At 38.6% G+C, this 128695-nt stretch overlaps 2 protein-coding genes and 1 pseudogene across 2 annotated transcripts; 1 reads left to right on the top strand and 2 right to left on the bottom strand.

Annotated features, from left to right (window-relative positions):
* Positions 1 to 9426: 9426 nt before the first annotated feature.
* Positions 9427 to 71956, bottom strand: LOC147821413 (uncharacterized). Its single transcript, XM_087200335.1, has 4 exons — positions 71825 to 71956; positions 15098 to 15224; positions 14841 to 14904; positions 9427 to 13152 (listed from the first exon to the last, which is right to left on the bottom strand). Exons 1-4 carry the CDS (start codon positions 71825 to 71827, stop codon positions 10587 to 10589), a joined length of 2760 nt encoding a protein of 919 aa, XP_087056461.1. The 5' UTR covers positions 71828 to 71956; the 3' UTR covers positions 9427 to 10586.
* A 4473-nt stretch (positions 71957 to 76429) lies between these two features.
* LOC101722818 (rho-related GTP-binding protein RhoQ pseudogene) lies at positions 76430 to 77054 on the top strand (annotated as a pseudogene).
* Positions 77055 to 106541: 29487 nt separating this feature from the next.
* Positions 106542 to 119891, bottom strand: LOC147821414 (zinc finger protein 124-like). The gene is made up of 4 exons (XM_087200336.1): positions 119658 to 119891; positions 111008 to 111134; positions 110751 to 110814; positions 106542 to 109060 (listed from the first exon to the last, which is right to left on the bottom strand). The coding sequence occupies exons 2-4, from the start codon at positions 111126 to 111128 to the stop codon at positions 108886 to 108888; spliced, it is 360 nt and encodes a 119-aa protein (XP_087056462.1). The 5' UTR covers positions 111129 to 111134; positions 119658 to 119891; the 3' UTR covers positions 106542 to 108885.
* Between the last annotated feature and the right edge of the window lie 8804 nt (positions 119892 to 128695).

Here is a 128695-nt window from a genome sequence, read left to right on the forward strand (position 1 = left end):
AGCACAGTACTATTGGGCTACACTCCCAGCCCACTTTTAAAATATCTATTCTGTAAGCTTTTTTAAATTTAAGAATTGTTTTTTACTTAAAATTTTTTTATTCAAAACTCTTAACAGAAATACACACACTAACTTAGTCCTACCCAGGGTCAAGATTATCAACAGCTCTGCCTGCCGCTTCCACATCTTGTCCACTGGAAAGCTTCAGGGCAATGACAGACATAGATCTGTCACTTCCTATGATGGTGGTGTCTCTTCTGGAATCCTCCTGCAGGGGCTGCCTGAGGCTCCTGCACAGGTGCCACTGTTCAGATAGATGACTGTAATTGTCACTTTCCTGTTGCTGGGACACAATACCTGATGCCCACAACTTAAAACGGGAGAGCTTACATTTGCCTCATGGTTTCAGGAGAGGTCAGCCCCTGGTTAGCTGGCTCTAAGGCAGAAACCTCATGGTGGAGGGTATGGTGCAGCAAAGATGCTTAGTTCATGGGAAGCAGAGCAAAGGAGCAGTGCCAGGGAGGAAGGAGACAGGGACAGAGGCCATGCCTTCATAACCCACCCAGACACACCCAGAAGTGGCTTTGCTAATCTTCCAGGTGGCTCCCAAACCAAGCACAAGGACACAGCTGAGCTTAACCACCCTAGTGTCCTTGGGTTTGCCAGGTTTGTTTCCCTCTTGAGGCACAGACTTACTTGGAAGCAGAGAGTGTACCTTGGACGTTCTTCTCTGTTAATGAAACCTTTCAGGGATGGGGACCATGTTTTCACACATTTTAAGGAGCTTGTTGGAGTTTTCAAGAGCCTCTGCTGAACACTTTCTGTGAATATCATGGGGGGCAGGGTTCTTTCTTTTCCCCAGCAGTTTCCATTTCTTTTGCCTCTTCTTCAGCTAAGCATTCCTGTTCCAGTTCTATCATAATCTTTGGGGTTGGCTGAGATGTTTTTCGGTGGTGCATGACTGTAATAACTATCTTTGACCCGTGTCTCTGGTGATACCTTTACTTAAGCACTTTCCATATTGAATTGTGACTTTGTGTTTAGCTATCTGCGTCTCTCCTATTGGACAGTGAACGCTGCAGGGACAGGGACTGATTCATCTCTGTAACCCTGGAACCTGGCCCAGAGCTGTCACTCAAGTTCTTTGGAAATGTTTTTTGAGTTAATTAATTAATTGCTTCTCAAGACAGTGTAAACAAACCAACAATTTGGTTCCAAAGGTATTTATTGATGTCAGCAAGGTGGCAAACACTGGGCCAGATGCCAGGGATTCAGATACAAATGAATCATGGTTTCTCTGCCTAAAGTTGCCAGAGCCTAGAAGAGAGGTGGCCTATGAGAAAGGACAACACAGAGCAGCCAGCAGCTTCTGAGATGTGTGAAGGTGAGCCACACAAGGATGCCATTTGTGAAGGTCATGAACTATTGAATATGGATGATGTTGCACGGATCAACCTATTAAAGATTAGCTGCTAAATGGAGGCAGAATAATTTGTGAGCCAACAGGGTCTAGATCTGTAAGGCTTTAATCCTAACCATGGAAACATGACCGACCTTTGACCCCTAAGCAAACAGTAGAGTAGCTCAAGTGGATAAACCAGAAAAGTGGTCACATCATGGACAAGATGGTTGGTGCATTCATGGGATTAGGGGTGAACAAGGATGCTGTTTTAGACTGCCAACTTTGGAAGAAAATCATTTTATTTTTCAGTGTCTTACTTTCCTAATCTAATTGCTATCAAAAGAAATTGTGGAAAAAGTATATGCTTTGGAGTCCCAGCTCAAGTGATTTTGGTGTTATCTCAGAAGCAAAAGCACAGTTACCAATGTGTTAGGTATTGCTGGCTGTGTAACAAATGAGCCACGTGACATTTCTTACTCTCAGTGCCTGCGGGTCAGAAATCCAGGTACCCTAGCCAAGTTGTCCCCACAAGGTGCCACCTATGGGACCCAACAAGGACTTTGCCCTACCTATCCCCATAACAAAGCTAAAGCCCATACCCAAGCCCACTCAAAGACCAAAACCCACCACTTCCCCAGCTGTGTTACCAACTACTGTAAAACCGCCCACACAAAAACCCTACCCCTACAGTAAAAATGTTGAAAAATGTCCATTCACTCCTCAACAAACTCAGGCCTGAAAAGGCTAAAGATGGTTGACTCTGCCTCGACCCCAAGCCCCCATATTATCTGGGCTTGGGACTCATGGCTGATCCAAATTTGACTTCCTCAACAGGCTGTGACTAAAATCACCCTCGGCTTATGCTGGGAGATATCAAAAACCAAAACAAAACAAAACAACGTGCCTGATGGGACCGGGTTACAGGTTAGCCACATCACCTTACAGACATCTATGTAATCATAGGTATCATAGTCTCCCCACTTCAGGCTCCCAACTTTATTACAAGGCTCCAAAAGATGCTTGGTTTGCTTGCACTGAGGCCTTAACTAGGTACATTCCCAAATTGGTCTTAGCTCAATCTGCCACTTTGTTTTGTGTTACTGTATATGTTGCTCCACAAATCTTATATTATAATGGGAAGGGGGGCCACAAACATCTGAGATTAACCACTAAACACTATGAAAATAAATGAGCTGCCCCTGTTTTAGTGCCCATTCTGGTGGGATTAAAAATAGCTGGGTCAGCGGCTATGGGAACCTCCTCCCTGATCCTTCAGGATGCAAATTTTAAAGCCCTAAGCCACCAAGTAACTAGAGATTTGGGCCACCTGGAGGACTCGATCTCTAGGTTAAAAAAACAGGTTGATTCCCTAGCTAAAATGGTTTTACAAAATCAAAGGGGACTTGACCTTCTGTTTATAAAACAAGGATGATTATGTATAGCCCTGAAAAAAACCTATTGCTTCTATGCTAACCAGTGTGGTGTTATTAGAGATACCCTAGCTATGGCAAAAAACAAAACGAAACAAAACAAAACTAAAAAATCTTAAAGACTAAATATACTCAACAAAAAGATCAAAATTGGTTTCAACATGTGTTTGATTGGTCCCCGTGGTTATCTACCCCAATTTCTGCTTTAACAGGTCCCCTAGCTATCTTACTTCTGCTTTTCCTCCCGGGACCTTGCAATAAAATCCTCTAACTAAATATGTCAGACCGAGGGTCGATATGGTTAAACTAATGGTGTTGACACAACATTATAAAGCTTTAAAAATATCTAAAAGGTTCTAAAACAAAAAAACCAAAGATTTGATTTGGTTACAAAAATCAATGGAAAATAAAGGACCTTAGTTAACATGACAGGCTCCATATTGTTGCTTGACCCGTATGCCTGTCCTTTAGGTAAACCCTCCCAATAAAGTTTAAAAATCTCCTCCCCTTAAAAAAATAAACTATACTGAGTTGTGGCTTTAAAGTGTTCTAACCACAGGACATTCCGCTTTTGTACATTTTGCTTGTTTTGCCAGTTTTCTCAAATGGGAGGCCTGGAAACTACTGGCCTCAAAAGTGTATAAAACCTGTTTGCCTCCCCCCAGTCAGGGCTCGAGTCTGCTACTTGGCTTGGGTCCCAGCCAGTAATAAAGTGAGGCATAAACTATTACATTGGTCTCCAGTTGGTTCTATGTCATTGAGTCTGACAGGTGGGAATAAGAAACATGGAAACATTCATTGCTACAGGCAGCTGCCTTGTGCCTAAGAGGCAGAACACCCTGAGGCATCTCTGATGGGAATAGGCAGAGCAGGACCAAAGCTGGGAGCTAGGAGCCTGGCCTGGAATTGGAGTGCAGTGCATGTAATCTAAGCTGTGGCCTGGGCTCCACTAATCTGGAGATGAGCCCACCCTTCAATCAGCACTAAGAGGACTCTGAGGTTGTGATCAGTAAGAATTGGAAAGGCCACTCCTTTTCCCATAGATTGTGTAAGGAAAGTGCCCTTTCTCATCTGGCCAGCCTTGAAAGATTGTTTCTTAAAATCTAGAACTCAAGTATGCTCTAGATTCATTGCCTGCATCCATAATTCTGTCAAAAATGTATATATTTTTTTCCTGCCAAACTATTGGAATCACAATTTTCAAGTTTGGCAAAGGATCATTTTCCCAGAGAGATAACATTTTTTGACTGCAACCTTTCCCCATTACACTATAACAATTACCAAAGTCTGGCTTCTGGTAACAAAGCACCCTGTGAGTATCATCAAGGCTGGCACAGGGCAGCATATGCTCATAGAGTTGGGCAATTTGTGGGCAGCTACGGCTTGGCCTATGAGCTTGGAGCTGCCAAGCATGCTTCTGAATATCACTGCCACAATACAGGCACTTTGCAGTACACACACCCACAAACACATGTGCACATACACATGCATGCATACAAATATGCACACACATACACACTCATGCACACACACAGCTTTTTCTTTCTTTTGAGAAAATCATCTAATAAAGCATATGGAGGAGGCAGCAGCACACTCATTGATCATGTCCAAGTCTGGGCCTCATCTCTGAAGAGCAGAGCTTGGTTCCAGGGAAATCATCCACAGCGATGCCTGTATTTTGCTTCAGTTCTGAATGGGAGACCAACTGGCAAACATTAAAATTGGAAAAAACGGCAAAGTTGCCTACTTTATTAGTGAAGTTACAGGATGGATCACATGTGATTTTAGGGTGCCATATCTTACTTTCTAATGAGACTTGTGGACCTATTCTTATCTGGCACGGCATCCAGGCAGGCTTTGGTACATTCCCTTGTTCCCAGGAAAATCTCCATCACTGGTTGCATGTCACCTTGGATTCTAAGCTCGCACCCTGTCCACCCACAACCGTTCAGCCCCTAACATAAAGTCTAAGTCTCAGCCAGGGTTAAAGTAAAATCCTGTCTGTTGGTGCAATTCATTAAAAGACAATTTGCCCATGAGAGCCACTTAAGGTGTCTGCAGTATATTTTTGCCATAAACAAAATCAATAGAGATGGTCAATAAAAGGAATTACTGCAAATTTCCTGAGAGCTGTGTGGTGGCTGCAGCTGGGATGCTGCAGCCAAGGGGCGGCCACCTGATGGGGCCATGCAGGTGGGTTTGTCACCCAGCCATGGGAAGACAGTCCAGATGGGCTGCCACAGTGCCAGGCTGTGGCCTGAGAGGGCTGCCCCCATCCTCAGCTGGTTATGCACAGGTGATTCCTGGATCTCAGCCTTGGTCTGGGCAGAAAAGGGCTAGATGAGGTCTTGAGTCTGGGGTCTTTTGACTTTTGCTCAAGTTCACTGGAACTGAGAGACTCTGCGGGACCAGGACCATGAGCCAAGGGAGGCTGAAGCAGGCTCCCTTCCCCACATGGCCACTCTACATGTTTATCGCTGTTTCTCTGCCTCCCCACCAGCAAAGACTCACAGCGCCTCACAGGATGACAGCACCAAGCATGGCCCACATGGACAGGAAGGGGCTGTCCTGGATCTGGACACAGGGATGACAACTGGGCCAGCACAGGGGAGATCATGGCTGTGGATGCACATGGCCACACCCCATTTTCTCTTTCCTTTCTTCTCTTTTTCCTTTCTACTTTTTTTTGCCATGCTGGGGACTGAACCCAGGATCTTCACTCTGAGCTATAGCCACAGCCCTTTTTCACTTTTTAGTTTGAGACAGGGCCTTGCTAAGTCACTGAGCTGCCCAGGGCAGGCTTGAACTTGCCATCCTCTTGCCCCAGCTTCCCAGAGTTCTGGGATTACAGGTGTGCACCACCCTGCCTGGCCCTTGTCCCTGTTGAATGCTGATCCTACCCACACTTGGATGACTGTCCAGAAGCTGGGTTATGAGAGAATCAGATGTTCTTTCAGTCCTTGAATGCTGGGAATTTTGCTCATGGCAGCTGTGGCTGATTGGTGACCTCCATGGTAGAAGGGAGTGTCAAGGGAGTGACAGAGCCCTGCCCAGGGGACTTGGTGTGTGACAGGCAAGGCCTGGCCTTCCCCTCCTCTGCTGACCCTATAGCCCAACTCTTAACCCTTTCCCAGGAATTCTTGAAGTTCCCATGTGTTCCTGGTCAAAAATGCAGATACTTTCCTTGACTCTCACAGGTTCCTCTAGGATTGGAGGCCCAGGAACCTCCCTGTTGAGCTAGCACCCAGGGCCCCTGGACATGTGGACTCACTGTCCTGGGCTCCATGTGGAGAGTCACAGTCCTGGGCCCTGTGTGTTGAGCCACTTTCATGGGCCCCACATGGAGAGTTGCTGGCCCGAGTCCCACGTGTTGAGACTGACCTGGACCCATGGGTTGAGTTGCTGTCCTGAATCCCATGTGTTCAATGTCTTGGGCCTCATGTTGAGTCACTGTCCTAGGCCCTATGTGTTGAGTCACTGTCCTGGGCACTATTGTGTTAAATTCCTGCCTTGGACCCAAATTGTTAAGGTAATGACCTGGGCCCCATTGGTCGAGTTTCTGTACTGGGCCCTGTGAATTGAGTTGCTGTCCTGGGCCTCATGTTGATGGAGACCAACCTGAGTTACAAATTCATAAACTGGCTTTTCATATTAAAAGTCTGAGTCTGCCTATTAGCCCACAATGGCTTGCCTGAGAGCCAGCAGTTGTTGTGTGGGAACAGAACAATTCCCCACACCACTGGTCACAGCAGAGGTCTCAATGATCTGTGATGTTGTGATGTCTTGGATGGCAAGACAATAGTGCAACTAAGGGCAGCATGACTCACACAGAGAACTCCTATGGAGGCAGAAATCTATAGGAAAAACCAAATTTCTCATTGTATGAGCTGTTCCTGCTGGAATGTTTTATTCCCTTGTTGCTAGGACCCTGCTCGCATCAGTGCTTTTCACTCCACTGTTCCCTACACTGCCCCTTATCCCTTCAAAAAGCTGTATGTTTCAAGAAAGCTCCAGGGGACAGTGTTTTAGCCTGAGAAGAGCTCTGACTGCCCTGGGCTCCCCATTTGTGCAGTAGGGATCCTGTCTGGTCTTTTATCCTGCTGCTGTACCCTTGGCCAGGTGATTGGAAGTTTGTGCAGCTTCCAATACCATGTGCTGACTTTGTTCTGAGCCTCATGTGTTGATTTGCTGACCTGGGGGTATGGGTTGAATCTCTAACCTGGACAGCATGTGGAGAGTTGCTATCGTGGGCCCCATGTGTACATTCGCTCTCCTGAGACCCACGTTTTGAGTCACTTTTCTGGGCCACGTGTTGAGTCTCTCTGTCCAGGGCTCCATGTGTTCAGTCCCTTTCCTGGGCTCCATAAGTTGAGTCTCTGTTCTCGGCCCTGTGTGTCAACTCTCCATTCTGGACCCTTGTGTGGAGTCATTGTCCTGGGTTCACTGTGTTGTCTCCATCCTTGCTCCCATGTGTTGAGTCTCTGTTCTGTATTCCATGTGGAGACCGTCTGTCCTGAGCCACATGTGCTGATTCCATGTCCTGAACTCCATGTCTTGAGTCACTGCCCTGTGCCTCATGTGTAGAGTTTCTATTATGGCCCTCATATTTTGTCTCTGTCCTTGCTCCCATATGTTGAATTGTTCTCTTGGGTCCCATGGGTTGAGTCAATATCTTGGGTCCCACATATTGAAACTCTGTCCTGGACCCATGTTCTTTATCCAGGACAGGATGTGTTGAGTCACTTCCTTGAGCCCCATGTATTGAGTCTCTGTCTTGAGTCCCATGTGATAAGTAGCTGTCCTAGGCCCCATGTGTTGAGCCTTGTTTTTTTTTGGTACCAGGGATTGAACTCATGTCCTTGTGCCTGCATATCATGTGGCAAAATGACTGAGCTAAATCCTCAGCCTGTTGAGTCACTATTCTGAGCCCCATGTGGAGTCACTGTCCTGGGCCCTGTGTTGAGTCATTCTCCTGGGCCCCAGGTGCTGAGTCACTGTTCATGGCTCCATGTGGACAGTCAATGTCCTGGGTCCCATGTGTTGATAGTCTGTCCTGAACCCCATGGACACTCTGTCCTGACCCGCATATGGAGCCTCTCTCTCCTGGGCCCTATATGACCAAAATATTCATTGGTTCATTGTGCCCCAGAGAAGTGAATGGAAATGTATGACCTATGGTGCAGATTGTAACTGGAAGCAGCTAGAGCCCGCAGTGTTTGGGTGTAAGCTACATACAGGGAATGGAGTCTGGATGTACTCACTGGAGTGTCAGCCTATCTACATTACAGATTTGATGAGTGCACCTATATGAGGCTTCTATTGTGAAGGTTAGTTGGGCCTAGAAGGTGACGTGCAGCTCTGATGCAAATAGCCAGGACAGTTGTGAAGGTTTCACTCATATTAACTCTATGTTAGAATCCTAAATCACTTTCAAGAATGGTTCTGAAGTTTTAACTGAAGTGTGTACACTATGATATTCACTGGTCCACTGTGCCCCATAGAAGTGAAAGGATTTGTTTGACCTATGATGCAGTTTGTAACTGCAAGAAGCTTGAGTGTTTGTGTATGACCTACCTACAGGGAATGGAGTCTGACTCTACTCACTGGAGTATCTGCCATCTCCATTACAAATTTATACAGTGCACCTAATAAGGCTTCTATTGTGAATGGCAGTTTTCCATAGAAAGTACCATGCAGCTCTATTGCAAAGAAAGGGCCTGGAGAGTTCTGAAGGTTTCACTAATATGATTCTGCTCTTTTAAGTGAAGTTTGCACACTAAAATATTCACTGGTCCATTGTATCCCAAAGAACTGAATGGAAGTGTATGACTCTTGGAGATGTTTGTTAACTACAAGCAATCTAGAACTCAGTGTTTGGGTATAAACTACATACAGGGAATGCAGTCTGGGTGCACTCACTGGAGTATCTGTCTGTATTATACATTCGTAGAGTGCATCTATATGAGGTTTCCATTGTGAATCACCGTTTGGCTGGGAAAGTGCCACACAGCTGTTGTAAATAAAGGGTCTGGATTGTTCTGAATATTTCACTAATATTAATTGTATGTTAGAAGCCCAGCTGCCTTTCTGGACTGCTTCTGCTGTTTTACCTGAAGTTTGCACACAAAGATATTCATTGGTCCATTGTAACCCAAGGATGACTGAAGAAAATATGGTATCTATACATGATGGAATATTACTTCCCTATAAAGGAGAATAAATTCAAGACATTTGTAGGAAGATGGATATACCTTCAAAATAAAATGTTAGTCAATTAAATCAAACAAGCTTAAATGCTTTAAAAATGCAGAAAGTTTTCTGCACACATATGTAACAATTTTCTGTCAAAATGGGATGAAGTGAACTCATGATAATGTCAACTGTTTCCATATTATATGCTCAAAAAACTATTTCACATTTCCCACAAATCAAGTGTAAATATTACTAAAATACTGAATACTTTGTTTAATTATATGCTACAAAATTGGGACCAACTAATACTGACTACTTTAGAAACACAGTATTAACTAAATTACATTTGTAAAAATAGAAGAAAAGAGATTCTGTGGACATATCGTGAAACTATAGTCATGGTATTTTGGCTAACTTTTATTGTATTCATTTTATTAAACAAGAAAAGAAAATCATACATAGAAAGCATACAGTACAATTTGTTACTATTTATATTGTGAAAATATCACATTCTTCCTGGTAGCATACATGGAGGAAACAATAAAAACAACTTTTAGCAAATTGTAATGCTATGTGGCACTGCATCCATAACTGTAGTCACTATGGGGCCCGTGCCATTTTGTACTTTACAAAGAAACACTGTACTTTCTCATTCTCATTAACATCTCTTGACTTTCCCACCCACATGTGGTAATTATCACTAAATTCCCTGCTTCTTTAAAGTTGTAAATTCTATATGCTAACAACAAATATAATCAAGCTTTCATTGGTCTATGTGTGGCAGACTTCATGTAATGACCTTGGTTAATCTACTTTGTCACAAATGTATTTCAAAAATCAATAAAATCGCATTGCACAAATAAACTGTACTTTACCCATACAACTAGGGTGATGGTTTGCATATAAAATGTCCCTTAAAGGCGATGTACTGAAGACTCAAATGGAAGGTGGTGATTTTCTGAATCTGACATTATGCACTTTCCAACCTCATCTGTGCATTAATCCACAGATATATTGGAAGAAGATTGCCTCTGCAAGTGTGCTTTGAAACAGTGTATCTCATTCTTAACACTCTTCTCTGTCTATGTCACTCTGATTCTCAGCTTTTTCACTTTTGGTATTTATACTAAATCTCATTTTGAGTTTCTGCATGTTTTCTGATGTTATGAAAATAATGTTTTCATACATTATTTACATAGGCTTTCTTTTCAGTGGGAGTTCTTTCACAATTTTCTGGGTAATAGGAAAAATGGAAGGATTTCCATATTCATTGCATATATATGACTCCCCTCTCATGTGACTATTTCATGACTTTGAATGCAGAGAAAAATAAAACATTGCCAATTGTTCTTATGGGCTCAGATTCCTGTTCTGTGAATTCTTTCAGGTATATCCTACCTGTGTACTGAAAGACTTTTATATTGCATACAAAGAAAGGTCTTCTCTGCACTGTCCTTTGATGTCAGTGCAAGTCACTTCATATATTCAAAGTGAATTTCCCCTCTTACATTTTAAATGTCTTTGATAACTACTAGAGTAACTGAAAGCCTTTTCTATATTGTTTACATACACAGTGTTTCTACACTGTGATTTTTTTCATGCCCTTCACAATTCCTGTGTGTGCTAAAAGCTTTCCCACATTGCTTACATACATAGGGTTTCTCCCCAGTGTGAGTCCTTTCATGTGTTTTACAATGACTTTGTGTCCTGAAAGCTTTCCCACACTGGTTACATGCATAGGGCTTCTCTCCAGTGTGAATCATTTCATGTATTTTACAATGACTCTGTCTCCTGAAAGCTTTCCCACATTGCTTGCATACATAGGGTTTCTCCCCTGTGTGGGCCCTTTCATGTATTTGCCAATAACTGTGTGTAGTGAAAGCTTTTCCACACTTCTTACATACATAGGGTTTCTCCCCAGTGTGGGCCCTTTCATGTATTTGCCAATAACTGTGTGTAGTGAAAGCTTTTCCACATTGCTTACATATATAGGGTTTCTCCCCAGTGTGAGTCCTTTCATGTGTTTTACAATGACTTTGTGTCCTGAAAGCTTTCCCACACTGGCTACATGCATAGGGTTTCTCTCCAGTGTGAGTCCTTTCATGTGTTTTACAATTACTCAGTTTAGTGAAAGTTTTCCCACATTGCTTGCACACATAGGGTTTCTCCCCAGTGTGAGCCCTTTCATGTATTTGCCAATAACTGTGTGTAGTGAAAGCTTTTCCACATTGCTTACATACATAGGGTTTCTCCCCAGTGTGGGTCCTTTCATGTCTTTGACAATGACTCTGTCTCCTGAAAGCTTTCTCACATTGCTTGCATACATATGGTTTCTCCCCAGTGTGTGTCATTTCATGTGTTTTACAATGACTCTGTGTCCTGAAATCTTTTCCACATTGCTTACATACAAAGGGTTTCTCCCCAGTGTGAGTCCTTTCATGTCCTTTACACACCTGGAGTGTCCTGAAAGCTTTCCCACATTGCTCACATACATAGGGTTTCTCTAAAGTGTGACTCCTTTCGTGTGTTTTACAATTACCTTGTGTCCCGAAAGCTTTCCCACATTGTTTACATACAAAGGGTTTTTCCCCAGTGTGAGTCCTTTCATGTGAGTGACAACTATAATGTCTCCTAAAAGCTTTCCCACATTGTTTACATACAAAAGGTCTTTCTCCAGTGTGAGTCCTTTCATGTGTTTTACAAGTACCCTGTGTCCCAAAAGCTTTCCCACATTGTTTACATACAAAGGGTTTTTCCCCTGTGTGAGTCTTTTCATGTGCGTGACAACTATCACGTCTCCTAAAAGCTTTCCCACATTGCTTACATACAAAGGGTTTCTCTCCAGAGTGAGCCCTTTCATGTATTTGACAATTACTCTGTTTGCTGAAAGCTTTCCCACATTGCTTACATACGAAGGGTTTCTCCCCAGTGTGAGTTCGTTCATGTCCTTTACACACCTGGAGTGTTCTGAAAGCTTTCCCACATTGCTTACATTCATAAGGTCTCACTCCAGTGTGTGTCCTTTCATGTGTTTTACAAGTACCCTGTGTCCCAAAAGCTTTCCCACATTGTTTACATACAAAGGGTTTTTCCCCTGTGTGAGTCTTTTCATGTGCGTGACAACTATCAGGTCTCCTAAAAGCTTTCCCACATTGCTTACATACAAAGGGTTTCTCTCCAGAGTGAGCCCTTTCATGTATTTGACAATTACTCCGTTTGCTGAAAGCTTTCCCACATTGCTTACATACAAAGGGTTTCTCCCCAGTGTGAGTTCTTTCATGTACTTTACACACCTGGAGTGTCCTGAAAGCTTTCCCACATTGCTTACATTCATAGGGTTTCACTCCAGTGTGTGTCCTTTCATGTGTTTTACAAGTACCCTGTGTCCCAAAAGCTTTCCCACATTGTTTACATACAAAGGGTCTTTCTCTAGTGTGAGTCTTTTCATGTGTTTTACAATTACTCTGTGTCCTGAAAGCTTTCCCACATTGCTTACATACATAGGGTTTCCCCATAATGTGAGTTTTTTCATGACTACCAAGTGAAGTTTTATTATTTAAGAGTTTCCAACTGTGTTTGTATGAATAGACGTCTACTCCAGTGTGAGCTCTTTCATGTTTTTGAACATCACAGTGAGAATTCAAACTTTTCCCCCATTTTATATATGTATAGGTATTCATCCTACTGTCATTTCTTTCCTGGATTTTATCATAGTTGGGTGAACTGAAGGATCTTGCATCTTGATTATATTCAAAGGATGTCTCTTCAGAATTACTTCCTTCAGTGCACTCAGAGTAGGATTTTGCACATTGCTTATATCCATAAAGTTTATCTTCAGGATTTGTCTCTGCATGTTTCTGAAAGGACTGAAAGTCAGTGGAGGTTTTCCCATGTCTGAAAGACAGCTTCTGCTCAAATCCATGGAGCTCATATGATTGGAGTCCAGAGTTATGTATGATCGGCACAGTTGGTGATGAATGACCAATCAGAGGCTTTCTGCGTGCAAGGCTTTCACCCAGGTTTATACCAAGCAGGTTCACGTGCACGTTTGTATCAGGAGTCATAAAATCTATCTCTCCACATTGATACCCCAACTTACATTGACAGCATTTATCTACCTCTGCACTTCTGTCAAAGAAAAAAAATAACAAAACAACCAGTCACATTTTAAAATGTCTTTATAGTAGTATTTACCAGGAGGAGATCTGCTTTGATGCACCCTAAGCATATTTGATCATGAGTTTACTGCACATTCTGAACGATGGCTTAGAAACAGCTTTTATCAAAAAAGTATCATTTGGGAGTTTGGAATTGATATGTTTGTAATACTACATACTGTTGATTTTCATTTTGAACAAGTGGTACATATACACCATATGCTGATTATTTTTCACACCTTTTTCTTCTATCACCCTACCCATCCCCCTTCCACTGAGCCTCTTTACCCTCTCCAAAATATCTGCCTCTCTTTTCTCTAACATCTCTCCTTTATTTTACTTAATTCATATCTTGCCTTTCTCATGCAAAATACAACAGTAATATTGAATATTCTGTGTTTATTTTATTTAATGCCATATAGGCTCCAGATCCATCCATTTTTTTGCAAATGATATCATTTCATTCTCCTTTATGGCTGAATACCATTCCATTACATACACACACCATATTATTTTCTCTGCTGAAGAATGAACCCAAGGTTTTAGCACTGAGTTACATTCTCAGAGTTATTTATCTTTTATTATGAGGTTGATTCTTATCAATCACTAAGTTGCTCAGGCTAAGCATGAATGTGCCTCAGCTTCCATGCATGTTCCATCCTGGCCAAGTTATCCCATTGTTCCTTTCTACTCATCTTTGAATGGCCATCTAGACTGTTTCACTTTGTAAGTTTTACTGCTGAAAACATGGATATGCATGTATCCATTTAATATGATTATTTTAACTTTGGGGGAATACACCCAGTAGAATTATAGATGAATAAAACAGAAGTTCTACTTTTACTTTTTTTGAGTAACCCCTATACACATTTCCATAGATGTTAAACTACAATGACATTCCCACCAACATGAGACAGTGCCTTCTAGTACTGTATTTTGGAACATAAATAGACTAAATGCTTTTGAGGATTGTTTGAAAACAGATATTATCAAAACAGGAGCATTGATTTAGATTTTGAATAATTCCTCAATGTTACCAATGTTGCAAATACTGAATGCATATATCACATTGAAATACATATGGCATTACTTTCACAATTTGTCTGATTTTAAAAAAGCAGTCTTTTGAAAATAGATGTATATGTAATTAGATATGTTGCACTTGACTCTCAAACAGAAATTTATATATATATAAAATTCATCCATACCTACATACAGTTTAATGTAAGAGTTTTATAATCTTGAGCATGAAAAATAATGTCTATTGGTATGCACTAGATGCCACTTGTGGCATAAGTTCAATACTCCCTACATTACAAATATTGACATATTTCAAATATTCAATTGTCAAATTCTAGATACTAAACATGTATTCATCTCTGGAGAAATTTTGTGCGATTAAAAAAATTTGAACGTGGCCTCATTTTGTTTTCTTGAGTCTCCCTACATTGTTCAGGCCAGTCTCAAACTCACTACGTAGCACAGGCTGGACTCAAACTCCTACCAATCCTCCTGCCTCAGTTGCCTAAGTGCTGGGATTACAGGCACATGTCACCAAGTCTGGCTTTCTGTAGTTTTTTGAACATGGTCTCATTTGTGTAGTTTGCTTGGTTTTAATATTTCTGACCTTTGAGGAATATTCTTGTTAGTGCATATTACCTTAGAGTTTTCCTGAAGTTTTGGTACTCATTTTCAATTTGCTGCTGGTTTTCCCAGTTTCTTCCTAAAGTGTAGAAAAAGAAATGTAATGATGAGTTACTACATTACATACAAATTATTATCTTCCAATTAGATTCATGGTAAAATGAGACCACGCCTGGAAGATTTATCAAAAACACTTCCATATTCCAATAAAGTAAATGGCACTGAAGGGCAATAACCAATGCTCCCTGATTGCATAAATCTATCTTCCTTACCTATAGCAGTCACATTTGTAAAGTTTTCCCACATCACATCTCTGTGGAGCTTCTTCTGGGATGGATTCAGCAAAGCCCACTCCTCCATGGTGAAGTCCACAGCCACATCCTTAAAGGTCACTGCCCCCTAAATCAACAGAAATATATTCCCAGGAAGAAGAGTGAGACTCACAACACAAAATATCTCAGATCTACTCATAAAAAGCTGAAATGAGGCTGAGTCCCACAAATGTTTACTTCATTTTTTGGTCATCAAACACTTATTCTTCATCCACATGCACTTGCCACACCAGAATTTTGATTCTAGGTGGGAATTCACTGCTAAAGAAAGAGCAGAATGGGAAGACTGGTTCTCCTGCTGGTTGGCCCCAGTTTTATTTCTACACTATCTATAAAGCATGGTTCATGGGGAGAGCCTACTAGGTCAAACATGAGATAAAAAGAACTGGGGTAGATGAATAACTAATGACTTTCTCTGACATAATATTGAAAATACATCTATTTGCAAATTATTATTTAAGAAATAGATCCCTTCCTCCTGATTGTAGACAGCATTGTGAAACTTGAAACTAGTTTCATAGATAAAAGTTGTAATTAAACACAAAGTAATATTCATGAATGGCAATTTAAAATGCTAATGAAAAGTACTACAGTATTCATTAGATAATACTACCAATAAAATTAGACTAAGAAAGATATATTATCTTATAGCTCATGAAATGCTTACCTGTCACAAAGATATAAAAATTTCTGAGGTGTAAGAGAATGGGAAATGTGGGGATGAACCAACCAACTGAATGTCATACCCCTAGCCACAGGCTTCATCTATGTACCCAGCCCAAGAAAGATGATGGGATGCACCCTGGCTCATATGGCCAGCCCAGGAAGTTTGGGGAGAATAGTCATCGGAAATTGAGGACAAATGGTAAATGGAGGACAAATCATACTCAAAGAGACCATAATAAAAGTGAGGAAAAGACTACCCAACAGCTAATAAACAACAATTAAAAGACCAACTTAAGGCTAATGGAGTTACTGAAACACTAGAAGACAAAATAGATGGAATTAGGAATGCTTACAGAAATCATAGTAGAAAAATCCCCAAGGATGAGAAGAGTTAAAAATAGAAGCAAGGCTTAAAGAACACCAAAAATGTATGATAAGTAAAGAAGTTCACAAGGCATATCCTCATTCTACTGTCAGATATCCAAAACCCACAACAACAGAAATTTAAAGCAGGAAAAAAAAAAAACACCTATAATTGGTAAACTAGTTAGAATTACAACAGACTACTTAACACAAAACTTAAAGGGCAAAAGAACTCAGAATGATGTATTTAAACCCTAAGGTGAGTAACTTCCAACCTACTTTAACTTACTCAGCAGTCTTTCAAAATAGATGGAGAAATGAGGACATTTCAAGAAAAAAAACAGCTCGAAACAAATGAACACTAAATCAGCACTTCAGAAAGTACTCAAGAATAACCTAGACAGAAACACTGAAGCCCATACATGTATTCCTCCTTTAATGACCAATGTGTTTTAATGACTGTTTGGACTACAAATGAGGCATGTTATTTCCTCCTCTCAGACTTATGACCCGTTTTCTTTTTTGTACAGTTCTGCACATATTGATACAGCCTCAATGTCTTTTTCTGTACAGTATACTTTGTTTATACAGTACTCTAATTTTTGCTGACTGAACTGTACAGTACTCTAGTTTTAGGTTCTGTTATATATTGCAGTGCTGCATGTAAGAGTTATGCAAATAAAAGCAAAGTCACCAAGTTGGAGTTTCCTTTGACCGTTTCTTTGTCCTGAATATTGTAAAGTACATACTGTATACAATTCCTCCTTTAGCATCCCATTCATTTAGTGACCTAATCACAGGAACAGGACTCATCATTAAATGAAGAATGCACACAGTTTATTGTACTTTAGGCACATTCACTAAGCACATTTTGCAAATAAGCACAGTATTCACGAGAAGACAAATATCTTCAAACTATGTATTATTTCTATAATGTCTAATACTTGGGACAAATAAGCTACTTTATATATTTTGGATATTGAGACCATAAAAGCCACCTCAAAAATATGTGGTTTCTCTGTTTTGATGCAGAAGGCAGTGATTTGGAGCATGGTTTTATGAGACCCATTGATTGCATACAATATAAGCAGAACAGCTGTAACAGAGGCCCAGAAACATTTATCAGTGCACTCTTTATTGGGCTCATGTCTAAGGATTATTTACTTCCAACAGTTCCTTGGGGGATAATAAAGATGATTCATTAGAGTTAAATTTTCAGATACAAACAAACTTTTAGAAGTGATTTTACCTTTGAAACTTTTTGGCATGTAGAAATGTCTCATATCTTATAGGTGCACACATTTTGTCAAAGGTTATACATACACTTCCAAACCATAGGAAACAATTGAAAAATTAAGTATCAATGCTATGCTTGGCACTCTGATGATTTTATGTGTTTAATTTTTACCTTATGTGCGGAGCTAGAAAGCTCCTCTACTTCTTTATGTCTTTCTATCCTCCGAGATGTTTACTGCAGAGGTGGACAGAGCAGTAGCTTTATTAATGACAGTTTCACTGTCAAGGATATTTGCCATTTGCAGTGAGATTTACAGAGAGAATCAAGTTCATGGTTTTATGATATCTTGTTAGCAATATTTTAGTTTCATTGGCTCCTTGTAATGACCTGCAAAAGCTCCATTATTAATAAGCCAAATTGCATTTTAACATACAGCTTCTAGCAATATCAACCATGTGATCAATGTATTTTGAAGAATTCATGGAGAGGGCATGTGAGGAAATATAGGATTAAGTGCTTTGATTTGCTAAAGATCATATCTGGATTGGATCTGTTTTGCAATCATGATTATTGATAAGCACTTTCTATATCATGGCTATATGTAAGATACCCTGGGTTTTCTGAATACTTTGTATTACTGCTTTTTCTGACATGTATGGGTTCAATACTGCCTGAACCCAGCTAATGTGGTGATTTGCTGGTCATTGCTCTATCATATTTTAAAGGTTATTGGAGAGTGTGTGCTCTTAAGAAAAACAAATAATTTTCATTGAACTAATTTGATAATATGATGTCTAATACATTACACATTTAACAAGCTCCCTGTTTAATGACTGTTCAGACTTATGAGACACACAGTTAAGACTTAAAACCCACTGCTCAGACTTATGTGTGATCTGGTTTTTTCTTATCGTACAGTACTGTACATCTTGTTGGTGGAGCCTCAATGTGTATTTTCTATAGTATACCTTCTTTAATGAAGGACTGTGATTTTTGTTGATTGTGCTATATAGTACAGTGCTGTAGCTTTATGTTCTGTTATACATTACACTCCTGCATGTAAGAGTTATGGAAATAAAAGCAAAGTCACCAAGTTGGAGTTTCCTTTGAGCATTTCTCTGTTCTGAATATTATAAGGTATACACTCTATACAATTCCTCATGTAGTGACCAGTTTATTTAAGGAACTACTCACAGGACCAAAATGACCAGTGTCTATATAGCTAAAAAGCCCAGATGAAATGAAAACAAGCAAGGTCAACTTGTAAACAACAACAAAAATACCAGGAAAACAAAAACAAGAGTCACCAACAGAAAGAATGCAATGACAGTAATCAATCAACATCTAAGTAATATTTCTCAATATTAATGGCCTCAGGTCTCCAATTAAAAGACACAGATTAGCAGTTGCACCAAAAGTAGAATCCAGCAGTATGTTGCATTTAAAAAAAACTCATTTGATAGGGGCTTGAGATTTAGCTCAGTGGTTCTGCCACCTGCCTCACAAGCACGAGGTCCTGAGCTCAATCCCCAGTACCAAAAAAGAAAGATTCCCAAAAACTCATTCAATGCAAAACAATATGTATAGACTAAACAGAATGCAAAATAGTATTTCATGTATTACTTGCCCTAAAACAAGCAGGGGTAGCAATTTTAATTTCAAACAATGTGAACTTCAAGCCAAAGCTGATTAATAGAGATAAAGGTCATTACATACTAGTTAACTGAACAATCCAACAAGAACAATATTTATAAATATTTATTTATTGAATACTAGAGCACTTGTCTTCATAAAACATAATGCTGAACATAAAAGATCAAATAAATACACAATCATAAAGAAATTTCAGAGATGAGCCACACCCTTGGACATATGGATTTAATAGATATTGACAATGCCACTAAAGCAGAGCAGACATTGTCTTCTGCAGCACATGGTACTTCTTCCAAATTAGATCACACACTAATCCACAAAGCCTGCTCAAATAAATAAAAGAATCAAAATCAGCCCATGTGTAGGAAAACAGAAATCAATGACAGAAGAAATCACAGAAAAAAGTAGAACTTGGAAAATTAATCACACACTCCTAAACATCCAATGGGTCATACAAGAAATCAAGGTACAATATAAACATTTCTAGAAGTTAATGTCAATGCTTGTATAAATCACTGTAAACTTTGGGCCACTATGAAACAGTCCAGAGAGAGAAGTTCCCTGCAATCCATGCTCACATTAGGAAAACAGAGCAAGTTCAAATACATAACTTTATGAGAAATATTAAGATACTTGAGAAACAACAATCCAGACCAATAGCAAAATTAGGGAGGGAAATTATGATTAAAGCAGAAATCAATGAAATTAGGACTAAAAATATACAAAATATCACAACTTAAAGAACTAGTTCTTAGAATAAACAAAATAAATAAGGCCTTAGCCAGACCATTTAGTTTTTCCTTTGGTACTGGGGATCAAAGTCAGAAACTTGCACTTGCATGGCAGGCACTGGAACCACTGAGCTAAATTCCTGGCCCTCTTAGCCAGACTTACCAAGAGAAAAGACTCACATCAATCCAAATAGAAGTGGAAAAAGAGAAATCACAACAGATTCTATTGAAATCAAGAAGAAACTACTCTGAAAAATATTTCAATATACTGACAAATTTTAAAGAAATGGACAGATTCCTCAATTCATACAAATTACCAAAGCTAACCAAATAAGACAAAAAATGCTGAGCAACTGAATAACAACCAAATTACAACAATAAAACAAGGGACAGTAAGAAAGAACACACCAACTATATGAAGCTCAGCACCCAGTGGGTTCACTGGTGAATTCTACAAACCCACAAGGATGTTGTATCTCCTGTACTCCTCAAGCTCTGCAAAGAAATGGAAAGGGATTGAATACTCACACATTCACTTATGGAAGCCAGCCAGTATCACTCTGACTCCAAAATCTGATAAAGTCCCAACTGAAAAAGAAAACTGTAGGCCAATCTCTCTAATAAACATACAGGCAAAACTAAAAAAAGCTATTAGTGAATAGAATTCAACATGTCATCAAAAAGATTATACATCATAACCAAATAAGTTGCATACCAGAGATGCAAGGATGGTTCAATATACACACGCCAATACATGTAATACATCACATGAAAAGCAGCAAGCTCATAAATGACACGATCTTATCAATAGATGCAAAAAAAGGCATTCAACAAAATCCAAATGTCCTTTTATGATAAAACTCTGAAGAAATCAGGTATAGGAGAACCATGCCTGAGTTTGATAAAAGCTATTTAGGACAAGCCAATAGCCTACATCATATTAAACGGGAGAAAATTAAAAGCATTCCCTCTAAAATTGGAAACAATTCAAGGATGCCCACTGCACCACTTATATTCAACATAGTACTTGAAACATTAGCCACAGCAATCAGGCAACAGAAAGAAATAAAAGGGATGCAGTATATAAGAAATGAAGATCTCAAACTACCATTATTTGCTGACGACATGATACTCTCTCTACATAAAAGACCCAAAGAACTCCACCAAAAATATTCTTAGAATAATCAACTTCAGCAATGTAGCAGGACACAAAAGCAACTCAAAAATTATTAGCATTTTTCTACTCCATTATGAACTTGATGAAAAGGATACTATGAAAACAAAACCAGTCACAAGAGCATCAAGAAAAATCAACTACCTACTGTAGAAATTATCCTAGCCAAGGAAGTGAAAAATCTCCTCAAAGAAAACTACAGTACTCTGTCAAAAGAGATTTTAAAGGACATCAGAAAATAGAAACATGTGCCCTCCTTCTGCATAGGCAGAACCAATACTGTGAAAATGATCATATACCTGAGAAGCATGGTGGCACATGCTCATAATCCCAGCACTCAGGAGGCTAAGTCAGGTGGAGCTCTGTGTGTTTCAGCCCAGTCTGTTGTAAATACTGAGTTCAAGGCCAGACTGGGCTGTGTAGCAAGATTGTGTCTCAAAAATTCCAAAATAAAAAAATGGCCATACTCTTGCAAAATGTTATACAGAATCAACCAGTCCCAGCCAAAACATCAAGAACATACAGTACTTTACAGATCTAGAGAAAATAATCTTGAAATTCATACAGATCTAGAAGAAATTGAGAATAGCAAACGGAGGGCTGGGGATTTAGCTCAGTGGTTTCACTGCCTGCTGCTGTGCAAGCACAAGGACCTGTGTTCGATCCCCAGTACCAAAAAAGAATAGCAAAAGGGATCATGAGCAACAAGAGCAAAGCAGGAGGCATCAATATACCTAACTTTAAGCTACACTACAAAGCAGTAGTGATAAAAGTAGTATAATACTGTAACAAAAACAGTCACATGGATCAGTGGAACAGAATGGGGAAAAAAGAAACAACCCCAGACATGGTCAACTACTTGATCTTTGACAAAGGGACCAAAAGCATATGTTGGAAGAGACAGCCTATTCAACAAGTGCTGCTAGGAAACTGGTTATCTGTTTGCAAAAGATTGAAACTGAAGTTGTATCACGCACTATGTAGCAATTCAAAATCAAAATGGATCAAAGATCTACATATTAAAGCCAAAACATTAAACCAATGGGAAGATAAAATAAATAAAACCCTGGAAGACACAGATGTAGGAAAAGCTTTTTAACAGAACTAACATTGAACAAGAAATAATGGCAAGAATCAATAAATGGTATTACATCAAATTAAAAACCTTAAGCACAGCACAGGAATTATTAAGTATGGACAAAAGACAAATGCAACATGGGAAAAAAATGTTTGCAAGCCCTTCCTCAGAAAGAGGACTAATATTTACAATATATAAAGAATTCAAAAATATCAGACCACCTTAAAAAATAATAAATCAGGAAATGCACAATTGAAAGCGACATTTCTCAGAGGAAGAAATCCAAATGGCCAACAAACATGAAAAAATGTTCAACACCCCAGTCATTAGTGAAATGCATATTAAAACAATACTAGGTTCCATCTTAGACCAGAAAGAATGGCAATCATCAAGAAATCACAAAAACAAATGTTGGTATGGCTGTGGTAAAAAAGGAACACTCTTACTTACATTTTTGGTAGACTCTACAAACTATTACAAATAGTATAGAAATCAGTATAGAAATTGCTTAAAGATCTAAACTTTGAAATTCCATATGACTCAGCCATCCCCCTTCTGGGTATCTCTCCCACAGAGTTTAAGACATCATACAATGGAGACACAAGCATTCCAATATTTATAGCAGCACAGTTCATAATAGCCAAATCCTGGAAGCAGCCTGTATGTCCATCAATAGACAATTGATAAAGAATATGTGGCATAATGAAATACTACTCAATTGTAAAGAAGGAGAAATTTGAGACAATTGTAGGAAAATGGATGCACCTGGGAAACACAATGTTGAGAGAAATAAATCAGACATACAAGCTTAAACACTGTATAGTGTTTCCCATTTGAGTAAGGGAAAGTACAATAAGTCCACGACTTACAAACATTTGAGTTGTAAACTTTCACAGGTATGAACAGACCTCACATTATTAACATGTATAGATGTGAGCAAAACACAGAAGTACCTCATGTGTCTGCTAGGCATTGTCACAGTTGTGCTGCCCTGTGCTTACTATACAGTGTGATAGTGTACAGCAGTACAGTGCTTCCAGGATGTCCAGAAGCAAGAGGAAAAGTAGTGGTGATGTGGAAGGGACTGGTAGGAAGGGCAAAGCAATACACATTATACATTTGTGTCAAAGGTGTGTGAGACTCGATTTGTCAAACTTACGAATGAATTTGACTTATGAACACTTTCCGGGAACAGGACTTGTTTGTAAGTTGGGAACTTACTATAAAAAGAGCATAATAATGGACAGAAGGAAGGAAACAAGGATTTAGATCGTGGGCTAATGGAAAAGGGCAGAAGAACAAGGATTAGGGAAGGGAGAGGAGCGAGTAGAATACAGTTAAGCCAGGCTGGGGATTTAGCTCATTGGTGCCACTGCCTGTCTCACAAACTCAAGGTCCAGAGTTTGATCCCGAGTACCAAAAAAAAAATTAAGCCAAGTACAGGAGCCTAATAACCTCAATAAATGTAACTATTGTATGCCATAAACCAGAGATAAGGTTAATAATATCAACAAGAATGAAAATGAAGAAAGGGGATTTAGAGGAAAGAGGAAAGCAGGAGGAAAGGGGATTAAAAATAGAAACAAGCTGTATTATGAACATGTACACATTCCCTAAGATGACTGTAAACTGCATGTACTGCCAACATGTACTACTAATAAAAAAGAAATCTCTCATTGAAGAGTATAAATGAGAAATATCATTCCTCATGTGGACTCACTGGATATTGCATAATACTACATCTAATACCTACAGAGTACACCAGTCTTCTCAGAAATCATATGAAATACTCACCAACATAGACCAGGTTCAGAGAAATAACAAAAACCTCAACATATCCAAAGAAGGGAAATCATGTGAAGTGAGCTCTCACACTATGTTGGAATGAAACTAGAAAATAACAGAAGCAGCATACTTAGAAAGTTACTAACAATCGGAGATTAAATCATTTTTATGTGACATCTGCCAAATGGAAGGCTTTATCAAATTTAAGTATTTCACTGATAATATGAAAGACCTTTTGCAAATGGAAAAGGGACCAAGAGATAAAGAGGGGGCAGAAAAAGGGGAGGGAAAGGGGATTTTCAAAAGGATTAAAATCATTTATGTACATGTACTTACTCCCTATGAGGCATGTAATCATATGTACTGAAAATGTGTGTTAATAAAAATGTAAATAGAAAAAAATTTTAAACACAAATTTTTAAACAATGAAAATGAACATCTTGTTATAATTTTTGGGAATACTTCTGAAGAAATTCAAAAAATGAACACATGCAGTAGAAAAGAACAAAGAGGTCAACTTAATATTTAAATATTTTCACTTCAGAAAACCAAAGAAACAGCAAGATAATACCGCAAATCACTCAAACGAAATTACATATGCTAATAAATATTCACCCAGGATTATAGATCACAATGAAAATAACTTAACAATATGTAAATTGGGCTGGGGATTTACCTCAGCGGTTCCAGCACCTGCCTCGCAAGTGCAAGGTCCTGAGTTCAATCCCCAGTACCAAAAAAAAAAGTAAATTGAATTACTGAATAATTAATGTCACCCATTATGTTATAAAATTTAAATTTCAAAATGGAAATCTTAAAGTCATATCAATGGATGTAGAAAAAACACAAGGAAGAAAAACTAAATCCTTGTCAGATGGAACCCACAAAACTGTCTTCATTGTCCTATTCCATGTTATGTATTGGCAAAGTTAAAAAACCAATAAATAACTGCTGGAAGTAATAAGACAGTGTAGAATGCTATACATCACTAGCAGAAAACAACACAAAAGTCGGTCAATTAATTATGTATCAACACATATAGTATACAGTATAAACAACTCAATAGTAAACATATGTTGCACAGAATGATATCTAGAGAAACAGCTTCACATATGTTAAAGAAACATGAAAATGGCTCAATTCTAGATGCATTCAACACACGAATAATATCATAAAGAAATGATTGTATCCTTAGATGGATAAATATGAATAAATTAGATAATTCCAAGTGTTTCAAACTCACACAACAAAGCACATATCTGTAAAACATCAGATGGAAAAATTCGTATATTACATTTTCTACATATTCTGAATTGTTACATAATCTGCACAAACGATTTTATTCATTCTTTCCAAGATTTTCATATCATTTGCAGAAAAAACGTCAACAATATTTTTAACTAAATAAAAGAAAAAACTAACTGGAAACAATCCAGATCCAGAGGCAGTGGAATAAGTGAGTGAAGTGGCTGAAATACATTTCCTAAAATTCCATGGGAAATAGATTGAGGCAAAGAAACCACAAGTAATCTTTTCATCATCATCATCATCACCATCATCATAATAATGCTATGAAACCCAATCATGAATTTATCCAACAGCACAAAATATTTAAACCAAGTACAATTCTGCTAGTGTTGAGATGGTAAAGCTATAAGGCGGGCCCACAGAAGTCCATTCTATGGCCACCTCTCAGGGAAATGGACTGGAATTGTCAAACGTTCATTTGTGAACCTGTACCATTATTCTTTGGATCTTTAACATAAATATCTTTGGATATTTATGTTAAATGTAAACCAAGTATTTTACTTTTAAATTATTTGCTTCTTTACACATAACCATTCTCACTGCTCAGCTTCCAAGAAAATCACAATCTTTGGGTCATGAAAAAAAATCCTTGAGGTAACTTCCTTTTATACAAAGATCTTTCTACTAACAAAGCAAGAGGAAAGCAGGACAGGGAATAAACTTGCTTCACCAGTTTGCAAGGGATCTCACACTTAGAAAGTGAACACTTTCCTGTGATTACCAATGACTTTCATTATGCCCAGGTGGCAAAGTGACTCACTCCCAGGTGGTGATCAAGGGTAACATGAGAGGCCAGAGCTTTTATTTTTTTCCAAGATAAATAAATATATATTTTTTACTAAAATAAGACGGAATGTCCAAATTTTTATTGCAAATAAATTGTGACTAGTTCTACTGCGATATGTTTATTCTTTTGTATAGGTACATGTTTGCCACACATAATGCTCACATTCTTCATGAGGAATTTGTACCTGATCATAATATTTTAATTCTTTTTTTCCTATTCCCTTCCACTCTCTTCAACCCTCTTCCCCTCTACATTTACAAAAGTTTTTGTTTCCATTTTCTTTTGAAAACCCCTTTTCCTATTCTTTTCTTCCTCTTCCTACCTTTCTTGTCCCCCTTCCCATTTGAACAAGTTTTTCCACTTCCCAATATCTGTCCTCCATTTTGCTCCTTATTCACATTTTGGGTTTCTCACATGAGAAACAATGCAATATTTAAACTTGTGTGTCTGGAATTTCACTTAAAATTATGGTCCCCAGATGCATCTGTTTAGCTAAAAAGTGTCTCAAATTTATCCTTAAGGGTGAATAGTAATCCATTGTATATAACTATCACATTTTCTTTGTTCATTCAGCTGTTGATGGGCATATGGGGTGTTTCCCAGATTTAGCTATTATAAATTATGCTGCTCTAAACATGATTGTGCACCTATTCCATATATCACTGTGCTGTGATGCCTTTAACTCTTTTGGGAAGATACCTAGAAGAGGAATGCCTAGGTCAAATGGAATCTGTAGTTTTAGGTTTTTGAGGAATCTCCAAACTGATTTTCATATTGGTTGCACCAATGTACACTCCCACCAACAGTGGAGAAGGGTTCTTTTTCCCCCACTGCCTCACCAGCAATTATTGGGGATTCTTTGATGATAGCCATCTTTCTGGAGTCCCCAGGAAACCTGTGATCCAAGCCCCTGTGAATCTCTGCCTGATACACCTGACTGTGTCAGTGTCCATTTAGCATCAGGGCCACTGCCTCCACTGTGGGTGCATCAGAGATTCCACCCTGCATTATGCACAGTCTCTGCCTAACACAATAGGACAGGCCCCTGCCTGGTTAAACAGCAAGGGTTAAGGTTCTGCCTCTTTTGCCTGGTGCTCGAGATGTGACACTACACAGGCCCCTGCAACCTCACTGGGCCTGCAGGAACCCCCCCCCCCCCGCCCACATAAGCCTTGGGCAGATCTGGGTTTCCTCAGAGAGTCCTCAGTTGACATGAGCCTCCACCTAGAAATGGGAGACTCCCACTCACACCAGAATCAGTATCAGGTTAACAGTGTTGGCCTCCAAACAGCAGGAATCCACGACGAGAGCCTCAGAACCAAGGCCTCACATCCCTTGCTCTGATACCTCAGCTTGAACAGTTGTCACTAACAGGATTATAGAGAGAGGTTCTCTTGAACTGAGAAAACTCCATTAAAAACTCACAAACTATAAAGAGGGACAAAGAGGAATGTGTCTTGTAAGATTAAAGACTATTGGCCTGGAAGAACATTCTTCTGGAAATACAGAGGAACCTCTCTGTCTCTCTCCTCCTCCTCATTCTTGTTTTTCTTCTCCATTCATTTCGCCCACTGTTTTTGCTCCTCTGTTGTTATGTTTTAATTTTTTTCTTCTCTTGCAAGTTGCAGTTCTACCTCCCATTACTTTTCTCCTCCCACTTTTCAAATATTACTTTATTTGTTTGAATAGGCCTTTCCCCTTCTTTTATTTTCTTCTCTCCCTTCTTTCACTTTCTACTTCAACCTTTTCTCTCCGTGTTTTTTTTTCCTCTAGTTTAATTTCCACTCCCTATTATTGTTATTAATTTTTTTGGTACCAGAGATCAAACTTGGGACCTTGCAGTTGTGAGGCAGGCACCAGAACCACTGAGCTAAATCACTCCCTAATATTTATACTTTTCATAGGTGGTCTTCTCTGATACTGTTATCTAATACAATTAATTTCCTTTTCCTCCTTAACAGGATCTTTTATGTCAATCCTACCACATTCTTCACATCTTCCATTGTGTTATAATTTATAATACATTTCCTTTCTCTTCTTCGTTGAGGCTTCCATAGGCATACCATTTACCCTTGTGAATCTGTAAGTACTTAACTACAGTATATCTTGCTTGAGCTAAATACTGCTTTATAGTGAAAAGAGGTGATATTGCTCTATCAAGTTGATATTTACTGTGCATAAATTTCTGCTTTGCTTTGGATGTTGTTATATAACTATAAATCTTGCATCTATGGTTAAAAGTGGCCAAGTATTAGTAATTGCAGCCTGTCATTTTCCAGTTTGTGTTTGATGCTATTGTCATTACTGATTAATTTAGCAAAGGTGACATAGTTATTATGATCAATGGATCTTTATATGCCAATTGATCTTTGTATGCCAACACCTAGCTTGTCTCAATGTCATAAACAATATCACAGTCCAGCACCAAAGAACTGGGTGCTAGGCCAAAGAGGCTGCAATCTCTCATCCCTAATGAACAGAATATTTGGGATCCTGGGATAGACTCAAGGGTCAAAAGCCAGCTATACCTAGAAGACGTCTCTGAAAAGTAGTCATTACCTAAAGAGGTCTTGATACTCGTAATAAAGCTACCTAACATAAACAATTTGCAGGGCTGAATGCTGAAAACAAATAAACAAAGAAAATGAAAAAACATGGAAGCAAGCTGCACCACAAAACCTCCAACTGCCACAGAGCAAATCCCGGGGGAACTGAGATGAAAGAAATTGAAAGTCAGTCAGCTGAATTTTTTGAAATAGTACCAGCAGAAGTAACAAAGCAGATGAATAAGTCTCTTGACAAATTGAAAGCAGAAATAATTACAGAGATAATTAAAGAGATGATGACCATAATGAAGGAAATGGCTACTGAATGTACAGTAGACACAGATAAACAAATAGAGGAGCTTAGGAAAGACACTGAAACCATGAATGCCCACCAAGGAAAAGAACTGGACTCCATAAAACAGAATCAAACAGAAATCCAGAAGATTAAAAATTCTACTGAAAGTATATGCAGCAGAATCACCCAATATGAAGATAGAATATCAGAATTAGAAGACAGGGTTGGTGATCATCAAATGAAAGATTTCTTAAAAATAGCAAGGGATCATAAAACATCAATCCAACAGCTACTAGAGGATGCAAAGAACACTAATATAAGATTAATGGTAATGAATGAAAAATCTGAAGATAGCACAAAGGGCATTTATAAAGCCTCTTCACAGAAGAAATAGTAGAAAACTTTCCATGCATAGAAAAAGAATTTGACATGCAGATACATGAGGTATACAGAATTCCAAATAGTCATGATCAGAAAATAAAAAACTACACTATAGCAAATAGTGGTCAAGATTGCAGAAATTCAACACAAGAACAGAACATTAAAAGATACTGGAGAAAAGAAATCACTTGGAAAGAAAACTCCACAAGGGGCCAGGAATTTAGCTTAGTGGTTTTTCCACCTGCTGTGCAATTGCAAGGACCCAAGTTTGATTCCCAGTACCAAAAAGAAAACCCCATAAGAATCAGAGCAGACTTCTCAACATAAACCCTAAAGTCAAGGAGAACTTGAAGTATTTTAAACCCCAAAAGAAACAACCTCTAACCCAGACTGTTTCCCCACAAAATTTTCTTTCAAAATTGATAGAGAAATAAGATAGCACCATGCCAACGAACACCTGAAGCAATTCAGGAGCACCAAACCAGCACTCCAAATAGTTCTATTTTCTAGAAAAAGAAAATGAAGACAAAAATTCAAAGAATCCTAATAGATGCAACTAAATAGAAGGGAAATAAAGTAACCAACAACAGGAAAATAAAATGACAAGGATAAGTCAATACCTAGGAGTTGTAACCACCAATGTGAATGGTCTCAGTTCACCAAGCAAAAGAGACAGAATGGCAGAATGGATCATGAAGCAATATCCAAGAATACATTGCATACAAGAAACATGTTTAACTCAAAAAGAATTCACTCTATGCAACAGGAACGGGGAGGGGGGGGATAGCAGGAATAGCTATCCTATTTGCAGATAAAGTGGATTTCAAGCCAAGACTGATGAGAAGAGACAAAGAAGGTTAACTACATACTTGTTAAAAGAACAATCCAAAAGGAAGAGATAACAGTCACACATATAAAATACCAGCACACCCAGCTATATAAAACAAATACTAATGGATATGAAAAATCAGATTAGTACTAATACAGCTATAGTGGGAACCTCAACACCCAGTGTCACAAACAGATCAAGTAGACAAAACAAGAGATTACACATTCTTCTCAGCAGCACATGTGACTTTCTACAAAATAGACCACATATTAGCTAATAGAACATGCTTAAGTGAATGCAAAGGAATTTAAGTTATCCTGTGGATACTATCAGATCATAATGCAATGAAATTGAAAATAAATGACAAAAACTACAAAAACATGGAGACTAAACAGTACCCTCTTGAAGCCAGGAATTTAAAAACTCGTCTTTCCAACACCCTTCTGAACCATTCTCTCAAGGAAAAATTGTTCTCCTGCTCACGCGCTGAATTTTGAAGACAGATGAACACCTACCCTGTGACTTGAAGGTTCACTTTCCCTTCTGAACTTAGATGTGTGATGCTTTCTGAACACCAAGAAATTCTCTCTCAGAAAACAGTAGGCACAAAGTTTAATACTAACACCACCTAGGTTTACAGAAAATTCAGAACTCAGTCCTACTATAATGCCTCAAGTGCAGATTTCAGTCCAAAGCATGAAATATTTCATCATGAGTCATCATCCTGAAGTTATCAAAGGGTAGCACAATGAGTCACTCTCTATATAAAAATGAAGATACTGCCTCAAAGTGCTTATAAAACAGACAGATATTTCTACTAATCGGGATTTTATAATAGTTTCAGGTTTTATGTTCCAGAATATGGGAAAATGGTCATTAGTTTGAAAAAATATCCTTGAGGCAATTTCCATTTAAATACAGAACTAATCTCAAACTTACAAATACATATCTACAGCAGAAGAATGCAAGGATGTATTCTAGACTGTTCTTCATACTTTCTCAACGGACAAAAATTGCAACATTCTGGATATGGTTTTATTTATTTATTTTTAAGACAGTGTCTTACTTTATAGTCCAAGTCATGGCAATCTTCCTGCTTAAGCCTCCTGCATTGCAAGATTACAGGCATGTGCCACCACCCCCAGCTAACTTTCTAGATATGGAAACTACTGATGATACTTCATTTAACCAAGCACTGTGATCTTGATGAATAGAAGTGATAATAAAACCCTCAAATTATCTAGGCTTGGTGATCCAAACACGGGATCACTTCAATCTTGGAGGGTAATGCAGGAGGTTTACAGATTTCAACCCCAGTATCTACAACAAGATCCAATTTCAAAACTAGAAAGAATAGAAAAGTTTAACTATAGATCACAGTGAGTGTCTTCTGTTCAATCCTTAGTGCTCTTCCCATGACATTTAGACAATGCTATCCAACCAAATATTCACCCACAAGGACAGATACAATTTTCTATTTTCCAATTTTCCCTAACACAAAATGAGGTGAACTCATCAGTAGAGAGAGAAGACTTATTAGTCTAACATTTTCTAAATTTCTCTCTTTCCTTGAAGCCTATGATTATTTTAGCCCACATTCAACCTAAGCCAGTGTAAAACCCCACTTTTAATGTCACACTAAGAACATTCTGACCTCAAATGAAAATCTCTGGTTGAATTTGCCACTTTCCATCATTCCCTGCTTTCCCACGTTCCATCCACTCCCCTGTGCTCTTTCCAGGACAGACAATCTTTCTTAGCCTAACTATTGGTGTGCTTGCAGACTGGCATTTGGGTCTTTACCCTTACTGCAGTGCTACTTTAATACAAACTCTTGCCTCATTCAGCATTTAATTTTATAAAGCAATGTCAACAACTATCCATGGACAAGAGCAGTTATTTAAGAAATTGCAAATATCTCTTTACTAGTATCCAAAACCATATATACATGGAAATGTCTTACTTAAAAGAGATTATTAGTGTGGGTTTAAAAGACAGTGCTTTCTGAAAGTTGTCCTTTGCAGGCTCATACTCATTTCTTTCTGAAACAGACAGCATCCCTTCTGATATTCTATGCAGATGGATATAAATACTTAAATATGTACTTTGTCAATATAGATACTTAATTACATAATTTGTTTGACTGAATGCATTGCTGTGGATGTAGCACAGGACATTAAGCAAAAATTGCAGCTCTCCTACTGAGACTCATTTCCAGCAACATTAAACGTTTCTTCAGATTTTCATGGCCTTCTTAAGTTTCCTATAATTATTTTAGTCATGTGGCATAGTTCTTGGAAATGCAGCAGTTCATATCATCACAATGAGGCCTAGATTCGAGCAGACATATAGTGAGACCCTGTCTCCTAAACATTTACCAATCTTAGCATCACCAAGAGCTTAGCCACTTCCACATTTCTCAGACAAAATATCCAACATCCACACCTTAAAGAAGGAGCTGTTTGGCTCAGAGTTTCCATCCATGATCCACTGGCTTCAAGAAAAAACCAAGATGGCAAAGAAAAGGTGCTCAAGTCTTCCACAAGGAAGCAGAAAATGATGGGAGCTGCCAGAGATGAGAATGTATTTTTCCAACTCAAACCACCATAGACACACCTCCAACCATGCCATGCCCCCTAAGAACACATGTAACTACTGAAATCACACATGGATCCATACACTGATAAGGATAAGGCCTACAAAAGCCAATCAACTTCTAAATACATGGGGCATTTGCAATACATTTTAGATACAAATTATAACCCTAGGTCTGCTGATGGGCTCAAAGTCAGGGCATCTATCACAACACAGTGCCATCCACACACTACCCTTCCCCACATCAGGAGTCTTGCACCCAGCCTGCCATGGTCACTGCACACTATGAGAAGTGCAGCTCCAGGCAGAGCCGCCAGAGATGGAGCTCTGGACATTGCAGAGGACAAAGCAGGGTGTGTAGGTCTTAGGGGCTGTCTCAGCCCCAATCTGAGAGTCCAAGGGCACATCAGGAGCAGTCACTGTGGAGAAAGGAGACACTTCAGCTCACACAGGAGGCCTGAAGATGACTCAGTCCACCTCCAGCAGATCTTACACCACAAACCTCACTCCTGTCTTGGCTGCACATTCACTGTTTCCAGGTTGAGTCTCCCAGTGCCCTTCCCATACAGCATGTAGTCAGTAGAACCTACAGAGAAAGTGAATCTGAGCCAGCTGGCATGGCTGTCAGCAATACACTGGGAGCTTTTGACTTGAGTGCCTGACAGAGCAATGTTCCTTTCTCTAGCCAGCGTGCCTGATTGCCCAGCTCACAGAAACCCAGTGCCTCATTACTGATGCACTGCTACATCATTTCCTGGCTTCTGAGCTGAGAGAAACAAGAGAGAAATATATACTACCAGTTGGAAGGAGCCCATATGATAGACTCCAACCCAAGCTCTTCTCAGCCCAGAGTTCCCTGCAGGATGTTGAGATGTTTATACTGATGGAATCACAGAATTGAAGCAGATTTCCTCCAGCATTTAAGAGCTGCCACTATCTTCTCACTGCACTCAATGGGCTCTTCCTATGTTTTGTTTCTAAAAATGGGGTTACTAGTGAAGACACGATTGTGAGGAGGTAGGCAACCTTGAGAGCAGTAAGTGCCAGCAACTCATCTTCTCCAGGACAGTCTGGAAAAGAATACCTTCAAGAGGAATCAAATCGAGTGAAGGGTAGACAGGAACCATGAAGGAACTGACAGAGGGGAAGAAGACAGGATTAAATGATACAGAAGAAATAGGGCACACCGTGGATAGACCATGCAGTGCCACATGTGGTGGCCGGCTAGCCACCAACTGGAAGCCAAAGTGAAACTAACAACTTTTCTGTTCAGGGAGAAGTGGAGAAGTGTACCAAGAGAGTCATCTAAAGTTTGAGCCAGCAGGGACATGAGACACTGCTCCCCCTTCCACAGCCAATAGTTGTTAAGTGATCTTGGTACAAGGGCATGAAACCATAGTTGTGGAGCAGGAGCAGGCAGGGATGCCATTGTACAGAAGAGCTGGGGTGACTGAACCTGGGTCCCAGAAGAGGCCCCTGGCTGCTTCACACTGCCAAGTTCCCAGAGTAAATGAGGGAAAGAGTCACAAGAGACAGAAAGCAGTTGGAAAGCAGACTATGAGAATCCCACTGAGAGCCAGGGGCTGGTAAACACAGACTTGTGTCCTGCAGTCAGAGGCCAGGCTAAGTCTGAGTTACACAGGATGGGAAGCTCACTCACATTGGCACTGTGTTCTCACTATAAGCTGAACTCTTCAATCTGCATCATTCTGGGGGCATACGCCACCTTGTGCTTCCAGCATGAACAGGAACATGCCCTGGCCTGAGCTCTGCTCCTAAACCCTCACCTGATGAGAAGAGCCACATGTCCAAAATAGAACGCATTCTTGTATTATTCTTTATTTGATTGTAGTATTTTTATTTTATTATTTTTGTTTTTATTTTATTTCCTCCTTGCTATTTTTCTCCTCTATGTTTCCCACACTTTTATTCCATTATTTTACCCTTGATTCTTCTGTAGGCATGTTTGTGTATGTGAGCTTCTCTTCCTCCTGCCTTTTTCCTCCCATATAGTTTAAAGAGGGCAAGGGAATTCTTGCTCATCTGTTTACTTTTACTTTCATCCACATCTCTCTGCCTGACTTCCTTCTCTTGCCTTTTATTCATTCTCAATTTTTTTCTTTCCTCTCTTTTCATTTGTTTCCCTTTAACTTTTTTCTGTTATGTATATCATAGAAGCTTTTCCCATCCCCATTTCTCACTACCAATTTTATACTCAGATTTTCCTGTTATTCCCTCCTAAATATATAATATACTCTTACCATCAATAGGATCCTTTGCCACCCTTCCTATACCACAGAACAGAGGACTTAAAAAACCTTTTTTTCCTTTTTCTCTGCTACCCTTTCTGGCATTACTCTGTCCCCAAATCCCTGGGCTTCAGATAATAGATTCAATAAGTTTAATGTTTAATGCTGTTATGGTACATTTACTGCTGGCCAAGACTTGGATTGTTAGGATCTTGACACTCTAACTGGATTTCTTCTCTAGGTCAGAGAGAGAGACTCAAAACAGGGTCTCATGGCATGTATTTCTCAAGCAACCCTGATAGATGCCACTGGAGCAGATTCTCCTGCCACTGCTGTAGCTGATTTGATTGCATAGGAATAATCCTGACTCAGCAGACAATCAAGTGCCCATGAACCTCTCTGTCAACTCCACTGTTATGCTCAGGCAGAGGTAGGGACACCAAGAGTTCCTAACCCAAGAACTCAGACTCAGTAATGCTCTGCAGGAAGGCCTGTAACCTGGCAAAAAGAAGCTCTGAGACTGAGTTCACTGAAATATTGCGGTGGAGGGTCAGAATCATCACTGGGGTGTGAGCTCCCAGGCTCTCTGGCAGAGAGGCCGCTTGGCAATCACATGCAGTATCTCATGGGAATAGTTAATCTATGCTCCCATCAGACACCAGATTTGTTCAAGTTTTTGTGATTTTATTGAGATTTTTAGTAACAGGGGGTTGTTATGTTCTTTTATTGTTTCCTGTGTGTATTACATTGCTACTGTTGCATATATTTTCTTTCCCTGGCTGATTTAATAGGCCTCTGCACTTTTCTCTTACCTCAGCTCTCTATCTAGTCTCTTCACTTCACACCCCAAGACAATATCACTAACATATTGTTTTATTTTTTTCTCACATATGTAAACTCCAATCCTCACTAGTATTATTCCTCATTCTTTCCCATCCTAAGCCTTTGGCCCTTCCATATCTTGCCCAGCTTATTGTCCTCCCTATCAGCTACTTCTGACACCCATATAGCTTTCTTCAGTCACAAAGTAAACCTCCTTTCTTTTATGCTTTTCCCTTACCCCCACAAAATATCTTCTGAAAACTCTCAATACTCACACTTCAAGTCAACTAAAAGTGCTCCAATAAAATCAGACTCCACATCAACCATTTCTTCTTATACAGCACTCTGCCCCTGTCAAATTTCCCTCTGAGTTTCTAACACTAGTCATCCCACTACCTTCTATTCTCCTCACCCCACCTCACCTACCTCATTTCAGAGCAGCAACAAATAATAAATTGTCACAGCATGCATAGAGAATCGGCAAAGAGGGGAAGAGTAGCTGCATGGCCTATCATGTAGAAGTGCTGTCAGATTGAATCTGTGGATGCTGTTATAAACAGAAGTCGCTTTTTGGGAAAATGCAGGGACAGGGTGCAAATCATTTTAAGTAAGCAACAGGAGTAAATACTAGCCCTAGACATAGAAACCTGAAAATTATTCACAGGGAGGCAATATCCTACTAAAAATCTTCATATATACCACAAACTGTCTTCACTTCTCCAGTCACCAACCTGCAGAGGCCCCCCAAAAGAAAGAAAACAGGGGATAGTATATAACTTAAAATGTATAATATATAACTTTTAAAAGACTCTCCCTCTGTGTCTGTCTGTCTTCCCCTCTCTATAGATAGGTAGATACATACATGAGGGAGGGGAACGGGGAGGGCAGATTTCTGAAACTTCCTCAACTCTCTATAGGCAGAGTGGTGTCACAGAAGGAGAAGAAAGCAAACACCAGAAAATGTACAAAATGTCCTTAGAAGGGATGAAGAAAATACATGAGTTCAAGGAGGAAATGAACCAAAATTCATAGCAGTTTCACTCAATATACCCACAGTTAACTTGGGAGAAATAAGTAAAAAGCTGAATGAGCTAATGAAAACAGTTTGAAATTTGAATGACAGATTCAACAAGAATGTGGAATTCTCAAAAAATGTCACAGAAATACCTGAAATTTTAAAAACTGTGCAGGATTCGTGCATTGCAGAAATGACCAATGTGAAAACAAAGTATCTGATGTTGAGGTCAAAATAGTGAAGTACAATAAAGAGATCAAACAGGCCAAAAAGAAAATAAGAGAACAAGAGAAGATTATCCAGCAGCTACTAGATGATAGTAAGAGCAATCTAAGATTAATCAAATTAGAGAAAAACTAGACTATAACACAGATGAATTCACTAACATGCTTACAGAAATCATGGAAGAAAATTTCCTAAATATGAGAAAAGAATTTTCAATACAATTAAGCAATGCTAAATGGACACCAAACAATTATGAAAGGCGAATCTCACCAAGGCATATCCTTGTTAAATTACCAGATACCCAGCAAACAACAGAATTTTAAAGGGAGCCAGAGGGAAAAAAATCATGTATACAGGTAAACCAATTAGAATCATGACACACCTCTCAGCACAACCCAGAGGGCCAGAAGAGTTTGCAGTGAAGTATTTCAAGGCCTAGGAGCAAATAACTTCAAATCCAGATCCCTCAGTTCTTCACTCAGGTTCGCAGATGCCCATACCATAGTATTCTAACAAAAATATACACTTTAGCATAATGGTAGCCAGCAGTGCATCTCAGTGGCTATGCTGGGGTAATATAGGAAGCAAACTTTGTATTTACCCACTTGCTATGATGAAGGGCAAGAAGGGTAAGATGAAGATCAAAGTGTAAACAGGTGAGTTTTACCCCTGCTATGTGACATGTTACATTTCTGTGTATTTATATTTTTTTAATTAAATGCTTTCTTTTAGAATTAGCCCAATTCAATACAATGTTACAGGTAAATCTGCTTTTACAATTTTGAGAGGAAGTTGAAAGTGAGTCTTCAGGTGGCTCTGCTACCGATAATGACTTGGATCATGTAAGCCAAAGAAGTTAGCAAGATAGGACAGACAGAAAATACAGAATGAAGACCTTAATTCAGATGAAGAAGAAAACAGTAATGTAAATAAATATTTGACTAGTCAAAATGCTACAAAATTGTCCTGTATAGCTGAATGATCCAATGTTAGAAATAGGTCAGAAAATGTTATTTGGTTCTTGCCAGAGGTGAAACCTAATGAATGGAATGCCAACACTGTGATTCAATGTTGGAAATCGTAATGGACGATATGCTACAAGATGTTTTGAAATACACTAATAATGAAATAAAACTTTCTATATGTATCAAGAATAATACTCATAAATATATTTATCATGACACCTATCTGAACTAAAAGCCATCATAGCAGGACTTTATCATTCTAATCATCAGAATCTAAAGGATTTATGGAGAAGTGACAGATGTGAAGTTGAGATTTTTAGAACAATAATGATATTCAAGAGATACGGTTTCCTTCAAAATTGCCTACATTTTAATTACAGAAAGATCCAATGAGAGAAAAAAAATCCAACAATTTGGCTGCTTTTCACCCATTTTTTGGAAAGTTTTGTTTCAAACTGTTCAGCAATTTATACACCATCTGAATATATGATAATTGATGAACAACTTGCATCATTTTGTAGTTGTTGAAGGTTTTGGCAGTATATGCCAAATAAACCTTCCAAATATGGTATAAAAATACCTGCCCTTGTGTTCCAGAAATTGCAGAAAGAAATACCTGGAGACACAGAATTTGGATAAAATCATAAAAGTTTCACTTGCAGGCAGGCAGGACCACCAGAAACCAGTCTGGTCAGTGTCTGCATAGCTCTTTGTTCAGTTTCCCCTTTTATACTTTTGTTAGTCATTATCTCATCCCTGGTGGCCTTTGTTAAGAAAGTAAAATTCCAATTCCTGGTTAATGGTTAGACACAGGTGGTTTCTGTTACTGATTACAGTCATTAACACATGACAGTTAAAGCATATAGATCACAAGTTTGAGCAAGCATTGCAACTTTGTTCTTCAGAATTAGGATGTTATCTGTAGGAAGGCTACAGGTCAAAAGTCATACATCCATTGCTTTAAACAACCAGAGCAATGGGCTAAGGCAAGTTTTAAAGAGATACACTACCCATTTTTCTTCTGCAACTACTTTAATAGTTAATCTACTAAGCTGTCTCAAACTTTTTCCCTATCACTGGTAGATGTCAAGACATTTTACATCTTGAATTTAAAAATTTGTCCTGGAACTCAGCCACCAGGTCTTTTATTTGTGCAGTGATAAGCCATTTGACATGGTCAAACTACTTTTTGCACTTATTTCAAAAAATGTCATACTCAATAATTGGTTCACTAGTTACCCATTGATGTTATATTTGCTAAAAGTACTCTAGATGACCAGCACAGAAACTATTTCCAAGAACAAAGCTGAGATTTCTGGAAAAATGTTCCAAGTTCATAATAGGAAAATGTACAGTACAATCTTTGGATTTCAGAAAGACATACATTGGCCTCCTATACAGCAAAGAAAAACAAAGTAGTGTTTATACTGTCAACATTACACCATGATGATAAGATTGATGGTGAAGCTGGGGATGGTGCCTTCAATCTCAGCACTCTGATGGCTGAGGCAGGAGGATCCTGTGAGTTCAAGGGCTAGCCTGTACTACACTATAGCTAAGAAAATCAAAGTAATATTAATACTGTCATAGTTACTGATAAGATTGATAGTGAGTCTAAGCATGGCAGTGCACACCTGTAATCCCAGCACTCTGGAGGCTTTACCAGGAAGATTTTGTGAGCTCGTGGTCATTGTGTGCTACAGTGAGTTCAAGACTAGCTTTTACTACTAGTGAGACTCTGTAAACCAATCAACCAAAAAACACACAAACACATTGATGGTGAATCAACACAAATGCAGCCAGAAATGGTCACAATTTATAACACCATGAAAGTCAGAGTACATGTTATTGATGAGTTATGCAGCAACTATTATGTTCCTACACAAAGCACAAAGTGTTGACCAATGGTTGTGTTTTAGTCAATCTTAAATATGTCAGGCATAGTTTCATAGTTTACAAAGAAAACAACATGCACAAATTATCAGGGCAAAATTTTCTTAGAGGATTGGTGCTGGAATTGATAAATGATCAATTACAACAGAGGAAGGAGACAATGTGTATCTGTCTAAAGAAGTCACTAAATGAATTCTGAAGCAGACCCATGAACAGACTGGTGATCATAACAAGAATCTCCTAAGGAAACAGAAAGAGCAGCAAGACGTCAAGTGTGTCCTGCCAAAGAAGACAGGTAAACAACACACCTGTGCTGTCAGTGTAAGTGACACCTATGTATAGAACATGCTGTTCTCATGTGTGGAAACTGCCTTAGGTGTGATAACTGAAGTAAAGATTATTTTTGTGACAGTTTTATTTGTATTTTCATTATAGATCACCTATTATTTCTGCTGTTATTTTTTAGATCTTGTAAGCAATAAACAGTTGATGTTGAAAATGCTGATGTTTATTCTAAACCCTACCCATTTGCTATTTTATTTTATTTTCCTGTTAAGTGCACATTGTATAATATAATAAGAAGCTCCTGACAGAAGAGGAAGACAAGAGAGGTGACAAGTATGACCTGCCAAAAAGGAAAGGAAATCTAAGCACACGTGCTGTCAGTGCACTGAGACTTACATATGACACATGCTGTTCTCATGTGTGAAGACTATGTTAGGTGTGATAATTGAAACAAAGGTTATTACTCTAGTAGAGTTTTATTTGTAGTTGCATTATAGTTCACATAGGAATTTTTTTTGTTATTTTTTAGATCTTGCAAGTAGGTAAACAGTTGATGTTGAAAATGATGATGTTTGTTCTAAATACTCATTACATATCTGATACTTTATTTTATTGATATTTTATTTTTCCAAGTGCATATTCTTTAATATAATAAAACTCATAAAATTAATTCATTAATAGAAATATTTCTAAAAATTAAACATGGGCATTATACACCCTCATAATATGCCTTTCAAAAAATTTGCCATGATGCCTACTGGGGTCTACCTTCCCAGAAAAGCTATCCTTCAAAATAGATGGAGAAATAAGGTACTTCCATGAGAAGGACAGCTTGGAAGACATATGAGTGCTAAACTAGTTCCAGAGAAAATACTTAAGGATATTCTTCACAGAAAAAAACAAATAATGCACAGCTCAAAACATAGAAAACTAGTGAGGGCAATGGATAAACAGCAATAAAAAACATAAGGAGAAGATAAAGTATACACCAACAGATTAAAAAAAAGACAATGGTAATAACCAACACATCTCAGTAATATCTCTCATTGTTAAGGGCCTCAACTCTCCAGTTAAAAGATACAGACTGGCAGGCTAGATCAAAAAAACCAGAATCTAACAATCTGTGGCATTCAAGAAACTGATCTAACCCAAAAAGATATTCATAGACTGAAAATTAAAGGATCGAAAACAACATTTCAGACACCAGGACCCCAAAACAAGCAAGAGTTGCAATGCTAATATCAAACATGGTAAACTTCAAGTAAAATCTCATTAGAAGAGACAAAGAAGGTCACTACATAATAGTTAAAAGAACAATCAACAAGAAGAGGTAACTGATAAACATATATGCACCAGATATGGGAGCACTCATAAAATAAAAACTGCTGAAATTAAAAGATCAAATAAACAGTAACAATCATAGTAGGGGATTTTAACACCCTACTTTTGCAAAGAGGTAGATCAACTAAAAAAAAAAACAGTAAAATTTTCAGAGCTGAACCACCCTTGAACTTATTAACCTAATGGATATATACATAGTATTCCACCCTCTACAACAAGAATATATATTCTTTTCAGCAGCACATGGTACTTTGTCCACATGGTGCTTTGTCCACAAAACCTGCTTAAGTAAATATAAAAAATAGAAATTAACCCCTGTACGCTATCAGACCACTGTGCAATGAAACTAGAAATCAACAGAAGAAATTTTGGAGAAGGCAAAAGCTTCAGCAAAATCAACAATATGCTCCTAAATAGCTCCTGAGTCACAAAAGAAATAAAGAATTTTTAAATTTTCTCAAAGGTAATGACAATGATGGTACAACTTATTGAAAACACGGGGACACTGTGAAAGGAGTCCTAAGCAGAAAATTCATAGTAAACAAGGCTCATATTAGGAAAACAGAGCAAGCTCAAGTAGACATTCTTATGAAAAATCTTAAGATACTTGAGAAACAAAAAGCCAGCCCCAAATCAAAATTAAGGTCGGAAATTATAAAGCTGAGAGCAGAAATCAATGAAATTGATACTAAATGAATAAAAATTGAATCAAAGAGTTGGTTCTTTGAAAGAATAAAAAAAATAGATAAGCGTTTCCCAAGACTTATGAAGAGAACATGAAAAAAGACTCAGATCAATGTAATTACAAATTTAAAAAGTGAATCCAGTGTGGAACCTATAATATCAGCACTTGGGAGGCTGAGGCAGAGGACCGCATCGAGTTTGAGGCCCACCTGGGGTGCATAATGAGTTCAAGGCTAGCCTGAACTACATAGCAAGACCCTGTCTCAAAACAAAACAACCCAAAGAAGAAATTTAAAAAGTGAAATCACAACATACACTGAAAATCCAGATGATAATAAATGCTTTAAAAATTATATTCCAACAAATTAGCAGGTTTTGAAGAAAGGGACAGATTTCTAGACATGTACAAACTACTAAAACTAACCCAAGTAGACATAAAGATATTTAACAACCCAATAACAAGCAATGAAATTGACACAGTAACAAAGAATCTACCAACTATACAGGCCCAAGACCCGATGCATCACTGCTGAATTCTACAAACCCTTTAAGGATGTTATATTACTAATACTCCTCAAGCTCTTCAAAGAAATTGAAATGAATGGAGTGCTCCCAAGCATTTATGGAAGCTAGTATCACCCTGATCCCCAAACAAGATAAAGACCCAAATAAAAATCAAAACTATGAGGCAATCTCCTTAATAAACATAGATACAAAAATCCTCAATATAGGATACTAGCAAACAATACATCACATTATCAAAAAGATCATATATCCTAACCAAGTAGGTTTCATCCCAGAGATGGAAGGATGGTTGATTATATGTCAATAAATGTAATACATCACATAAATAGAAGGGAAAAAATACCCATGTGATCTTATCAATAGATGTAGAAAATAGAAGTAGAGAATAGATGCAGAAATAGATGCAGATTTTTGTCTTTTGACAAAATCCAACACCCCTTCACTATAAAAACTGAAGAAAACAGGTACCGTGGACCACCAAGTTATGACTAGCATGATATATGAACAACTTGGGTTAATTAAGTTAATGCAAGATTTATCGACCTCTTGTTATCTATAGCTTGTACCAAGGTAAACATCCACACCTTAGCTGTATTGACTTACAACAAGTCCTCAGGAACTGCTTGAGTTCATAAGTCAAAGGCCCACTGTATAAAAAGACAATACCTGAATATGATAAAGGTTATTTATGACAAATCAATAGCCAGCATCATATTAAATGGGGAAAAACTGAAAGCATTCCCCCTAAAATCAGGAAGAAGGCAAGGATGTCCACTGCCACCTCTTCTTCTTTTTTTTTCATTTTTTTGTACCAGGGATTAAACTCAGGACCCTGTGTTTATGAGTCAGGTGGCAGAACTACTGAACTGAATAGCCAGCCACTGTCACCTCTTCTAATCAACATAATGCTTGAAACATTAGCCAGAGAAATCACCCAAGAGAAAGAAATAAAAGGGATACACACCGGAAAACAAGAACTCAAATTATCATTATTTGGAGAAGACATGATACTCTATAGAAAAGACCCAAAGAACTACACCAAAACACTCCTAGAAGTTATGGGTGAACTTCATCAGTGTAGTGGTATACTAGATCAACACACAAAAATCATTAGAATCTGTGCACACCACCAATAAACAGGATGAAAAGGAAATTATGAAAATACCACCATTCACAGTAGATTCAAGAAAAATGAAATACCAAGGAATGAATCTATCCAAGGAAGTGAAAGACCTCTACATAGTAAACTACAGTACTCTGAAGAAAGAGATTGAGGAGAACATCAGGAAATGAAAAGATGTCTTCTACACTTTGATACCCAGAATCAATATTATCAAAATGGTCATACTCCTAAAACTCTTATACAGATTTCATGCAGTCCCAGCAAAATATCTACAGCATACTTTACAGATTTCTTTTTGGTACTGGGGATTGAACTCGGGTCCTTCCACTTGCGAGGCAGGCAGCAGAACCACTGAGCTAAATACCCAGCCCACTTTACAGATATGAAAAAAACTCTGAGATTCATTTGGAATGAGAAGAGACCCAGAAGAGCAGAAGCAATTTTGGGCAAAAAGTGCAAAGTAAGAGGCATAGTAACAGTTGACTTGAAGCTATACTACAAAGGTATAGTGATAAAAATAAATAAAAAGCAAAGTAATAGAATAACAAGAGATATGAGGATCAATGGAGCAGAATCAGAGGTCCAGAAACTTCTCTAGACACATTCAACTATTTGATCTTCAAGAAAGGAGCCAAAAACATATGTTGGAGGTAAGACAGGCTATTCAACATGTGGTGCCTGCAAAATTGGTTATCTGTGTACCTAATATTGCTACTGGACCCTTATCTCTCACTACATACAATTTGAATTATAAATGAATCAAAGATCTAAACATTAAAACAGAAACATTAAACCTACTGGAAGGTAAAGTAGAGAAAACACTTGACAACATAGATATAGGAAAGAATTTTCTAAATAGAACCTCAATCACACAAGAAATAATGGCAAGAATTAACAAAGGGGATTAAGTCAGATTAAAAGCTTCTAAACAGCAAAAGAATCAGCTAGTAGAGTGAAGAGACAACATACAGAATGGGAAAAAAATTGCCAGCTATTCCTTAAAGGATGAATATTGACAATATACAAAGAACAGAAAAAAATTAAACCACCTAAAATTAATGATCCAGTCAAAAAATAGGTAAAAGAAAAGAACAGACACTTGAGAGAGGAAGAAATACAAATGGTTCCCAAATATATGAGTAAATGCTCACCATCTCTGGCCATTAGAGAAACACAAAATAAAACAATGCTACTAGTCTTACTCCAGAAAGAATGGCAATCATTAAGAAATCAAACAATAAGAAATGCTCATGAGGCTGTGGTGAAAAAGGAACCCTAAATTTTTGGTGAGTGTAAACTAGTACAACCATTATAGCAGTCAGTATGAAGAGTTGTCAAAGAACTGAAATTAGAAATTCCATACAACCCAGCTCACCCCAAAGAGCTTAATATATCACACTCCAGTGATGCATGCACACCAATGTTTATAGCAGCATAACTCATAATAGCTAAGTTCTGGAAACACCCTGTATACCCATCAACAGGTCATTGGTTAAAGAGCATGTGGTATCTATATATAACAGCATAGTTTTCTGCTGTAAAGAATGACAGATTTGAGACAATTGTAGGAAAATAGATGCATCTAGAAAATATAGACACAGAAGCTTAAACACCACATGGCATCATTTGAGTGAGGCAAAGGACAATCAGAGAGAATAATAAACGATGGATAGAAGGGGAATAGGAGATGGATCTCTTGCAATAGGGAAGTGATCCAAGGGAAAGTTAGAGTGGTGACAAGGACAGAAAGGGGAAATAAGAAAAAGACATGCCATGTACAAGGATTTATTATCCTCAATTAATATAAACATTATATGCAATAACAAGAGCTAAATGCATGACATCAGTAAGAAAGAAAATGGGGATGGGAAATTGGAGAAGGGAGGAAGGGGAGAAAAAAGGGAGGGGATTAAAGACAAAGAAACAAGCTGTGAAACATAACCACTCCCCAAGATGGTGGTAAACTGCATGAATTGCAAAATGTATTAAAAAAAGAAGTTTTAGGCTGTACACAGATGAAATGCTATTGTAACAAGCACTGAAATATAGCACTTAATTAGATCTTTTTAGGTGTTTTGGAGATAGGGTCTTGCTATGTAGCCCAGGCTGGTCTCCAACTTGAAGTGATCCACCTGCCACAGCCTCAGCCTCCATATTCCTGGGATCACTGATGTGTGCCACCATGCCTGGCTGAAGTATAGGACATTCGAAGACATTTCTTCCTTTGAGAGGTAAGTGGCTTCCTGAGATGTAGGGCATACACAGCTTCCCCACCGTCCTCACAACAGATGAAAAGCAAAATATGAACATGATGACCCCAGGAAGCCTAGAGCCTGGGTTTCCTTTCCACAAGGGGACAATGAACTGGCAGGGATGAAGCTGGACAACAAGGTGGAAGATGGCTCGAAGGGATAAAGCTAATGCAGAGATGTGCATTACCTCTTTGTGATCCCTGCACACTGTTTCTTAAGCTAAATTACCTTTGCCGACTTTTAAATGGAGAGATGATGATTTGAGAAAAGAGGCCGCTCCATCTCCTCACTGCTAGATTTAATCAAATCCTTCCCATTCTTAACCAAATACAGGGACTACTTTGATTTGTTCACTGGTCAGCAGGTAAAATCAATATTCCATAAGTACATTATTTATTTGCAAATTTTTAAAATTAATTTTATTGGTACATTTTAGGTATATGACATTCAGCATTGGAAATTTGTACCTTACATAATATATCCCGATTCTTATTTTTCCACATTCCCCTCCCTTCCCATCAACCCCTCCACCCTCATTATTTATAGACTGTCTTTCAATTTTTTCCTTTCATCATATTAATTCCATTCCCTTCTTTGCTTTCCCCAAGCCCTCCGACTTCCCCTTTGGACCTTTTCTATTTCACATTATCTATTATACATTCTGATCCTTATTCCATGTTCAGTTTCTCACACCAGAGAAACTATTTGGTATTTACACTACTGTCCTATTTATTTCACTTAAGAGTAGTGCCCCAATGTGCATCCATTTAGTTATAAATGTCTCTCATTTCTCATTCTTTATAGCTCAGTGGTACTGCATTAAAATATTTTTTCTTTATCCAGTCTCCAATTGATGGGTTATTGAGGTGTTTCCAATTTTTAGCTATTACAAACTGTACTGCTAAGGACACGGGTGCAAATATATTGCTGTGGTTTGCTTCTTTTGGGAAGATAATCAGTAGGAGAATACCTGGGTCAAATGAGACCTCAAATCCTAGTTGCTTGAGATATCTCCATACTGATTTCCACAGTGGTTGCACCAGTCTACACTCCCACCAGGAGTGGAGAAGGATTCCTTTTTCCCCAACCCCTCCCAACATTTGTTATTGGTTGACTTCTTCATAGCAGCCATTCTTTGTGGAGTGAGGTGGAATCTCAGTGTTGCTTTCATTTGCATCTCTCCAATGATCAGTGATGTTAAACATTTATTCATATGTTTATTTGATATTTCTACTTCTTTGAGAAATGTCTGTTCATTTCAGATGCCCATTTTTGGGTTGAGACTTTAAATTTGGGAGGTCTGTTTTTTAAAGTTCTTTATATATTCTAGATAGTAGCCCTTTGTCTGAGGAACAGCTAGTGAAAACTTTTTCCCTCATTGAGGGTGGTCTCATCACACTGTTGGTGGTTTCTCTTGCTGTGCAGAAGCTTTTTAGTAAGAAGTGATCCCGTTTGTTGATTCTTTGTGCTAGTTGAGGGGCAACTGAGGTTTTGTTCATGAAATCTTTTTCTACACCAGTGTCTTCAAGAGTTCTACCTAACCTCTCTTCCAGCTGGTTTAGTGTTTCTGTTTTAATATTTAGATATTTAATTCATTTTGATTGTTGTTAAATGCATGGTGAGAGATATGGGTCATTTTAATCTTTGCCAAGTTGAAACCCAGTTTTTTCAGAACCATTTATTAAAGAGGCTGTCTTGGAAGTTCCACGGCTGTCCCAGGCCCCGCCCATGCCACAGTGAGTTCCACTTACCTGCGCAGGAGCCTCTAAGGTGCAATCTCTCCCCACCCCCACGCCTCTGGCCATCTGGCTTTTCTGCTACCTGGTCCCACACTACAGAGGAACAGGGGATTATAAAGAACCTTGTCCTGAGTGCCACAAGATAGAGCAGAAGTTAGTAACAGAAAGAGGGCTTCTCAGGCTCCTCAATGAAAACTGAAGGTCAGTGGAAAAGAAAAGAGAATCTCTATAATACAGGCACATCAGACCTCTGTACTTGGTCTGCAGCTGGGTTGCTGAGACTCATTGACTTGTATATGCTCAGGGATTTCTATGATGTCTACTGTGACAGCAGAGACATACCTTGAAGGAGGCCCATAATTTTTACTTTTTGCTATATGCAATAAAGAAAATCTTTTTCTTTTTTCTCTTTTTAATTCTTAAATTTTACTTTGTTCTACTCTTCAAATTTTTACTTTTCTTTCTATTATCTTTTCTTTCTCTCTGTCTCTCACTTGTTCTCTCACTGTCCCACATTGCTCATCATCTCCCCATTTGTTCCTTTCTGCACTGAATTTGGATTCCTCTTTTATTTTTCTTTTCTTCTTCTTTTCCCTCTCTTATCATTAGGTTTAAAGGAAAGTAAATATAGTATCAACCCTCCCTGTTACTGTTAGGTGATTCTATTCACATCTTTGTTCTTTCACTCTACCTTTTCCTTTTGCCTTGAACAACTTCTTAGATTTTGTGTGATCTTCCTGTGTCTTCTGGCCTCATCGGTAATCTTTCCTGATCTTTCTACCTGTCCCTCCCTCCCCAACTCCTTTTAACTCCTCACCCAAAGGGGAAAGATGCTATATTGAAGAGTTTATTCATTATAAACTTATGTTGGGTTGGTCCTCAGTTTTAATTTAACTCACATAGTTAAATGTGATAGATTAGTAACTACCACAAATTGATATTTTCTAAACAGTGCTTCATGCTATGGTATTGCTGATTGTGGCATTTGGCCTTACATGTTGTGATTGATCTGATTAGTTTTCCTTCCTGGTATAAGGAAAATAAAATAGCCTCAGAGTCATTGGAGCTCTCAAAGCTCAAACACAAGCTATATCTGGAAGACACCTCTGAAAAGCAATTATTCCACAAGGGTTTTAAACACAAGAAACAAAGATACCTACATTAAGCAATTTTGAAATATCACCCCAGGAATTAAACCAAGGAGAGTACCAAAAAACAAAAAATGAGAAGACATTTAAAGAAGGCACAAACACAGGCTTTCATGCCACAAAAAGTAAATTCTGAGGGAAATGAGGTGGAAAAGACTGATAAGCAAATCCTTGGACACCCTGAACTGATAGCACAGGAAGTAACAAAGCAGATGCATGAGGCTGTAGAAAAATTCAAAGCAGAAATAATTTCCCAAATAAATACAGAGATGGTGAGCAGAGTGAAAGACATGATTAGAGGATCTAGAGCAGAAAAAGATAAGAAAATAGATGACATCAGAAACATGCTGAAAGCCATGAATGCCCAGCATAAGAAAGAAATGGAAAACATGAAACAGATTCAAACAGATATTCAGAAGATTAAAAACTCCATTGAAAGCATGCCGAGCAGACTAAGAGAATCTGAAGACAGAATATAAGACGTAGAAGACAGGGTTGTGGTTAAGGACCATGAAAATAGAGATTTCTTAAAGATAGTAAGGTACCATGAGAAATCAATCCAACAGCTGCCAGATAACACAAAGAAGAAGTACATAAGACTGATAGGACTCCACAAAAAAACAGGAGAAAGTACAACTGACATAAAAAAATATGTTCACAGAAGTAATAGTAGAAAATTTCCCAGACAGAGGTAGAGAATTGGACATACAGATAAGTGAGGCTTACAGAAATCCAACTAGCCATGACCAAAAAAAATCTACACCTAGACATATAATAGTCAAGATCCCAGAAACTGAACAGAAGAATAAAATTCTACAGGCAGCGAGAGAAAAGAAATAAATCACCTATAAGGGAAATCCCACCAGAATTGTGGCAGATTTCTCAATGCAAACCCTCAAATCAGGGAAACCTGGCGTGAAGTATTTCAAGCCCTAAAAGAAAATAACTTCCAACCTAGGCTGTTGTATCTGGCAAAATTATCTTTCAAAATCGATGGGGAAATTAGATACTTTCATGACAAAGAACACCTGAGTAATTTCATGAACACCAAACCAGCACTCCAAACAATTTTAAGCAATATCCTAGAAAAAGGCAATGAAGGTCACAACTCCATGAGGCCCAACAGAGAGAAGCCACTAGGCAAGGTAAGACACTAAAGTGAAAGGGGGGAAAATAAGAAATAAAAGAACCAACAACAGTAAAACATCATGACAAGGATGAGTCAATATTTCTCAATTATAACCATCAATGTTGATGGCCTCAATTCACCAATCAAAAGAAATAGACTGGCAGAATGGATTAAAAGGAAAATGCAACAATGTGCTGTATACAAGAAACACACCTAAATCAAAAGAAAAGCCATATACTGAAAGTAAAAGGATAGAAAACAGTTTTCCACATGACAAGAATCTGTAAAAAAGCAGGGGTAGCAATCTTATTTGCAGAAAAAGTAGATTTCAAATCAAAACTACTGAAGAGAGACAAAAATGTTCACTGCATCCTCGTGAAGGGAACATTCCAAGAGGAAGAGATGACAATCCTAAATATATATGCACCAAATATGAATGCCCCCAACTATGCAAAACAAATATTAATGGTCTTGAAAAAACAAATAAGCTCTAATACAATTGTAGTGGGGAACCTCAACACCCTTCTATCACAAATAGACAAATCAAATAGAAAAAAATTAACAATAAAATTCTAGAACTGAAGCAAGCTATTGAACAAATGGACTTAATAGATGTTTACACAGTGCTCCACCCCACAAAATCAGAAAATACATTCTTTTCAGCTGCAAACAGGTCATTCTCCAAAACAGATCACATGCTAGCTAATAGGACATATCTAAGTAAATGTAAAAGAATTGAAGTCATCCGCTGCATATTATCAGATGATAGTGCAATAAAATTGGAGATCAATAAGGAAAGAAACCACAAAATTCCCACAAGCACATGGAAATTGAACAACACCCTCCTGAAAAACCAATGGGTCACAGAGGAAATTAAAGAAATTAGACAGTTTCTACAAGTAAATGATAATGTCAGTACAACACACAAGAATCCGTGGGACTCAATGAAAGCAGTTCTACATGGGAAAATCATAGCAGTGAATGCCCATATTAGGACAACAGAGAGAACTCAGTTAAATAACCTAATGCAGAACCTCAAGCTCCTACAAAAAGAAGAGCATAACAAATCCAAAACTTGTACAAGGAAATTATAAAGATCTCAGCAGAAATCAATGCAATGGGGACTAAGAGAATGATAGAAAAAAATCAATGAATCAAAGAGTTGGTTTTTTGAAGGAATAAATAAAATTGATAAACCTTTAGAAAACCTTCTCAAAAAAGGAAAGAAAAGGCTCTAATTCATGCAATTAAGAATGAAAAAGCTGAAGCCACAATAGATCCAGCAGAAATCCAGAGGATCATCAATACCTAATTTGAGGACTTGTACTCTAATGAAATGGAAAACACAGAAGAAATGGACAGATTCCTAGACACATATGAATTGCCAAAATTAAATGAAGATATAGAAATTCTAAACATGCCAATAACAAAGAGTGAAAATGAAAATGTAATAAATAATTTACCAACAAAGAAAAGCCCAGGTCCTGATGGCTTCACTATTGAATTTGACAAGGCATTTAAAGAAGAACTAGTGCCATTATGCTTTAAACTCATTAAGGAAATTGAAAGGGAAGCAAAGCTTCCAGATTCATTCCTGGAAGCAAGGGTTACTTTGCTTCCAAAACCAGGGAAAAACCCAACCCAAAATGAGAACTACAGACCAATTTCCCAAATGAACATAGATGTAAAAATCCTCAAGAATATAATGGCAAACAGAATACAGAGTGTCATCAAGAAGATCATACACCCTGACCAAGTTGGATTTATCCCAGGGATGAAAGGATGGTTCAATATCTGCAAATCAATAAATGTAACACACTATATTAACAGAGTCAAGGACTAAAACCACATTATCATCTCAATAGATGTAGAAAAATCATTTGAAAAAATCCAACACCTATACATGATAAAAATGCTACTAAACATGGGAATAGAAGGTCTTTATCTTAACCTGATTAAGTCTATCTATGAAAAACCAACAGCCAACATCATACTCAATGGTCAAAAACTGAAAACTTTCATGCTAAAATCAGGAACAAGACAAGGATGACCACTATCACCACTTCTGTTCAATATTGTTCTGGAAATATTAGCCATAGCAATTAGAAAAGAGAAAGAAATAAAAGGAATAAAGATAGGAAAGGAAGAAGTGAAACTGTCATTATTTGCTGATGATATGATAATTTACATAGAAGATCCAAAAAACTCGATCAAATGTCTTCTACACCTAAATGACAGATTCAGTAGAGTAGCTGGATACAAGGTCAACACTCAAAAAACAATAACCTTCTTGTACACAAATAACAGACTCACTGAGAGAGAAATTAGGGAAACAATTCCTTTTACAGTAGCATCTAAAAAAATGAAATATCTAGGAATCAGCAAAAGACCTCTACACTGAAAACTACAGCACTTTGCAAAAAGGAGATCAAAAAGGATATAACAAAATAGAAAGATATCCCTTGGTCCTGGGTAGGAAGAACCAATATAGTGAGAATGCCCATACTTCCAAAACTATAACATAGATTTAATGCAATGCCAATTGAAATTTCAACAACATACTTCCTAGAACCAGAGAAAATAATCCAAAAATTCATTTGGAACCATAAGAAACCTAGAATAGCAAAAACAACTCTAGGCAACAGAGACATGGCTGGGAGTATTACAATCCCCAACTTGAAACTATACTACAAAGCTATGGTGATAAAAACAGCATGGTACTGGCAAACAAACAGACCCAAAGATCAGTGGAATAGATTAGAAGATGCAGAAACAACTCCAGACATACTCAACCACCTCATCTTTGACAAAGGAGCCAACCACCCTCATTGGAGGAAAGATAGCCTATTTAATAAATGGTGTTAGAAAAACTGGATTTCAATCTGCCAAAGATTAAATCTAGACCCATACCTATCACTGTACACTAAACTGAGATCCAAGTGGATCAAAAATCTAAATGTTAAGACAGAAACACTAAACTTGCTGGAAGATAAGTTCAGTAAAACTCTTGATGACATTGGGATAGGAAAAGACTTCATGACCAAATCTTCAATAGCACGGGAGCTAGCACAAAGAATTAACAACTGGGATCTCATCATATAAAAAAGCTTCTGCACTGCAAGAGAAACTACCAAGAGAGGTAAGAGATAACTTACAATGTGGGAAGAAATTTTTAGCACCTGTACCTCAGACAAAGGTCTACTATCAAGAATATATAAAGAACTGAAAAAAGTCAGAACCCCCTAATTCAAAGACCCAATTCAAACATGGGCATCCAAAATGAACAGACATTTCTCAAAGAAGTAAAATTGGCAAATAAATAGATGAAAAAATGTTCAACATCACTGGTCCTCTGAGAGATGCAGATGAAAACAACACTGAGATTCCACCTCATCCCACAAAGAATGGCTGCTATTAAGAAATCAACCAATAACAAATGCTTGTGGGGGTGTAGAGAGAAAGGAACCCTTCTCCATTGCTGGTGAGAAGGTAGACTGGTGCAAGCACTGCAGAAATCAGTATGGAGATACCTCAAAGAACTAGGACTACAGGTCCCATTTGACCCAGCTATTCCCCTACTGGGATTCTTCCCCAAAGAATTAAAAGAATCATACTACAGCAATATATATGCACCCATGTTTATAGTGGGACAATTTGCAATAGATAAACCTTGGAAAAAGCCCAAGTGCCCATCAACTAGAAACTGGATAAAGAAGATGTGGTTTTTTTTATAAAATGGAGAACTATGCAGCCATAAAGGATGAGAAACTAGAGACATTTATAGCTAAATGGATGCATGTTGAGGCCATACTCTTAAGTGAAATAAATAGGACACACATGTGTAAATACTGAAGTTTCTCTAGTGTGAGAAACTGAAAGTGTAAATAAGGGTTATAATGATTAAAATGAATAATTGATAATTTGAAATAGGAAACATCCAAGGGTATGGGGGTGGCAGGAGGGGAAGGGGAAAGGGAAGGAGGTAAAGGAAAAATTATGACAAAGAAAAAACATGGAATCAAAGTCTGTGTAAATAGGGAAGTGGGGGGGGTGAAGGCTGCACAGGCAATGGGAGAAAAAAATAAGAACTAAGATACATCATGTTCAGGTACAAACACCCAATGATAAATGTAAACATATTGTAGACCTAAAATGTACCAATAAATACATAAATTTTAAAAAACAAAACAAAAAAAAGAGACTATCTTTCCTCCAGTTAGGGTGTTTGGCTCCTTTGTCAAAGATGAGGTGGCTGAGTATGTTTGGAGTTGTTTCTGCATCTTCTAATCTATTCCACTGACCTTTGGGTCTGTTTTTTTTGCCAGTACCATGCTGTTTTTATCACAGTAGCTTTGTAGTATAGTTTCAAGTTGGGGATTGTGATACCCCCTACCTTGTCTTTGTTGCCAAGATTTTTTTTGCTATTCTAGGTCTCTTCTTGTTCCAAAAGAATTTTGGATTGTTTTCTCAAAGTCTGTGAAGTATGCTGTTGGAATTTCAATTGGGTTTGCAATGAATCTATATATCCATTTTGGAAGTATGAGCATTTTTTTTTGGTACCAGAGATAAAACTCAAAACCTTGTGTCTGCCAGGCAGGCAGGGTGCCACTGAGCTAAATTCTCAGCCCTGGCCATTTTCACTACATTGGTTCTTCCTACCCAGGAGCAACAGATGTCTTTCCATTTTCTGATATCCTCTTTGATGTCTTTTTTCAGAGTGCTATAGTTTTCAGAGTAGAGGTCTTTGATTTCTTTCATTAGGTCGATTCCTAGGTTTTTCATATTTTTGTTTTTTGGATGCTATTGGGAAAAGAATTGTTTTTCCAATTCCTCTTTCAGTGAGTCTGTTGTTTATGTACAGGAAAGCTATTAATTGTGTGTTGACCTCGTATCCAGCTACTCTATGAATTTGGTCAATAAGACTGGAAGACTTTTGGTGGAGCTCTTCAGGTCTTCTATATAGAGTATCACATGGTCTGCAAATAATGAAAATTATTCTTCATTTCCTATCTTTATTTCTTTTCTTTCTCTAGTGTAATTGCTGTGGCTATTTCAAAAAGTGTACTGAACAGGAGTGGGGATAGTGGACATCTTTGTCTTCTTCCTTATTTTCATGTGAATGATTTCAATTTTTGACCATTTAGTATTATATTGGCTGTTGGGTTTTATAGATGGCTTATATCAGGTTGAGATATGCTTCCAATTTTCTGTAGGTTTTTTTTTTTTTTTTTTTTTGGTACCAGGGATCGAACTCAGGTTGGGGTTAGGTCTTTTTCTAGATGTTTGAGGTTCAGCATCATGTTCATTTGAGCTCAATCTGTTTTCCTAATGAGTATTCACTGCTATGAATTTCCCTTATAAGACTGCTTTCATTGTGTTCCATAGATTCTGATGTTATATTGACATTGTTATTTAATTGTAGAAACTGTCTGATTTCTTCTTTAATTTCCTCTGTTACCCACTGGTTGTTGAGAAGTGGGCTGTTCAATTTCCATAAGCTTATGAAATTCTTGCAGTTTCTTTTGCTATTTATCTCCAATTTCATCACACTATGTTCTGATAATATACAGTGGATAACTTCAATTCCTTTGCCTTTACTTAAACAAGTTGTATGAAAAAGTATGTGGTCTATTTTGGACAATGACCCATGGGCAGCTGAAAAGAACATGTATTCAGATTTTGTGGGGTAGAACACTTTGTAAACATCTGTTAAGTCCATTTGTTCAAGAGTTGATTGAGTTCTAATATTTCCTTACATTTTGTCTAGTTGATCTACCAATTTGTGACAGTGGAGTATTGAGGTCCATCACTACTATTGTATTAGTGCTTATCTGATTTTTCATGTCTGTTAATATTTGGGTTTTTTTGTGCCAGGGATTGAACTCAGGACCTTGTGCTTGCAAGGCAGGCATGGTGGCACTGAGCTTTGGGTACACTCGTATTTGGTGCATATATATTTATGATTGCCATCTCTTCCTCTTGGATTTCTCCATTTACAAGGGTGTAGTGGCCTTCTTTGTCTCTCTTAATTACTGTTGGTTTGAAATCTATTTGATCTGCAAATAAGATAACTACTCCTGCTTTTGGGGGGGGTTCTGTCACATGGAGTATTGTTTTACACCCTTTGACTTTCAGTCTATGAGTTTCTTTTTTAATTAAGTGTGTTTCTTGTATGCAGTATATTGTTGGATCTTGCTTCTTGACCCATTCTCCTAGTCTATTTCTTTTGATTGGTGAATTGAGACCATTAACATTGATGGTTATGACTCATTCATATTGACTTATCCTTGACTTATCCTTATTATGACCTTTTCTTGCAGTTGGATACTCCCTGTTTGCATTTAATTTCTCGTCATGCCACATAGATTCATTCTGCTGGCATTCCTGAGGTTGTGATCCTCATTGTCTTTGCCTAGGATAGTCTCTAAAATTTTTTGGAGTGCTTATTATATTCATGAAGTTTCTCAGGTACTCTTTGTCCAGAAAGTATCTTATTTCTCCATCAATTTTGAAAAATAATTTTGCAGGGTACATCAATCTGGGCTGGAGGTTGTTTTCCTTTAGGGCTTGAAATACATCACTCCAAGCTCTTCTTGCCTTGAGGGTTTGTGAAGAGAAGTCTGCTGTAATTCTGAGGGGGTTTCATTTGTATGTGATTTGTTTCTTTTCTCTAACTGCTTGTATGATTTTGTTCTTCTGTTGAGTTTCTGGAATCTTAACTATTATATGTGTATGTGTAGATTTTTTTGCTCAAGGCTAGTTGGAGTCCTATATGCCTCACTTATCTGTATGTCAAATTCTTTTCCCGTGCTTCAGAAGCTTTCTCCCATTACTTCTGTGAACTGTTTTTTAATGTCATTTGCACTCTCTCATGTTTTTTTCATTAACTCTGATCAGTCTTATGTTATTCTTTACATCATCTATCACCTGCTGAATGCTTTCTCAGGGTCCCTTACTATTTTTAAGAAATTTTTCTTTTCCTGGTCACTAAATGCAATCCTGTCCTCTATACCTGATACTCTGTCCTCACACTGGCTCACTGTGCTGCATAGACTTTCAATGGAGTTTTTAATCTCCTGAATGTCTGTTTGCATCTGTTTTATGGATTACATTTGTTTCCTGTGCTAGGATTCCATCGTGTCCCTCAGATCCTCTATTTTTTATCTGTGTCTGCTCTAGAGTTATTAATCATGACTTGTATTATGGACAAAATCTGTTATCTGACAAATTATTTCTAATTTCATTTTTTCCAGATCCTCTTTTGTTGCCAGTTCAGGGAGTCCTGGTGGTTGAGTATGAGATGGTTCTATCTCGTTACCCCTTGGGATTGCCTTAGGTGATCTGGAAGTCTAGTTTTGAGACTAGTTTATGTGTCTTCTCAGTTCAACAGATGCAGGCTGCTGTGCCTTTGTTGAGGTGACTTTCTGCTTCACCCTGTGGGCTTCAATTTTCAGCAAGCCACTGAGAAGTCTTTTCTCTGCTGCTCACTACTTTGCTAATTTCTGGGTTCAGAATGGTGCTCTTTTGGATCACCCTGCTGCCCTGTTTGCTAGGTGGTGCTCTGGGTGGGGCCTGTGCACACTTGAGATAGTATCTGGGCATGCCTCTGTCTGGGGCCTGAACCCCTGTGTATCTGTTGTCTGGGAGGGCCTTGGGCTAGGGGTTGTGTACCTGACTAGCTGGCTTCTGAGCAGGCTTCTGGCTGGGGTCTGCAGGCACTTTCACGAGGATCTGGATGGGCCTCTGACTGTTGCTTGTACACCTATACAGCTCTTTTCCAGGCAGGCTTTTCACTGGGGCCAGTGGCCCCAAGCTTCTAGGGTCAGGGTGGGGCCCTGGCTGGGACTTGCCCACACCCACACAGCTCTGGTCCACATGCTGTAGTTACAAATTTTAACAAACTTCAGAAATGCAAAGTAAAAATGATTCATTGTAAGTCAGTTAATAATATTCATGCACTAAGTGCTAGATATATTTAGACCATTCAAAAGACCAAAATATTTCCAAAGAAAGAGAAGTTTTACAAAAATTCTGTTAGAATATATGCTACCATTCTCCACTTACTAAGTATAAATATTGTCTTAATTGAAATACAGAAAACTTAGAAATTGTAGAGAGTGAAGATTTACCAATCCCATTTGCTTTCATTTCTCAGCACCAGATAGAGAAGGGCATCCAGGGCCTCCATGTCCCTAAACACATGCTCTATGACTGAACCACATTCAGTTCACCAATGTTTTTGATGCCAACCTCCCCCTTAAATAATCTCTTGTTTTAAATATGTCACAAAATGAATTTTGAAATATTTAGAATTAGGTGATAATTTAAGGACATTGTCAAAGTTTGAAATAAAAAGTTCAGTTAAATATAGAGGTTTCAAGAAACATGTTTAGCAAAACAGTTCATGAGAACAAAATTAATAAAACTGAATTCAATAATCTGAACACTATGAACAAGAAATAACAAGGCAGGTGTGACCTCAAAACTCACTATGAAAATGAGAAATATTTGCAAAGACCACTGATATTTTTATTTGTGAGAAAGAGACACTATTAGCCCATGTTGGCACCCAATTTTGATCCTGTTGATAGTCTGGAATACTGGGGTTACATGAGTATACTGTACCTCTGCATTTGGTCAGTGGAGGATATTTTAAAATAAAATGTATAATTAAATGATCATTTAATGAACTTTTGATAGTAGATATAAATTCCTAGTAATATGTCAAATTTCAAATATGGTATATGAATAAGAGGGACTGTGGAGAATTCAACAAGTTGGCAAGCAACTCAAGTGGCAATTAAAAACCTTCCCTTCATAAATTCATCTCCAAATGGGATTACAGGTGCTTCCATAAAACTGAGATATAGATTAAGATGAGATATATATCTATACCAATTCCTCATGATCAATATATTTGTTATGTGTACAAAATATAAACTAATGTAACCATTATCCTAAAAAATATGCTTAGCTAGACAATGTCTCCTATGTCTAATAAAAAAGGGGGGAGCATAAGAGAGCCAGGCATGGTGGTATATACATGTAGTTCTAGCACTTGGAAGAGTGAGTCAGGAGGATTGCCATGAGTTCAAGGCCAGCCTAGGCTACATAGTGAGTTTAAGGCCAGTACTGGGCTACATAGTGAGATCCTATCTATCAGTTAGTCTATCAGTCAATCAATCAAAAGAAATCCCTGCAGAAATTTCATCAAGTTAGTGTGATCTTTACCTGAAACCAGGCAATCTGTTTATAAGAAAAGCCTATAACACCTATGCAGACAGATTTTCAAGGCCTGGATAAAACATTATACAGTAAATTACAAGGGTTTATTAGAAAATAGCTTCTCATCTTGGTAGGAACCCAAGTGGTAGCAACAGTCCCTAGCATATGTGATGCCCTGGGACAACTACATATATGCAAACACAGAGACATATACTCACACACATACATACTCACATTGCCATAATATCATAATTAAGTGATGTTTGTATATTTATGAAAGATTAGGATGGTTCAGTATCAAAAACAGAAATCAACAAAGAAAAACCTTATTTGAATCCTGGCATAAACATGTTTCCTAAATTTTAATTTCTATCATTTATTAAATGTCTGTAATAAAAAGCCAAAAGGGATTAACAATTAAATAAAACACATATACCACAAAATTAACATATGGGACTGTAAATGAAGACACTCTTATGAATTCTTTTACAATCAGAAATAAGTCAAGGATATTCACTATATCCACTGTTCTGCCATGTGAGACCAAAATTCATGTGTCATGTTATAATACAGGGAAGAGAAATAAGTGACATAGGATTGAAATAGAAGAGGCAAAATTATTATCCACAGATGATGAAAGTAGCCACATCTTAGAACAACAGGAAGATCTATCTTGTCAGAGATCAACTGGAAAATAAGTCTTTCTCATAGTTTTAATACTAAAACTATATGAATGCAATAAAACCAAGGGATCCCCAATCAGAAAACATAGTATGAGGGAATAGTTCTCAAATCTGTTTTTTTTTTAAATGAATGTCAGAAGAACACGCCGAATCAGCCTGGTGCAGGCAGGCGGGTCTGTGCACACACTAGTGAGGCCCTGGGTCACACAGAGGATGCTGGGTTGCCCTGCTGCAGGCAGACGGGTCTGCCCATGCCCTATCTCAGCCTTGAGTCACAAAAAACATGCCAAGGCAGCCCACTGCAGACAGGCAAGTCTGTGCACACCCTACCGAGGTCCTGAGTTGTGCAGAGGGCACCAAGTAAACCCAGTGCAGACAGGAAGGTCTGCCCACAACCTAGCGAAGTCCCCAGTGAAGCAGAACACATGCTGAATGAGCCTGCTGCAGACAGGTGGGTCTGTGCCCGCTCTACCAAGGTCCTGAATCACACGGAAGACACTGAATCAACCTGCTACAGACAGGCAGCCACCTGATTCCACACTACAAAGATGCAGAGGACACCAGACCACCAGACCAAGGTACTGAGCCGTACCAGAGGTAGGGGCTTCTGAGCTGTCGTCCCACTTCTCCTGGTCCAGAGGAAGGGGCTTCCCAGGAACCATCACTCCCGCTGCTCCCAGCCCAGAGGAAAGGGCTTTTGGGCCACCTTCTGTCCCACTACTCCTGGCCCAGAGGAAGGGGCTTCTGGGTGACCATCCCTCCCACTGCTCATGGCCCACAGGGAGGGGCTTCTGAGCCACCATCCCAATGCTCCTGGTCCAGAGGAAGGGGTTTCCCAGCCACCATCACTCTGGCTGCTCCCAGCCCACAGAAAAGGATTTTTGGCTCACCATTCCTACTGCTGCTCCCGGCCCCTATCCCAGCTCAGCCAGCTCAGAGAAGGTAATCCATGAAGGTGCTAACAGCCCCCTGCCCCAGTTGAAATGAGAAAACATGTAAATAAGTCAAAACCAGACTTCCAGATCACATACAGCAACCTCAAAGGGAAATGAGATGGAACACTCTGATACTCAAACACCTGGACCCAATGAACTGGTAACAAAAGGGGATCTGGAAAAAATGAAATCAAATAATTTCTCAGATAACATGAGAAATTGTGCCCCTAGTGCAAGACATAATTAATAAATCTAGAGAGGAGCTCAGGAACATGATGGAATCACAACATAAGAAACAAATGGAATCCATAAAACAGATGCAAATAGATTTCCAGGACATGAAAAACTCCATTGAATGTCTACACAGCAGAATGAGCCAATGTGAGGACAGAATTTCAGATAGAGAAGATAAGACTGCAAACAGTGACCAGGAAAAAAAAAATTGCTTCAAAATTATAAGGGAACATGAGAAATCAATCCAGCAGTTGCTAGATGATGCAAAGAAGAATAACATAAGACTGATTGGGCTCAATGAAGAAACAGGAGAGAGTTCAGATGACATAAAAAATCTCTTCACAGAAATAATGGCAGAAAACTTCCCAAGCAAGGCAAAAGAGCTTGACATACAGATAAGTGAGGCATATAGGACTCCAAATAGCATTGATCAAAAAAATGGACACATAGGCATATAATCGTTAAGACTCCAGAAGCACAACAGAAGAACAAAGTTCTCCAAGCAGTGAGAGAAAAGAAACAAATCATATACAAAGGAAAGCCCATCAGACTGACAGCAAACTTCTCAACACAAACCATCAAGGCAAGAAGAGCTTGGAATGACATATTCTAAGCCCTAAAAGAAAACAGCCTCCAACCCAGATTGATGTACTCTGCAAAACTATCTTTCAAAAAGGGTGGAGAAATAAGATACTTTCATGACAAAGAGCACCTTAGGAACTTCGTGAATACCAAACCAGCACTCCAAAGAATTTTACACAATATCCTGGGAACAGACATTGAGGATCACAACCCCAGGAAGCAAAGCAGAATGAACCCATCTGGCATGACAAGAAACTAAATGTAAAGTGGGAGAACCCAACTAAAAGAAAGAGTCATGGCAATGACAAGTCAATATGTTTCAGTTATAACCATCAACATTAATGGTCTCAATTCACCAATCAAAAGAAATAGACTTGCAGAATGGGTCAAGAAGCAAAATCCAACAATATGCTGCATACAAGAAACACACTTCATTCAAAAGGAAACTCATAGACTGAAAGTTAAAGGGTGGAAAACAATACTGCATGTGACAGGAACCCAAAAAAAAGCAGAAGTAGCTATTCTCTTGGCAGGTCAAGTAGACTTCAAACCAACACTGATTAAGAGAGACAAAGAAGGACACTACATCCTTGTAAAGGGAAGAATCCAAGAGGAAGAGATGACAATCATAAATATCTGTGCACAAAACACTAGTGTGTCTAACTATATAAAAAAATACTAACAGACATGAAAAGTCATATATGCACTAATACAATTGTAGTGGGGGACCTCAACACCCCACTGTCACAAATAGATCAACTACACTAAAAATAAGTAATGAAATACTAGAACTCAATTGAACTCTTGAACAAATGAACTTAACAGATGTTTACAGAGTCTTCCACCCCACAAAATCACAATACACATTCTTCTCAGCTGCACATGGGTCATTCTCCAAAATAGACCACATACTCACACATAGAACTTGTTTAAGTAAGTGCAAAAGAATTGAAGTTATCCCCTGTATATTATCAGACCATACGGCAATGAAATTGGAGACCAATAGCAAAAAAGCTCTAAAAATTTCATAAACACGTGGAAATTGAACAACACACTTCTGAACAATCCAATATCAACAAATGAAATTGAAAACGTAATTCAAATCTTATCAACTAAGAAAAGCCCGGGCCCTGATGGCTTCACTGCTGAATTCTACAAGACATTTAGAGAGGAACTGCTGCCACTACTGTTTAAACTCTTCAATGAAATTGAAAGGGAAGCAATACTCCCAAATTCATTCCTGGAAGCAAGCATCACCTTGATCCCCAAAGCTGAGAAAGACCCAACTGAAAAAGAGAACTATAGGCCAATCTCACTAATGAACATAGATGCAAAAATCCTTAATAAGATACTGGCAAACAGAATGCAGAAGATCATTAAGAAGATCATACACCCTGATGAAGTGGGATTCATCCCAGGGATGCAGGGATGAGTCAATATATGCAAATCAATCAATGTAATACACTATATCAATAGAGCCAAGGACAAAAACCATAGGAATATCTCCATAGATGCAGAAAAAGCATTTGACAAAATCCAACATGCATTTATGATAAAAACCCTACAAAAAAATTGGAATAGATGGTCTCTACCTCAAACTGATAGAAGCCATCCATGAAAAACCAACAGCCAATATCATACTAAATGGTCAAAAACTGAAATCCTTCACACTAAAATCAGGAACAAGACAAGGATGTCCACTATCACCACTCTTGTTCAATAGAGTTCTGGAAACATTAGCCATGGCAATTAGACAAGAGAAAGAAATAAAAAGAATAAAGATAGGTAATGAAGAAGTCAAATTGTCATTATTTGCAGATGACATGATACTCTATATAGAAGACCCCAAGAACTCCACCAAAAGTCTTCTAGACTTAAGAACCAAGTTCAGTCAAGTAGCTGGTTACAAGGTCAACACACAAAAATCAATAGCTTTCCTCTACACGAATGACAGACTCACTGAGAGAGAAATAGGGCAAATAATTCCTTTCACAATAGCATCCAAAAAACTGAAATACCTAGGAATCACCCTAACAAAAGAAATCAAAGACCTCTTCTCTGAAAACTATGGCACTCTGAAAAGAGAGATTGAAGATGATATCAGAAAATGGACAGACATCCCCTGCTCCTGGGTAGGAAGGATTAATATAGTGAAAATGGCCATACTTCCAAAACTGCTATATAGATTTAATGCAATTCCAATTGAGATCCCAGCAGCACACTTCATAGACCTCGAGAAAACAATCCAAAAATTCATTTGGAGCAAGAAGAGACCCAGAATAGCCAAACCAATTCTAGGTAACAGAGACCTGGCAAGGGGTATCACAATCCCCAACTTGCAACCCTACTACAAAGCTACTGTGATAAAAACAGCATGGTGCTGGCAAAGAAACAGATTTGAGGACCAGTGGAACAGATTAGAAGATGCAGAAACAACTCCAGACACACTCAGCCATCTCATCTTTGACAAAGGAGCCAAACACCCTCACTGAAGGAAAGATAGCCTCTTTAATAAATGGTGTTGGAAAAATTGGGTTTCAACTTGCCAAAGATTAAAACTAGACCTATAACTCTCACCATGCACTAAACTAAAATCAAAATGGATTAAAGATCTAAATATTAAAATAGAAACTCTGAATCAGTTGGAACAGAGGTTAGGTAGAACCCTTGAAAACATCCGTGTAGGAAAAGATTTTATGAACAAAATCTCAGTTGCCCATGAACCAGCACAAACAATCAACAAATGGGATCTCTTCCTTCTGCACAGCAAGAGAAACCACCAGCAGTGTGAAGAGACAACCCACAATGTGGGAAAATATCTTCACCTGCTCTTCCTCAGACAAAGGTTTACTATCTCGAATCTATAAAGAACTTTAAAAGATCAGACCTCCCATATTTAAAGAACCAATTGAAAAATGGGCATCTGAAATGAACAGACATTTTTCAAACAAAGAAGTAGAAATAGCAAATAAATACATGAAAAAATGTTCAACATCACTGGTCATTCAAGAGATGCAAATGAAAACAACGCTGAGATTCCACTTCACTCCAGAAAGTATGGCTGCTATCATGAAATCAACCAATAACATATGCTGGCGGGGCTGTGGGGAAAGAGGAACCCTGCTCCACTGCTGTTGGGACTGTAGACTGGTACAAGCACTGTGGAAATCAGTATGGAAATACCTCAAAGAACTAGGACTGGAAGTCCCATTTGACCCCACTCCACTGCTGGGGATCTTCCCCAAAGAATTAAAAGAATCATACCATAGTGATATATGTGCACCCATATTCATAGCAGCACAGTTTGTGATAGCTAAAACTTGGAAACAGCCCAAATGCCCATCACCTGGAGACTGGATAAAGAAAATGTGTTTTTTTTTATAAAATGGAGTACTAATCATCCATAAGAAATGAGAAATTAGAGACATTTATTGCTAAGTGTATGCACATTGAGGCAATACTCTTAAGTAAAATAAATAGGACACACATGTGTAAATACTGAATAGTTTCTCTGGTGTGAGAAACTGAAAGTGTATATAAGGACTAACTGTATAATAGGTAATGTGAAATAGGAAGAAAAGGGGCAAAGGGGAAGGAAGTGGGAGGGCTAGGGGAAAGGGTAGAAGGGAATGGGATTAATATGGGAAAATGGAAAAATAGGGACAAAATCTTTGTAAATAGGGAGGACTGGAGGGATTGAAGGGAGGGCTGGGCAAGGGTGAAAAATAAGAACCAAGAGATTCTATGTAAAGGTGCAAATTTCCAATGATGAATGTCATTATATTGTATACCTAAAATGTACCAATGATTAGAATGAACAATTGATAATGTAAAATAGGAAGAAAAGGTCCAAAGAGGTAGGGGTAGTGGGAGGGGCAGGGGAAAGGAAAGAAGGGAAAGGAAAAAATGCTGAGAAATGGAAAAAATGGAAATAAAGTCTTTGTAAATAGGGAAGGGTGGAGGGGGTGAAGGGAGGGCTAGGAATGGGGAAAAAATAAGAACCAAGATGCATTATGTAAAGGTACAATTCCCAATGAGAAATGTAATTGTGTTGTATACCTACAATGTACCAATAAAAGAATTTAATTTTAAAAAAAAAGAATGTCAGTATAAACATAATAACTACAGAGAAACAACTGGTCTTTGCTTTAGGTTTGTTTTAGGATGAGTTTTTTACATACTGCAAGTTTTTTAAATGATTTCTTATTAGTAGAATCAAAAGTGCAAGAACGTACTTATGAGTATCGTGAACATTTTAGGGAAGAATGTACATTTTTAAAACACATTTTACTAGGAGATTGAACTTTTATCAGTGTTTCCATAAATTTCTAATACCAGCCTTAAAAAGAGTTAAGAGATGGACCATCCTGTGACTTGTCTCACTCTGTGCCAATATTTTGTTTTATACAAGAAAAGCCTCCTCACATATTGCTGTAAAGATATTATTGAGAAATACTCATATTCCTCCAAGCAGTTATATATCCACCTTTATGAAACCTTATCAACAAATTCTTTAAAGATCTGCAACATAATCATTGAGAAAAATATTATGCCCAGATAAAATTCAATAGCCACGATTGTTGCACATTCTACAATCCCAGCAGTTGGGTGGACTGAGCAGAAGAAAACCACCAGTTCTTTCCAAACCTGGGCTACACAATGACTTCAAGGTCACCAGAACTACGCGAGGAGTCCCAGTCCAAAATATCCAAAAGAAAAATAAATTGGAGAAGATGATCTGAATATATAGAAAATAATGTACAGACTTAGATTTGATGACATGCTATTTATTCTTTATATTCTTTTTTTTTTTTTTTTTTTTTTGGTACTGGGGATCAAACTCAGGTCCTTGTGCTTGCTCAGTAGGCAGTGAAACCACTGAGCTAAATCCCCAGCCCACTTAAATTATATTCTTAATACAATCATATTTATAACACTACTGAAGCAATTAAGAATGTGACAAACATCTATTGCAACCCTTTCTGAAACACAAAGGATAGCATTATACTTTTCAAATCTCATATAAAAAACTAAAGAGAATTTTTATTTTCCATTTTCTGGGACACAGTATAGAGTTACAGTCATTTAAGTCTGAATATGAGACAACATTTAGACTAGACTAAACACTAGACTACACTATTTATTAGAAATATCAACAAATATTTTTTCTTTATTCTAAAGTGAAATTTGATATGATTGGCAGCAAAAATCAAGAGGAGCAGGTGATTGGTCCCACATTTATGGCAGTAAATTGTATGTATATATTATGGGCCGAGTAAACCTGAGTTTTCATCACAAAATTTCAAAGGAACACTCCAGGCAGACATAAGGCAAAAATACAAAATAAGAAATTGTAACACATGGAAGAAAACATAAGAAAATCATTTTCTCATTTGGTGAGAGTGGGAAAATCTTCAGGTACAAATTTGTAAAGACACAAATGTTAAGGTGACTATAAAAAGATACAAAGAGAGTAACATGATTTCTGTTCAGCAAAGAATATCCTTAATGAAGTTAACCTGTGGATTAAAAATTATAGAAGGTATTTTCATTCTCTACAAGTGATAAATAACAAAAAGAGAAAATAGGTTATTAAAAAACCATCCTCAACACAAATATGAACACATAATATAAGCAAATAAAATAGAGAAAGGCCTATAAAGGAAAGGGGGCAAAAGAAGGCATAAATGGAAAAATGGAATGGAATATCAATTCAAATTTAAAAAAATTCAGGAAATAAAAAATTTGGTATTTGTCAGGAAGAGAAATAGGAATTATTGCCCCCTGGTGCTAGTATGGACAGCATGTGTTCAATTTGAAATTGATACATGCTCTGTGCACTAGCAAGCATGCTCCTGAGCATAAGCAGTATGGTCTCTAATTTGTCTCTAGGGCAGCAGGAAAGAGAATATTTCCACTGCATTTATATCACTGATAGAACTTGAACAGCCTGCTTTCCAAAAACTGTAGAAAAGGCAAGTGAGGTATTATGTTACATGCACATGTTTTCTGAAGTATGGAATCACCACCAGTGGCTGAATATCTGACTCAGTAGGGCCAGCAGACACATAAGATCCTGGATGATGTGGCACCCTGAGAGGGCAAAAAGATCCCACATGGTGACATTTTTCTAACTCTGCATTACAAATCCAAGATGAGTGACACAAATATCTCTCCATCTGTACTTAAATGCTTTTTTACTTATTTTGAATTAGTTAATTTATTTTTTCAGACAGGGTCTTACTATGTAGCCCAGACTGCCCTCAAACTCATGGCAATCCTTCTGATTCAGCCTCCTGAGCTCTGGGATTACAGACATGCACCACCATGCCAGGTAGTTTTTCTCTTCTTCTACCCCTCCCCACCTCCTTTCAGATTCTACTAGAGCAAAACCTCACAAAGATCTCCACAGCTTGTTGTGCTATGATGACACACAGTGGGGATGTAGAGGCCAGACTAGGGGTGAGTGAAGTGAAGCTCTGTGCTTTATCTCAGCTGTGCCCCTTCTGCAGAGGCCATTCCCACAGGCTTCTTGAGGATGTCAACATGAGAGAGTTCTCTATTAAGTATGGAGAATTCAGGAGAACTCTGGAGAATTTCAGAGACTGCAGACTCCAGCCACATATGGAACACAGAACAAAGGCTTTTGGTCTTCTCTTTCCCTAGAGTAATGTAAGTCATTGCAAAGGAGAAAGAGCCTCAAGTCTGGGAGGTGACTGTTCCAGGCAGACAAGTGTTCAGTCCATTAAGGTCAGGAAGAGGTAATGGGAAAACAGAAAAGGGTACAGTAGAAAGCTAAACACTCTAAGACTGAGGCAGTAAGAATGGTCCCCACAATCAGCACAAAATAGAACTAGGAATGGAAGAGTCTTCATTTCAGCAGTATACATACGCAGTGTCTTGTGGTCAAACTTCTATTCTATCTCTTTGTCCTCATGGAACAAGCAAGATATTGTGAGTAGAGTGATGCCTCTCTCTATAATACTAAAATTAATAAACAACCGAACTAAAACCAGAACACAAAAGCCATGGCACTGCTTTTTTAAAATATCAAAACACTACTCATAATGTATCCCAGCTCAGTTTCTTGGAAGAACCTGATTAATGCAGCACTCAACACTGGGTACTATCTGATAAGCTTCATATTCTACAGAGAACCACTTTACAAATAGTTCAAGAAATGAGTCTACACATTCTGCTTCAGTTATCAAAGGGAAATATCTTGATCAACCCACAGGCACTTCAAACTATAACATATTGAAAATGCACTGAACATACATAATCAGCAAATTTGCTAAGCCTTGCCTCCTTTAAAACTGATAAACACACTTATACTAACCTGTAGGTTAGAAAATGCATGTAACACATAGCTTATTTCATGATAAAACATTAAATACCCCATGTAGTTTATTGAATGTGCTGCAATGTAGATCACTGGATGTTGTCACTTGGTGTCCTGTCACTGACAGCAGGGACTCACTGCTGCTGCCCAGCATCTGGAGCAAGTATTGCACCACAGACCGCTAGTGTGCAAACAGTATAAAATTCCAAATCAAAGTAAATTTTCTACTGATTATTATCACTTTTTCTTTTATGCTTTAGTACTGGACTGAATTCAGGGCCTTGCACATGTTACACAAATTACTTTAATTGAAGACACAGCCCCAGTGATTTTACTGTATGTTGATCGGGCTCATGGTCCATTCTCCAGCCTGGCCTTGCTATTTCAGTGATCCAGCTTCAGTGTCCCAAGTGGCTCAGATGAAAGGTGGGCAGTATCATGCCTCACTGAAGGTTCATTTAAACAAGAACAGTGATACAGCTTAAGACTGGTGATGAAAGAACCCCCATCTTAGCCAGGCATGGTGGCACATTCCTGGCATCTTGGCACTCCAGGAGGCTGAAACAAGATCAAAAATTTGCTGCAGTCTGGGCAACATAGTGAGCCCTGCTCTCAAAATTTAAAAAATATTAAATGGTGTGGAAAATGTAGTTCAGAGAAAAGTCCCAGGTTAAATCTTCTGTACAATAAAAACATCAACCACACCTTAAATGTGTTGTATCCTGGAGAAATTCCTTTCCATTACACTTAGATGATGACAGCCACCCATTTTTAAGCCAGGCAATCTTACAGAATTTCCTAATTTCCTCAAAAACAATTAGGGATGAGTGTGCTGACACACACTTCTACTCTCAGTATCCAGGAAGCAGAGTCAGGAAGATTGCTACAAGTTGGAGGCAAACTTGAGCTACATAGTAAGATCAAGGCCAGCCTGAACTACATAGAATCGCCCTATCTCAAAAAAGCAATAAAAATTAATCATGTTACCTGATCAGTAGTAACAGAAGACATATTGATCTAAGTTTTACTAAGTCTTCTCTTTCCTTAATGCCTGTGATATTTCACCCATTCCCAGTCTGTGGCAGTACACAAAAGTTCTTCATTGTCACACTAACACTCTGACCTCAAGGGTAGACCCTCTCTGTTGTAGGCATGGATTTTACAACCTTCACCATCCCCCCTTCCCACTTTCTTTCTCCTCCCATTTGCTCCTCTCAGCAGAGAAAACTCTTATCACTAATCATTCATATTGCTCCTGATCTCACATTTCAGGCTTCACTCCTACTACAATATTCCTTTAATATAAAGTCCACCTCAATCAGCATTTCAATTCTTAAAACAGTGTCTGTGGTCCAAGGTCTACAGAAATTATTTGAGGTGCTATCCCGCTTTTTTTCATCTACCAAATCACATGTCAGTATAGATGCCCAAGTTTAATGATTCCCACACTGTGTAACATGCAGCTTCTTCTGGAAGTGGTCCTTAGCAGGAACACTTTCTCCTGCCCTTGCTAACAATTAACATCCCCTCCAATTCTCTCTGCATTCTAAGCTCCATGAGAAGGCCTCATTTAAGTGGTCTGTTAGTAGAGGTGGCGCATCAATCATTAAGATGAAAATTGTTTTTGCACTTCTATGTATGTAACACAGGAGTTCACTACATGCTTAGCAAGAACTCTACCACCAACTCACATCGCTAGCAATATTGGACATATCTATTGATAGGTCTCCCACTACCTCAGCAGCTATTAAGAACAGTAGCTGCCCTCTTCCTATGGTGCCTTGCCCCCTCTCCTGTGTGACGTCATGCCAAGATGGTTGCTCCCACCAAAGAACAAACCCTTCTTCCCAGCATGCCCCTGTTCCCGCCTACAGAATATCCTAATACTCTCTCACCTATCCCTTAGTGACATCACTGGCTTCTCCATTCCCTAGTGACTACCTCACTCACCCCCCACCAGCCCCTAAAAAACCCCACCCCAGTCTCTATGAAAGACTCTCCCTGCCTTGACCATATTGCTTTTGTCTCCTTGGCTCAGAATCAGCCTGGCAAGTCTGTTCCCCTAATAAAGTCTTGTTGTGGCCTGGTCTGGTTTTAGGCCTTTTACCTGATATCTATTTTTAAAAATATTTTTTCTTTTGTTTTTCTAGATTTTGTTGTTTTTGATTGTTTTTTCTCAATATGTAGTTTTTAGGCTGCCCTTCATCTCACTGGGCAGCTAAGGCTGAACTCCCAACTCCCACCGAACTTCCTGTCTCACCCCCAGGAGCGCTGGGATTACAGGTGTGCACCACCACACCTGCTGGCCCTTTCTTTCAATTCTCGGGGCATTAGTCATCACTTATCCTGAGTTTGGGTTGAGGGCCCATGTTGGAATTTTGGCAATCTACTCTCATCATAGAGCAGCCTTGGCCTGAGGGGCTGCAGTGTGGCTCTGAGACCCTCTATCCCACACATTTATAAAACTGAGCTCCTGCAGATCTGCTGGAGGGACGAATGAGACTAGGGATCCAGCACACCACAGCCCCCAGCTCGATTACCAGCAGAATCAGGGTCTGCCCACAATCCCCAGGCTCTGTGCACAGCTAGAGACGCAGCTGTGGGCTGCGGCTGCCGAGAATGCACTCCAGGCTGGCGGGGTGGCAGTGGACAGATGGGGTGCTGCACACACAGTAGACCTGCCCGAGGCAGGGTGGGAGGGACAGAGTGTACAAGGCACCCAGACCGGGAGGAACTCTGACTCCGGAGCAGCGGGGAGGACCTGACCGCCATTGATGTTACCACGCTTCTTCCCAGACCTCACCCCGACCACCCCTGTCAGGGCACCCGTCCCACAAAGTCACCATTGCATGTCTGGAGGGTCTCACGGGTCCTTCCCACACAGCCTGCAGCCAGTAGAAATCATAAAGTAGGGCGGTCTACCAGGGTTGGGCAGCTCTCAGCACTGAGCTCAGGATGTGTGGTTTTGCCTCCAGGAAACAAAGTCCTCCCGCCCCGGACATCTGATTGGACAGTTCATATGGCCCGCCCCTCAACACTGATTGGATCCTGCTCCATTGCCCTCTTTCTGAGTGGGAAGCCACAACAGAAGAGAATCTTTACCAGTGTGAGCACAAGTCAAATGGGAGGTTATAACCCAGACACTTCTTGACCAGTTTGTCTCCCAGGATGCTGATCTGTCCTAGCCTGCATTTAAGAAAAGTTTGCTCTGGCTTTGCAGAGCTGGTTCTGTCTCTGTTTACATGACAGGGTGTTGTTATATAATTTAGTCCACTCTGAAACTCACCATGTATCTCTGACTGGACTTGAGGTCTCTGTGACCCTCCTGCATCAGGTTCTCCAATGCTGGGCTTACAGGGATGCACCACCATGCCTGGCTACCCCAGATTTCTTACTGGACTCGGTGGGCTCTTCCTCTGTGTTGCTCTTCCAAATGGGGCCACCAGTCTGCTAAGCCAGTTCCAGAGTTAGCTCACCATGGAGAAATCACTGTGAGAGAGTGTCACAAGTCAAGGAAAGCCAGGACACAACAGAAAAGAGGGAGGCCTGTTGTCATGAACAGAAGTAAATTAGGAATAAGATTCTTGGCTTCATGGACAAGGCTTTCCCATACTGTATCTCTTGACTTACCCCTTCTAACTTAAGAAAATACACACCTAAGAGAGGCATATGATTGCTGAATGAACACTTTCTGGTGTTGAGGCAGGGAAACCTAAGGACTTCAGACTGTAAGCTCCATATGCCCTGTAATTCCCTCTTCAAAAGTTGCAACTCTTGTCTTTCAACACACTAATATTGTTAGAAGGAAAATATTTTCCGGAGTCTTGTGACACTCTTGTTCAATATCTTGTTTGGCATGAGAGGTGCAAAGGATATTAGTAAAACACACCACTGGTGTGCCCAGTTGAGTCTTGGATTTGTGACATTAGGGACCTTATCTTCTACCTCCACCTTCTGCTCTGACACCTGTTTCTCTCTGTGCTTCCTGGTTCTCATGTAGAAGTCTTTCTTCATTTCTTTCCACTATGAACTTGTCAGGAGCAATGCTACATAATTGTAGGGAAAAATCGTTTGATTAGGCCTAGTTCTCCTGCCTACAGGCTAGCTATGGCATTTCAAGACATAATTCCATTTTGGCCTCCCAGTCACAACTGAGACCTCAATGATCTGGTGATGCTGTGATGCTCCAGGACAAGATTACACCAGCAGGAGACATCCTGGGAGGAGCCAAACCTTCATCTGCATAGTTCCTCATTGTTCTTGGATTTCCACTGCCCCCCAGTCTTTTGTTACACTTTGTTTATCCCAATGTGAGGTACTGAACTCTGCATTTCATTTGCTACATTTGCTTCTCCCAGATGTACTGAATAAAAGGTGCAGCAAGATTGGGGCTTTTGTCTTTGCTGCCCAGAGCAGCACTGATCAGGCTCAAAGCTCAGCTTCTTCTCCAAGTCTCATTTTTTCTACTTTTCCTGTATAATAAGTTAATTTGCCTTGTGCTGCCATGGCTCACAGGAGACTAGGACTTGCTGCAGTTTCTAGTAACAACCCATTTCCCTGTCCCTTACATTTGAAACCCAACATGGAGGTGAATCAGATCCACAAGTGAGCTTGCCTGTGAGACAAACTCGGAGTAAAAGAGACAGAACACTGATCTCCCAGGACAATTTCCAGACTCAGATGAGGGACACTGGTGGTGTGTCCAGCTGGGGGTAATTTTCTATCTTTGCTGAGTTACAAATATTATTCAGTCTCTGTCAACAGAGCAGTGTAATTTTGCCAAATTACTTAAGTCACTGTTAAAGCAAGCATACATATATCCAGTACCAAAGAATGCTGTGATAGATTTGTTAAAACATATACAAATATATGCCCATCTTTTCCCCAGGAAGGGACAACTAACGCAATAGCATGGGAATGTGTAGGTACCATTCTCCATGAGGCCCAGGGAAGGGCTGATCATCTCCCCGCCAACACTACACACTTGGGCCTCAGTCCACTCTGCTATCAAATTCTCTCAGTCAGTTCAGGAGACCTCAGCTGCCCTTCCCCTCACCCTCTCTTCTGGCCAGGCTTCCCCTTGTTTGGCTTCTCTGGTTTCCTTTCATCTCACTGTAGCTTCTGCTCCACCACCACAGCATGCTGAGGAAGACCCTAACTCTCTAGCCCCTCAGCCTCCTGGGGTATCTTGCAAAGGTCTAGCTGCCCCCATTGTGAAGCCCACTTCTGGGGCCACTCCCTATCAATGTGCCCTGCAAAAGGCCGAGACATTGAGCAAGGTGGTTGGAGACCCTTTTTTCTTTCTGATCTCAGTTTTGCCTGATCCTGACAACCCAGAGGTGGACATGTATGTTCACACCTCTTTTGATTTTAACTTCCTGAAGGACCTCAGGCAGAGCGTGCTAATTAATGGCGTCCAAAGCCCCTGTACAGTGGGTTTGTCGGACAATGTACTCCAGACTTATTCTCTGCTTCTGCATGATGTTTTTCACTTTGTGAAAACGTGCCTGTCCCCCACTCTGTATCTCCACTTTGAGGTGGAACTGCATTCATTAATCAGAGAACAGGCTCATAACAATGTTCAGGGAGATGCTCAGTCTAGAGAAGTTACCATTGATATGTTATTGGGAATGGGTGACTTTTTGGGTTTAAGCAGGCAAGCCTATTGCCCACCATTACTTTTTCACCAGCTAGAGGACCTCCTGTGGAGAGCTTGGGCTTCTGTGCCAGTTGATGGTGCACCCATGCAATCTTTTACTCAAATCATGCAAGGGCCATTGGAAAATTACACAGAATTTGTAGCGAGATTACAACAAATTATTGGGAGACAGATTTCTAATTCCCAGGCAGCAGAGATACAGGAAAATGCTAATATGGATTGCAAACAGGCGATAAATCCTGTTCACTTCTCTAAAGATCTTGGAGTATATAGTAAGGCATGCCAAAATATTGGGTCTCCTTTATACAATTCAGCTCTGATGGCTCAAGGCATCTCCCAAGTTAGGCAGTACACACTGTGATTTAAAATGTTTTAATTGTGGAAAATCGGAGCATCTCAGAAAACACTGCAAAATGAAGGTGGCTTTACGAGCTGATCCCAGGCTACTAGGTCATGCATCCAAAGAAAATAAGTTACTGCCTGGCCCTTGCCCTTGCTGTTTAAAAAGCATTCACTGGGCTAATGCCTGCCACTCCAAATATGATTAGGGTGGCACACTGCTGCCAGGAAAATGGAAATTGGGCCCAGGAGAGTATAGGAGATCAGAGCTAGGGGGCTCCAGTCCCCCTGAGTCAGCAGTACACGGTTCAGTCCCATGTACAAGTACAAAATCAGATGCAATGCGTGTCCAGAGGGACATTTCTTCCCTCATCGGGGGAAGAGGGAATAGATCTTCCTGGTGCTCAGAGTTCACCTGCTGTGAGGTGAGACTCCAGTATCTGTCGCCACAGGAATTCATGGACACCCCCCCCCGAACAATTGGTTTGATACTTGGAAAATTCTCTCTAACTTTGAAAGGCATTACTGTTATTCCAGCGATTGTTGATTCTGACTGTACCTCTGAATTGTTTCTTCCTGTTGGTTCCACAGAACTTTGGGTCATACAACAAGGAGATTATATTGCACAATTGTTGCTTTTGCCTACACCAAAATTAAATAATATTAACTTTAAAAATTCCCAAGAAGATCCTCAGCCAGAAATTCCTCAAGAAGAGATTTATTTCACCCAAGAGATTTTCAAAAACTGGCCCATGTGCAAAATTAAATTGAATGCTGAATTCTTTACAGGACTGATAGACATGGTCGCGAACATGTCCATGATTGGTACATGTGTTTGGCTGTCATCTTGGGGGAAAAAACCAACTAAAACATCTCTGAAGGCCTTGGTGTCCCCCAATAAGTTTTGTAAAGCTCCCATTCCCCTGCCTCATGAAGCGTCTGATGAACAATTGGGACACATTTGTCCTTACATAGCTCCCATACCTGTAAATTTATTGGGCAGAGATTTAGTGGAAGAACGGAGTGTCATAGTGACTACTTTGCCCCCTGAAACCTCACTGGGTCAACACATGATGTCTAAAATGGGATATGCCCTCCCCGTGGCCGCCCTCCGCGAAGTTGCCGCCTCCCCCAGGGGGGCTGATCTTATGATCCGGCTGAGCCCCCTGGGAGTCTGGGACATGGAGAGGGTGCGGGCGCCGGGCAGCAGGGACAGCAGGTGCGGGGACCAGGACCGGCGAGGGGACCCGGGTGGCAGCGACCGAGGCAGAGGTGGCGGTGACTGCGCTCCAAGCCCGTCGCCCCCGCCTTCTCCTCCGGCGGGGGGCGCTGCTGCATGGGGCTGGGGGGTGGGGGAACAGCGGCGGCGGCCCCCCCAGGCGCGCTGGGGCTGAACCTGGCCGGCTCGGCGGCGTGCGGAGACCATGCCTGGAGGCCGGCCGGCCACAGCATGGCTCACGGGCCAGGCGCACTGATGCTCAAGTGCGTGTTGGTGGGCGACGGTGCGGTGGGCAAGACCTGCCTGCTCATGAGCTACGCCAATGACGCCTTCCCCAAGGAGTACGTGCCCACCGTCTTCGACCACTACATCATCAACGTCACTGTCGGGGGCAAGCAGTACCCCCTAGGACTCTATACAGGGCAGGACAGGAAGACTATGATCGTCTGAGTCCTTTATCCTACCCAATGACTGATGTCTTCCTCGTATGCTTCTCCGTGGTCAATCCAGCCTCATTTCAAAATGTGGAAGAAGAGTGGGTACTGGAACTTAAGGAATATGCCCCAAATGTACCCTTTTTATTAATAGGAACTCAGATTGATCTCCAGGATGACCCCAAAACTTTAGCGAGACTGAATGATTTGAAAGAAAAACCTATGTGTGTGGAACAAGGACAGAAACTAGCAAAAGAGATAGGAGCATGCTGCTATGTGGAATGTTCAGCTTTAACCCAGAAGGGATTGAAGACTGTTTTTGATGAGGCTATCATAGCCATTTTAACTCCAAAGAGACGTACAGTTAAAAAAAGAATAGGATCAAGATGTATAAACTGCTGTTTGAATACGTGAAAAACTTCAGTGGCCAAGAAAACTGTCAATTTCTCTCAGAAAGCATATGAAATGCTGCAGCGATACCCAGACCTCTTGTAATGAAGCAGTTTCAAATTTGAAAGAAAACAAAAACCTGTCCTCAGAATTCTATAAAGTTCATTAAGAATGTTCCTTAAAGGTCTAAGAAGCAGCAAACAGAATCTGAAGCCACAATCTATTATAAATGCTTTATTTCAACTAGAAGGTACAATCTCTCAGGGTTTTCATAGTTCAAAAAGCTACAATCACATCATATTGAAACTACATTAAAAAAAAATAGTGCTGTAAATGGAACTGCTTGGCTTTGACTGTATACATTTCTGCACAGCCCTTATGGAGTCTGCACAAAGAAATATCTTCTCCCTTTGCTCCAGTTAATTGTTCTTGTATGTAAGTTGCTTTCTATTCCAGTATATCCAGAGTGGTGAAATAACAAGGCCAGCCACGTAGCCAAAGGTTGCTCCAAGTGTACAGGAGATGGGCCATACCTGAAGAGAGAATGTATGAGATCAAAAGCGAAAAGATGTTTATTATATTACCTGAGCACAAGTTAAATGTAAACTAAATATTTCTATATTAAAGCTTAAAATGCTTTCTTAAAGAATGCCAAAAGTGTAATAAGGTCATAACTGAATTTATCATCAACACTAAAAATGTACACATTTTAGTTAATGTGCATTAAACTGTAACAAGGCTTCTGACAATTGCAGATTTAGTTTGATGCTCCCCAAACTGCATGAGATACATGCTAATTTACAAATTAAAATTTGGGGTAAGACTTTGCCATAATCGTGGACTCAGTTTAGCTCTCTGAATTACCTGGTAATTTTTTTAGAATTCCCACACTGGCTGGGTACATCAAATGATGAGAAACTGTGTATGCTGACCAAAACACAAGAGAACATTGATTTCTGTTAAAGAGGTAAGACCTAGAATCTAAGCATGTTATGTGGAATTTAAAACAGAGCAGCTGCTTCTGTAATAAAACTGTTGTCACCTTTCAGATACAGATATTGCAACTATAGCAGAAGTTATAGAACCACAGCTTATGTACACTCTCAGAATGTAAGTTAAAGTGAATACCACTGGCTTCCAAATACCTATTCTCTCCAGTTGTATTACATTTCACAACATTCCATTAAGCCAGAAGTAGATAATGTTGATTTAATTAATCTTGGGGCAGTACGTATTTGTCCCAAGGTGAAAGGTTCTGCTTAAAAAAAAAAGGAAACATTTCTCATGTTCATCTGTAAAGCTTATGTGGTACTGGAGCCATTTCTTTTTTTTTTTTTTTGGTGCCAGGGATCGAACTCGGGTCCTTGCACTTAGGAGCCATTTCTCATTATCATCTGAGGGACAGGCCTTAGGACTGTGTTGGAGGTGAACATTCTTAATAACTGGTCCTGTTACCTAATCTACCTTATTTGTTTGGTCTGCTGTGGATCTGCCATGTTCTAGATGCCACACAACAGATAGTAGTGCCAGACAAAGTGTGAGCCACCTAATGCAGTTTAGACATGCATAATCTAATCTACAATTTCCCCTAGCCTGCCTTACATTTAACTTGCTGTTGCCTAAATTATGATTTGGTTTTGGTAGGCTTCTGTTAATTTTTATGATTTGTACTTACAGCTATGTGAATTGCACAGATTGGGTAATGGAACACTAAACATTTATACTTGAAAATGACAGCCTTAAATGCTTATATCAGTCACAAATCTAGGATGTACTGTGTTTGTATGTGAGCTTTGTAGAGATTTTTAAAGATCAAGCATCATCCTCTCTATTGAAGAGTGGAGAGTCTACTGGATAACTAGTCAGAAGCTGTCTCTCAGAACTGGACATTGGATATCTTCCTTCTCTCAAGAAATGGTGGTTCACACTATCATGGCCTTATGTATGGTAAAATGGAATCTTCTGTAACTTTCTCATTTAATTGTGGTCTATTTTTAGGTAGACTTGAAGGAATTGTATAAATCAATTAACATATTATCTGAGTTGTCCAACACATGGTATAAAGGAATTAAGACAGTAAAGTATTATACATTTCCTAGTTGCCTTTGGGAATTTGATGGGGATGGTTTTTTCAAATTTACGTCTTTGAAACCCTTCACACTTGATTTACTAGGCAATGAAAATTAAAATCTAGAATTTGTCCTGGCCTAAGAGATGGATTAGGAATCTGGAAACACAAGCTGGTGTCACCTGCTTCTTGACTGGGCCTCAGTTTCCTCACCTTACAGTATGGAAGGTAGAAGAGATGATCTCCAGTGTATCTCCCATCTATCAGTTCTAAGTGTCTTCTTTCCTGATCAGAGTAATCACTGTTGGATACCACCTCTCCAGATGGTAAAGATCATGTACACAGACTTTCAGAACTGTAAGCAAAGATGATTGTATCATCTGAACCTGAGGTGCCTTAGGTGCTCTACTGACCTTGATGGGGTTTGGAGTTTCTCATTGCTTATTCAGAGCTTTTTAATTGCTTTAGTTATTTAGTGTTTCTTTTTGCAATCCTTCCTGCTACTTAAACTAAAAACCAAAGATTTGTTTTCTATTCATAAGCAGATTGTAGAAAAATTGCCTTACTTTCAGAGACATGTTTTTTCATTAAAGGCTTAGGTTTTAATAGAAATTCAGATGAATCTCTGGAATGACTCTTTCAAACTAGTAAACTATTTGGGAAATAAAATACACTTCAAAAATACTTTATTGCCATGAATTTTGCTAGTAAATGCAAATATATTGCTTCTAATAAGGTCATGTGTGAAAGAACTTAAAAGAGATTTGTAGTTAATCTGTTTTTGCACATAGTGAATTAGTTCTAAAGTTCTTAAAAATGATTTTAGGGCCTCCTTAAAATCTTATTTAATACTTTGCTAATTTACACCCTTATTTTATCTCTATAGGTACATTTTAGGTTAGCCAGTGAAAAATATTTCCAGTAAGTAAGCTTGAATTAATGGTATTTGGCATGAATTATCTTAGTTAGAGACTGCTTCCATTTGATTTTTAATTATCTTAAATACCAAATTAAATACTGGTTTGTTGGTTGTTGCTTTTAAAGGGATTGTTACTTTTAACAGTGTCCCTTAACACACGGGATTACAAATAAAATGATACGCATAGTTTAAAAAAAAAGAAAAGGGATATGAACCAGAAGTAGGATTAGGCAAGCAGCTTCAGGGTGGAATGCAGCCTATAGAACAGCAACAGAAAAATAATCACCTTGGAATTGGATGTGATAAAAAAATTTTAGTTGGGGCTATTGAAGTTTCTCTGCCCAAGGCAACTTTGTCTTTACAATGGAAATTGAATGACCCCATTTGGGTTGATCAATGGCCCCTACCACAGGAGAAACTAACCATTTTAGAGCAACCTATATTAGAACAACTTGACAAAGGGCATTTAAAACTATCCATGAGCCCTTGGAACACACCCCTTTTTATTATTCCAAAAAGGTCAGGGAAATGGCATTGGCCTCATGACTTATGGACAGTTAATGCCAGCCTCATTCCCATGAAGGCATTGCAGCCTGGCTTACCAAACCCAGTGGCAATTCCCCAGAAGTGGCCACTTATAGATCTAGAAGACTGTTTTTTCAACATTTCTTTGTGGCTGACTGACCGACCTTGATTTGCCTTTTATTGGATTAGGCCTAAAATAGGGATAACAACTTTTCAATTGCTGAATTTATATGAAATATCACAGGGAGATTCTGATCTTAATTCCCCTCAAAAGTTAACTCCAGAGACACAAAAGGAGTTACAATTAATAGAACAAAGCCTACATAACCATCAGATTTTTTGTATAAACTCTAATTATCTGGTTCATTTGTTTGTGCTTAACATCCCCAATCACCTATAGGCTTAGTAGGGTACTAGAATGAGACACAGGTCTTTCCCATGGAATGGTTGTTTTTCTCTAACTAGTTAGTGAAATATCTACAATTATATCTAGAGCAAATTGCAAAAATAGTTTTCTTGGGACATAATCGAACCTGGCAATTATTTGGTGCTGATCCTCATTTCATCATTCTCCCAATTGATAAGGCTCAAATGCAGACACTGCTACAAACTGCTTTGTATTGCCAAGTAGCCTTTGCAGATTTCATTGGACAGATAGATAATTATCATCCTAGAGATCCTCCATTTCAGTTTTTTGCACAACATGAATTTATTCTCCCCAAGGTTACTCAATTTCAGCCATTGTAAGGTGCCTCAGCCTATTTCACCAAGGGCTCTTCTCAGGGCCAAACAGCAATTTGGAGCTCTTCCTTTAGCTATGTGTTGCCTACACCTGGTCTTTCTGCTCAGAGGTCAGAGTTGCTAGCCATTTTCTTCGTGATTGAAAACTTCCCTTCCCAACCTCTTAATATTTTAAGTGATTCTTCTTATGCAGTTTGGTTGACTCAAAGACTGGAAGGAGCTATGGTCTGCTCTACCTTAGACCCTAAATTATTAAACTTGTTTTTAAGATTACAAAAGGCCATATGTCAAAAAATTGGTCCTGCCTTAATAACTTGAGGGAGAGATTTTTGCCTGTGTGCTGACAGATAAGGATGAAACCTTGTGGCTGCCCTCCTGGAATGTGCGATCACGGGTCATGCTGGTGAAACCACCAACATCTCAGAGACCAGGGATAGCACCCCCACTGAGAGCAATGAGCCAGATGCACCTGAGTGACCCACCTCACCAGCGACGACGAACAAATCCGCAGCAGGGCCCAGGACTGAGATGATGCCACCAGAAGAAGAAGAATTATAGATTCATGGTAAAAAATAAAAAAGAGGAGGACAACTTCAAAATGTTCTTTTTACATTTACAGGTATAAAAGCACTTATATTCCTTCTGATTCTAATCTCAAAAGATCTCTGTTAATTGACTACAAAAGTTTTTGACCAGTCTTGTATACAATTATAAACCTAAAAATCATAAAAGGGATATTATAATTCAATATGGCCAAATATATTTGAGTGCACTCTAGTTTTATAAATTGTTTTATATGTTTCTCTGCTGTCTGTTTGTCCATTTGTACAGTTGAACTTAAATTTTATTTTCCTCTCTTTTCCTTTTCACCTTTTGAAAAACAAATTTTTTCTTAAAAGATATTTGCCTATTATTAAATTGGCTTCATGGGTACTCCCTTTGATGAATAAAGAAGTGGCTGCCCAGAAAGTAATTATTCTGGCCTTAATTCACTAGAGAGACCCCCTCATAATTTTCATAATCTTATGGTGTTGTTGGTCTCTCTAGAGGGAGACCTGGAGACCCCAGAGAGCACCGACCTTTAAAGAAAGAAAAGGAGACAGCTGGGGGATGAAACAGCACTTTATTCTTCAGGTCACTGTTCTCTGTTTCGAGCCACATTGGGTCTAGCAGTCAGGTTTTATACATTTTTGACAGGCAATTCTGACATCATTATTCTTTGTTTTCTCAGAAGAACATCTGTGACATTCCTGCACATCTCTGGCCTTTGTTTATCATTACAGCATTGTCACATTTATCTTGGTCTTAAAAGTTAACAAGTAACTCATAAAGCCACAGGCAAGTTTACATGTCTTGTGTCTCTGTTCACCAGAGCTGTACATCTAAGAGTACATAGCAGCCCTCCTCTATCAGATGTTCCAAGAAAGCAGGGCGATTTCAGCAGAAATCAAGCCCACAATCTTTCCCTCCATCTGTAGAGTCACAGGACCGCGGTCCTCTGACCCCAGACAATGGTTACTAATAGAGCTTAGGAAAACATATATACTTCCTATGAACTTTTACAACATCTTTTAAGGCTTTCTGCAATCCTTTCAGCAAACAGGCCTGAGGAAGTTCTCTGAGACATTTACTTAGTCCTTTCCATTAACAAGTTTCTTACAATTAGTAACTAAATCCTACAGTTGAGGACATTCACAGAGAATTGCTTAATTTTCTCATTTCACAAGCTTCTTACAATTAGTAACTAAATCCTACATTTTCCCACATTATGGGAGATACACCACAATAGATATTGTATCAATATGTTATTATAAATTGATTACATTGGTTATCATTGAAGTTAAGGTCTAAATATGTTATTATAAAATATTTATATTGCTTAAGTTCTAAAAATGTTATTGTGATATGTCTCTATTGGTCATCTTCAAAAGATTAATTTCTGTGGCATAAACAAAACAATGTTATTAGAAAGATGTTTTTGGTACCAAACTACTCTGAAGAACATAAGGTTTTATATAAGTGTGATATTTATTACTTCTCCTTTTCTGGTGTACAAAATGTATTCATCTCCTCTAATTGTATGGGTCTTCCAACATATTGTTTGTGGTAATAACCTTTTGATTCAGATATTTGCCTTTCTCTTATGCTCCAGTCACCTATGATAATAAGCAACCTGTAGGCTGATTTATTTCCTGAGATGACATCCTATAAAAAGATCGCTACTTAGGGATTCAACCACAAGAATATCCATAATTGGCAATAATAACAGTCTTTTAACTATATTTTTATTCCAAAATGTTTAATATCCAGGTAAAATTATAATAGTTGAGTACACTACTCCTCTTACAACATTAATGTTATTGATCTTCTCTTCTTGGTGTTCAACAACCAAAGTTTAGAAACCAGAACTAAAAAGATATCTGTCTGGGCTAAGATGACAGCCAATATTTTGGCCCTGGCCCTCCAAGGTTAACTACAACAAAAAGATTCAGGACATGAGGAAGGTACCTTCTCCAAGATCCTACATCTTTGGTGAGTCACCCAACCTCCTGAGCAGGGAGGTTGCTGAACACCAAAATGATAAGATCCAAAAAAATGTGTGCCAAAGGAATGTCACCTGGAGGAAAAAAATCTCCCATGCTTTCACAGAAAGCAACATGGTCAAGCAAGGCCATGACATATCCTGGCAGCTGACACTGACAAAGGAGCTAAGAGGCTCTATGGATGGTTCCAAGACAGTGCCTGTGGAGACTTAATTGACCTTGTTAGATACCAAGAGGTTGATTTTATTTAATATAGGTCTCACCATAACTTGGTCTTAAACACCCAGTAGAAAAGTATAACTAAGACAATATTTATTTGAGTTCAACAAAAGTTTTAGATTTTTTAGCCAACATTGTTTAAAAAATATTATTAGATTTTTAATCCTTTTACAGCCCCAATTAAGAGAAATTATGCTTATTGTAGACAGCTAAGCCAGTCAAACACACTATAGATCCTCACAATATATAGGGACAAGCCATTGTTGGGTGGGCACACTTTTCCTAAAAACATCTTCACATATTGGAATTTCAATTGGCATTGCATTAAACCTATATAGTAGTTTTGGAAGTAAGGCCATTTTCACTATATTGGTTCTTTCTATCCAGGAAGAAGGGATGTCTTTCCATTTTCTTATATCCTCCTCAATCTCCTTTTTCAAAGCGCTATAGTTTCCAGCGTAGAGGTCTTTTACTTCCTTTGTTAGACTGACACCTAGATATTTCTTTTTTTTTTGAATGCTATTGTAAAAGGAATTGTTTCCCTAATTTCTCTGTCAGTGAGTCTATTATTTTTATATAAAATGGTTGTTATTTTTTGACTGTTGACCTTATATCCAGCTACTCTACTGAATCTGTCAATTAAGTCTAGAAATCTTTTGGCAGAGTATTTTGGGTCTTCTATGTAAAGTATCATATCATCAACAAATAATGACAGTTTAACTTCTTCCTTTCCTATTTTTATTCCTTTTATTTCTTTCTCTAATATAACAATATATTTCACAGAACTAGAGAAAACAATCCAAAAATTCATTTGGAACCAGAAGAGACCTAGAATAGCAAAAGAAATTTTAGGCAACAGAGATATGGCTGGGGGTATTACAATCCCCAACTTGAAACTATACTACAAAGCTACTGTGATAAAACCAGCATGGTATTGTCAAAGAAACAGACCCAAGGATCAGTGGAATAGATTAGAAGATGCAGAAGCAACTACAAATATGCTCAGCCACCTCATCTTTGACAAAGGAGCCAACCATCCTCATTGGAGGAAAGATAGCCTATTTAATAAAGAGTGTTGGAAAAACTGGATTTCAACCTGCCAAAGATTAAAACTAGACCCATACCTATCACCATGCACTAAATTAAGATTGAAGTGGATTAAAGATTTAAGTATTAGGACAGAAACACTAAATTTGCTGGGAGATACATTAGGTAGAACTCTTGAAGATATTGGTATATTAAAGACTTTATGAACAAAACCTCAGTGGCATGGGAACTTCCACAAAGAATCAACAACTGGGATCTTATCTCATTAAAAATTTCTGCACTGCAAGGGAAACCACCAACAGAGCTAGGAGACAACCTACAATGTGGGAAAAAGAATTTTAGGAACTGTACCTTAGACAAAGGACTATTATCTAGAATATATAAAGAACTGAAAAAAGTCAGATGCCCCCAAAATCAAAGATCCATTTCAAAAATGGACATCTGAAATGAAGACATTTCTCAAAGAAGTAAAAGCAGCAAATAAACACATGAAAAAATGTTCAACATCACTGGTTATTTGAGAGATGCAGATGAAAGCAACACTGTGATTCCACCTCTCCCCAAAAATAATGGCTGCTATCAAGAAATCAAAAATTAACAAATGCTGGTGGGGGTGTGGGGAGAAAGGAACCCTTCTCCATTGTTGGTGGGAATGCAGACTGGGTGCAACCACTGTGGAAATCAGTGTAGAGATACCGCAAAGAACTAGGACTAGGGGTCCCATTTGACCCAGCTATCCCCCTGCTGGGGATCTTCACAAAAGAATTAAAAGAATCTTACCACAGTGATATACGTGCACCCATGTTTATAGCAGCATAGTTTGTAATAGTGAAAGCTTGGAAACAGCCCAAGTTCCCATGAACTGGAAACTGGAATAAAAACATGTGCTTTTTAAAAAATAAAATAGAGTACTACTCAGCCATAAAGAATGAGAAACTAGAGATATTTATAGCTAAATGGATGCATATTGAGGCCATCCTCTTAAGTGAAATAAATCGGACACATATGTGTTAATACCGGATAATTTTTCTGGTGTGAGAAACTGAAAGTGTAATTAAGGATACACAGGGATGAAATGGCATAATAACATATTTCTTGGATTGTGTTTCCACTGAGTGTCATATGACTGTATTGATATTTAAATTAGGGAGAAGCTCCACCCATGTGGAGTTGGCTACCTAACTGGAGTTCTTTTCCAGATCATTATTTGTTCAATGTTGGTTTTGGGGATCTTTCTGATACAAATCACATGCTCTGATGTTGGTACTTGAGATGCTTTTTAAAGTTATAAGGAAAAATGTTTAAGTGCTTTTCAGTTTTGTTTCGGTTGAGTTCTACTGTATTTGAATACTATTGTAGTTTTTTTCCCTTGCATTTTTCTTCTTTGAGTGGTTTTAATTTTGGTATGTCTGTGTGTTTGATAATAAAGTTATTGTAAATTTAAAAAAACAACTTCACATAAAACAAAGAGAAAGGGAGATATGTTGGGAGCAATGCTACATAATTTTAGGGAAAAGTCCTTTGAGTAGGCCTAGTTCTCCTGCCTACAGGCCAGCTATGGCATTTCAAGACATAATTCCATTTTGGCCTCCCAGTGACAACTGAGACCTCAATGATCCAGTGATGCTGTGATGCTCCAGGACGAGATTACACCAGCAGGAGACATCCTGGGAGGAACCAAATCTTCATCTGCATAGTTCCTCATTGTTCTTGGATTTCCACTGCCCCCCAGTCTTTTGTTACACTTTGTTTATCCCAATGTGAGGTACTGAACTCTGCATTTCATTTGTTACATTTGTTTCCCCATGTACTGAATAAAAGGTGCAGCAAGCTTGGGGGCTTTTGCCTTTGCCCCCCAGAGCAGCACTGATCAGGCTCAAAGCTCAGCTTTTTCTCCAAGTCTCATCTTTTCTACCTTTTCTGTATAATAAGTTAATTTGCCTTGTGCTGCCATGGCTCACAGAAGACTAGGACTTGCTGCAGAGGTTCTAGTAACATCCCCTTTCCCTGTTCCTTACATGAACTATTTCCACTATTTCTCCATTCAAGTCAAATAAGAACTGACTTTAATCTCTGAAACCATGAGCTAAAATAATTTTTATTTTTAAGACCTGTATTTCAGGTATTTTTTACCTACCACAAAAAAACAGTTAAATTAACAGTTTCTGAACAAAATAAACTGCCAAATATATCAACACTTCCTTTAGAAGACTATATAAATGAGTTATCTCTATGAATGCTCTTCATAGATTTTCATCATTTAAACATATTACAGTGTGACTCCAGCAACTCCTTCCATATTAAAACCACTTCCCATGGTAACCAGTAAACACTTGTGAGAGGTCAAACTCCCAGTAGTTTTTATACAAATGTCACCAGCTTTCCATTGCTCTGCAACTTGTGGCTATCACCACACGTTCCACAGTTGTTTTGAGAAGCTGAACACAATATGCCAAAGAGATCTTCAGCCCAGGATGGTCCAAGGGGATAGTCTTGGCATTCTTCTTTAGGCTCAATTTATATCACAGATTCAAGTGTTGGTGGAAGGTAGAGATGCTGTTTGGCAGGTAGTGATTCAGCCTCCATATGTAAATTGCAGCAGAGACCTTTAGGATTTGGGGGCAAGGTTCTGCCATCAGTTGCAGACATCTACTCTCCCCAGAAAAAATCAGCTGTTGGCCTGTTACTAGGCTGTGCTGCAAACTGAATGCTTGACCATGGGACACTAGGTTACCATGGAACCAGAGTTGCCTATTATGAGTTGGATATTATATGATCCACTGAGTCATATGTTTGGAGGTGCACAGCAACAGTTTATCATTAAATAGAAATGGCATATATATGATTGAGCCATAGAAGGTCCACAGGATAGAAGTAAGTTACATGAATAATTTTTCCAGATGCCCAAGGCTCCTACTCTTTCCATATTGTTGTCCATTTCCCAGCATGCACCTATGGGCTCATGAGGTGTGTCATATGATTAGCAATCAGAGAATGAGAAGGCCATGGCCTGGTTTACTTGTGGTTCTGCTCTTTATGAAGACACCATCTCCAAGTGGGCATCAGAAGAATTATACCCCCTTTCTAAGACGTCCATGAAAGACAGTGGAGAAAGGAAATCTTCACAGTGACCAAAAGTTTGGTCAGTGCTCCTGGCAGTATATTTTACTTGGAAGGGGAAATGGCTAGGTGTGCACATACATATGATTCATGGGCTGTAGCCAATAGTCTGGTGTGATGGTCAGGACTTTGGAAGGTACATGACTGGAAAATTGGTGAGAAAGATATTCAGGGAAGAGGCTCATCAGAAAAAATTATTTTCCATAAATCCTTGCCATATGGGTAAAGGATGTAAAAATATTTGTATCCCATGAAAACACTCAGCAAAAAGTGACCTCAGCAGAACAGGACTTTAACAATCAAGTGGATAAGATAACCCATTCTCTAGATAGAAGTCAATCTCTTTTTTCATCGATCTTGTCATTGCTCCATGGGCTCATGAACAGAATGGCCATGGTAGCAGGGATGGAGGTTATGGATAGACTCACCAAGTTTGATCTGGCTACAGCCACTGCTGAATGCCCAATATGCCAGCAACAGGGACCAACACTGAGTCCCTGAGAAGGCACCATTCCCCAGGGTGATCAGCCTATGACCTGATGTCAGGTTGTTGATATTGGACCACTTTCATAATAGAAAGGACAGTGGTTTGCCCTTACTGGCATAGATACTTATTCTGGATATGGATTTGCCTGCCCTGCATGTAATGCTTCTGCCAAAACTGCCATCTGTTGACTCACAGAATGCCTTATCCACCATCATGGAATTCCACATAGCATTACCTCAGGCCAAGGAACACATTTTATGGCCAAAGAAGTAAGGTAATGGGCTCCTGTTCATGGAATCAACTGGTTGTACCGTGGTCTCACCATCCAGAAGGGGCTGGAGTAATACAAAAGTGTAATCATCTTCTGAAGACAAAGTTACAGAGCTCATTATGTGGCAATAGCTTGGAGGGCTGGTGCATTTTTCAAAAGGCTGTATGTGTTTTAAATCAGCATCCAATATATGGTACTGTCTTCCATAGCCAGGATTCATGGGTCCAGGAATCAAGGGATGGAAGTGGGAATGGTACCCCTCACCATTATTCACAGTGATCTACTAGCAAACTTTTGCTTCCTGTTCCCATGATTTTATGCTCTACTGGCTTAGAAGTCTTAGTGCCAGAGGAGGAAAGGCTTATACCTTGAAGCACAAGATTGATACAATTGAACTGGAAGGTAAGACTTCACCCTGGTCACTTTGGTCTCCTCATGCCTCTCAGTAAGCAAGCTAAAAAGGGAGTTACAGTATTGGAAGTGGTTACTGATTCAGACTGTCAAAGGAAAATTGGACTATCATTGCATAATGGAGGAAAGGAAGAATATACTTGGAATGCAGGATATCCCATAAGGCACCTTGTGGTATGCACTGTTATTAAAGCCAATGGGAAACTACAACAACCCCATCCAGGCAGAATGACAAATAGTTCAAAACCTTCAGGAGTGAAAGTTTGGGTCACCACCAGGGAAAGAACCAAGACCTGCTGAGGTGCTTGCTGAAGGCCAAGGGAATACAGAATGTGTGGTAAAAGTAGTTCTAAATACCAGCTACAACACTGTGATCAGTTACAGAAAGGAGCATTGTAATTGTAAAAAAAAAAAATCTCCTAATCAATATAATATAATGTTGATGGACTTAATTTTGCTTCTTAAGTATTGTTAAACTTATGTTCAAGTTATAAAATATTAGGAGTACGGATCACCCGAGAAAACTTTCATTCCATTATGAGGTGGGAATTAATACATTTTCATATGTATGCAGGATAATTATAACAAGTGTAATTATGAATTTGTTTTTGTGTCAAGACTGTGGCTTAAAGTTTGATTGTCAACTTCATAGTTATCATAGTTAACTGATTGTGTCAACTTGAGTAAGAAACACCCAACCTGTCAAGAAGATATAAAAATTTTAAGTAACCCAATATTAATCACTTCAATTGAAGAAATAATTTAAAAACTGTCAATAACAACAAAAAAGCCCAGACTGTGATGAATTCATTGCTGAATTCTACAAGAATTGCAGAGATCTAATGTCACTAGTCCTCAAATTCTTTAATGGAATTGAAAGGGAAGTAATACTCCCAAACTCTCTCCTGGAAGAAAAACCAGAGAAAGGCCCAACCAAAACAGAACTACAGGCCAATCTCCTTAATGAACAAAGATGCAAAAATTCTCAGTAAAAGATTCACAAACAGAATGCAGTGAATCATCAAGAAGATTATACACCATGGGTAAGTAGGATTCATCCCAGGGATTCAGGGATGGTTCAATATGTGTAGATTAATAAATGTAATACACCACATCAACAGAACCCAGGACAAAAACCACAGGATCATCTCAATAATTGCAGAAAATCATTTGACAAAGTCCAGCACCCATTCACAATAAAAAATCTAGAAAAAATTGCAATAAAAAGTGTTCATCTCAATCTGATAAAAGCCATCTATGAAAAAGCAACTGCCAACATATTAAATGATCAAAAGGTAAAAGTTTTCACTCTAACATGAGAAACAAGACAAGGATGCTATAACCACTCCTATTTAATATATTTCTGGGAATATAAGTGAGAGCAATTCAACAAGAGAAAGAAAAAAATGGCATATGGATAGGAAAGGAAGAAAATAAATGATCATTTTTGCTGATGGCACAATACTCTACACAGAAGACGCCCAAAACTCCAACAAATGATTTCTAGAATTAATAACCAAATTCATCAGCATACGAGGATACAAAGTCAATACAGGAAAAAAAAATCAATAGCATTCCTGTACATGAATAACAAACTCATTGAGAGAGAAATTGGGGAAACCATGCATCAAGAAAAATGAAATGCTTAGGAATCAGTCTAACAAAGGAAGTAGATCTATAGACTGAAAACTACAGTACTCTGAAAAAAATCAAAGAGAATATTAGAAAATGGAAAGATATCCCTTCTTCTTGGATAGGCAGAACCAATATATAGAAAATAGTAATGCTTTCAAAACTGTTGTACAGATTTAATGCAATCCCAATCAAAATAACAACAGCATACTTCACAGATCTAGAGAAAACAATCATAAAATTCATATGGAATGAGAAGACATCTAGAATAGCAAAAACAATTCTGGGCAGCAAAGGCAAGGGCTTTGAAATTATATTAAAAAGCTAACATGACAAAAACGGCATGGTACTGGAACAAAAAACAGAGGCTAGGATCAATGGAAAAATATATAAGATGCATAAATAATTACAAGCAAATTCAGCTACCTTATCTTTGATAAACGGCCCAAACACCTTCAGTGGAAGAAAGATACCCTCTTTAATAAATGGAGCTGGGAAAACTGGCTTTCCACATGCAAAAGATTAAACGTAGACCCATACCACTCACAATGTACTAAACTAAAATTGAAATAGATCAAAGATGTAAATATCAAAACAGAAACACTGAATTCACTGGAAGACAAATAGATAAGACACTTGAAGATATAGGCATAGGCAAAGACTATAACCAGAATACCAATTTCACAAGAAATATTACAAAGAATCAACAGATGGGCTCTCACCATATTAAAAAGCTTTTGCAAAGCAGAAGAAATCACCAACAGAGTAAAGAGAAAAGCCACAGAATGGTGAAAATATTTTCTGAGCTATTCCTCAGACAGATTCTTTATCTCTAGAATATATAAAGAACTCAAAAAAATCAGACCCCTAAATTTAAAGACCCAGTTCAAAAATGCGCATCTGAGATGAATAGATACTTCTCAGATGAAATAGAAACACCAAATAAATACATTTTTAAAAATTCAACATCACCAATCATCTGAGAAATGGAAATTAAAACACTGAGATTCCATCTCACTCCAGGAAGAATGGCTATCATGAAGAAATCAGCCAATAACAAATGCTGGCAAGGCTGTGGGAAGAAAGAATCCTTCTCCGCTGTTGGTAGGAGTGTAAATTGGTACAACCAACATGGAACTCAGCATAGAGATTTCTCCAAAAACTGAAACTAGAGGTTCTATTTGACCCAGCTATTCCTCTTCTTGGTATCTTCCCCAAAGTGTTAAAAGCATTGTACCACAGTGATATAAGCACAGCCATGTTTATAGCAGCATGATTTGCATTAGCTACATCTTGTGAACAGCCTAGATGCCCATCAACAGAGGAACAGATAAAGAAAATGTGACCTTATATACAATAGAGTACTACTCTGACATAAAGGATAAACTTGAGACTTTTTTAGGTAAATGGATGCACTTTGAGACCTAAGTTTTCTTTATCCCCACTCTGAACTGTGGTTTGGGAGATTTCCTTTTCCAAGCAACCTTATCATGATACCAAAATTCCCCATAACAGTAATTGGAAGAGATACACTGTTCCTAGTCAGGGCCATTTTGACATTCAAAACTCTGACAACACATGTCCTAGTTGCTAGGGACTTAGGCAGCTTAACCCCATGGGGTTCAATGTCTTCACCATAAAATGATCACCCAGCACGATATGATGGCACTGCAAGAGGGGCTGTCAATGCCACTCTATTCATCACTCAGTGCCAGGACAGTACTCTATATCCTCACAAAAGACAGTATTACCATAAGGAAGAAGCTAGAATAGGGATAAAATAAATTATTGATGATTTTGGCTACAGGGTTATGAGTGCCATGCCAGTTCCAGTGCAATACAACCATCCTAACAATGGCCCATCAATGAGACAGTCATATCTATTCTCCCATTAGTAACAAACCCATATACTCCTTTTTATGCAGATCCCAGGGGATGCAAAATAGCTCCCTGTTCTTGATCTCAAAGATGCCTTCTTTCCTATCCCTATGGATCCTAATATCTGTTTGCCATTGTTTGCTTTTTTTTTCTTTTTTCTTTTTGGTACTGGGGATCAAACTCAGGACCTTGCACTTGCAAGTCAGGTGGTGGAACCACTGAGATAAACCCCTGGCCCTCTGCCTTTGAAAAAAATATCCTTAAATAGGACTTTGACTACAGTACACTTGGACTGTCTTGTCTCAGGGTTTACAGATGCCCTCCCCCACACTTACCTGTACAGTCTTTAGCTCACAACCTGAGAGAGTTCATGTTCTAAAAGGGAGGCCTATTACAGGACATATATAACCCCATTGGTACCCCACTGAGGTATTGATTGTCTGATCAAAACACAATTAAAACCCAATTTTCAAGCAAAGAGGGATTGCAAGGTATACCAACATAAAGTACAGATTTCTCACCAATGCTGACATATCTGGGACACATGTTAACTTCAGGACAAAGATAAGTGTGCCCCCAAAGAGAGGCAATTTGCTGCCAGGGTCCTCTAGAGTCTAAACAGCAGCTGAGGGCTTTTTTTGGAGTGGCAGTCTTCTGTCACATATGATTACCCCATTTTGGAGTAATAAACAAACCCTTATATGGGGGAACTCAAGGATCAGAAACTAAACCCTTAAAGTGGACAACAGCCACTCAAGAAAACTTTAAGGCCTTAAAATGGGCCCTGATACAGAACCCAGCATTAGGAATCCAAGACCTAAACAAGCGTTTTTCTCTCTTCATGGCTGAGAAATAGCAAGCAGGAATATCAGGACCCCTGAAGTGAATCCCAATCTCCTGCTTAGGGTTATGATGCATGGTGAGAAGAAAGACACAGACAGAGTTAAGAGACAGATATGGGGAGCCAGGATGATTAGTGCTTGTTCAAGCAAGGCTGAACAAGAAAAGTCCCTGAACACCCAGAGCTGTCAGTGTTTATTGGTGACATCATAGTTAGATTGAAGTAAAGGGACTATGAGGAATTGCTATGGATATGTTGCTGATGCAGGCAAGTCTTGTAAAGGAAGACAGAAAGCATTCTTGAATTAGGAACAGAACAGGTAATATATAGGTTGTGATTAATAATTAACCTTGTGTTTTTAGTAAAGCATATTTTAACTTTGGGACTAGAATTTGGGTAAGAATCACTCTGACCTAGGCAAATAGGCTTTGGCAAGCCTCACTTCTATAAACAAGACAATCATGGGGTTAACTCTTTACAGCTTGCACTTTTTACAGCATACTTGGGGATAATCAATAGGGTGGCCCCCACATTTTGGGAGTGGGACTAAACATCTGGGCCTGGAAGACTGACCTGTTGCCTACTTTCTCAAGTGACTAGATGGAGTGAGACAGGACTGGCCTAGCTGTCTGTAAGAAATAGCCACTTTGGCACTCTTAATCAAGGAAGCTTCTAAGATAACCTAGGGACAAATGCTCTTAGTTCTAACCTCATGCCAGTTCAAGGCTCTGTTAGAGCTCAAAGAACATTTATGAATGACTGGAGAAAGGCTCACTAAATATCAGGTCATTCTTATCAAAAAGTCAGATGTCTCTCTTCAGTCTTGTACTGTTTTATGCCCAGCCACCCTCCTCTGAAATAAGCAACAGATAGACCATGAGTCTGAAAAAAACATCATCCAGAACTGTGCAAGCTGTCTCAATTTGAGGGGCCAGGCTTTGACAGGGATGCCTAGCACATGATTCACTGGTGCTGGCCGTTTCAAAAAGGATGGCATTAGAAGGGCAGGATATGCTGTGGTTAGCCCTACCCAGGTCATTGAAGCAAGAAGACTTCCCCCTTGGACTTCAACCTAAAAGAAGAACTTATTACCCTTACTTGGGCTTTCCAACTTGCCCAGGATGCTGATTCCAAATTTCCCTTTCTATTCCTAATGCACACACAGTCATGTGGAAAAAGAGGAATTTTGACTACTCACCAGTCTCCAACATGGACTAGAGATCCTCAACCTCCCAGAGGCAGTAAATATCCCAAGGGAGGTAGCAGTTATCCATTGCTGGGGATATTAAGCCTCCTTGGGCCCTTTCTCCCAGAGAGTTTCTAAGGTAGATTTCATTGCTAACTTGCCACTTTCCAAAATAATTCTGGCCTATCTATAGCTCTATGCATAGTCCCACTCCAGGCCTTGGGTAAGAGACAGGATACTCTACAGAAGAGCTTCAAACTATTCATAATGAGGGAGTATTACAAAAGGGCCAACACTGGTATGTGGGACCCTGACTGCTGGGACAAGCCAGTGGAAAATCACTAAGTTCCTACATGATGACTTCCACCTAGAATGCCATGTTACTACCTCTATGGCAATAGACTCTTTGGACTGCTGGGATTCTGAAACATGGTAACCCAGGTCTTAAAGACAAGTCCTATCTGTGCCTCCCATACTACCCAGACTCATCCATCCAGGTTGCCTGACCCAGTACAAAGTTGTGGGTCCTCCCCTGAAGATTGACAAATAGACCTCACCTGTATGCCTACATGTAAGGGGTACAACCACCTCCTGGTATGCAGTGACACCTTTACTGTGTGGACAGAAGCCTTGCCCACTACATCAGAGTGGGCCTTGGAGGTGATAAAAGTCCACCTTTTAAAAATGACCCCTAGGTTTGGACTTTCTAGGTCTATTCAGAGTGATAATGGACCATCCTTTAAATTCCAAGTCATCTGAGGAGTCATCAAAGGACTGGGAATTAAGTACGATCACCATACTGTGTGGAGACCCCATCAGCAGCAGCTTCTGATAGATTTCCCTCCAGTTTTGGGTGGCTGCTGTATATAATAGCTACCTTCTTTCCAACACACCCCTACTCCCACCAAAAGAGTAACCTGATGCTTGCTCTCCTCCTAGCAACTAGTGACATCACAGGCTCCTCCAGTCCCTAGCCACTACCTCACTCAACCCCACCTCAGCTCCTACAAGTCCCTATAAAAGGCACTTGCTGTCCTGGCCATATTGCTTTTGTCTCTCCTTTGTTCAGAGACAGCTCGGCACATCTGTTGCCCTAATAAAGGCTTGTTGTGGCCTGGGCAGGTCTTTGTTTTAGGCCTTTTACCTGACATTTCTGGTACTGTGACTCAGATGGTAGATGGCCCATTAACAGATGATCCCCTGTGGGATGGGGTTGATTGGCCTTTTGACCATCTCCATTGGAGCATATCTGCCAAGCCAGGACCCTCATGGGGCTTTCTACCATTGCCATTGTTGACCCTACACATCCACACTGGTCACCAATGTCTGGGTGAGTAGGGAGTTCAGCCTCCCTCTCATCAGGTTCTCTGTCTCATTCTCTCTCCCTCTGAGGACTTCTGAGAAATCAAAGTGCTTGGTCAGAGAAACCCTCATGGCTGCTGGGCCCAGGACTGTGCCCCTGGGGGATGCCCCGTCGGGCCACCTCCTCTTGGTCTCTACCTCTGGGAGACTCACTCGGAGACTGTCAAAGAAGACAAGGACGCTTCTCCCCTTTGTCTTTCTCCCTGGGAACTGCCTCCACCTCACCCACTCTAACCAGGGGGCCCAATAATCCAACCCCCCTCAATGCCTCTGGGCTGCCTCTTGGCACAACTCAAACTCCTCGGATTGTTGGGACCAGACTTTAAGCCAAAAAGACTTGTTTTCTATTATAATCAGGTTTGGCCTCAGTATAAATTAGATAATGGGTTTCCATGGCCCCAAAATGTCACTTTCGATTTTAACATACTGTGTGATTTACACAACTGCTGTCAGTGCAATGGCAAATGGTCAAAAATACCCTAGATACAAGCCTTTTTCCACCTACACTCTCAAACCTCCCTGTCAAGCCTGTTCTCCTTCTCAAGTACTCCTAGCCTGAGCTGATCACTCACCACTCGTACCTACCCCACCTTATAACCCTGTTGATAGGAAAAAGTTTTAAAGTTTAGTAGATTAGCTATTAAAGTAGTTGTGGAAGCAAAATAGGTAGTGTATCCCTTTAAAAGCTTGCCTTAGCCCATTTCTTCTGCTTTTTAAAGTGAAAGTTATATAGCTCCTTTGATGTGTAGCTCCACTACAGATAACATCTTAGCTCTGAAGAAAAAAGTGGGAATCCTTGAACAAACTTGTGATATATGTGCCTTAATCGTCATGTGTTTAGGACTGTAATCAGTGACAGAAACCACCTGTGTCTAACCATTAAACAGGAATTGGAACTTTATTTACTTAACAAAGACCACTAGGCATGAGATAATGACTGACAGAAGTATAAAAGGTTTATAGTGAGTTGGAGGCAAAATATTAAAACAGCTATAAGTAAAAGACATATTTTTGATATAAAAGGATTTTATATATTTATCTTGTTAGAAGGACAAGACCAAATGGCTTAGGTATGTCAAGAAGGTGTGCAGAAGTGATTTATAAAGAAAATATATGTGTTTGCTTGTTGGTTTCAAGTTTGTTATAAAAGGTTTACAGGAATAGTTTTCATTCCTTGTGATTTTAATTCTATAAGAGATCTCTGTTAATTGACTTACAAAAAGTTTTGAATAGTCTTACTTATAATTATAAACCTAAAAATTATAACGATATTATAATTCCATTGGGCTAAATATATTTGAGTGCACTCTAGTTTTATAAATGGCCTTTTATCTTTGTTTTTTGTCCAATCATACAGCTGTTTTATTTGTAGATAAAGATTAAGTTCAAGACATGCTCCCCTTGGTGAACAAAGGAGCAGCCAAATGGAAATACTTTCCAGTCTTTGTTCACTAGGGGGACCTCAACAGTTTTCATCTTACCACAGACTGACCTGATAGCTTTCATAGCCTTATAAAAGACTTACATCAATAAATATTACTTAAATATATTATTGTACTATGTTTACATCAGTTGTCATCAAAGGGATAAATTCTAAATATGTTATTATGGTATGCTTACACTGGTCATTTTCAAAGGACTAAATATCCTGTAAAAAGCAACAATAACAAGGTTTTATTTTTTCTGGTGTACTAAATGTATTTATACTTCCTGACTGTACAGGTTTTCTAATATTTGTTTATGATAATAACCTCTTTTTCATTCAGTTATTTGCCTTTTTCATACACTCCAGCTATTTATGACAACTGATACATTTATGGACTGAGATATTTTCTTTAGATGGTATCCTATCAAAAGATTATTTATTTATTTATTTATTTTTCAAAGATAATAATTTAGGTAAAAACTTTTGGTGTTTTTAAAAAATGAGCATGTTTAACAATGGCTATTTTATATCAAGATGGACATTTAAATGTGTTACAAAGGTAAAGTCATCATAATTGTCATGTTAAAATATTATTTGTGGCTCTTCTTCTGCTAATATGCTACAGGAATTCAACTAATAAAACATCCATGCCTGATAACAATAGCAGTTCTCTATATTTTAAATTCCAAAATGCTTGTTATTAAGGTAAAATTATAATAATTAAGTTCATTAGTCTTGTTACAATGCTAATGCTATTGACCTTCTCTTCTGGGTGTTCAACAACTATAGTTTGGAGACCAAAACTAAAAAGGTAACTGGGCTATGAGGACAGCCAATACTTTGGGCCTGGCCCCTCAAGGTCAACAAAGTTCCAAGACATGAGGGAACCTTCTCTACAGGGTCCTACATCTTTGGTAAGTCACTCAACCTCCTAAACTGGGAGATTGCTTTACACCAGAGGACAATGTACTGTGTGCCAAAGGAGGGTCACCAAGAAAAAATCTCCCATGATTTCACTGAAAACAACTTGGTCAAGTAAGGCCATGATCCATCCTGATGGCTGACACTGACAGAGGAGCAGAGAAGCTCTATGTATGGTTCCAAAGTTATGGCCAGGGGAGACTTAACTGACCTTGATAGATAGCAAGAGGTTCATATTGATTGGCACAGGTCTCACTTTAACTTGGTCTTAAACACCCAGCAGAAAAAATAACCAAAAATGGTATAAAATAATGACATAATAATAAAGCTAGACTTCAGAAAAATTAAGACACAGCCCATCCATAAAAATCTTTTGGTTCACTCATGACACAGCCATTTCAAACAAAACAAAACAAAACAAAACTTGGGGGACTAAATAGAAGGGGAAAATCATTAATTGGCTACAAGTGTGTATAGATTCTTTTCAGAGAAATTAAAATAAGTTCTTTACGGGTGTCCAATCCTAGATACCACTGGTCTCCAGATCTCTCCTTTTAGACAAGTGTTTTCCTGATTCTGTGATAACAAATTAACTATTGTGTAGGGATCAAAAAATAAAACCATAAAGTAAGAGTATTGGGAAAAAATCACTTGCTTGTCAGCCACAGTCAGGATAAGTTCTATACCAAGCAGCTACAAGATTTATTCCTTTTAAAATAACATACATCCTTGTTCTCTGTTTATGATGCCTCTTCTCATTGTGCTCATATTTCCTGGATACCTACCCATGTCTGAAAAGATCAGGCCTTTTATGTTACACTTGATCTCCTTAAATTGGCCAGGGTCCTTGTGGAGGTTATCAGTTCTCTTTATTTTTAAATATATCTAGGAGGCCTCCAAAAGCTGAGAGATACAGGAATCAAACTGTCCTTTACACAACTATTCCATGGCTTTGCTGGAACTATCAACCTAAAATGTGTGTTTTCATGGCCTTGAATTTAAAGGACAAGTCAAGTTCATAGTAACACTACAGTCATCTCTATGTGGCCTCCAAAAGACATTTACTCAGTTACATACACTTTTTATATTTCAAAAAATGATTATAAAGATTATATAAATTGTGTTTATCACTTTTCCACTCATTCTCTCAGAGCAAGGACATGTCACATGGGCCCTTAGATCATGAGCTATGATCCCTTACTTCTATAACAGGCTCTTACTTCTATAACAGATGAGCCCCTAAACATCCAGCTGTCTCTGTAAAACCTATGTAAATAAAATGAACTACACATCAAGTGAAAAAGACTTAAGACTCAATGGACCAGATATGCCCCCCAAGGTGCTAACTGATGGTGGGATGTGTTTGGTTCCTGGAGCTCATGGCTCCCCTGGCTATTACTGCTCTTGGGACCCCTCAGTATTATCTGTCTGATCCTCTGCTTTGCACCATGCTTGTTTTGCTGTTTTCAAAGTTTCTTACAGGAATGCATGAGGGCATTTACCAACAAGACACTTACAGAGCTCATCATGGTGGGGTACCAGCCACTGCAGCAGAAGGAAAAAGCCCCTACCTACTGCTGCCCCCATCAGATCCAGGTTTAGCCCCAACCTTTGCCCATTTGTCAGCTTGAAGCAGCTCCAGAAGAAACCTTTGCCCAACAACCATAAAACAAGAGACTGGAATGATAGGCTTCCCTCCAATTTAGGGTGGCTGCTGTATATAATAGCTACCTTCTTTCCAACACACCCCAACTCACACCAAAAGAGTAAGCTAATACTTGCTCTCCTCCAAGCAACTAGTGATGTCACAGGCTCCTCCAGTCCCTAGCCATTACCTCACTCAACCCCACCTCAGCTCCTACAAGCCCCTATAAAAGGCACTTGCTGTCCTGGCCATATTGCTTTTGTCTCTCCTTTGTTCAGAGACAGCCGAGTAGATCTGTTGCCCTAATAAAAACTTGTTGTGGCCTGGTCTAGTCTTGGTTTTTGGCCTTTTACCTGACAGCTTCAATATTTTCATAAGAAATGAGGATAAAGATTGCTGTGGTGACTCTAGTAGAAACTAAATGAGGGCAAGATGCCATGGAAATGTGAAAGAAGGGATGTGAAATGCACTAGGATTATGGAAGAGGTGGCATTTTCCCTAAAATGTTTGAACTACATAGTTTACCAGTAATGATGGTTTGGCATTGATGACAGTGGCTATAGTTTGAAGCAAAGGCATATGGGCATCATGAGCATGGAGAGTTGACATCCTTAAAATTTGTCTGTGTGTAAACTATGAAGGGTCTGAGAGAATTAGTATTCTTGTGCCTGTAAAAGCCTAGTAAAAGGTTTTGCCACATGTAAGCTGAACCCAGATTGTAGGGGTGAAGGGCTATACCTCAATTCCCCCAAGGTTCAGGAAGGTCTCTAATGCCCTGCTATATTTTTTTTTGGAGGAAACATAACATACCCCATGTATATTCTCTCAAATCAGCAGAAATGTGAAAAGAGCTTACAAGAGTTGCAAATTGTTGGTTAACAAAAATGACTGCCTCTGTCAGCTCATCCCTTGATGGTTCTGTCACACAGAGGCTACACAACATCAAAGGCTTTGGTCAGAAGTGAAACGCAGATGGGCAAGAGGGTAGATCCTAGAGTATACAAACATGCCAATTTCTTCTCCTGCATATAAGGCCAAATTAATTATTTGGTTATGGTGGAGAATGTATATATAATTATCAAAATCAAGGCACTGTTTGTTTTCCTGGCCTTCTTTTTTTGGGGCTCCTGGGGATCAAACTCAAGACCTTGCACTTGCGAGACAGGTGGCAGAACCACTGAGCTAAATCTCTAGCCCCCAGCCTTCTTTATTTGTAGGAAAGCACACTTAACGTTAAGCTAAATAAAGAAATTTTCTTTGGCTCAAAGATAGCACACCTGGCCTTGTATCACTAATGTAAGAATCTAGTTTCTTGGACACTTAAGATTCCAAAGAGGATTCTAATATCCACTAACATCTCAGAGTATTTACCTGGGAATACTTACTCTAAAATAGAAAAAACTGAGGCTCGGACACAAGAAGGAATCAAGCTGAGGTATCCTAGCTTAAAAGCAGTCATTTCCATCACCTAGACACCACCTCTGACTGGGCAGACTTTTGTGATCATTTTCCGTATTTCCTATGTATCAGTCTCCTTAACTGGGGGCATTAGAATGACTCTGGAGACTGTTTTGCCCATTTGGAAAGTAACATTTTTGCTATCCCTCTATTTTCTTTCACTGAGCTAAATCCCCAGCCCTCTATCCCTCAATTTTTAATCCATTAAACCTTCAGTATATGAAGATATCAAGGCATTTGTATGTAGGCCAAGTAGCATGTTGGATATTTTTGGTCAGTGAAGCCATTTACCACTACTGTGTTCTCATTTCCTATCACATTTTCTACAGCAATCAAACATTCAGGCTTCAAGCCTGACTAGCCAGGGAGCATTCACAGGAGGCAGAGATGAGCCAGAACCTCTCCTTTATGTTGTAATATTCCAATTCAACCAGCAGATGGAGACATACCAAGGCATCTCATGATCGGGTCCATATTAACATGAGTACATCGTGGACATGATGAGATTAAGTCAGAAAAGATTCTCCTTTGCAGAATAAATGGAGACTGAGCAAAAGACCAGATAACAGAACAATTAATGAGTTATTGGGGGTCCCGAAGGGAAAGGGACTTATTTAGAAAAGAAAGACACAAAACAGCGAGGCCCAGGGTTTCAGAGCTACAAGCAACAAAGACCAAGATCTTCATTTGTTCCTCTTTTTGTATCTTACACAGGGAGCTGACACATGTCACTAGTCATGTACTTTCAGTGCAGAACAGGCTACCTTATCCATAAAAAATGTTAAAGCATTACAGAGATTACACAAATGGAAAGAGTAGATTGTGCTCCCACAATCACGCTATTGCAAGGCATCTATCTAAATAAACATTTTCAAGAAGACATTCTTTCCTTATCTACAAGGAGCAGGGAGCACCTAGGATACAGTGAGTGCACATCTGGGAGATCATTTTTAATCTCTTGTCAACCAGCCTTCCCAGAAACTCCATGAATATACCCAGACATCACCTAGCATTCTCCTGCACTGAGACAATTCCATCAATGAGCCATGGCACATGGGCCAGAGAAAAGACAAAATAGGGGCAGAAGAGAGTAGAATTACACTCAAATCCTTCAGTGAACAGAGTGAGGAATACATTAAGGTGCATAGAATTGACTCCACCCATTTTCTTTCCAATTATGCTCTCCATGATATTGCCCTTATTCTTCTACAAAGAGTACTTACATCTATAAGGGCTTTATAAAGATGCCCTAGTAATCAAAACATATAGGTCTGGTGTGTGCCTTAAAATATATATAATCAAAGCATATATTGCATTGCATTCACTTCCCACTTAGATGCACATCAATCTGTTAAATGCTCTGTAGAGTCACTCACTACATAAATCCTTTCAATATTGCAAGGCTATATTGGTTCTTTTCACTGAACCTTGTTATTATTGTTTTGAATGTTGGATATGTTTGTGTGAAATAATGAGAAACATTTATTTTAAGTTAATGAAAGGAAGGCACACCAAAATATTGGGTCCCACTGGATCACAGTTTGAAGGAATAAAGCAATAAATGTACACTGACCACCACTGAGGTTTCAGTCTCTACTAACGTGGAAATTCAAGGTTGATTGTGGACATCCTTGTTCTGTGGATTTCCAACTGGCTCAAGTTTTAGATTTCAAATCATTAACCCATTGTGCAATTTAGTATGTTCTCTAAAATTCCTATATTGCAAACTGAATATCTAATGATGATAGTTCAGCCATGGGTCCAGTAAAATGTGATGAGCATACAAGCGCTTTTTCCTGATGAGTAGAATGATGTTATCAATATGAGAATGGCTTATATTAGCATCAGCACAGCTTTCCTCTGCATTTTGCTTCACATTGACCTTCAGCAATGTATGACATAGAACTTCACTACATTTTTGTCCCATGCTCTTGGAACTTCCAATCTGAACATGTACATAAAAGATATTTAGATTATTTTTAATTACTTATGTGAGACACTGGATATTTGAACAGATAATATGTAAAAGCACCCGTATTCTTGATTGGAATAAGAAAATCATTATTCCCATTCCAGAAGGTTAAGAAAGCAGAATCTTGGGAGACAAAACTTGAGAGCATGTTGAAGCTGAGTGCACAAAAGCCTTTTGGGGCAGGGAATAACATATTAAAGAATTGTCTCCTAGATGTCATAGACAGACCACTATAGGGATCAAATACTCTATTGCAATATGCACATACATTTTTATTGCTCTACAGTAACCCAAGCTATGAGAACTTGAGACATTTAAAAATTTCTCTAGCTTCAGGTCCTTCATCAGGAAAACCAGTCAATCAGAACTGCACTTCAAAAGAAACTTTCAAAGATTCAAACTATAATGCAGGGGCAAAGACCTGCATATTAGACACACTCACTTTCTAAATGACAGGGCATTGAATGAAGATTTGAAAGTTTCACATGCTTGCTAAAGAAATAATTCTCCACACATATTACATACTACACATATTATAAACTAAGTCTGAAAGGTGCAAAAAGTTCATAGATGTGCAATGTGCCCCTTAAAAATCTAATGCGATGTTCTCATTTTAAAAGGGGAAGAAGCCAATGAAGACATTACTACATTAAACTGTGAGGTGGTAGGGGAAGGTGGAAAGTGACAAGTAGAGTTACATTACTCAGAGAGTGTAGAACTCATTGGTGGAGAAGTTAATGAAGTGGGTTTGATAGAAGTCAGGTATTTGAGCTAAGTCACGAGATGTGACCATGCCGAAACACCTGTCCTTTTTGAATGAGAGTGGCAAGTAGGGAAATGAACTGCATTTGGAAATATATTGCACTGGCCCGATTTTGTGAAATTGAAACTTGCCGTTACACTGTAGATCCTGTGCGGATCCTTAATGACCTAAGAAACTGCATCTTCAACATTCCTTTTCTGTTCTCTGTAGAAATTTTGTCAATGCTTGTAAGAACTTAATCTTCTCAGCAGGAAGCAGCAGGCACTGATAACATGGGAAATTATTTTATGAGCCTGGCAAAAATCCCTTTCTTTCATTTACTTTTAATATCTAATTTGAGGATCTCAAAATAAATGGTGATCAAGCTTGTCTTTCCTTCAGGAATACTTTGTGACTAATTCATTTCATGACATCTATAATTGCATTCTCTCTTCTAAATTTTAATTGAAAAAAGATTGCTTAAATTTCTGTCCTCAAAATACTTCTGAGTGTGTAGCACTGTTTTTATCACCATATAAACTTCTAGGGGACACATGAAGCCTCATGTAATCCACTACATTGCTCAACACAAAATGGGACCTCATATAATGGTTTCTGTGTTCTGAATGTCTAGGTACCCCAAAATACATGTTTCAGAACCTAATTCCCAAGCTGATGCTATGAGGAAGTGGGGTCTCTGGAATTTATTTATGTAATGAGTCAATAATGACATATACATGTAAAAGACAGGCCAAAGACATCTTGTACACATGCGTGCCTTGTGAGAACTCAGCTAGAAGTCTCCATATGTAAACAATGTCTCATTAGATATTTAAGTTGCCAGTGCTTTGATGTTGGATTTTCTAGGCTTCACAACTGTGAGAAATAATTACTTCATAAAGTCTACAACCCTGTGGTATTTTGGTTTGGTCTGCTGCAATGCACGAAGACAAGGTTTATAAATACATTTCGGTGAAGTGTATAGCATAGCAACAGCCATGGTAGGATCTAGATAGCAAAAAAATACATGTTTCCATTTGCTGGTGCAACTTGATAGATGCACATGTCCTGGTTCATGTGAATACCTATTTCCTCTCCCTCACAAAATCACATAATCACTGCCATGGGTAACCAATGGAAGTATATGCAATGGATTGTTGTTTACATTAGTATCAATACATTTCATTGGGGCCTATGGCAATAAATGTTTATGCGGAATTCAAAACTAAAGAAACCTGCAAAAGAAAGGCTGGTTCCCAGAGACCCAAAGACATCTTTATGCTTTTTCAATACATCTTCTGATAAATCTAGGAAACAGAAAAAAGAACAAAATGTCTCTAAATATTTAAGTATTAAGCTTTTTAATTAATATGTTTGAAATACGTGTTCCCATTCACCTTAGGGAGTATGATATGTATTTAACATTTTGATTCTTATGGTTTCTCTTCTTCTCCTTACCCATCACCCTCCCTCTGGCTCCAGATCCCCTTTCCCAATTGCATCATCATATTACCAATATTATTGTCATTATTTAGTTCATGTTTGTGAACTGCAGAGATTGTATTCATTGTGGGTAGTTGGTATATAACATCAAATATTTTTACACCCCCTTCTTCCCTTCCTTGGCCTCCTGATCCCCTCCCATCTGCCAAAAAGCTCTCTGTGTCTGTATACATCCATTAACAGATGAATGAAGAAAATACGGTATCTATACATAATGGTATACTACTTGGCTACAAAGAAGGACAAATTCAAGACATTTGTAGGAAAATGGATGCACCTTGAGTACATGTTAATTGTCAAGCTTGTTAAATCAGACAAACAAGATTAAGTGCTTTTAAAATGTAGAAAGTTTCTTGAATACATATATAACAACTTTCTGTCAAAATGGGATGAAATGAATGTGTGATAATGTCAACTGTTTCCAAATTATATCCTCCAAGCATAAATTTCACTTAAATACTGAAAACTTTCAGTGTAACAAAACCTTACAACCTTTGGGTCAACTAATACTGAATATTTTCAGAAATAAATATGGTACAAACTAAATTATATCTTTAAAAATTGAAGAAAGGAGAGATTCTGTAGACACATCATGAAACCACTCATGTTATTTTTGCTAAATTTAATTGTATTCTTTAAACAAAAAATACAATAATTTATTGAAAGTATAGAGTGCAATTTGTTACTATTTATATTGAGAAATTAGCACATTCTTCCTTGATAGTATTTGCATCACCTAACACAATCACCTTTTGGGCATATGGAGAAAACACTAAAAACTTTTATCAAATTTTAATTCTATGTGACACTGTATCAATCACTTTAGTCACTATGGGGTTTATGCCATTTGTACTCTACAACATGAACATTATGTTTCTCATTAACATCTCTCAACTTCCCCACACCCACACATGGCAACTATCACCAAATTTTCTGATTCTTTAATGTTGTCAATTTTCGACGCTAAAAACAAATATGATCAAGCTTTAATCTGTCTATGCCTGGCATATTCCACATAATGACCTCTAGGTTAAACTACATTATCACAAATGAAAGATTTTCTTTCTTTTAAAACTGAACAAAGTTTCATTGTATGAATAAGCTTCATTTTACCCATACAACTAAGATAATGGTTTGCATGAAACATGTCCCTTAAAGGCCATGTACTAAAGACTTGGATGCAAAGTGCTTTGTTATTCTGAATTTAACATTATTATGCACTTTCCAACCTCATCACTGCATTAATTCATAGACATATTGGAGGAAAACTATCTCAGCATGTGTGCTTTGAAACAGTGTATCTCATTTTTCACACACCTCTCTGTCTCTGTCGCTGATTCTTAGCTTTCTCATAATCAGGATTTATGCTAAATCTCATTTTGAGTTCCTGCATGTTTTCTGATGTTATAAAAATCATAAAAAGCTTTCAAACATTATTTACAGAGGCTTTCTCTTTTCATGTTTTTCAAGGTAAGTGGAAAAATGGAAGTATTTCCCAGATTCATTGCACACATGTGGCTTCCCTCTTATGTGAATTCATTCATGAATTCAAATGCACTGAGGAAAATAAAACAGTTCCAACATTGTTCACATACATTCAGATTCTCTGTTCTATGAAGTCTTTCAGGTATGTAATAATACCCGTGTACTGAAATTTTTTTATATTGCATACAAAGAAAGTGCTTCTCTGCACTGTCCTTTGATGTCAGTGCAAGTCACTTTATATATTCAAAGTTAATTTCCTCTCTTAATTTTTAAATATCTATGATGATAACTAGAGTAATGGAAAGGCTTTTCCATATTGATTACATACACAGTTTCTACACTGTGATTCCTTTTGTGCCTTTGACAATTCCTGTGTGTGCTGAAAGCTTTTCCACACTGCTTACATAGATAGATAGGGCTTCTCCCCAGTGTGAGTCCTTTCATGTATTTGACAAGAACTCTGTTTGCAGAAAGCTTTCCCATACTGGTTACATATATAGGGTTTCTCCCCAGTGTGAGTCCTTTCATGTTTTTGACATTCACTGTGTGTGCTGAAAGCTTTCCCACATTGGTTACATACAAAGGGTTTTGCTGTTGTGTGGATGTTTTCATGTATTTGACAAGAACTGTGTGTGGTGAAAGCTTTCCCATATTGCTTACATATATAGGGCTTACCCTGTGTGGTTCTTTTGTGTATCTGACAAGAACCATGTGTGGTGAAAACTTTCCCACATTGCTTATATTCATAGGGCTTCTCCCCAGTGTGGGTCCATTCATGTGTTTGACAATTACTGTGTGTCTTGAAAGCTTTCCCACAGTGTTTACATACATAGGGTTTCTCCCCAGTGTGGGTCTTTTCATGTCTTTGACAAGAATCATGTGTGGTGAAAGCTTTCCCACATTGCTTATATATATATTTTCTCCATAGTGTGAGTATTTTCATGTATTAGACAACTGTGTGGTAAAATCTTTCCCACATTGCTTACATTCATAGGGTTTCTCCTCAGTGTGGGTCCTTTCGTGTATTTGACAATGACTCTTTGTTCTGAAAGCTTTCCCACATTGCTTGCATACAGAGGATTTCTCCCCAGTGTAAGTGTGTTCATGTGTTTGACAATGACTCTGCACTGAAAGCTTTCCCGCATTGCTTACATACATAGTTTTCCCCCCGTGGGAGTTCCTTCATGATTACCAAATGAAGTGTTATTATTTAAGGATTTCCAACTGTGGTTACATACATAGGATTTTCTTCCAGTGTGAGCTCCGTCATGTTTCTGAATATCATGGTGAGAATTCAAACCTTTCCTCCTTTGTATACAAGTAGTCACCTTACTGTGATGTCTTTCCTGGATTTGAACATAGTTGGGTGTAGTGATGGGTCTCACATTTTGCTTATATATAAAAGATTGTTCTTCAGCATTACTTCCTTTAGTGCACGCACAGCAGCATTTTCCTCATTGCTCATATCCATAGGTTTTTTTCTTCAGCATTGGTTTTGGCATGTTTTTGCAAAGACTGAAAGTCAGTTGATGTTTTCCTATGTCTGGTACACTTACAGAGCTTCTGTTCAAATCTATGAAGTGCATATGATTTGAGTCCAGTGTTTTGTTGACAGAATATATCTACTTCTGCACTTCTGTCAAAGAAAAAACCCAACCAGTCACATTTAAAAGTGTCTTTATATTAATGGTTGACCAGAAAGAGTTCTGATTTTATATCTCCTAATGATACTTGATCATGAACTTACTGTACATTCTGGACGATGGCTTGGAAACAGCTTTTACCAAAATGGTATTCATTTGTGAGTTTGGAATTGATATGTTTGCAATACATAACGGTAACTTTCATTGTGAACAATTGATACATATGATACATATATTATTTTTCACACCTATTTGCCCCATGACTCTACCCCTCTCCATTTTGCTGAGCTTCTTCACCCTCTCCAAAATGTCTGCCTCTCTCTCTTTTTATCATCTCTCCTTTGTTTTACTTCTTAATTCATAGTTTGCATTTCTCATATAAAATATAACATGTCATGTTGAGCTTTCTGTGCTTATCTTATTCAATGTAATATGGATTCCAGATCCATACATTTTTTGGCAAATGACATCATTTCATTCTCCTTTATGGCTGCATACCATTCCTTCATATTTACACACCACATTATTTTCCATGCTGGACACTGACCCCAGGGTTTTAGCACTGTGCTACATTCTCAGAGTTATTTATCTTTTATTTTGAAACTGAGCCTCATCAGTCATTAAGTGCCTAGCCTGAGCATGAATGTGCCTCAGCTTCCCAGAATGTTCCATCCTGCCCAGGCCATCTCATTTTCCATTTTTACTCATATGTGAATGGGCATCTAGGCTGTTTCCTGAGCTTCATGTTTGTAAGTTTTACTGTGACAAACGTGGATATGCATGCATCCACTTGATATGACTACTTTAACTTTGTGGGGAATACACCCAGTAGAAGTATAGCTGGGTAAAATGTAAATTTCACCTTTACTTTTTTTGAGAAACCTCTATACACTTTTCCACAGATGTTATACCACTATGACATTCCCTCTAACATTATGAGAAGTGCCTTCTAATACTGGAGTCAGAACATAAATAGTCTAAATGCTTTTCAGGATTGGTTGAAACAGCTATTAACAAAACAGGGGTATTCATTTGTACTTTGAATAGTTTCTCAAGGTTACCAACTTTGCAAGTACTGACTATGTATACCACATTTAAAACATATAGCATTGCTCCGATAATTTGATAACAAAGCAGTCTTTTAAGATATATGTTTATGTAATTATATTTCCTCTTCTTGGCTCTCAAAATTTGTGTATAAAATTTCATATACAACTTGAATCAATGCATACATACAATTTCATGTAAGAGTTTTATAATCTTGAGCATGAAAAATAATGTCTATTAGTATGCACGAGATGCCACTTGTGGCATAAGATCGATAGTCCCTACATTTCAAATATTGACATATTTCAAATATACAATTGTCAAATTCTAGATACTAAACATGTATTCATCTCTGGAGAAATTTTGTGTGATTAAAGAAATTTGAATGTGGCCTCATTTTGTTTGTTTTCTTGAGTCTCCCTACATTGTTCAGGCCAGTCTCAAACTCACTATGTAGCACAGGCTGTCCTCAAACTCCTACCAATCCTCCTGCCTCAGTTGCCTAAGTGCTGGGATTACAGGCACATGTCACCATGTCTGGCTTTCTGTAGTTTTTTGAACATGGTCTCATTTGTGTAGTTTGCTTGGTTTTAATATTTCTGACCTTTGAGGAATATTCTTGTTAGTGCATATTACCTTAGAGTTTTCCTGAAGTTTTGGTACTCATCTTCAATTTGCTGCTGGTTTTCCCAGTTTCTTCCTAAAGTGTAGAAAAAGAAATGTAATGATGAGTTACTACATTACATACAAATTATTATCTTCCAATTAGATTCATGGTACAATGTGACCACGCCTGGAAGATTTATCAAATATACTTCCATATTCCAGTAAAGTAAACGGCACTGAAGAGCAATAACCTATGCTCCTGGATTGCATAAATCTATCTTCCTTACCTATAGCAGTCACATTCGTAAAGTTTTCCCACATCACATCTCTGTGGAGCTTCTTCTGGGATGGATCCAGGAAAGCCCACTCCTCCATGGTGAAGTCCACAGCCACATCCTTAAAGGTCATTGCCTCCTAAATCAGCAGAAATATATTCCCAGGAAGAAGAGTGAGACTCATAACATGAAATATCTCAGATCTACTCATAAAAAGCTGAAATGAGGCTGAGTCCCACAAATGTTTACTTCACTTTTTGGTCATCAAACCCTTATTCTTCATCCACATGCACTTGCCACACAGGAATTTTGATTCTAGGTGGGAATTCACTGCTAAAGAAAGAGCAGAATAGGAAGACTGGTTCTCCTGCTGGTTGGCCCCAGTTTTATTTCTACACTGTCTGTAAAGCATGGTTCATGGAGAGAGTCTACTAGGTCAAACATGGGGTAAAAAGAACTGGGGTAGATGAATAACTAATGACTTGCTGTAACAACATAGAAAATACATCTTTGCTCAAATTATTTAGGAAATAGACCTCTTCTGTGTCTGATTATATTTAGCCAGCATTGTGAAACTTAAAACTGGTTTTGTAAAAAAGTTGTAATTAAACACAAAGTAATATTCATGAATGGCAATTTATAATGCTAATGAAAAGTACTACAGTAGTTGCACCAGTCTGCATTCCCACCAACAATGGAGAAGGGTTCCTTTCTCCCCACAACCCTGCCAGCATTTGTTATTGGTTGATTTCTTGAGAGCAGCCATTCTTTGTGAGGTGAGGTGGAATCTCAGTGTTGTTTTCATCTACATCTCTCTAATGACCAGTGATGTTGAACATTTTTTCATGTATTTATTTGCTGGTTTTATTTCTTTTTCTGAGAAATGTCTGTTCATTTTCGATGCCCATTTTTGAATTCAGTCTTTGAATTTGGGGGCCTGATTTTTTCAGTTCTTTAAATATAGTTGACAGGTCCCATTTGACCCAGCTATTCCCTGACTGGGAATCTTCCCCCAAAGAATTAAAAGAAACATACCACAGCGATACATGTGCACCTATGTTTATAGCAGCGCAGTTTGCAATAGCTAAAGCTTGGAAACAGCCCAAGTGCCCATCGACTGGAAACTGGATAAAGAAAATTTGGGGTTTTTTTATAAAATGGAGTACTACTCAGTGAAAAAGAATGAGAAACTAGAGACATTTTTAGCTAAATGGATGCATATTGAGGCCATACTCTTAAGTGAAATAAATAGGACACACATGTGTAAATACTGAATAGTTTCTCTAGTGTGAGAAATTGAAAGTGTAAATAAGGAGGAAAATGATTAAAATGAATAATTGATAATTTTAAATAGGAAAAGGTGAATGGGTTTGGGGGTAGTGGGAGGGGAAGTAAAAAGGGAAGAAAGGAAAGGAAAAATTATGAGAAAGAAAAAAAATGTAATCAAAGTCTGTGTAAATAGGGAAGGGTGAAGTGTGCACAGGTAATGGGAGAAAAAGCAAGAACTGAGATATATCATGTTCAGGTACAAACACCCCATGGTAAATGTAAATGTATCGTATACCTAAAATGTACCAATAAATATATAAATAAAAAAAGAAAAGTAGTACAGTTTTCATTAGGGAATATCTAACAATGAGATTAGATTAAGGATGATATATTATCTTATATCTTATGAGATGCATATGTCACAGAGATATAAAAATTTCTAAGGTGTAATAGAAAGAGAAATGTGGGGATGGAACAACCAACTGAATGCTGTGCCCCTAGCCACAGGCTAGGTGTATACACTCAGCCCAGAGAGGAGATGGGACAGAGTGTCCCATCCCACACTCACACCTTGGCCCATGTGCCCAGCCCAGAGAGAGCCCCAGGACAGACCAGTCAGTCTGAAATTGAGGACACATGGTAAATTATGCAGAGGTACTCAGAGAGAACACAATAAAAGAAAAGAAAAGACCATCCAGCAGCTGCCAGACAACACTAAAAGAGCAATGTGAGGCTAATTGGAGTTCCAGAAAAAGTAAAAGATAACATAGATGGAATAATTGTTTACAGAAATCATAGCAGAAAAATTCTCAAAGATGAAAAATGTTTAAAATACAACTACATTGAATTTAGAAAACATCAAAAACTGTGATGAAAATAGAAGCTCACAAGGCATATCCTCATTATACTGCCAGATATCAAAAAACCACAACAAAAATTTAAAGCAGAGAAAAAGAAAAAAAAATCACTTATAAAGGTAAACCACTTAGAATTACAACAGGCATTTTAACACAAACCTTAAAGGTCAGAAGAGCTTGCAGTGATGTATTCAAGTCCTAACAGTGAAAAACTTCTGATCTAATTTAACTTACCCAACAAAACTCTCTTTCAAAAAGATGGAGAATTAAGGATATTTCATGAAAAAGATTAGCTCAAGACACCTATGAATGCTAAACTACCACTTCAGAAAATACTCAAGAATATCCTAGATAGAAACACTGAAGCCAATACACAGATATTCCTTGTTCAACAATCTACCTTTTTTAATGTCTGGACATACAAATGAGGCACATTGTTTCTGACATGACCCACTACTCAGACTTATGACTCATCTTTTTTGTACAGTTCTGCACATATTGATAGATCCTCAATGTCTTTCTCTGTACATTACACCTAGTTCATACAATGCTCTGATTTTTCTGATTGTACTGTGCAGTACTATAGTTTTATGTTGTTATATATTATAGTAGTGCATGTAAGAGTTATGAAAACAAAAGCAAAGTCACAAAGTTGGAGTTTCCTTTGACCATATCTTTGTCCTGAATATCATGAAGTACGTATTGTATACAATTCCTCATTTAGCATCCCATTAGTGACCTAATCACAGGAACAGGAATCAGTCATTAAATGAAGAATCCATGTAGTCTCTTGTATTTTAGGCATATTCACTAAGCAGGCTGTGTAGATGAGCACAGCATTCATGAAAAGACAAATGTCTTCAAAATATGTGTTATTTATACTACTACCAGGGACAAATAAACTACCTTATATAGTTTGGATACTGAGACAAAAAACTAACCTCAAAAAATATATGGTTTCCTGTGAGAAAATGGGTCTCCTTATGAGACCCACTGATCACATGTGATACAGGAAGTACAGCTGTGACAAAGAGTCAGAAAAATGTATCAGTGCACTCTTTCTATTGGGCTCAGTTCTAAGGACTATTTGCTTCCAATAGTTCCTCAGGGGATAATAAAGCTGACTCATTTGGAGTTAGATACATTCTCAGATATAAACAAACTCTTTAGAAGTAATGTTACCTTTCAAACTATTTAGTAACTAGAAATGTCACATATATGGGTGCACATATTTTCTCAAGGGTTATATATATAATTCTGAACAACAAGAAATAATTGAACAATTAATTATCAATGCTATTGGCTCTGTGATGGTTTTATGTGTTTAATTTGTGTCTTATACCCCTGGGTAGTCAGTTCCTTTACTATATATCTTATGTGTCTTTCTATCCTCCAATGTGTTAACTGGAAAGGTGAACACAGCAGTGGCTACAGTAATGCCAGTTTCACTGTCAAGGATATTTGCCATTTTCAGTGACTTTTACAGAGTGAAGCAAGTTCCTGGTTCTGTGATATCTTGTTAGTAATATTTTAGTTTCGTTAGTTCCTTGCAATGACCTTCCAAAGCTTCATTATTAATGAGCGAATTTGGATTCTTTGGGGGGGGTACTGTGGATCAAACTCAGGACCTAGCACTTGTGAGGCAGGTGGCAGAACCACTGAGCTAAATCCCTGCCCCAAATTTCATTTTAAGACACAGCTTCTAGCAATATAAACTGTGTGGTCAATGTAACCTTGAAGAATTCATGGAAATTGTTAAGATGTCAGGAGAAAAAATGTGAGGAAATATAGATTTGGGTGCTCTTAGAAAACAGTAGGCACAAAATTTAATCATGACACCACCTAGATGTACTACAATTCTGACAAATTCAGAACCCAGTCCTACTATGATCCCTCAAGTGCAGAATCAAGAACAAAGCATATGATTTTTCACAATGAGTCATCATCGTGCAGTTATCAAAGTGTAGCACAATGAGTCACCCTACATATAAAAATGAAGATACTGCCTCAGAGTCCTTATGATAAAAACAGAGACATGTCTACTATTTGGGATTCTATGATAGTTTTAGATTTTATGTTCCCCAAAATGGGAAAATGACTATTATTTTAAAAACATCTTTAAAAATTAACCTTGAGGTAATTTTCATTTTAACACAGAGCTAATCTCAAATTTGTAGAACCAATCTTAAATTCACAGATACATATCTATAGCAGAAGAATGCAAGGATGTATTCCAGATTGTTCTTCACACATTCTCAATAGACAAAATTTGCAACATTCTGGACTTTTTTCTAGACAGTGTCTGGCTTTATAGTCCAGGCTGGCCTGGAATTCACTATGTAGGCCAGGCTGGCCTTGTTCTCATGGCAATCCTTCTGCTTCAGCCTCCTGAGTTCCAGGAGTACAGGAATGTCCCACTAGCCCCAACTAACTTTCTAGATATGAAATCTACTAATGATGCTTCATTTAACAAAGCACTGTGATCTTAGTACATAAAAGTGATAATAAAATTCCCATACTAGCAAGGCTTGGTGATCCAAACATGATCACTTCAATCTGGCAGGCTACTGCAAGTGGTTCACAGACTTCAACCTCAGCAACAACAATGAGATCCAGTCTCAAAGAAAAAAAAATTTTATGAGCACCCACTAGGAGGCTCCCTGCTGCCATTCCTCTGCTCACTCCTAGGACACAGGAAGTGAGCCAATCCCAGTGCCCAGGAGGAGGCTCCATGCCATTCCACCCCTTGCTCCTAGGGCAGAGGAGGTGAGCCAGCAGCACCTCCCCCCCTGAAAAATGAGAAGACACGTAAACAAGCCTCAAAAACAGACTTCCAGATCACCTACAGCAACCCCAAAGGGAAAAAAGATGGAACAATCTGATACTCAACCACCTGAACTCCCTGAACTGGTAACAAAAGAGGATCTGGAAAAGATGAAATCAGAAATAATTTCTCAGATAACAGCAAAGATTGTGCCCATAGTGCAAGACATGATTAATAAATCTAGATAGAGGACACAGATTTTAAAAAGAGAGGATCTGAGGAACATGATGGAATCCCAATGTAGGAAACAAATGTAATCCATAAAACAGATGCAAACAGATTTCCAGGTTAAAAACTCCCCTGAAATTCTATGCAGCAGAATGAGTGCATGTGAGGACACAATTACATTTATAGAAGATAAGATTGCAATTAGTGACCAGGAAAAGAAAAATTGCTTCAAAATTGCAAGGGACTACAAGAAAGCAATCCAGCAACTGCTAGACGATGCAAACAAGACTAACATAAGACTGATTGGAGTCAATGAAGAAAGAGGAGAGAGTGCAGATGACATAAAAAACTGTTCACAGAAATGATGACAGAAAACTTCCCAAGCAGGGGAAAAGAAATTGACATACATATAAGTGAGGCATATAGGACTCCAACTAGCCCTGATCAAAAAAAATCTACACATAGGCATATAATTGTTAGGATTCCAGAAACCTAACAGAAGAACAAAATTCTACAAGCAGTCAGAGAAAAGAAACAAGTCACATACAAAGGAAAGCCCATCAGAATTACAGCAGATTTCTCAACACAAACTCTCAAGGCAAGAAGAGCTTAGAGTGAGAGTGATGCATTTCAAGCCCTAAAGGAAAACAGCCTCCAATCCAGATTGATGTACCCTACAAAACTATCTTTGAAAATTGATGGAGAAATAGGATACTTTCATGATAAAGAGAACCTTAGGAACTTCATGAATACCATACCAACACTCCAAAAATTTTAGACAATGTCCAAGGAAAAGACAATGAGGATCACAACCCCAATAAGCCCAGCAGAATGAATCTGTTGGGCGTGACAAATTAAAAGCAAAGGGTGAGAATCCAACAAAGAGAAAATTCATGAAAAAGCTTTTAAAACTTTTAACTTCATCTCTCTAATGAGTGTATAATTCAATCTTGTTTTTGCACTGATTAGTATTTTTCTGATTTTAGTGTTACACACCTTTACTTGTACTGTACTGCCTATTTATCATCTTGTTATGTCTACTTTTTAACTGGGTTGTCTATTAATGAGCTGTAAGTGTTCTTTATATATTCTGGCCATAGGTTATATTCATTGTAAATATGGTCAGTATAAGGACTACTTTTCATTTTAATGATGTCATTTTAAGTTCTAAATTTTGATGGAATCTCATTTATCAATTTTTTTCTGTTATACATCATGATTTTTGTATCCCAGGAAGTTCTTGCCTACTCTAAATTCATAAACATTTTCCCTTATAATTTCTTCTTAAAGTTTTATAGTTTTAGTCTTTCATATTTAGGTCCATACATCCTTTCAAATTATTTTTATGTATGGAAATAAAGGGTTGAGTCTCATTTTCTATATACAGATACCATGTGTTCTAGTGCCATTTCCTGAAAACACTATCTTTTCCTCTGATCTTGAATTGGGTTTATATTCTATAAAATGTTAATGTGAAATAATCTTTCAAAACCCAGTGGACCATATATGTGTGGATCTATTTCTAGGTTCTCTGTTTCATTCCAATGATCTATATGTCTTTCCTTACACCAACACTGCCTTGATTACTGTAGCTTTAGAGGAAGTCTTAAAATTAGGTACTAAATGCCTTCTAACACTGATTTTTTTTTTTTACTTTTCTAGGTACTTTGTACTCCTCCATAACTTTTAAATTTCAATATCCAATTCTTCATTTATAGCAAATATACATAGACCTGAATTTTTACATATACCTTGTGTTTTCTAATCCTGCTAAATTCAAATACGAGTTCTAGAGGCTCCTAGAGATTTCTTAGTATTTTTTTGTGTAGATGATCATTTCATCTACATACAAAGATTTTGCTTCTACCTTGCCAATCTATCCTAATTGTGTCATTTTATTGCCAGACTATTTTGGTTTAGGCCTATTTTTCAAAGTTTAATGGACAGATGAAGAGTAGGCATATCTGCCTTTGTTCCCCACCTTGGGGAGAAAGCATTGTACCTTCTCCATTCATATAAGGTGTTTTTGCTGGAAGTATGGAGTACATGTCTTTAATCTGTTGAGAAATTTCTGTTCTACTTCGGTCTCCTGATAGCTTTTACCATGAACAGCTGTAGAATTTAGTCCAATACTTTGTCTCCAACTAGTAACAGGATCATATGACTTTTTCCTTTCCTCTGTTACAATGATGACTTTTGAGGGTGGATCTTCCAATGCTGAACCAACACTGCCATCCCTATACTAAAACCACTTTCTCCATACTGCCATATCTGACTTCTAATAGTTTGTTTTGTTAAACAAATTTCTGTCTATGTTCACACTTTTTTCTTCTGTTATCTTTATCTAGTTTTAGGATTACCACACTGTTGATTTCCTAAAATGAAGGGAAACGTGTTCCCTTTTTGTCTGCTCTAAATGTTTGACATAATTTATCGGTCAAAATGTATATGAGCCTGTTGTTGTCATAGTAGGTACGTTTTCAAGCTAGAAATATACTTTCTTTAATAAGTGCTATTCAAATTTTATATTTCCTCCAGAGTTAGTTTCATTAATTTGTCTTCCGAGGTACTTCTTAGAACTTGTCAAATTTATTTCAAAAATGATTTTTGTAATATGTTTTCTATACCCTTTTAGATTCTGTAAAATCTGTGGTAATGTCTTCTACATCTTGATATTGTAATTTTAAAAATGTATAAGTGATATTGTGTAATAGGAAGAAAAAGTCTAAAAGAGCAGGGGAAGTGGGACGGGCAAGAGGAAGGAAAAAAGGGAAAAGAAAAAATATGAGAGAAGGAAAAAATTTGGAAACAAAGACTTTGCAAATAGGGAAGGGTGGAAGGGGTGATGGGATGGCAGGGAAAGGGTGAAAAAAGGAAAAACCAAGACACTGATGTAATGGCATAAGATCCCAATGCTAAATGTAACTGTATTTTATACCTAAAATGTACCAATAAACTTAATAGGGAAAAAAAACTTTAACTATAAATCACAGTGAGTGTCTTGTGTTCAATCCTTAGTGCTCTTCCTGCGACATTTAGATAATGCTATCCAGCCACTTTTTACCTCACAGTAAGACAGATACAATTTTCTAATTTCCAATTTTCTCTAACAATAAATGAAGTAAACTCATCAGTAGAGAGAGGAGATTTATTAGTCTAACATTTTCTAACTTTCTCTCCTTCCTTCAGGCAGGGTTAACACACACTCAACCCAAGCCAGCCTACAACCACACCTTTAATGTCACACTAAACATTCTGACCACAAATGAAAATTTTCTCTGGTTCAGGAGCTGAATCTGCCACTTTCCATCATTCCCTCCTTTCTCACATTGTATCCACCCCCCACATGCTCTTCCCAGGAAAGAGAATCATTTTTATTTTTTTTAAAGATTCTCTTTATGCTGTTTTTTTGATACCAGGGATCAAACTCAGAGCCTTGCATTTGTGAGGCAGGCAGTGGAACCACTGAGCTAAATCCCTGGCCCTAGACAACCTTTCTTAGCCTATTGGTGTGCTTGCAGACTGGCATTTGGGGGAAACTCACCTGTGAAAGAGTTGGAGTAAGAGAGACAGCACATGGATCTCCCAGGACAGTCTCCAGACATGGATGAGGGACACCAATCTTCTATCTCTGCTGGGTTAAAAATATAGGTCAATCCTTATTATCAGAGCAGCATTACTTTGTCAAATTGCTTAAGTCATTGTTAAAGCAAGTTATGCATGCAGTACCAACAAACACTGTGGTAAAATTATTAAAAGACATAGAAAGATATGTTCTGTCTTTTCCCAAGGCTGGAACAATCAACATAGAATTATGGAAATGTGTGGGAACCCTTCTCCATGAGACCTGGTAAAGGGGCAATCAATCATCTTTCCCTTCACAAGCTACTTACTTGGACTCTAGTTCATTCAGACCTTAATTCTTCTCAGTCAGGTCAGGAGACCATGGATTTGGCACTTAACCCCTCTCATTCAGTTCAGGAGACCTCAGCCACCCCTCTCTCCACTTGCTCTTCTGGCAGCACTTCCCCTCATTTGGCTTCTTACCCTATTTGCTTTCATCGCACTGGGACTTATGCTCCGCCACCACCACAGCAGGCTGTTTCAGCCCCACCTGAGGAGGACATTAATTCACTACCCCTGCAGCCTCCTCAGATGCCATGCAAAGGTCTCATTGCTCCTCTTCTAAAGCCCACTTCTGGGGCACCCCCTACCACCATACCCTCCAAAAGGCTGTGACATCAGGCAAGGCAGTTAGAGAATCTTTGTGCTTTCCTATCTTAATTTTCCCGACCCCAACAACCCAGAGACAGACATATATGTCCATCCCTCATTTGATTTTAACATCCTGAAGGACCTCAGGCAGTGTGTTAATGAATGGCATCCAGAGCCCTTATACAATGGATTTGTTGGACAATGTACTTCAGACTTATTTTCTGGTACTATGTGGTGTTTATCATCTTGCCAAAATGTGCCTGTACCCTACTCAATATCTCCACTTTGAGGTGGAACTGCATTCCTTAATTAGGGAACAGGTTCATATGAATGCCCAGGAAGATGCTCAGCTGAGAGAAGTTACTATTGGCATGTTATCCAGCACAAGTGACTTTTCAGATTTAAATGCAGAAGCCCATTGCCCAGCATTACTCTCATCAGCTAGAGGAGCTCCTGCGGAGGGCTTGGGCTTCTGTGCCTGCTGGTTGACAGTGTGCTGACACTACCTTTTACTCAAATCGTGCAAGGACCTGTGGGATGTTACACACAATTTGTAGTAAGTTTGCAAAACATGGTTAGAAGGCAGATGTCTAATTCCTAAGCAGCAGACATCCAGATTTTATAGCTAGACTATAAGAATGCTAATCAGGATTGCAAACATGGGATGAATCCTGCTCTAGTGATCTTGGATCATATATTAAGACATGTCAAAATACTGGGCATCCTTCATACAATTTGGCTCTGATGGGTCAAGCCATCTCCCAACATTGACATAGTGCACACAATGACTTAAAATGTATTGTGGACAAACAGGATAACTAAGAAAAAACAGTAAAAAAAAGTGGCTTTACAAGCTGACTGGAAGCCACCAAGTCAGGCATCCAAAGAAAATATGTTACCATTTGGCCCTGGCCCTTGTTGCCAAAAAGCATTCACTGGGCTAAAGGCTGCCACTCCAAATATGATAAGAATGGCATATTGCTGCTGGGAAACAGAAATTTTGCCCTTCCCAAAGCCCAGGAGATAATAGGGGATCAGAGCCAAGGGACTCCAGTCCCTCTGAGCCAGTTGTACCCAGTTCAATCCCACACCCAAATACAAAATCAGATTACATGGATGTCCAGAGGGACATTTCTTTCCTCATCAGTGGAACACATGGAAGCTCAGGATTAGATCTTTCTGCTGCTCAAAAAGTTTACCTGCTGGAAGATAAGAATCCTGTATCTGTCCCCACAGGAATTTATACACCCCTGCCACCCAGAACAATTGGTTTAATACTTGGGAAGTTCTCTCTAACTTTGAAAGGCATTACTGTTATTCCGGCTATTTTTGATTCTGATTGTAACTCTGAACTGTGTGTTTTCCTCTTAGCTCCAGAGGACTTTGGGTGATTGAACAAGGAGATTATATTGCACAAATGTTGCTCTTGTCTGAACCAAAATTAAATAATGTGAGTTTTTTGGGGTTTTTTGATACCAGGGATCACACTCAGGTCCTTCCAGTTGTGCGCCAGGCAGTGGAATCACTGAGCTAAATCCCTGTCCCCAATAATGTTAGTTTTTAAAATTCCTGAGAGGATCCTCAGCCAGAAATTCCTCAAGAAGTGGTTTATTTCACCCAAGAGATTTCCAAATATTGGCCCATATGCAAAATTAAAATGGCAAATTGTTTACAGGGCTAATAGACATGGGCACAGATGTATCTGTCATTGTCATGTGCTTTTGGCCCTCATTGTGGGGAAAAAGGTCAGCTAAAACATCTCTGGTAGTCCTTGGTGTCCCTCAACAGGTTTTACAAAGCTTCATGCCTTTGTCTTATGAAGGGCTTGATGGTCAACTGGGACACATTTGTCCTTACATATCTCCCATACCTGTAAATTTATGGGGCATAGATTTATCGGAAGAATTTAGAGTCATCGTACTACTTTGCCGCCTGAAAACTCACTGGTTAAACAAATGATATCTAAAATGGGATAAGAACTGGGAAAAGGATAAGGCAAGAAACTGCAGGGCAGAATTATAATCATTTTGGAATTGGCTATAATCAAAAATTTTAGTTGGGGCTATAGAAGAAGTTTCTCTGCCCAAAACAGCTTTGCCTTTACAATGAAAATCAAAGGACCCCATTTAGGTTGATCAAGAAAGTAACCATTTTAGAGCACTTATATTAGAACAAGTAACCAAGGGGACTTAGAACCATCCATGAGCCCTTGAAACACACTTGTCTTTGTTATTCCTAGGAGGTCAGGCAAATGACATTTGCTTCAGGACTCACAGGCAATTAATGTGAGCCTCATTCCAATGGGGGCATTGCAACCTGCTTTACCAAACCCAGTAGCAATTCCCCAGGAGTGGCCACTTATAGTTTTAGATTTAAAATACTGCTTCTTCAACATTCTTTTGTGGCCAACTGACCTCGATTTGCCCTTTATTGGATTAGGTCTAAAATGCGGATAGCAACTTTTCAATTGCAGAATTTGTATGAAATAATACCAGGAGATTCTGATTTTAATTCCCTTTAAAAATCAAATCCAGAGGCACAGAAGGAGTTGCAATTAATAGAATGAGGAGGTCTGAGGCACGGCTTGGAGCCCCAGCCCATCTGGCACCCTGCTTGTCAGGACCAACAAGTGCAAGTGGGGGAACCAAGCACCGTGAAGCCCCTGGGCTCCATCCCAGTCCCACCCACACCACAGTGAGGTCTCAGGTGTGGCTTGGAGCCCTGTCACCATCCGGCACTCTGCTTACCTGTGCAGGTGCCTGTAAGGCCCAGTCCCACTCCCCAATCCACCTCTGGCCTTCCGGCTCTTCTGTTACCTGGTCCCACACTACAGAGGCACCGGGGATTATAAAGGCCCTTGCCCTGAGTGCCACAAGATAGAGCAGAAGTTAGTAACAGAAAGAGGGCTTCTCAGGCTTCTCGATGAAAGCTGAAGTTCAGCAAAAAAGTAAAGAGAATCTCTACAATAAAGGTACACCAGACCACCGTACTTGGTAAGTTGGAGGGATCATCACATGAGATCATCACCTCCCATCAAAACCTGCACTATCTTCAGGGAAGGGCAACTGGAAACTGCAGTAGAACTGTCCAGAGTTCAACCCTGCAGGAGGACAGGGAGCTCAACTTGGGACTAGAAGCCAGAAATCTGCCTGAATCTCACAGGTCTCTGCTGCTGGCTTGCTGAGACTCATTGACTTGTATACGCACACAGATGTCTACATTGCCTACTGTGACAACAGAGACATACCCTGAAGGAGGCTCATCATTGTTATTTTTTGCTATTTGCAAAAAAGAAAAAAATCTTTTTTTCTCTTATTTTTAATTCTTAACTTTTACTTTTTTCTACTCTCTTCAAATTTTCACTTTTCTTTCTTTCCTTTCTTTTTATCTCTCTCTCTCTCTCACTCATTCTCTCACTGTCACACATTGCTCTCCATCTGTCTATTTGTTCCTTTCTGCCCTGAATTTGGATTTCTCCTTTATTTTTCTTCTCTTTTTCTCTCTCTTGATTATCATTAGTTTTAAAGGAAAATAAATACAGTATCTAGCCTCCCTGTTGCTGTTAGGTGATTCTGTTCACATCTTTGTTCTTTCATTCTGACTTTTCCACTTCCCTTTAACAATTTCTTAGAGTTTGAGTGATCTTCCTATGTCTTCTGGCCTCACCACTAATTTTTCCTGATCTTTCTACCTATCTGTCCCTCCTGAACTCCTTCTAAATCCCCACCCCAAAGGGGAAAGATGCTATATTGAAGAGTATATTCACTAGAAACATATGTTGGGTCGGTCCTTGGTTTTGATTTAATTCACATTGTTAAATGTGATAGATTAATAACTACCACAAAATGTCATTTTCTAAGCTGCGCTTGATGCTATGGTATTACTGACTATGTCATTTGGGCTAACATGTTGTGATTGATTGAATCAGTTGTCCTTCCTGGTATAATGAAAATGAAATAGCAACAAAGTCATTAGAGGCTCAAAACCTAAACACAAGCTATATCTGGAAGACACCTCTGAAAAGCAATCATTCCACAAGGGTTTTAAACACAAGCAACAAAGATACCTGCATTAAGCAATTTTGAAATATCAACCCAGGAATTAAACCAAAGACAGTACCGAAATCAAAAATGAGAAGACATTTAAGCAAGGCACAAATGCAGGCTTCCATGCAACAAAAGGGAAATTCTGGGGAAAATGAGGTGGGAAAGTCTGATAATCAACCTGGACACCCTGAACTGATAGCACAGAAAGTAACAAAGCAGATGCATGAGGCTGTAGCAAAATTCAAAGCAGAAAAATCTCCCAGATATCTACAGAGATGGTGAGCAGAGTGAAAGACATGATTACAGGCTCTAGAGCAGAAACAGATAAGAAAATAGATGAGATCAGAAACATGCTGTAAGCCATGAATACCCAGCATAAGAAAGAGATGGAAACCATGATTGCCCAACATAAGAAAGAAACAGAATCTGTGAAACAGATTCAAACAGATATTCAGAAGATTAAAAGCTCCATTGAAAGCATACAGAGCAGACTAAGAGACTCTGAAGACAGAATATCAGATATAGAAGACAGGATTGCAGTTAAGGACCATGAAAACAGATTCCTTAAAGATAGTAAGGGACCATGAGAAAACAATCTAACAGCTGCTAGATGATGCACAGAAGAATAACATAAGATTAATAGAAGTCCACAAAAAACAGGAGTAAGTACAATTGACATAAAAAACCTGTTCACAGAAGTAATAGTAGAAAACTTCTCAGACAGAAGGGGAGAATTGGACATACAGATAAGTGAGGCATATAGAACTCCAACTAGCCATGACCAAAAAAATCTACACCTAGACATATCATAGTCAAGATCCCAGAAACCTAACAGAACAAAATTCTACAGGCAGTTAGAGAAAAGAAAAAAAAAATCACCTACAAAGGAAAGTCCATCAGAATCATGGCAGATTTCTCAACACAAACCCTTAAATCAAGGAGAGCCTGGAGTGAAGCATTTCAAGCCCTAAAAGAAAGTAACTTCCAACCTAGACTGTTGTATCCGGCAAAATTATCTTTCAAAATCGATGGGGAAATTAGATACTTCCACAACAAAGAACACCTGAGAAATTTCATGAACACCAAACCAGCACTCCAAACAATTTTATGCAGTTTCCTAGAAAATGACAAGGAAAGTCACAAATCCATGAGGCCCAACAGAGAGAAGACACCATGCAAGGTAAGACACTAAAGGGAAAGGGGGGAAAATAAGAAATGAAAGAGCCAACAACTGTAAAACATCATGACAAGGATGTGTCAATATCTCTCAATTATAACTATCAATATTAATGGCCTCAATTCACCAATCAAAAGAAATGTACAGAATGGATTAAGAAGCAAAACCGAGCAATACGCTGTATACAAGAAACACACCTAACTCAAAAGAAAATTCATACACTGAAAATAAAAGGATGGAAAACATTTCTCCACATGACAGGAACCCAGAAAAATGCAGGGGTAGCAATCTTATTTGCAGACAAAGTAGATTTCAAACCAAAACTAATTAAGAGAGACAAAGATGTCACTAAATCCTTGTGAAGGGAACAATCCAAGAGGAAGAGATGACAATCCTAAATATATACGCACCAAATACAAATGCCCTCAACTATACAAAACAAATATTAATGGACATGAAAAACCAAATAAGCACTAATACAATTGTAGTGGGGGTCCTCAACACCACTCTACCCCAAATAGACAGATCATCTAGAAAAAATTAACAATGAAATTCTAGAACTGAACCAAGCTGTTGAATAAATGGACTTAATAGATGTTTACAGAGTGTTCCACCCCACAAAATCAGAATACATATTCTTTTCAGCTGCACATGGTTCATTCTCCAAAATAGTTCACACGCTAGCTCATAGGACATGTCTAAGTAAATGTAAAAGAATTGAAGTTATCTTCTGAATATTATCACACCATAGCACAATAAAATTGGAGGTCAATAACATAAGAAACTGCAAAACTCCCACAAATACATGGAAATTGAATAACACCCTCCTGAACAAACAATGGGTGACAGAGGAAATTGAAGAAGAAATTAGACAGTTTCTACAAGTAAATGATAATGCCAGCACAATATACAGGAATCTGTGGGACACAATGAAAGCAGTTCTATGCAGATAATTCATAGCAGTGAATGGCCATATTAGGACAACAGAGAGAACTCAGTTAAAAAACTTAATGCAGAACCTCAATCTCCTAGAAAAAGAAGAGCATGACAAAACCAAAGCTCGTACAAGAAAGGAAATTATAAAGATCCAAGCAGAAATCAATGCAATGGAGACTAAGAGAATGATACAAAAAATTAATGAATCAGAGTTGGGTTTTTCAAAAGAATAAATAAAATCAATAAACCTTTAGCCAAACTGATCAAAAGAAGGAAAGAAAAGGCTCAAATCCATGCAATTAAGAATGAAAAAGGCGAAGACACAACAGATCCAGCAGAAATCCAGAGGCTCATCAATACCTTCTTTGAGAACCTGTACTCTAATAAAAAGGAAAACACAGAAGAAATGGACAGATTCCTAGATACATACAAATTGCCAAAGTTAAATGAAGAAAATATAGAAATGCTAAAAACACCCAATAGCAAAGAGTGAAATTGAAAATGTAATAAAAAATTCACCAACAAAGAAAAACCATGTCCTGGTGGCTTCACTGCAGAATTCTACAAGACATTTAAAGAACTATCACCATTACTCTTTAAACTCCTCAAGGAAATTGAAAGGGAAGCAAGGCTTCCAAATTTATTCCTGGAAGCAAGTGTTACTTTGATTCCAAAACCAGGGAAAGACCAACCCAAAAAAAGAACTACAGACCAATTTCCCTAATGAACATAGATGCAAAAATCCTCGACATGATACTGGCAAAAAGAATACAGAGTGTCATCTGGCAAAGCCCAACCGACCTCCAATGCTGCTTGACAAAGTTCCAGCAGGGGGGAAGAAAGGGTGGAACACATCAAACCCTCATGTTTTATTTTTTCTTGCCATAATGTTTATAATTGTTACTCTGATCACAGGAGTCATTGCGTTTGTGACTAATAACAAACTCTCCATGAGGCAAATTGGCAATGATATATTGAAATCTGATCTGGCTCATAAGCCCCAAATTCCAGTTTCTCTTAGTTCTATTGCCACATCCACTCCTAAAGAAATCTCTCCTAAAACCCCTTCTGTTTCCCCACTACTATAACTCCCCCTCTTATTGTTGACATTCTATTTACTAAAGGGGTCTTATGAAGAGATTGAAAGGACAGACTTTAGATGTAAGAAACAGTGGAAAATGGGAAATAGAAAGAACGTTAAGACAGGTAAATGCATTAAGGAGGCAAGCTACTCAATATTTCTCAAAGTGCTGTAAATATCTCCTGCTCATGGACTATGAACCCAAATGACATTTAGTTAAGATGAATAGAGGTAAAGAAAAATAGAGAGCTAATAGCAAACTATATTAACCATTGTGCAGTTTCTCAAGGGCCAGCTGGTGACCACAAGTTTGACATTTAATTGATTAAATCTTGCTTGTACCCCTGCTGATATAGAGATTTTGATTAAGTTACCTTCTGTTCTGCTTAGGTGTGGGTAAATAAGGGGACAATTGTAACTTTTAAAAATGTATTCACGATGTTCAATGAAATGAATCAGCTTAGAAAAAATATACTCTGTTTAGCATAAAATAACCTTTACTTCAATAGAAATTGCTAAGGCAACCTAAAATGTAAACATGTTCTGCCCAATGCCTCCTAGCTATTGCTTAAAGACATAAAAATAAATCAGACCCTGAGACTTCTCAGAGGGAACCTGAACATTGCTTGAGAAGATTCTTTTCTCATTGCCAGCCCAGGACATCTCCCCTTCCTACCCTGCATCGACATCAACTGCAGCTGGTCTGCAGCAGTCATCAAGATCATACACCCTGACCAAATTGGATTTATCCCAGGGATGCAAGGATGGTTCAACGTCCATAAATCAATAAATGTAATACACTATGTTAACAGAGTCAAGGACAAAATCCACATGATCATCTCAATAGATGCAGAAAAAGCATTTGACAAAATACAACACCTATTCATGATAAAAATGCTACAGAAAATGGGAATAGAAGGTCTTTATCTCAATCTGATTAATGCTATGTATGAAAAACCAATGGCTAACATCATACTAAATGGTCAAAAACTGAAAACTTTCATGCTAAAATCAGGAACAAGACAAGGTGCCCACTATCACCACTCCTGTTCAGTATTCTTCTGGAAACATTAGCCATAACAATTAGAAAAGAGAATGAAATAAAAGGAATAAAGATAGGAAAAGAA

The sequence above is a fragment of the Heterocephalus glaber genome, unplaced genomic scaffold, assembly GCF_053883595.1.
Source record: "Heterocephalus glaber isolate CG9 unplaced genomic scaffold, H.glaber_assembly_v1.0 deba00001739, whole genome shotgun sequence".
In the NCBI taxonomy this organism is placed as follows: domain Eukaryota; kingdom Metazoa; phylum Chordata; class Mammalia; order Rodentia; family Bathyergidae; genus Heterocephalus; species Heterocephalus glaber.

Bases quoted from the DNA above. Each gene is read 5' to 3' on its own strand.
- LOC147821413 (XM_087200335.1), bottom strand. The intron at 14,905-15,097 runs GTAAGGAAGATA...TCTACACTTTAG, and splicing joins TACAAATGTGACTGCTATAG to GAAGAAACTGGGAAAACCAG. The intron at 13,153-14,840 runs GTAATATGCACT...TTTCTTTGACAG, and splicing joins AACTTCAGGAAAACTCTAAG to AAGTGCAGAGGTAGATAAAT.
- LOC147821414 (XM_087200336.1), bottom strand. From the start codon at position 111,128: ATGACCTTTAAGGATGTGGCTGTGGACTTCACCATGGAGGAGTGGGCT. The intron at 110,815-111,007 runs GTAAGGAAGATA...TCTACACTTTAG, and splicing joins TACGAATGTGACTGCTATAG to GAAGAAACTGGGAAAACCAG. The intron at 109,061-110,750 runs GTAATATGCACT...TTTCTTTGACAG, and splicing joins AACTTCAGGAAAACTCTAAG to AAGTGCAGAAGTAGATATAT.